Source organism: Salvia miltiorrhiza, chromosome 1 (genome assembly GCF_028751815.1).
Source record: "Salvia miltiorrhiza cultivar Shanhuang (shh) chromosome 1, IMPLAD_Smil_shh, whole genome shotgun sequence".
NCBI lineage: Eukaryota > Viridiplantae > Streptophyta > Magnoliopsida > Lamiales > Lamiaceae > Salvia > Salvia miltiorrhiza.
In genome coordinates this window covers 61,064,635-61,206,458 of record NC_080387.1, presented here as the reverse complement: position 1 = coordinate 61,206,458, position 141,824 = coordinate 61,064,635, and the positions used below count along the sequence as shown (strand labels likewise).

Below are 141,824 nucleotides of genomic sequence, written 5' to 3'. Positions count from 1 at the left end.
AATAAATGAACATACTAATGTTCATCGATATGTTCGTCGAAATAGATCAGGTCCCAGAATGGAAAGAGATGAATTTTTGAGATTTGTTCAACGGGATGAATTCGGTCAATTTGTTTTTTACACATTTGATCTTTTTCGATTAAATAAATACTAATCACCAATTTTTAATTACATGAAAAATTAAATCCAGATGCAATCTGGATCGTTGATTGGGATTCAATGAATGGCCTTGATTTGGTCTTTATTCTCTATCTAGGAGAGTGGTTGTCATAGAATGCAACCCTACATATATATATATGGGTGGGCTAAATAAAAAAATACCTTTTAAAATATAAAATAGTAGTAACTATTTTAAGCCCTTAGATCATCAGGATCTACGGTTGATTCATCACCTTGTTGGATGAATTCGTGGTCCCGGGTTCGAATCCCACAAGTAGCAAAAAATTTATTTTTCGCAATTAATACATTTACACAACGAATTCATACGCATTCTACACAAAATTTATACATTTTAGATAGATCGTATTTTATATGTTAAGAAATGTTTGTACCGTAGCTCTCCCTTATACCCATATATATATATATATATATATATATAGGGTTGGGTTCCGGTAATATCCAAGCTTATAATAGATCCGTAGATCCAAATCTAGACCACACATTTATGACATGTGGCGCATCAAGATGGTGACACGTGGCAAGAAGCTTCCAAGCATTTCAAGGCAAAATCTGGAGAGGGGTAAAATTGGAATGTAATTTTCGGATTTAATAATTAAAAAAAATTAGATTTTCTCAAAATAGATATATTTTAGATGCATGAAGTTTAATACGAAAATGCATGAAGGTTCATATAAAAATGCATAAAGTTTCATATAAAAATGCATAAGATTTCACCCAACCCCACCCCCACACACCCCTGAACCCCACCCCACCCCTGCCCCACCCCCACCCCACCCACCCCCTACCCCCACCCCACCCCACCCCACCCCCAATTTTTTTTTCTTTTCAAAAACTGATTTTCTGATTGCTGAGGGGTGGGTGGGGTGGGGGTCGGGCAGGGGTGGGGTGGCGAAACTACCAGATTTATTAAAATGAAATGCATTTTTTGTACTCCCTCCGTCCCAATAATCATGTCCCATTTCTTTTGGGCACAGAGACTAATGAGTGTTGAATTAGTGTTGTAAAGTGTAAGGGCCCACATGTTTAAGAAAAAGTAAATATGGCCTATTTTTCATCCTGCAAATTTTTCAACAATTCATCCTGCAAATTAAACAACAAAAAATCTTCAGCAATTCATCTTGCAAATTTTTCAACAATTCATCCTCCTCAACAAATTTCAACAATTCATTCAGCAAATTTTTCATCATCGTCTGTAATCAAGAACAGAAAATGCAACAACCAAAAAATGCAACAAAATTATGCAGATTCAACAAGAAATTTCAACAAAATCTTCATTAAACAAGAATAGAAAATGCCCTATGGCTGTACAGTCGCCGGAATCGAAGGGGTGCACTGTTGTTGGCGTCGGAATCGAAGGGCTTTGTGTGGAATCGAAGGGTTGTACTGTTGTGGGCGTCGCCGGAATCGAAGGGCTCTGTGTGGCGAAGGGCGGTGGTGGTGAGTTGCCACCGTCTGAGGGGAGAGAAAAATACAGGGAGGCTTGGGCGGCGCCTCTGTGTGGCGAAGGCGGGAGGACGAAGGCGAAGAGGTGAGAGGGCGGCGGAGGCGAGCACTAATTTCTGAAGGAAAAAAAATCGAGGAGAGGCGAAGAGGCGGGAGGGCGAAGGAGAGAGGGATGGCGGAGGCGAGTGTTAGGGTAGATCTATTTCTGACGGATTTATAGAGGGGGAAGGAGGGAGGCGGCGATGGCGGCGGAACAGAGGAGGAGAGGGAGGCAGAGGCGGCGGCGGCGAGCCCTAATTCATGGGGGAGCGGATTTACAGAGGGGGAAGGGGGGAGGCGGCGGCGGAACAAAGGGGGAAGTGGGAGGCGACGCCGGTGGAACAGAGGGGAAGTGAGCGGCGGCGCCGGTGGATTTGCAGAGGGGAAATGGTGGAGCGAAGAGGGAGAATGAGGGAGATGGTAGAGAGAGAGAGAGGCGAGTGATGTAATTTGGAGGGGTAAGTTTAATTAGAATCATGTTTAAGTGATAGTTAATTAGCCTTAAAATTTACCCAAAAAGGAAATGGGACAAGATTATTGGGACAACCCAAAAAGGAAAGTGGGACAAGATTATTGGGACGGAGGGAGTATAATTTAATGCATTTTTATGTGAAAACTTTATGCATTTTTGTTTGATTTTATATGCATGTGAAACATGCCTATTTTTGGGGGGTGGTAATGGGAAGGGTTGGGGGGTGGTGTGGGGTGGGTTGGGGGGTGGTATGGGGTGGGCTGGTGAAAATACCAAAACTGTAAAAATCAAATGCATTTTTCTGTTCAAAGTCATGCATTTCATGTGAAAACAATATGCATCTTCATGTGAAACAATATGCATCTAAAATATATCTATTTTGAGAAAATCTAAAAAAAAAATATTTTTTTTAATTATTAAATCCAAAAATTACATTCCAATTTTACCCCTCTCCAGATTTTGCCTTGAAATGCCTTGCCACGTGTCACCAATATGCGCCACATGTCATGAATGTGTGGTCTAGATTTGGACCTACGGATCTATTATAATCATTGGATACTACATGATCTCATTCCTATATATATATATATATATATATATATATAGGGGAAGGCTAAAATAAGAACGCTTCTTAAAATATAAATTAAGAACCATTTTCAGCCCTTAGATCATCAAGATCTACGGTTGATTCATCACCTTGTTGGATAAATTCATGGTCCTGAGTTCGAATCCCAAAGGTAGCAAAAAATTATTTTTCGCAATTCATACCTTTATACAGTTTATTCATGCGTGTTATACATAAAATTCATGCATTTTTGTTGGTTCGTAATTCTTAAAATAAGGGTGGTTTATTGAATAACCGCCCCCTCTATATATATATATATATATATATATATATATATATATATATATATATAGTGTGGTTTTAGAGAGAACTACATTATTTGTGAGAACGGGAGAACCATCAAATCTAATGCATCAATTGTAAAAATTAATGCATTCGCTGTTAAAATTAATGCACTAAAAAAATTTTAAAAAAATGCTCCCTTCAGGATTCGAACCCAGGATCTGCATTCATCCAACAAGATGATGCATCCACCGTAAATCTTGATGATCGAATGGCTGAAAATGGTTCTCCGGTCTTCTTTTATTTATGGTTCTTTATTGAACCTCTCCCTATATATATATATAAGGATAAACCACTTCTTATAATTTTTTCCCTCCAAAATATCATTCATATCATCATTAATAATAAATAATTTAATTATTAATTACATTAATATATAGTTATATGTATAATATGTTATTAATTTTGCATAAATAATTTTTATAATTAAATTAACCAACTTAATTAGTATCTATTAATAGATTTTTTTTTCAATCCTTGATAATTTATGTAGATATTTGCATATTTTTCTTCAAGCTAATCAATTTAAAATAATGAAAAGGGTAATCATTTAAATATAAATTAAAATTAGCACATATCTTGTGATAGTGTATTTTTATATATATTACCATCGTAGAAATACATGGATGATAATGGTTTTAAAAAACACTAGTATACTGATAATAAAAAGTTAACGAAATCTTAAAAAAAACTTGGTGGTGTCAAACATAGAGGTAGAAGGACCTATTGAAACAAAACAAAAATGTATTCAACAACAACAAAAAAGTTATATATATATGGACCTGTCGAAATTAAAAATGAAATTACACGGATCTGATTATGAATTTTCCAAAAAAAAAAATGGAGAAACATGTTGCCGAAATTAAATGATATGCCCATAGTGATTTTTATTTATATAATACTAACATTTAATTTTAATATAAAAAAGTGCAAAAGGTATGTCCATAATAATTTCTGTAATTATTTTTATTTATTTTTGTGTGCAAAAAAATAAAAAATAAATACGGTCAACTATAATATGATAACACGGGAAAAAATTATGTAGAACATATTTTAATTATTCGGAGTTTTTATTTATGAAATGACAATTGACAAGAAGAAGGGAATAAAGTGTTCAGACACAACACATTTTTTAGCCGTAGAAAATGGCACAATAGAGAAAATGAACGATTTATTGTTTATTTTCGACTAATCAAATATTTTATGTGAGATAACCTTCTCTATTTTTTTTTTATCTTAATCTAATCATATAGTGCAATTTATTTATTTATTTTATTATTTTTTAGAGGAGATATACAATTTAATTAATTAAAATTATATGATATCCGCACGTCGCACTTAAAACAGTTTATTTTTCACATTAGTACAAAACCACATGTGCTGGGAAATATTAGTACGGTAATAAAGTAAGTCAGATTTCTGTATCGGAAATTTGCTGTGAAGAAATCAAATGTATGGAATTAAGCACTGTTAATGCTAAAATATCCAACATAAATTGGAAATATAAAATCGTCAATTGGAAAACTTATATATATATATATTTTTAAAAGAAAAAGATGCGACATATTTAGATCCAATGAATCAAGCTCTTTTAATCTGAATGTTTTTGTTTCCTGTATATAATTGGTTTTATGTCAACCATTGACGCAGTTTGTTTAACAAATAAAATTAATTTTAGACTTTGATTGTTTCTCCTTAACCTGAAACTAATTATTAAAATCGAACAGATTAATTAATTATCATCATTTCTTTTGATTAATCCACATATACAATGGTTATTATGTTGTACGTCGTCGTCGGTGTCGGGAACTGAGGAAGTGAGATTTTATGGAAAGAATTCCATATTGTTTAATTAATTTCAGAGACTGTTTTTACATGTAATGAATTTTAGTCCATCTCGAGTTAGATTTGAAGTCTTTTTTAGTCCTTGATTAATACATATATTGTTAGAATTTATTAGTCTATTACCCGATAATTATATATATATATATGATTGGATTTCGTTAATATCATGTTCTTAGGTGGTATATAGTATTTAATGTGGGCAACACATTATGTACATATGGTGCACTACAAATGTGGCAAGTGGTAGAGGACTTGCAAGACCTTCCAATATAAAATACATGTAGGGGTAAAATGATTAATAAAATTTTTGAATATTAAAAAAAAATAGTAATAATTTTTTTTTTCACTCAATGACATACAATGCATATAATTGAACAAAAATATGCATATAGTTAAACACATATATGCATAACATTGCACATAAACATGTATTGTAGTAGGCGACCCGTCAGGTACTTCTTGCCGTTTCTCACTGGTGAATTATAAATGAACTGGTATAGAATTGGTTGGTGAATTGTTATTGAACCGCGAATTATACCTAGTGTTTAACTGGAAAAGAGAAAGAGAGTGGTTGAATTGCTGAGAGCACGAGAACAAGTTACTGTAGTATTGAAAAGTAATGAGAGCGTAAATTACAGAGTGCGTGTGCATGGGTATTTATAGATTACATGATAGGGGTAAAATAGTAATTTTGCCTACAGAACATGCTCCCCGCGTGGTCGAGGGCATAATGGTAAATTTGCCTCTAGGCGGGCAATTCCTCTGCTCTTTGGTGATTTCCCTAGTAAGGGCCATTCCTCTGGCGAGAGTGACTTCTCTGACGAAGGTCATTTCTCTGGTGAGGACCGTTTCTCTGACTACATCCGTTCCTCTGGCGAGGTCCGTTCCTCTGGTAAAGATCGTTCCTCTGCTCTGCACATATTACTCCTCATCACTCACCGCTCGCTGCTTTGATTATGCATAAAATGCATATAGTTGAATACAAATATGCATAACGTTGCACACAAAAATGCATATATATAAACACAAATATTTGTTGATTTATATATTTGTGTTTATATATATGCATTTTTGTGTTCAATTATATGCCTTCCAAAAATTACAAATAAAAATAAATAAAACTTAAGTATTCAAATTTTTTATTATTTTGCCTTGTGAGACCTTTGAAAGCCTCTGTCATGTGTCGCATTCTTAGTGCGCTACATATACAAAATGTGTGGTCTGGTAGAATTGGTACTACATATTGTGAGAGTTTGGAATACTCTATTTTGTTGTTGTCATTTTATAGACATCTTGGAACATCGTTGATACCTTTTGAGATACCAACTGTGTTATCCGTCTGTTTCAGAATATGTGTATGATCTGCAATCTTATGGATAGGGACAAGGGTTATATTTTGAGTATAATTCCTGCTAGATAAGCACTCGAATTTATCATAGAGTTTCACATGTGATGGACTTCTTTTCATTAAAGGATCGACATCAAGTTTATCAAGATTATCATGGACGAGTTCTACTTGAAGAAGGAGTCTATGATTTTATATTTATATATGGAGGCCATATTTCGTGCAAGATGGCTGGTGATTTTCGTTCATAACAGCTCTCGCAATGTAGTCGAGATTTCTTAATCTTGCTAGGTGTCCCTCGAATTGGTACAGTCTGTAGTACTTTCTGTTACAATACTTTTCTTTACACTCGTAGAAGAGTGTTTGTGAGTTATACAATTGAGTGTACATTGTAAAAGAGTTATAAACTCTTCTTTATTGTTGGTTCTTGTTTCTCAAGCGGTTAGGTGGTGCCTGTCGGTGTTCACGCCTAGGAAGTTAGTCGTTGTCTAGCTTTTAGTTATTCACCGTTGGTGAGGTTTTGGGAAGATATAGAGGCTAAGTAAGAGGGAGTCTTATTGTGTAAGTGCTTTGTGAATAATTTTTTTTGGGCGAAACTCCCCAGACGTAGACGTTCTATCCACCGAACTGCGTTATCACTCTTGGTGTTTTCGTGTGTTACATTATCTGTTACATCATGTGTTACTGTATCTGCACACGTACTTATATTGGTTGTTACAACACATCTCACTACATGTTTTATATATGAATTAGTGATTCTTTCACATACTACTAAGGCTTGAGTATTATATGATCTTCTCTCTATACATATACATATATATTTCATGAAAATGTAAAAATTATTTAATTAATATATCCATTGTAAAAGTTAATGTATTTCTTGTTAAAATTAACGCATTCGAAAAGATTCTATTAGTAAATTTTTTGATGGAATCTTGTCCTTTCAATTTTAAAATTTTAACGTTGCCCTTAAATTTATTGTAAATTTTTTTGATTTAAAAATTGAAAATTATTTTTATTTTATATGATAAATAACTAAATTAATTTGAACCATTCCACGTGTGTGCGTGTGATATGAGAGATGAAGCATGATTAATTCTATCTGAAGATAAAGTTTTAAAACAATCGATTTATCCTTTATACATTCTATTTTGATTTTACATTTTTCTATTATTCTATCTGTGGCGTGCATTTGTGAATTGTGATTGCCTCATTTCAGGATGCCACTAAATTTGGTGTTTCGATGTTCCCACTTCTCATGTGATGCAGGAAAAATAAAGCGGGTGAATAAGTACACCTAGTTCAAGTGATAAAGTTGAGATATCTAAAAATTTTATTTTAGGAGATGTTTTGAATTCAATCTCATATGCATACAATGCATGTAATTTTTTCATTTTTGTATGAATAATGTGTTTCTACCTTTATGTGAGTAGTTATTCCGCTTGCGTGCGGTTATTTTTTCACCTTTGGGTGATGTAGATGTATCGTATGTGTGCGAATTGCTTATTTAATTACATTTAGATACATCTTATAATTCTAATTCAAAAAAAAGTGTGAATAAATCACTCTTTCTCCATTTTTTCGACAAAAAATTTGTATGAGCTATCTAATACTGAGACAGATTCAATTGTAGATCCAAAATCTGATTTCAATAATTTATTAACATTTTATAAATATTATAAGTAGAAATATATCCTTAAATATGTAATTAGAATCGCATCTTCACCATCTCACAATGATAGAACTTCATAATTAAGGACACTACAAAAAATACGATTACCGTCGGTAATCCCATGAAACCTATCGGAAAAATCAGTACCGAAGACAAATTGTCGTCGATAAAACCATCATCAGTGACATTACCGACGACATTTCGTGCCGCCGGTAGTTATCAGCGATTATGTCGTCAATAGCTTCCGTCGGAGTACCCCGGTGAATTGTCGAGTTCTTTACCGGTGCATGCTGTCGGTAATTATTGCGCACATTATTTAAATGATTAAACAAAAATTAATGACGGCAGCCGCCGTCGCTGATTGCTGGCAGACCACGTGGCGTCGATAATTGGTCGGCAATAGTATTATAACCGACCCGCTTTTTTTGCCGTCGGTACGTAGTCGGTAATTACCGAGAGTCGCATGCCCTCGGTAATTTCCTCAGTATTTGGAGGGTTTTTTGTAGTGGGAGATTAATTCAATTCATCCATATAATTTATATTAGCTTTCTGCGACAATACTATTCAATAGATCAATCAAATAATAATTGTCCACTATTTTTTTCTGTCTCAAATTAAAATTGCATTTCAATTGTTGATAAACATGATTTTCTTACCTCAATTCCACATGATTTGTCACAGCCCGCCCTAACTAGGGATAGTTAGGCCGAGTGATCCACGACTAGGGATGGGGTTAAAGAAGAAGGGGAAGAAAAGGGGCGTCATTTATAGCCGTAAAACTTACTCATCTTAATAAAACTCGTATTTTTTTTTTTTCATTAATACTCAATTGAAAACAGTCTATGAAAGACAGCATAAAACTTAATTAATATCATTAATCAAGTTATACATCGTATGAAACCATTCTCTTAAGACTCAAAGTATGACATAACATACTATAACATCAACAACATCTTGCAGCGGAAAGTAGCTAGACATATGTATGAAGACATATTCTAGACAGGTTAACTATTTATTAACAACCCTGGAGACTCCGCTCATTGCAGCACCATCATCACATCAGTTCAACCTGCACATTTAGAAAACATATGCAGGGCTGAGTACAAAAGCACTCAGTGGGCACGTATGCCTAGGTATAAAAATACATGCTTCAAAACTATAAATTGTCATGCCATGATAATCAGTACAGCAAGGGAGTTTTTCGCTAAAAAGGCCCAAGCTTACTAAGTTCATTTGTGATTCTTAAAGTTCGTCTGATCAGACTAAGTTCTTTTGTAATCTATCATATCTGGAACTTTGTGCCGGAGAGGTGGCCACCTCTCACGGTCACTTGACCGGCCAACCCGCTAGATGACTCACGGTCACTGGTGTACACTAGTCCTGGCAGGATAGCTATCAACTGCTCAGGACCCGAATTCGATTGCATCATTGGCAAAGCCAAAGCAGATAGATATCATACTAAAATTTAAACATTTATGGCAAGACAACAATTGAAATAATTTTCAGTTCAATGATTTTGTAATGAAATATCTTGTTTAAATGTAACATTAAATTCGTTTGATAGATATATAAAACTGAAATTAACAGTTAAATCATCTCATGCATTCATTCGTATAAGAGGCCTACGACACGCAGGGGATCTCTATATACGTATAGTAAAAGTAATGCCCACCTCGTTGTGTCTCTGTATCAATGAGTAACGTCACTCTCTCCCTCAAGTCGTTACTTCCCAACAGGACCTTCATCGTTATGAAGAATTGGTGAGAAGTTATAAAAGAAACCTCGATTAATAATCTAATCTCTTTTATGAAACATTAGTATCTCTAATGTTCATCTCTCTTGATTGTTAATCAATATTACAATTATTATCTCTCGTCATTACTCATTAATTATAACATCCTTATGTTATAATTAGCAGCGCTTCAATTAAAAGAAATATTTAACACATCGAAAAGTCCACTTTCTTAGCAGATCTATTCGCTCTCATCTCGTCTAATTAACCGATTAGAAAGTTAAACTTTCCATTAGGCATGTATTTGAGTCACGGGTCAACAAGAATTGACTATGCTCAAATTCTAATTTCACTAAAAATTTCGGCATGACCTATTCATATATAATGTCAGCCACGAGATTTCAACGCGTGAATCTCACTACGTGAACTCGTCTCTCGACTCAAAACTTAACATCTTGACATCTTTTCAACGCAAACCAAACAATTCAAAATCATCAAAACTCTTTATCAGTAAACTATCATTTATACCCGACACCAATTGTTCGAGTGTCAGATACCAACATTTATGTGCGTTAATCATAACTCTCACAACTCACACCATTTAGTCATATCGTATCATCCATCAAAACAAATATAATCAAGTTGTTTTCTAGAAAGTTTTGCTGTTTTTGTGTCATCTTTAAAAATTCATAACAACCAACTCAATCATCATAAACTCTCATACCAATTGATCTCAAAAACTTCATGAAGTGTAGTTCACTCTAAAAATGGTAGTTAACCAAAAAGGTTAAAGGTTTTTGGAGATATTGCTCTTTTAGTGCAGGCTGTCAAAGATTGACAGTTTCTGCCAATTTTGTTTAGGCCATTAGAAACCAAGGCAAACCTTAATAAAATTCCATCAAATTTATTCATCCAAAACTAAAGGTATCCTTGAAGATTTGGTTAAATTTTCACAAGAGAAAACGTTCATATGATCTGCCAAATAAACAATGAAACTCATACACTTTTACTGTTGGACAAATATGACAGCAGAACAGGGCATTTTTGAAATAATAAACTGCTCTGTTTCAGAGGTCATAAAAATCGAAATCTTATGTTTTTAGAAAAGTATTGAAGTCTAGTTTCGTTTAAAAAAAACGGTGATGCAAAATCCTTCATGGATTAATAGATATAAACGTTTTTGTGAAGTCTACCAATAGTTGACAGATTCTGTCAAGGATTTTTCAAAATATCTTTAAAATAGCAAACATCATCCAAAAGACATGAAATTTTGCAGCAACGAAATACACATATCATAGATAAACATACTAAAATTTCAGAGTCATCAAGCAATGAAAACTCATCGAAACATAAGCTTGAAACTGCTGTAAAATTTTGACAGAATTCCAGTTTTAATTTCGTTCAACAATTATCATCCATAAATTGTAAATCAATTAGCATGCTCATGTGATATCGTAGAACACATATACGCAATAATATTCATTATGCAACGTCTCAAACTTCACGAATTTAAATAATCATGCTCTAAAAACTTATACAATTTTCGTGCTTGGAAAAATACGAATTTAATATATATCGATCCTAGCATACCCCTAAGCACAAATATCAAGTCAAAACGATCAAACAAAAATCGAAAGACAAGCTAATATGTGAAAAACGGGGCTGCCCTCATGGGTTTCATAGCTACGGTTCGTTCCGTTCTTACTCCCTTCATTAAACATGCTCAACATCTACCCAAGAACAACATACTAAAATTTCACGACGATCCGACGTCGTTTCAAAATAAAGTCGAGAATCAACGTTTTTCGACGTCGACGAAAATCGAAAAGAAAACCATCAAAACGTAGGTAGAGATCTTACCTACTTAGATACGTGATCGAAAAGATGATCGGCGCTCGTCTCGGTACTCAAATCGGAAGTCAAAAGCTCAAGCTTCTCAACAATGGTGTTACGTGAAGTGTGTGTGTGTTTCTAATGTGGTTTAGTGTGTGTGCAGCACAAATTAGTGTGTGTGTGTTGTGTGCAGCGTGAGTTAAGGGTAGTGGGCGGTTGGGGGGTGGTTTTGGTAGGGTAGGCCTAGATATTTAGTCGTTAAATATTCGTTTCGTCTCGTCTCGTTTTAACGACTAACTACCCATACTCTTCGTTACTCGCCCTCTCAACTCCTACTCACTTTTATTACACTCGTAATTCTATATAAATATAGAAAATACAAGCTCGTTCTCGAAATTCTGATAAACGAGATTTACACGTTTATCGAGAAATCCCGATTTACTATTCACTCGTCGTCCAAAAATAAAAACTTTCATTATTGGACTCGTATCGAAAAACTAAGAATATTTCTCGACGACGTGCACGTAAGATTTTGAAAGTCGACAAAAAGACGAAATAGCAGTATTTTACTATTCATCGTCAAAAAGTCAATTTTCAAAAACGTTTTAACGGACTCAGATTTCACTTCCGAGTTCATCGTTCTCATTCAAATAATTATCTCGAATTATTCAAATACTCAAACTCAAATACGAATATAAAATCTCACATCATTCTTACATCATCGAAAGAACATCTCAACATCTTAAAAATAACAAGGGAACTTCATATAACTCCTCATCTCTTTACAAAGTAAATCAAACAAGGGATCTATACCCTAATTACTCAAACTCAAGAAATTAAACACGTCATCAAAAGCCCGGGTATTACATACCCTCCCCCTTAAAATAAATTTCGTCCCGAAATTTGTACCTCTTGTAAATGTTTCGGGTACTTCTCTCACATCTTATCCTCAAGCTCTCTTTCCACTTCTTTCTAACTATCATATCTCCATTGGACCTTATCCAATGCAATCGACTTATTACTCAATTGCCGAATTTTATGATCTAGCATCATCTGAGGTCTCTCTTCATAACTCAAGTCTGGTTCTAAGATCATTTCTTCTTAGTAAACCACATGGTTTGGGTCGAAAATATATATCCTCTCAATTGTGACACGTGAAACACGTTATGCACATTTCCAAAGCTAAGTGGCAAAGTCAACCTATACGCTATTGAACCTATCTTTTGCAATATCTCGTAAGGACTTATAACTCTGGGTCTAACCTGTCCTTTAACTTCAAATCTATTCATCCCCTTTGAGGGTAAAACCTTTAAGAAAACTTTGTCTCCTATTTCGAAACTTTGTCTCACATCTTATAGGCAAACTCAAGTAGTGGCAACACATTCACCCGATGTACTCCTCTATCAAGGATAGTAGTTCTTATCATATCTTCTATCGTCTGCTATGCTAAAATTCATCCTTGTACCCAACTCTTTCTGTAACTCATCCAAAAACGTGATGATTTTTTTTTTCGGATCTCTCTCTGAGGTGTGATCTACACCGGTACTCAATGCAATCTTATAATCTCACGAACGTACAATTGTGTTAACTTATCTGGTCCATACGCGATTAGGATCGGTATGAAATGTGCAGATTTTGTTAGTCGATCTACAATCACCCAAATTGCTGTATTTCCTCTTTGACTTTTGGGTAAAGCTGTCACAAAATCCATCGCTATGTGATCCCATTTCCACTCGGGAATCTCCAACGGTTTTAACTTCCTATAGGGTCGTTGGTGTAATGCTTTCACTTGCTGACAAGCTAAGCATCGCTCTACAAACGAAGCTATGTCTTGTTTCATTCCGTCCCACAAAAATCTCTTTTTCAAATCCCGATACATCTTTGTGCCTCCTGAGTGGGCGGTGTAAGGCGTGTCATGAGTCTCACTTATGATCGTATTCTTAAGTTCATCATCGCGGGGAATGCATCTTCTCCCCTCAAATAAGATAGCATTGTCTGATGTTTTTTTTTTTTTTTGTAACTCTTGAGATCTCCTGCTCTTATCCTTTCTCGTAACTTGTTCATTGTCTCATCTTTCCTTGTGCTTCAACCACCATTTTCCTCAAACTAGGCATCGTCGCAACAATACTCGCTATCGTCTCTGGTGGTTTTATCATCTCTATCCTCATCTTGTCAAAGTCCTTTATAAGCTCATCCTCTCTCGTGAGAAGACATCCTAACTTTGACGAGACCTTTCGGCTCAATGCATCGGCTACTACATTGGCCTTGCCAGGGTGATAATTAATGTCGCAGTTAACATCCTTTACTAATTCGAGCCATCTCCTTTGTCTCATGTTAATATCCTTATGCTCGAAAAAGTATTTCAAAGTTTTGTGGTTCGTGAAAATCTCACATCTAACTCCGTAGAGATGATGTCTCCAAATTTTCAGGGCATGCACAACGGCTGCAAGCTCTAAATCATGCGTTGGATAATTTATCTCGTGGGGTCTAAGTTATCGTGATGCATAGACTATAACTCTTTCTTCTTGCATCAAAACACATCCTAGCCCACTCTCTAACGCATCTGCGTAGATGGTATACTCTTTATCCATTTCTAGGACTATCAGCACTGGTGCTGTAGTCAATTTCCTTTAAGCTCTTAAAAACTCTTTTCACACTCCTCTTTCCAATTGTATTTAGCTTATTTTCTAAGTAATTGTGTCATCGGTCTTGCTATCGTGGAAAATCCTTCAATAAACCTCTGATAGTATCCTGCTAAGCCTAAAAAGTTGAGAATCTTGTTAGGCGTAGTTGGTGATCTCCACTCATGTACAGCTTGTACCTTGACGGGGTCAACTTTAATTCCTTCAGATGATATAACATGTCCTAGTAAAGTTACTTTGTTCAACCAAAACTCGCACTTGGTAAATTTGGCAAAAAGCTTCTCAACTCTTAGTGTTTCCAACATCGTTTTCAAATGTTTTGGAGCTCCTGCTCATTCTTCGAATAGATGAGAATATCATCTCTGAAAACTAGGACAAATTTATCCAGTTATTGATGAAAACTCAATTCATGTGATCCATGAAAACTACTGGTGCCTTCGTCAAACCGAATGGCATAACTATGAACTCATAGTGCTCATACCTCATTTGAAAAGCTGTCTTAGGTATATCATTCTGTCAAAATTTGAACTGGTGGTAATATGATCTCAAGTCAACTTTCAAGAAAAATGCGCTCCTCGTAATTGATCAAACAAGTCATCTATCCTCGGCAAAGGATATTTGTTCTTGAGTGTCAATTTATTCAGCTCTCGATAATCTATGCACATTCTCAACGTGCCATCCTTCTTTTTGACAAAAAGGACTGGTGCTCCCCACAGGGATACACTATGTCTAATAAAACCTAACTCGAGCAATTCTTGTAGCTGAATCTTCAGCTCTTGTAGCTCCTTAGGCGCCATTCTATAGGGTGCCTTCGACACTGGTGCTGATCTAGGTTCTAGGTCGATAGTGAACTCCAACTATCTTGTTGGTGGCAATCCTGGTAAGACCTCGGGAAATACATCTCTATGTTCCCTTACCACTGCTACATCCTCAAAGTTTTTTTTTTTTACTTGATTCTCCTTCATCATTCAAGTAAACTAGGTAAGCTTGTGCTCCTTTCTTCTTTACCAATTTCGACGCCTGAAGTGCCGAAATGATTGGAATTCTCTTCTTTCTATCAATGTCGTGAAAACATGTCTGTTCCTTCCCAGGTGGTTGGAAAGTTATCTGTCTCTTCTTACAATCAATCGGGGCAAAGTTCTCTGCTAACCAGTCCATCCTTAGAATAATGTCTACGTTCCACATAGGCATTAAGTGCAAGGTTCTTGTTTTCATCTTTAGTGATCCTAACTACAACTCTAATTTAGAAATCATGTGAGAAACTGTAGTAGCTCTTCCTACAGGAGTGATTACTCTCAACTTGGGACTAGCTCGTTTTGGTTCGAGTTTGAAGGTAACATGCTTCAAACACTTAAAGAATGCGAGGCTCCTGTATTAAACAGGATTCTAACTGATGCATCCAATAACTTGCCCAATACTACCTTAAAGTCCTGCCTTAAATCGGCACATAAAACTCAGACATCTCATCATCAGTATCCATCTTCTGATGAGCAAATCGTGATAGCTCACAGAATTCTCGGTTATACTCTACAACCGATTTCTTTCCTTGCATCAAACTTCGATAGTCAGCCTCTTGCTGCTTACTGTACTCCTTGGTACATATTTCTCAAGAGTAGCCTTGAATTGTTCTCAGGTGTAGTTTACCAGTTGCTCGGGTGTTAAAGTCCTCTGACGTGCCTCTCACTAGTCTTATACATCAAAAGAATCTACTAGGATAACTCAAAAGTTGTAAGGGTTCAACCCTAGAATGACATCAAAACAAATTGTTCAAGAGACTCAAATGAATGACCAGAGGGTGGAATGAAGTAACTACCAGGTCGAACAAAAATGACCTAGAGTAAGAACCCATCTGGCTTTTCAACCGAAAGTTGAAACACATGGGTTTATAAACCCAAAACACGTCTACTGAGATTTGGATCATGCGGACTGGCCAGGTCCAACATAATCACTCCCCAGTCACACGGGATATACTATCCCGAACTTGGAAATTCTGTGTCTTCTAAACCCTCAACATACTATACATAACAAAACTTAAGTTCACACCAGCAAGCTAAAAGCTTAAACTCAGGGTCCTATGTTCTAGACTCTTGTTTCGAAAGTTCAATATTTTTCGACTCTCCTCTCATGTTGCGGTGGTGGTGGCGGAGTATTATCCCGCCTATCCTTCACAACACACTCTTGATGACATCTTTGAGGCATTTTTGAAATCACAAAAGGAAAACTCAACTCGACCAACGCTCTAAGCATCCTCAAAACTCAAGTTCAATTTACTAACTCAACTTTAAGGAAACCCTCACGGTCACCTTAACATTCATCTGTAAGGCAATAAGCACTCACGAAATGCTAACAAAAAGACCACTCTGGTCAACCTAATATATCCATCAGTAGAATGCCTCTTTTTAGAGGGCTTACATAAAGGGGTTATTTAAACCCTACAAAAACCATAGTATCTATCGTAATGTCCCTTCTAAATCGACACCATTAATAGTACTATGTCTCGGTCTGGACCTCCTACGGTAATTGCTACCAGTTAACTCATCTAGTTGCTACTTTAGCACACTAGGAACATCCATCTATTTAACATCAGTAGGGTACTAAATTCGCATGCTTATCTATCATCATGTCAAAATCTCAAGTACCAGTATCTCCTAAGTAAGTTATATACATCGCAATGTAATTGAAACTAATCAAAAACGAGGGTGTACCGCTCATACTCTCAAGATCATCCTTAGCTCTAGCCTACATCGTCTTCTCTTCTCATCCTCATCAACTCTAGCCCTCCTCGGCTACTTCTCATCCTCATTATCGTTTATCATTTTATAATCTTTGGTAACTGATACTCAAGGATCGACTCGATATCTACTACACTCTTCTAGAGTCCCTGGTTGAAAACAAGCATCCGGTCAGTAGATCCGCATAGAAAATCTGGGTATCTGTAACAAATCCCATCTCCTGTGGGTCCAATGCTCAAGACGACATGTCCCATCATATTGAGTGGCTTTCTTCCTTGCTCAATCCTACCACTCGATTGGTAGCACGGGGACTAGGTGCACGATGCCATCCAGTCTAGTAACAACCATAAGGCGTTCATCCTTTCATAGTCTATGAACATGTGTTTGAAAATCTGCTAGGGTATCTCTGTACCACATATTGTACGCCTCGTCCTCGTATCCGATCTTCCCTAAGTTCGATCTCACAGCAGTCCACTATTGTGCAGTGCCAACAGTCATGGCCAACCTATAAGGAGAACTTAAAGGTGACTATAGGAACTAACTCTACTTGGCTCCAGCAACAGAAATAAACAAAACATAACTTAGCAAAACTCCTACTAAGTAGTACTGTTATCTTAAAACTCAAGCTCAAAACATCTAAATTCTCATCTCGTCCCGTCTTTACTTAGTAGGGAATCTCTCTAAACAATGATATTAGATCCCTTAATCTAAATCATCGTGACTCAGTAAGACAACTCAAACAATTCTCTCTCAAAGCCATCTCCAAATACTATGGCTCATGATACCTTCTCAAGTACCATTCAGGTTGCGTGAGCAAAACTCACGTCACAAAACATCTCAAACATATCGTACAATATCTCATTGCAGCATGCTAATAACTCATCATTAATCATGTTATTATACTCAAGCTCATAACTCAAACTCATAACTCATACCAACAAGTAGTTAAAGCAATTGCTAATTATCTCAAGCTTTAGCTCTAAGTTCTCATTTCATCCTTCTACTTAGTAGAAAATCTCTCTTAACAATGACATTAGATTCCTTCATCTAAATCATTGTGACTTATCACAACTGCTCAAACAATTCTCATCATAAAACATCTCAATTACATCACATCATAACTCATAATTATGCATCCTCAATCATATAACATCATATGATATAAACGCTCTCATGATTCATCATGTAACATCAACATATGCTCTTACAACATAATAACTCATTATTAATCATGTTGTCATCCTCAAACTCAAACTATGCACCTTTAAAGTGTAACATCATAACTCATCATATAACCTCAACATCATGCTCTTCAAAATTTAACGTCAAATAAACTTTGAAATTTTACACACCTCGTTGAGCCTGGTGTGATGGTGCGCTGAGCTCACGGTTGTTAATAACTATTAGTCTAGTGACTCATTCTAGACTAAACTCAAGACTTCTAATTCAGAGCTTTCCTTCGCTCTGATACCACTCTGTCACAGCCCGCCCTAACTAGGGATAGTTAGGCCGAGTGATCCACGACTAGGGATGGGGTTAAAGAAGAAGGGGAAGAAAAGGGGCGTCATTTATAGCCGTAAAACTTACTCATCTTAATAAAACTCGTATTTTTTTTTTTCATTAATACTCAATTGAAAACAGTCTATGAAAGACAGCATAAAACTTAATTAATATCATTAATCAAGTTATACATCGTATGAAACCATTCTCTTAAGACTCAAAGTATGACATAACATACTATAACATCAACAACATCTTGCAGCGGAAAGTAGCTAGACATATGTATGAAGACATATTCTAGACAGGTTAACTATTTATTAACAACCCTGGAGACTCCGCTCATTGCAGCACCATCATCACATCAGTTCAACCTGCACATTTAGAAAACATATGCAGGGCTGAGTACAAAAGCACTCAGTGGGCACGTATGCCTAGGTATAAAAATACATGCTTCAAAACTATAAATTGTCATGCCATGATAATCAGTACAGCAAGGGAGTTTTTCGCTAAAAAGGCCTAAGCTTACTAAGTTCATTTGTGATTCTTAAAGTTCGTCTGATCAGACTAAGTTCTTTTGTAATCTATCATATCTGGAACTTTGTGCCGGAGAGGTGGCCACCTCTCACGGTCACTTGACCGGCCAACCCGCTAGATGACTCACGGTCACTGGTGTACACTAGTCCTGGCAGGATAGCTATCAACTGCTCAGGACCCGAATTCGATTGCATCATTGGCAAAGCCAAAGCAGATAGATATCATACTAAAATTTAAACATTTATGGCAAGACAACAATTGAAATAATTTTCAGTTCAATGATTTTGTAATGAAATATCTTGTTTAAATGTAACATTAAATTCGTTTGATAGATATATAAAACTGAAATTAACAGTTAAATCATCTCATGCATTCATTCGTATAAGAGGCCTACGACACGCAGGGGATCTCTATATACGTATAGTAAAAGTAATGCCCACCTCGTTGTGTCTCTGTATCAATGAGTAACGTCACTCTCTCCCTCAAGTCGTTACTTCCCAACAGGACCTTCATCGTTATGAAGAATTGGTGAGAAGTTATAAAAGAAACCTCGATTAATAATCTAATCTCTTTTATGAAACATTAGTATCTCTAATGTTCATCTCTCTTGATTGTTAATCAATATTACAATTATTATCTCTCGTCATTACTCATTAATTATAACATCCTTATGTTATAATTAGCAGCGCTTCAATTAAAAGAAATATTTAACACATCGAAAAGTCCACTTTCTTAGCAGATCTATTCGCTCTCATCTCGTCTAATTAACCGATTAGAAAGTTAAACTTTCCATTAGGCATGTATTTGAGTCACGGGTCAACAAGAATTGACTATGCTCAAATTCTAATTTCACTAAAAATTTCGGCATGACCTATTCATATATAATGTCAGCCACGAGATTTCAACGCGTGAATCTCACTACGTGAACTCGTCTCTCGACTCAAAACTTAACATCTTGACATCTTTTCAACGCAAACCAAACAATTCAAAATCATCAAAACTCTTTATCAGTAAACTATCATTTATACCCGACACCAATTGTTCGAGTGTCAGATACCAACATTTATGTGCGTTAATCATAACTCTCACAACTCACACCATTTAGTCATATCGTATCATCCATCAAAACAAATATAATCAAGTTGTTTTCTAGAAAGTTTTGCTGTTTTTGTGTCATCTTTAAAAATTCATAACAACCAACTCAATCATCATAAACTCTCATACCAATTGATCTCAAAAACTTCATGAAGTGTAGTTCACTCTAAAAATGGTAGTTAACCAAAAAGGTTAAAGGTTTTTGGAGATATTGCTCTTTTAGTGCAGGCTGTCAAAGATTGACAGTTTCTGCCAATTTTGTTTAGGCCATTAGAAACCAAGGCAAACCTTAATAAAATTCCATCAAATTTATTCATCCAAAACTAAAGGTATCCTTGAAGATTTGGTTAAATTTTCACAAGAGAAAACGTTCATATGATCTGCCAAATAAACAATGAAACTCATACACTTTTACTGTTGGACAAATATGACAGCAGAACAGGGCATTTTTGAAATAATAAACTGCTCTGTTTCAGAGGTCATAAAAATCGAAATCTTATGTTTTTAGAAAAGTATTGAAGTCTAGTTTCGTTTAAAAAAAACGGTGATGCAAAATCCTTCATGGATTAATAGATATAAACGTTTTTGTGAAGTCTACCAATAGTTGACAGATTCTGTCAAGGATTTTTCAAAATATCTTTAAAATAGCAAACATCATCCAAAAGACATGAAATTTTGCAGCAACGAAATACACATATCATAGATAAACATACTAAAATTTCAGAGTCATCAAGCAATGAAAACTCATCGAAACATAAGCTTGAAACTGCTGTAAAATTTTGACAGAATTCCAGTTTTAATTTCGTTCAACAATTATCATCCATAAATTGTAAATCAATTAGCATGCTCATGTGATATCGTAGAACACATATACGCAATAATATTCATTATGCAACGTCTCAAACTTCACGAATTTAAATAATCATGCTCTAAAAACTTATACAATTTTCGTGCTTGGAAAAATACGAATTTAATATATATCGATCCTAGCATACCCCTAAGCACAAATATCAAGTCAAAACGATCAAACAAAAATCGAAAGACAAGCTAATATGTGAAAAACGGGGCTGCCCTCATGGGTTTCATAGCTACGGTTCGTTCCGTTCTTACTCCCTTCATTAAACATGCTCAACATCTACCCAAGAACAACATACTAAAATTTCACGACGATCCGACGTCGTTTCAAAATAAAGTCGAGAATCAACGTTTTTCGACGTCGACGAAAATCGAAAAGAAAACCATCAAAACGTAGGTAGAGATCTTACCTACTTAGATACGTGATCGAAAAGATGATCGGCGCTCGTCTCGGTACTCAAATCGGAAGTCAAAAGCTCAAGCTTCTCAACAATGGTGTTACGTGAAGTGTGTGTGTGTTTCTAATGTGGTTTAGTGTGTGTGCAGCACAAATTAGTGTGTGTGTGTTGTGTGCAGCGTGAGTTAAGGGTAGTGGGCGGTTGGGGGGTGGTTTTGGTAGGGTAGGCCTAGATATTTAGTCGTTAAATATTCGTTTCGTCTCGTCTCGTTTTAACGACTAACTACCCATACTCTTCGTTACTCGCCCTCTCAACTCCTACTCACTTTTATTACACTCGTAATTCTATATAAATATAGAAAATACAAGCTCGTTCTCGAAATTCTGATAAACGAGATTTACACGTTTATCGAGAAATCCCGATTTACTATTCACTCGTCGTCCAAAAATAAAAACTTTCATTATTGGACTCGTATCGAAAAACTAAGAATATTTCTCGACGACGTGCACGTAAGATTTTGAAAGTCGACAAAAAGACGAAATAGCAGTATTTTACTATTCATCGTCAAAAAGTCAATTTTCAAAAACGTTTTAACGGACTCAGATTTCACTTCCGAGTTCATCGTTCTCATTCAAATAATTATCTCGAATTATTCAAATACTCAAACTCAAATACGAATATAAAATCTCACATCATTCTTACATCATCGAAAGAACATCTCAACATCTTAAAAATAACAAGGGAACTTCATATAACTCCTCATCTCTTTACAAAGTAAATCAAACAAGGGATCTATACCCTAATTACTCAAACTCAAGAAATTAAACACGTCATCAAAAGCCCGGGTATTACATGATTTGTTGTCATTTCTCTGCATGTTTTTGCTTGTGAATGCTTGTTTGTGCCCTAATATTTAGTTTTATGAAGATTTGATGTCTTGGTGTAGTTTTGGAGTGATTTCAGGGAAAATCAAAGATCAATTGAAAAATTTTGAAGACATGAGATTGAAGTACATCTCGAGAGGAATCCGTGAGCGCAAGCATCGACCAAATCGAAGTTCGGATGAGAGAGAACGGAGCCGAACGAGCGGACTACGCATGAAGCCCAGTACCCCGCGGTCCTGGGCTGCGGCTGCGGGCCCGAGCGAGGGCCCCTCCAACAGCTTTCCCAAGGTCCTGTACCGCGGTCACGGCTGTGACCACGGCCAAAAGGCGGAATTGCTCATTTTGTGGGCCCTAGACGGGATTTTCAGCCCATATACCCTTTCAACCTTCAATTTGGGGGGATTCATCACATTCTCTACCATTCTTCACCTCTCCAAACCCTAGCCTCTAATTTTCTTCTCCAACCATCATTTTTTTCTACCATTTTCACTCTTCCACACATTAGAACGATACCAAAAATCAAAGAAAGAAGGGGAAGACTTGGAAAGGAGCTCATCAAGACTACATGATTGAAGATCAAGATTATATGATTTGTCTATGAATCTCTATCTCTCTATATCTTTATTTATGTTTTCTTATGACTTGAGATTTGCTTTTATTATGAATATGTTTGGCTAAAATCTCTTATTTTAGGGATTAGATTAGATGGATTTGTATTGGATTGATTTCTTTGTTTAATATATATCTTGATTGTGCTTATTGTTATATTTTCAAGCCCTAGATTTATCTTTTGTATGATTGGTTGGCCACCTTTTATGCATTTCTAATTTGTGATTTGAATCGGGAGATGATAATTACAATAGATTAGGAGTTTGATACATATCATCTCAATAAACCGGGAGGTTAAGAGTTGGGTGAGAGCTTGTCGATCTTTTGTGCTTTTGGGAGTTATAGGTTAGAAATTGATCGGGGACAACAATTATGACCCGTAATCTACTGTTTTAGTCGTCCGCGAGGGGGCTAAAACTAGTGGGGAGATCGCCCTAGATAAGTAGGCCATATCAAGATTAATATTGATTTATATTAAAATTCATTACAATCCATCGAAATCTAGTCCCTATGATAGCTTTCCTTCAAGTCATTCCCCAATTTATTAACTAAAATTATTTTGTTGTTATTTTATTTAATTGCTTTATTTAGCTTTGTTTTAGTTATCAACACCTCTTGAACTTTGGTTGTCTAAACAGAATGAAAACAACTTATTAATAATATTTAGAAGTTTAAATTCACCAATCCTTGTGGAATACGACCTTGTTTCACTTATATTGCAACTACACCGTACACTTGCGGCATAGCTAAAATAATAGTGAACAATTTTCTTATTAAATTAGTTCAATTAATTTTAAATATATTTCTAGTTGATATTCTTTTTAGTTCAATTCGGTTGAATATATAAGTATAGTATGTTATTATATTTTTCAAGTATGTTAAAAGTATTTGTGTTACTATGAGTTTTATAAAAATAGAAGAGTATTGTAGCTAGGGATGAATAGAATATATTCAAGTACTATCAATCTGCCTTAGGTAAGTGTCATGTTCGTTATGGTACAATCTCTAAATTTAATGTTGCAATTATTTAAAAAAAAGGGATATATGTCGTAAAATACACGAACTTTCAGTAAATTCTGATATTTCTCATGACCTTTAATATTTGAAAAAAAATACTTCACCTTTCGATTTTTTCTGATTTTTTCATCGGTATGAAATACTCCCAAATAAAAGTTGATTTTAAGACTTTTAACTTAGATTTATTGATATCTAGGCCGATGCATCGATTTTATTATGCCACATTTATTATCCATCATGCTTAGGTATCAAAAAAATCTTAGTCAAAAGCCTTAAAATCCAACTTCTATTTGGGGGTATTTCATACCCGTGGAAAAAATAAGAAAAAATCGAGAGGTGGTGTATCTTTCTTTAAATTTTAAAGGTTACGAAAAAAATCATAATTTATTGAAAGATTGTGTATTTTACGGAAAATATCCCTAAAAAAATCATGCTTGGAAGCTTGCCTTCTATCTAACAAGTGTCGTGGTTTTTTTTTGGATAAATTCTAACAAGTGCCGTGTTAATTTAGAGTGCTATAGGAAAATGATATCAAATTTTCAATTTTATCTTTAGATACAAAGTATTTAATTGCTCGAATTAATGTCATGCAATTATTAAGAATAAAAAGAGCAAATTTACTCACTTTCTTGATATAAGAACGTTGATCGGTAGAGATAATAATTATTCGTGAACGGATGAAATATTTTTTTTAATATGATCTATTTGACAAAATACATAATGAAATCTAAATACTAACGATATTGAGATTGAATTTTGAGAGATAAGAGATGGGATTGATTGATGGGAGGATATATACAAATTCGGTGGGTGTAATATTTTAGGCTAAATTTAGCAAAAAGAACCCTAATTTTGATTGAACTTTAATACCATATGGGGTCCAAACTTTGTCTGTGAATTTCAAAGATGGGCCTTGCCAATTATTTTCACCAACACAATAACAATTTTGAGAAGGAAAAAGGCAGAAAATGTGGGACCCACAAGCCCTCTTTTCCTTCTTTCTATTTTTGGAAAATATTGAAATAATTGAAAGAGCTTTTTAGCCATGGGAATTGTGACCATGGGTGTCTTGTCTCAACCCCATTCAATGTGCAATTTCTTGGAGTTTGACATGACTAGTCTTCCTATACATGTTCCTCATTCAATCACGCGATCACATTTGATACGTACACATGTGTAAATATAATTTCATGAGATTTTATGATTATAGGTTTTATCATTGATCGAGTGCAGATGCAGTCATTTCATCCGTCAATTATTCGTATATACTACAATAGAAAATGTTACATAAATATGTAATAGATACTAGATAATCATTTTGCATGACTTAAATTGACAATATACCTAACAAGCCAATATGTATTTCAAATGCAAAATTCATACTTTTTGTTAGTGCACACATTCATTGTTATAAAAGTTTATTTATATTGTCTAATAATGCTTGAACTTGATCAAATATGTAAATTTACTTAAATTTTTGAAACATTTCAGTACTATCCCTATTTTTCGATTAGACACTTCCAAATTTTTCAACCACTCAAAAATAAAATTCATGTCTTAATATGTTTATTAAAAAAAAATTGGTCCAAAAATATTATTATGTAGACATTTTTTTTTTGGTCCATATATTCTTCAATTTTGAATGGTTGAAAAAACTAAGGGTATCTAATCTAAAACTAATTGAAAAGGACGACATTATTAAAACGAATTAAAGATCGAGTAAAATATAAGCTAAAAAACACTTTGAGGATTACTAAACCAAGATGCATGTGTAAGAGACTAATTAGGCTGTGGGCTCTATTTCAAACACGGCCCAACATTTGGGCCCTATAACCTATGCCTAATTTAAGTATTTAAAGTTTGGCTACACTTTCAGAAATAATGGCCCAAGTTGCTGTACATATTCAGTTTTGTCGGGCAGATAAACAAACATATTAATAATTTTTAGAATCTGTAATTTTGAATACATTAACGCCCCAATTGAATTTGGATTTCATGATGATTGGACTTATGGAACATTGGATCCAGTTGAATAATTTGTTCGGCCCAATCATATTAAATCCAAGTAAATGAGGCATAAAAGTATCCATATTAAATTAGAAAATGAAATAACAGAATCGATTATAAATTTTTTTAATGAAGAAAGAATTGTGCACCGCTGAAAGTTGAGGTAAAAGAAGAATAAAGGACAAAAGCATCTTTTTATGAGCCTTGTTCTTGACTCTTGCATTTCCATTTGAAACCATAGCTGGATACATTAAGGTTTTTAATGACTTTGTGAGAAGGGCATCTGATCTAGTGATTTGCACAAACAAATGCTATATAAGAATCTACAAAAGCTAAAATGGTAACACATTTTCAAGTGTGATCAAGTGATTTAAGAATCTACTAAAAGCTAAAAATGCCACACATTTTCAAGTGGTCATTTGTAATTTGCAAGCAATATGGATGCTATGCTCCTCATGCTATTTTAATAAGACGCCATTTTATTTCATCAATATGCGACAATACATATACACACACACATGTGTGAATAAACGGCATGTGATAATCTTAAGGATTTAGGATTGATCGATGTTAGATGTTAGGATATATTATATTTTACTTATATAAATCATAAATTCTAAATTTTAATATTACCACATATCAATCATGTACGAATACAATAGAAAATGTCATATATATATTTTGAGAATAGATAATTTGAATATATTGAGAACAATTAAGTAAAAAACATACAAGATCGAAATATGAAAAAAACGATGATGTGTATTTCATTTCAGTAATGTATGACGTGCATGTAATTCGACGTCACATTGTACACGTGGCGCTCAATACTAACAAAAATACATGGGTTTAAATTAGACAATTTTATAAATGAAGGTTTAGTTTGAGCTCCAAATCCCTAAATAAGTCTGTTTAAGAATTTTTCAATTTTTGTAATAATTTCTGATGGACAATATGAAAGGTTTGAATGAACAATTAATTGCAATAGGAGATAAAATATCATTTTAGAATAGAGAATCTGGGTCTCCTCCAAAACCTCCTTTAGCCTCCACTCCATTGCCCCCTCAAGCTACCATAATGCTGCAGAAGAGATCGATGATGCTCTCCGATCCTCTCTAAGAAAAAGCAAATTCTTGTAACCTTTCAATCACTTTCCAACCTTACAACCAAACACTTTCACTGCTAGCAATCAAAATTTCATATACAAAAAAGAAAACAGAGGAGGAAGAAGAAAGTCATCAAGATCAAATTCAGACAGTTGTAAGAGATTGCATTAGATTTCTGTCCTAACTCTACAAGGCTGCATAAATGGCGGCGAATCGAGACGAGTACAACATCAAGGAGACGAAGCCGCAGCTGGGCGAGCGGTGGCCCCACGGCGGCGTGCGCGGCGGCGGAGGGTGGATCACGAGCGAGAGGCTGAGCAGCACGTACGACCTCGTGGAGCAGACCTACTACCTGTACGTCCGCGTGGGTAAAGCCCAGAACCTCCCACCGAATCCAGTGACCGGAACCTGCGACCCCTACGTGGAGGTGAAGCTGGGCAACTACAAGGGCAAGACGCAGCATTTCGAGAAGAAAACCAACCCCGAGTGGAACCAGGTATTCGCCTTCGCCAAGGACAAGATCCAATCCTCTGTCCTCGAAGTTTACGTGAGAGACAGAGAGATGGTCGCCAAAGACGAGTATCTCGGAAAAGTGGTGTTTGATCTGAACGAAGTCCCGACGCGAGTCCCGCCGGACAGCCCCCTGGCCCCGCAGTGGTACAGGCTGGAGAATCGGCGCGGGGAGACCAAGGTCAGAGGGGAGGTCATGGTGGCGGTGTGGATGGGCACGCAGGCCGACGAGGCCTTCCCGGAGGCTTGGCACTCCGATGCCAGTTCCGTCACAGGGGAGGGTGTTTTCAGCGTCAGGTCCAAGGTGTACGTCTCGCCTAAACTGTGGTACATCAGGGTGAACGTGATCGAGGCTCAGGATGTGGAGTGGGATGACAAGAGCCAGCCCTCTCAGGTGTTTGTCAAGGCTCAGCTGGGGAATCAGATGCTCAAGACTAAACCATGTGCCACAGGCTCCACCAATCCCTTCTGGAACGAGGATTTGGTGTTCGTGGCGGCCGAGCCTTTCGAGGAGCAGCTGGTGATCGTAGTGGAGAACAAGGCCAAGGCGAACAAGGATGAAGCTGTGGGGAGGCTCAGCCTGCCTCTCGGGAAGTTCGAGAAGCGGCTGGATCATCGACCGGTGCATTCCCAGTGGTACAACCTGGAGAAGTTCGGGTTCGGGGCCCTGGAGGGGGAGAAGAGGAAGATAAACAAGTTCTCCACGAGGATCCACCTGCGCGTGTGCCTGGAAGGCGGGTACCACGTGCTGGACGAGTCCACTATGTATATCACGGACCAGAGGCCCACCGCCAGGGAGCTCTGGAAGCAGCCCATCGGGATACTGGAGCTCGGGGTGTTGAGCGCTCAGGGGCTCGCACAGATGAAGCCCAATAAGAGCACGGACGCCTATTGCGTCGCCAAATACGGCCACAAGTGGGTGAGGACGCGCACCATAGTGCAGACCACTAGCCCCAAATGGAACGAGCAGTATATATGGGAGGTCTACGACCCCTGCACCGTCGTCACCCTCGCAGTCTTTGACAACTGCCATCTGGGTGGCCACGGGGCTAATCAGGCCGCCCGGAAGGATTCCAGAATCGGAAAGGTACGTATCAGGCTATCCACACTGGAAACCGACAAAATCTACACTCAGTCGTACCCGCTGCTCACTCTTCAGCCCGCGGGGTTGAAGAAAATGGGAGAATTGCAACTAGCGTTTAGGTTCACTTGCCTCTCATTAGCACACTTGCTGTACCTCTACAGCCGCCCCTTGCTACCAAAAATGCACTACATCCACCCTTTCACGATCAGCCAACTAGACAGCCTCCGGTTCCAGGCGATGAACATCGTGGCGTCGCGGCTGGGCAGGGCGGAGCCGCCCCTGCGCAAGGAGGTGGTGGAGCACATGCTGGACGTGGACTCGCACATGTGGAGCATGCGGCGGAGCAAGGCGAATTTCTTCCGGATAGTGTCGCTCTTCTCGGGGGTGATCGGGGTGAGCAAGTGGGTGGGGCAAGTGTGCGAGTGGAAGAATCCGATGACGAGCGTGCTAGTACACGTGCTCCTCTGCATCCTCATCTGCTACCCGGAGCTCATCCTGCCGACCACGTTCCTCTACATGTTCCTGATCGGGCTGTGGAATTTCAGGGCGCGGCCGCGGCAGCCTCCGCACATGGACCCGAAGCTGTCGTGGGCGGAGGCGGTGCACCAGGACGAGCTGGACGAGGAGTTCGACACGTTCCCGACGTCCAAGGCGGAGGACGTGGTGCGCATGAGGTACGACCGGCTTCGGAGCGTGGCGGGGAGGGTGCAGACGGTAGTGGGGGATTTGGCGACGCAATGCGAGAGATTGATGGGATTGCTGAGCTGGAGAGATCCCAGAGCTACCGCCATTTTTGTGGCATTCTGCCTGGTAGCAGCAGTGGCGCTGTATATTACTCCTTGCAAGATCGTGGTTATGTTGGCGGGATTCTATTGGCTGAGGCACCCCAGGTTTAGGAGCAAGATGCCTTCCGCGCCTAGCAACTTCTTCCGCCGCCTGCCCGCCCGGGCGGATTGCATGCTCTGACTCTCCTCTATTTTCTTACACCATCACATCATTGTAATGCAAACTCCTAACTCAATTCACATTTTTATATATTTACAACATTACTAACAATATCTAGCTTTTAGAATTATATAAGAGTTAATTAATTATAAGCCTTTAAGCATTATTTTTGGGCACACGCTTCGATCTACTAGATGTTTTGTTTTGTTCCTCCGGAGAAGATATCTTTTTTGTCAATGAAAAATTAAATTTGAAGGTCGCATGACTGTGAATTTGAATTCAGTACTTCGACACTTTCAACATTGATACTAAACTAACATACATGGATGATATGTTGAACTATATATTTTAAATGATAAAATAATATATATATATATTATATTTCTATTATATAATATTATATATATTATATAATCTATTGTTTGTAGTAGTACAAGCGTGAAGTCCTCCCTAAACTCATAAATTATATATCTATTATATTTCTATTATATATTTAGTTTTAAAAGTTTTTGTGTAATTCTATGATTGATAACATGTAATTCCAATATATGCAATATTTGTGATATCTAGCTAGTAGCAATATTTATTAATGTTCACGTTAGTATCTCACAGTACACATTGGTATTAACTAAATTTGGATCATAAATAAATGTTAAAGAGTTCATGATAAAGGTGGTTTAAATCGATCCAACAACATGAGATAAATTGTAAATGCTTGTAAAATAAGGAAGGAATTTATTGTTTTGTTTTTTGAATTAGTGATTGAATCTTCTTTACATTTGAATTTTTGTTTTCTTTTATAGGCTATCTTCTAAACCTAATATTAAGGCTTATAGGGTCACCTTCATTAAGCCCAGAAGATAAATACAATTTCAGTTACATGTGTTTTTGTTCAGATATGATATATATAACTTCTTTAAATTTGACTTTCGCCTTCAAATCTGACTTCGCCTTTGAGTCTGCTCGGTATCTTCATATCTTCTTTAAATTTGACTTTCGTCTTCAAATATATATCACTTCTTTCTTCAGGATTGATGGGTGGCGACTTCCACAACTTAGGGTAAAGGATTTGAGGATTGAAGCTGCCAGAAATGAAAGCAACACTTATGATGTTTTAGCCGTGCTTGAATCTTCTCCCTACATCGAGGCCTTGTCGATATATATATATGAATTTGAGATTATTTAACTAATTTCTCATCTTTTAATGTTATTTTTAACTATGAGTTAGTGGACAAGCAATTCGAATGGAATTGATTTTGATATGTTTCATCAGTTTTACTCTCAATTTAGATATTGGACGATTAATTTGTATGATCGGCCTATAAATTTTAATTAATTATAGCATATGCAGTAGATGATAACATCCCATGACATTGACATATTAGTCAGGAACCCTAATCGTCATCTATGTAGAATAATGATTAATTTAGACAAAGAATTCACTTCGCATCGTTTATTGATTACATGGAATCTCAAATGTTTGAATTTAGCTTGTGGCCTTAATTTATCTTTTGTATTGTTTTCAGGAATCCATGTGTTATGGTCCAATTAAAAGCGACGTACGATTTAAATTGTGACTTATTACATCTTAAGAGCGTCGAATTTGTTGGATTTGTGAGTTTATTAGGTGTTTGTGGCGAACCAACATTAGCATTGGCAAAAGTTGTGCTAACGAGAGCTCCGCATTTGGAGAAGATGGTGATTAGCATTAGAAAAGAAATTCAATTGATCAATACAAGGCTGCTCAATGATCCAAAATCTTCCCAGCAAGAGATAGGCCATAATCACCTTCATGATTTATTTTGTTACTTATAGACAACATGTTGTTAGTTAGGAACTAATTTTGTTGGTACAAGAACAAAATTATATATGTGTGCTACCAGAGTATTGGATTTCTCCAATTTCTGGTTTTATTTTATTTTTTTGACTTGTCGAATTGAAGGGGAATCGAATTTGAACCCTAGACCTTCCATTATTAGGAACATGTTAATTAGGAACTAATTTTGCTGGTATATATGTCTAGATCTGTGCTAATTCAGAGTATTGGATTCCTCTTATTATTATTATTATTTTTTTTATTTACTAATATTCTATTATTCATTTTTATGAATAAAATGTATGGTTCAAAATTGGTACTACATACTATTTACATGATCCCAAATATGGACCACACAATGTGTGTACGTGGTACACTATGAGCATGTGACACGTGACAGATGTCTTTAAAGGGCTTACAAGGCAAACTTTACATAGGGATAAAATATGAATAATTTTTTTAAAAAAATTAAGTCACACAATATGTGTATGTAGCGCACTATAATCGTGAATATATATAATGAATTTATCATTTTGATGAATAGATTTATGATTCAAGATTTAGATTTCAAGGGTTACATTTTTTTTAATTCATAATTTTTTACAATAAATTCATGATATTTCATATCAAATTCACGGTATATCATTGGGACATTCACGGTATATCATTGAGACGGGACTCGTTTGAAACATTAAACCAAGTTCTTGCGTAATTTTTTTTAAAAGACTACAAAATGTCTCTCCAATACAATAAAGAAAGGCGAAAGTAAAGGAAAGAGCATAATAAAGATATCCAATCTCATAAGTTATTTGTGCCACGTGGCAGAAACCCATTCACAGTCGTAAATTTCGTTGGTCCCTTAGCTTAGACGAAAGTAGACAAAAAGCAAACCATAATCTGCAGAGAGGCAGCAGAGTGGAGACATGGCAGGGATAACATGTTCTTACCACTTAGCATTCTCCTCTCAGAGGTAATTCACTAAAGCTTTTTTTAAAATCTTTAAGCAGGCAAACTATACTGCAGAATTATGTTGCTGAAATTCAATCTACGACTACGAGTTAAGAAACTATTTTCGACGCTTTGCTCGTAATATGCCTTCATTATCTGTTATTTTCTTTATGCAAGCAAATCATAGATCAATAGAGCAAGTTTTTATGTGTGAGTTTCAGATCTTGAAGATAGTGTACATTTTGCTTAGATTCACTGATATGATTCTTGGTTTTGAATAGCTTCAAAAGCAGATTTTTGCTATCTAAAGAACTCTCCTCATGTTATGCTGCTATTCATATTGTGATGATCACTTCACCAAGTCTGATTCTTGACAAGAAATGAACTTTGCTACTTACTCATATAGTTAACAACCTAGGAATGTGGTTTCAGCAACTTGAGTCCATCTAGGTTAGTAATCGGAGCAACAAAGAGACGAGTAGTGCACATAAAAAGATCCGTGACAAAGGCAGAAGTGAACTTCGTGGACTCTGATGAGGCGAAGAAGCTGATAGCAGTCGAGGGCTACGCAGTTGTAGATGTTCGCGACAAAACTCAGTTTGAGAGAGCCCACATAAAGGACTGCTATCACGTCCCATTATTCATTCAGAACAATGACAATGACTTAGGCATGTTATATAGCTCTCTTGTTCTCACTCATTCATGTTCAGCTCCACTTGCTGCAGTTTGTTTTGCAGTTTATAACTAGCTAGCTTATAAACATTTATATCAATGGCAGGAACTATAATAAAGAGAACTGTGCACAACAATTTCTCTGGCTTGTTTTTCGGGTTGCCTTTCACTAAGCCTAATCCAGAATTTGTGCAATCTGTCAAGAGCCAGTTTTCATCTGAGAGCAAGCTGTTGCTTGTTTGTCAAGAGGGACTAAGGTATCATTTGCTAAGAATTTAAGCTTAGAAATATAAATGATGGTAATTTTTGGAATGTAAATTGAAGGTCTACTGCTGCTGCGAACAAATTGGAGGAAGCAGGTTATCAGAATATAGCCTGCATAACATCTGGGCTACAATCTGTAAAACCTGGTGATCTATCTTCAAAAATCTTCTGTTCTGTTTTAATGGTGTGTGAGTATATAAAGCAAAGGAGTAATAGATGTGGTGGCTGCAGGAACATTCGACGCGGTTGGTTCGACAGAGCTGCAAAATGCAGGGAAGGCTGGTTTGATTCAAATTCAAGGCAAAATCTCAGCAGTGCTGGGGACTGTTCTCATCTGTGAGTAGAGTTTCAGTTTCAAACATTACATTTTCATGTCACATCTCGAGTATTATGCTGCATTTGTTCTTTTTTTTTAACATTGCTTGATTGTTACCCAGGTGCGTTTCTGTTCATTACATTCTTCCCTGACCAAGCAGAAAAGCTATTCCAGCTCGCCCCAACAAGCTAAAACGCTAGTGTTTTGCTGTTCGCGTAAATCGGTACAACTTGAATTTTGCAGCTGAGAAGTTCAATATTTGAACACCACAAGGAAATAGATCATTTGGTGTATAATTATCAAAGCAGAAATTGCAGTTTTACAGCAGCTTCTAAGAGCCAAAAAATATTTTTTACATTTTTCACTATTCTTGTTGAGAGCTAGAATTTGACACTTTTATACTGAAACTACAACATAATAAGTCAGCGAACTTGGCAGCATCAAAGTCCCATCAGCCTCCAAAAATGGCAAGGGAGGAACTTGAATCACCTGAATATTAATTTGAAGGGGGAAAAATGTGGGAAATTCAAATTCATTTCTTGATTATTTTGCTCTTCTTACAGCATGTGCTCTTATTCGCCCGGTAAGTAGTAAAGCTGCCGAACGTTTCCAGATGCTGTCCATTTATTCGAAAAGGGAGAGAAAATCAACCATACTTGCAGTTATATTAGTTTGGAAAACAAAACAATAAGATCTGCATCTTAGTCATCACACAATATCAATAAGAGGCAGCATTTAACATAAACTAGGTGCAATTTTGAGTTCTATATACTTGACCGAGATTGTAAATTATTGCATAAAACTTTATGTAGGTGTGGGGAGAATTGTAAAATGCAAAAAGTAGATGATGTGGACCTTACCATATAACCAGTCTTTGAAACAAGCATGGAGTGCGCTTGATAATTCTCGCTTCCGGGTTTCGTCAAGTTCAGTTTCCCTAAGAAGTTGCTTAACTTCTTCTAAACTTTTATGCTGAAAATCAATGAAATGAACCGATTATCATTGTCGTATTTGTATCACAGAACAAAAGGGCTCATACCATAATAAGGCACTGAACAGGAATTACTTAGAACATACATTTTTCTGTTGTGATGCAAGGTAAGGATCGGGTAAAGGGAAGGGGTTATCTTTTGTCGAACCAGCTTGTTCACTCGCCACCCAGCTTGGAATCTGAGATGATTAAAGTGCATATTAGTCTCTGTAAGAATATTACCAAATTCAGGGGGGGAAACCCTAAATTGATAGGTCCCAAAAGAACACCAGATGGCCAAAAGTAAGCAGGCAAACAAGAAAGACATAATCATTAATCAAACAGCTATCATAAGCAAATACAATGAATGAAAACTACTGAAAGATCAGAATCATAGAGGCGGTGCAGAACTCATAGATGATATTCCACTAAACGTTCACCTACCACAAAGTTGGTATAGTGATCTGGATCTAGGCATGTGGCAGATTCAGCTTGGGTATCTGAGCCACCAGCAGGATGGGATAACGAATCATGCGGATCAATCACTCCAAGAGTCACAAGTTTATTCCAATCGTTCATGTTAGGATCAATTCCAACTTGATTCATGTGCTCCTCCAGTTGTGAGTAGAACGTGTTATAAGGGGCCACCTGATGAACACAATATAAAACAGTGGAAAAGAAATCCCAATCACAAAAGTTGATTTGAGAAAAATGAGGAAAACCAACTGGTTAATAATTGTAATGAGAAGGTATAAGAAAACTAATCAATTCATAAATCATCAACCCAAAAGGCGATTGTTGGCTTCACAGACAGGTTCAAACACTTAACATAAGGCAAGTCTTACCTGCAACTTGTGATTATCACCGACAATGAGGGGTTTCTGGTTAACCCCCAAGAAGAATACGCATTCACGGCAGTTCGCAATGCAGATACGCTTGGCTGCACTGATAAGATGGACACGTTCACAGTGTTCAACTCTAACAGCCTGTAAGAGAATTATTTAGACTTACTTCCAATTGCTTACAACATTTAAACTATGCACACTCCAGATATACAAATGGAATCATGTTGTTAATTTTGACTACCTTGCCAACAGCTCCAAGGACAATAGTTGCATCAGAGCATCCATAGACTGTTGCATATTTCACAGGTGCCAAGATGTAAATTACTGATTCATGGCAATTTACTACCTGAGCAAAAGTGAAAATCAATAGAAGATACAAGAGAAAGTGAAATTTCACACGGAAATAAGACGTAGAGAAGTGTGAGAAGCTGAAAAAAAAACACTAAATGTAACTGAATAACTAGTTCAGTAGCCTTATCCAAACTACATTATGGAAATTTTTGGCTTAAATTACAAAATTGAAAGAAGATGGTTGAGGATAAATGGAAGAAAACAAGGAGCAATATCCACCTTTACGGATGTACCCTTAATATCAGATGCCTGCTTAACGCATGAAGATTTAGAGATCCCCTCAATCAAACTTGGACCTCTAAGGCTGCTCGAGGGCTTTGCAGAACTAGTGGCTGCATCAGCCATTGCAACATCCTGATCAGAAGAACTACTAGGCCCATTTTCTTTTGTAGATATCCTCTCACCAATATGTTCCTGGGCAGAGGATATGTTCTCAAGAAGCCAATCTAGAACTTGTGATGCAGGAACAGGAGATGCAGGCATGTCTGGATCTGAATTTGCAAAAAATGGAGTATTCTGGCTTAAGGGGAATCTCTGAGATCCTTTATCCCCAAAATAGATCAGAAATCCAAGATGTTCAAACTTATCTACAGATAATACCTGGAAAAAAAGAGAACTCAACTCTTTAAAGCAAAGCTCACGGTGAGTTAAAGTGAAATGTTCATTAACAAAATCCAAGATTCATATACTCTTTACCCTACCTACAGAAACTAATTCTACAAGAATGCAGAATAAGGAAAAAACATTGCATACCATGGATTCATCACCTTCCCCTTCCCCTTCCCCTTCCCCTTCTACAGCATCTGCCAAGAGGGAAAGAATGTTGCCAAGGTGTTTATGTAGATATGATAATTGATGAGCCTCTTCGTCAGCTTGGGATGGCATAAACCTACGGCTGTTGCTCCGCACCAACTGCAACAGGCAGAGCCATACTTACTGACAGTAACAATGAATTAACACAACAGACTTACAACAATATCACATTAACCAGTGGTTACCTTCACTTTTGCTACGCTTAATACGCAAAAGTAACCAGTAACTGCTACAATTCTACAATATCATCAATGTAAAACTTATTTCAGGTAATGAGAAACTAATAAGTTTATAATTTTCAGGGACAGAGGAATTCCCATCCAATTGGATGTCAAGAATCAGAACATAACAATGCATAGGAATGAATATGAACGTTATTTCGCTCATACATACATACATACAAAAACAAATTTATCTGACAAATATGATATTCAATCAAATAAATTAAACTTAAACTCCAATAAATTCAATCCGCATTAAACCAACAACGGTTGCCCACATGCAACGGATATTAAAAGAAAACTGGAAATACAAGAATATGAACCAAAGCACGAGCACCGACCAGATCAAATTAAACCACAAACAAAAAAGACCAGGGCTGAAAACTTAAAATCATCACCTGTAATGGCGACAGCACGGATAGAAATCCATCGAAAGCCGACGTAGATGGCCAAACATCAGCGACGGCAGCGGAATCCCTGTGCCCTTTCGGCAGCAACCTCTTGTAATTCTGTATGTACAAAAGCACAAGCAAATCAAACACATTAACCCCTGCTTCATCAATCTCTTCCGGAGCCCTAGCCTTCACAACGGGATCGGAATCGTCATGCAGGACAGCGGATAGGGTTTCGATCAGAAGGCGCGAATGCTCGACGGGAATTTGAAGGACACGAGCTAAGGTTTCCGAGTTAACTCGGTAATTCGGATTTGATGACAGAAGAGCGGATTTGATATGGGATAGACTCTGAACGCCATCGGTGAAGATGAGTTTGGGGATGGGAAGAAGGCCGTGCTCGAAGGGCTCCCGGCGGGGGTGGAGGTATAGGGTGGCGCTGGGGGTGGACGGCGTCCGCGGCTCCAAATGCTGTTGTTCGGCGGCGTCGGAATCCGTCATTGCGGCGGCGCGTGGATCTGGCAAAGGCAGAAATGGGAGCTAACGACAGTGAGCAATGCAGAGCAGATCTTATGATTTACAGTAATAAAATTATTTCAGCTAAATAGTTTTTCGGGTCAGGTTAGGATCCTCTACAGTGCTACTATGCGGAAAAGTAAGGGGAATTACGTATTTTTTATTTTATTTTGATGCGCCGGTAAATTGGGTCCCGCGAATTTTTTTCTCTACAGTAAGGGATCTTTTTGGAATAACCGGAATGCAGCAAAATTGGGTTCCGCGCAAATGTTGGTTTACCGATAATTACATGGCGCATTTTGAGCCATACTTCTTTTAATTATGCTACTTGGTACATATAAACTAATATAAATATTAATTCAACTGATGTTTATAAATAATTTCATAATATGTTGAAATAACAATAATAAAATATCTAATACCAAATAAAATAATAGATTAATAGGAGCATTCATGAACCTTTAGTTTTAATAAAGTGACTTGTTGAAGCGACTCGGTGGTTCAATCATGGCTCATGTCAATTACGGTTTGGTTCGACGCGTATGTGGACATGTGATGTGGCAGTGCGCGGACACACAGTGCAGAGTTGTAGGAAGTTGTGCCACATGGCGCAAAGATGGCGACTATTGGCATATGAGTGGCGAGTGCCTGATCCAGGCGCACTGAATCGACGGGTTGGTTCGAGCCAGGATCAAGGCTCGCACTTGTTCGGGTTCAACTACTCACACCTGTTTAGACTTGCACCTCTTCAAGTCAATCCACTTTCTCCTATTTATAGAGGCCCATAGTATGTTAAATTTCACTCATTCAGCATACTATTTCAATCGTCATCAAATCGTCTATCATATTTTTCATATAGTTTGAGTTCGAGTGAAGTACTCAGTCTCTAGTATCGAGTAGTTAGTCAAAATGTTGAGCCTATGGTGTGCAATAATTCAAGTTCATCAGATCTGTTGTATCTTATAGACAATTGTTGTGAAAGTGTGTGCACATATAATGGAGTAATATTGTTTTGTGGAGATAGTGTCCAACACTAGCATCGGTTCTTTTTTAGATTACAAGGTACCGATAGAAACGCTCATCTATCAATATGAATTAATATGTCCACCGGTGATGTGGCAGTATCATGTGTGAATAGAGATTTTAATTATAAAATTTTGTTTCAATATAGATGCTACAACGACAAAGTGTCGCATGACTAACATAAAATTTATTAAAATATTATGTGATTTAAGGCAGAGATAATGAGAAAATAAAAGTTTGAAATGAATATATTTATAAAAAAACATGTTGGGAAACAAGGATCTATAATAGAAATTTGAAAAAAAAATAGACTAATAGAAAATATGTTGAGTTTTAAAACTTTTTCCAGACTAATAGACATTTGAAACAAAAATGTATCTACATATTTTAGTAGAAAATTTAAGTAGAGAATAGTACTCATTAGATACAAATTTGTAGTCAAAGTCATTTTTTTTTTTTTTGATAAAATTGATTAGTGGCTAAAGTTTAGAAACTGTACTTTTTGTATTATTTTAATTAATTAAGTATAAGTGTGCATTACCCGGGAAAATTAAAAGTATCATCACGGGAGAAAAACTAAAGATGATTGAATAGATGATCTGCCAACATATGTAAACGTGAGAATTAAATATGATGTATTTAGAAGTTAGTAGCATCAAATTTTGAAACTTTGCCTTACAACTGAAAGCAAGAAACAACTTTTTGAACGAACATACAATGATGATCAAAGGAATGCGCCTGCTTAGGACTTATGATGATCAAAGGAATGTGGTAAACAATACTCCTGTAAATCCCAAAATTTGCGAAGAAGAAAACATCAAAATCGGGGATTGAAAGATATTTTAGACATACGTAAGGAAATTTGTGAAAAATGTAAAATTTCATATATTATTTTGGATTTTATGTATTAAAATTGAGTACAAACGCATTGTATATGAACTTCACCTACATCCGGCAAAACATTGGCATTTTTGCATGAATCCATCACAAGCAATTATTCCCATACTAAAGAAAATAGGAATGCTGGTGCGATTTGCAGAAAAATTCCACCACCAATCAACTTTACATGCCATTACCAATTACCAATGTTATTAACCACAAATTGTATGTGTAAATAATGATTGTCCTCTTCAAAGAAAGTAATGAAAGACGTACATGAAATTTATTTAAACCGGTCATTCACCATATGTTAATGGTAAGAAAGGGGGAGCAACACAAAACAAAGCTCAGTACGCTAATGTTTCACAAGGAGCTTAACGAGAACTGCACCGTCAGTAACTAGTTGACAACTAGTTGACATTCGGGTTAGGCCTTTTCTCGCGGGTGTAGACATAATTAACCTTGCCGGTGTCCCTTTTCTCGATACCTAATACTTCGAGGATTGCAGAAGTGGCTGCAAAGGCACCTCCTGCAGACATGGCTGATGAAACACTCCTCCCTGCACGGATATTGAATTTCTTTTTGTCACAGTTCAGATCAAATTTCTTCCAAGCATTGGCCTCATTTAAGTTTGAACGAAACAGAACAAGAAACGAAACTGCTTAAAGTATCTTGGAAATATAAAGAAAGTGGAAAATATGCATTATCACAATATGTGTTCACCAAATGAACTGGATTTGGGGTCTAATGAACTGACTCCGTTGATTGTAAGTTGCACATCTACCAATTTGTTGCATGCACTAATTTCTAGTTGCCTGAAATATGCCTAACTTGATCATCTTGATGTCTTTCCATTAAAATGTTCTAGGCACCCATCAACATAAAACAAATCAAACTACTGCCTATCCATTACTTAAGGCCATTTTTCATATTCAGTTAAGAAGGTTTAGTCGCTAATATATATAGAAAAACAAAACATATCATGTACTTACATCCTCTCAAAAGTTGCTCCAATATTGCTTTTGTTTAAGGAGATGAAAGATGGATTGTTTATTAAATATATATGCGTAAAGAACAAATAATTTTCCATGAAGCATGCCAACTAATTGCCAATTCCAAGTGACAGGACCTCAACAAATATGAATTATGAAGAAGAGTTTACCTTTGAAGCCAAAGACTGTAGCACCAGCAACAAATCCTCCAACTGCTCCATTAATATAATCTCTTTTCATACGCTGCTTCTGTGTTAACTGCTCTACCCCCATGTAGATTCCACCTATAGCAGCAAATGTCGCTCCATGGTTACCCATCATCTTCAGTGTCCGGATCAAACCAGGAAGTGCGATACTCCTCTCAACACGAGGCACATCATGCCAAGTAGCAACAACCATACCCCAAAAGGTGCCAGCAACAAATCCGGTGGTTGCCCCTTTCATCGTTTTCATGATAGAAGATTCTTCATCTTCCATCTTCTTAAGCTCCTCAACATCCATTTTAGCTTTCTTTTGATTAACAGCAAAAGCCTGTACAAGAAAGAAGAAAATAACAGTCAGTCCTCATAATATACTATGTTATTTTCCAAGAATCAAGAGAACCAATATAACAAAAGATGATATAGCAAAAATAATCAGAAGAAGAAACAAAAGGGAAATCTCCTCAAAAAAAAAACAAAAGGCAAATCATGTGAACGACAGAGCAGTAAAACGTGATAACGACTACATCATTGCAGAACAACTTAGAAATGAGAACTCGAGGAAATTGACATTCACAAAAACAATAACTCAAAGAGTGGTAAACACTCAAAAATAGTTGCAGTCCAACTTATACTTTACTTCATCATGGCTTTTTGGGACGATTCAGCAAGAACAGCTCGGATTTAGGCAAATAAACGTATTGTTGATAGAGCGTGAAAATTTTCGGGGAAGCTGCAGTAAGCATAAAAATACGTAAAATGAAAAAATTCTCAAAATCAATAAATTAATTAAAAACTTCCGGCCCTATATCTAACAAAAAAAGCTAGCACCTCAGAGTTTCGAAAATCTGATCAAAGGTTTTCATAAGACACATGTATACAGACAGGAAATCATACTAACGACACCAAAATGGTTTATGCAAAACCACGAAATTCAATCATCAAATTCAAGCCTTGAATGATAAATTTTGCTAACCACAAAAGTTCAACCCTAGAATCAGAATTGATGCAGCTCGTCACTACAAATTGAAAAGGGGGAAAAAATAACGTGTATTCTTAAATCGGCATGCGCTTATTCAATGTATCTATCTAAAGAAGAAGCTCACCTGATGAAAATGCGAAGTTTAGATCTGTCGGAGAGAGAGAGAGAGAGAACGGGGGAGACTGGAGAGTGTAGATGAAAATGAAGTCGATGTGAAAATTGACAGCATGTGTGGGCCTTATTGGGCTTAATCGATGCATGATAATAATTTGTTATTTTGGGCTTATAATGGTCCATCTCTTGTTTATTTATTTCTGTAACTATTTTCTCACAAAAAAAAAACAAAATGGTAATTAAATTACGAATTTTAACTTTTTTTTTGAATTAATGGCTTATAAATATACTAAATATATTCAAATTTTGATTTTCAACTAATACTATTTATTTTTCGATCTAGAATTATATAAAAGCATAACTGATTAGTAAAAAAAACATTCCCACCATTTTTACTTAACCCATATTTAGAGAGTGCATTACTCTATTCTAGAATATTATTCACCAAATAATGCTTGTATAGAGCACCAATCATCCGTGGATGATAAAATTTGGCGAAATCAGAAGTTGAAGTCAAATTCGATAAAAATTCTTAGTCAATTGTTATATATATATATATATATATATATATATATATATATATATAATAAATAATGTTATATTTTCTGCAATTATGACAAAAGATACTATTATGTTTTTACTAATTTTTAACTGTTTCGAGCCACTCAACACGAAATCTACAACTTCACCATCCAAATAATATTTTTGAAGATAGTTTATGCGGGTATTTTATTTGTTTTTGTTTTGAGAATGTGTAAACTTTACAATTACTATATATTTCCTCCGTCCACGATATTGTTTCTATTTTGTGGACGGCACAAATTTTTTAAAAATGATGAATAGTAGTGGATATTGTTGTGAGTGGAGTTTGGATCTTACTATTGTTGTGAGTAGAGTTTGTTCGATCCTATTACTATAAATAGAAGTGAAAATGATATTATGGATGTACCAAAATGATAAACGTAGAAACGATATCGTGGACAGATGGAATATATTATATGAAGATGAGAAATATAAAAATACAAATAAAATTGTTGTAAAATGCAACAAGAATTATATTATTGTGCATTTATAGAATTTGGTTATCGTTTTTCACAATAATTTTGATTTTTATTATAACTCATCCATATATATATATATTAACTAAAAATCAGAATTTTGATATATTTCATATATTTTGTGCATATATTTACAGGCATTACATGTATTATTTAACAAGAAGGTGATGACTTCCAAACTATGTATTTTCAAGAAAAATAGTGGTTTTTACTAGAATAAATTTCAATATTAATCAACAACAAGACGGTGGTGACTTCCAAACTACGTATTTTCAAGAAAGGAAAATTTTCTGATATGTTTGGCATCAGTAAATGTATCTCCCACACATCTAAAACTATAAACTTAAGCACAAAATCAATTATTCCACAACTTAATTCCATCAATTCTTCCACAACTTAATTCCAAAAGTCACACTTCTTCAAAGTTCTTAACGGACACCATTATAATCTACCTACACTTTTATCTTTTTAATTAGAAAATAAAAGGAAAGGCCAAATATGAGGATAAATAAACACATGAAATCGCAAAACAATGAATACAACATTATTGTCCAAGAAAACCATTTTCCTCTTTCATATATACAAATCGATTTCTACATACAAACACGTTTACATTTCTTACCTGACTATAGTTAGTATGCTACATGATATTTGCCCAAAAAATAAGATTAACAAGTTACACCCAACAAAAAACAGGGGTAAAGAGTTACATGTAGAAAATTCAAAACAAAATATGGGGCAAATGGGAACATCCTAAGTCTTTTAATCTATTACATCACATTCATACAACAATACATTCTCAAATATCCACACTGTCTCAGACAAGACTTCAGCATTTCAACCAATCAATCCACAACATTGATTTGTTAAAGACACATTCAAATTTAAACGTAAATGAAATGTCTGACAGCTAAATAAAAGGATCCGCCTAGCAAATACTAAGAGGTGTCACCATGCCATCTCATCCTCTCCTAAGTAGAAGCTTCATGCCCCCATCTGCTGTTTGCTAGATTTCAGACTTCAGCCGAACAGCTTTCACCGGAAAATCATACCATCACAACTACCGTCAAAACAAATATATTAGACATGAGTTATATACTGTCAGTATCAGCCAGTCAAGAGAAATCTACTTCGGGTGTTGCAGTACTAATTGACTTTAAGGACGAATTTAATAGAAAAAAAAAAGGTATACAAAAAAGAGGTATATAAGAAACAAAATGGCATTTAGTACTCAATTGTGCTAGGTATGCCAGATCTCAAGAAAAAAACTACTAGAAACTACTATGCGAGAGAAGAAATTAAGAGGCAACAGAAAATCCATTGTTACATTGTTTAGCCAGAAAATTGTTCTCTTAACTGTATATTTTGCTCATCAAATTTCATGGTGAGAGATATTCTTGTATTTACATTTTCTTTTAATACACTACATCACCTTTTCATTATATGAGTACAGATTCATAACAAACTGAGATATACTTCTAAATTAGCCTCCACCTGACACAAAAAGACAGTTGCTTCAAGATTCCAGAAAAAAAAAATTATATATATATATATAGAGAGAGAGAGAGCCTAAAATATTTTTTAATTGATAATCCTCCAAACTTTGATTTTAATCATAGAGCCATCTCTACATCGTTGCCATCTCTCTACTTTTATGCAAGGTATAAAATCAAAGTTGAGAATGAATTTGCAGAGCAGGGAACAGTTGATAGGATTCCATTCATGTCATGAATCGGAGTCCTAAATCCAGTTCTCTTATTATCTATTTGTGAGGATAATATCTATGAGGAGAACCTATAGGCCATATCTATGGTAATAACAAACACTGGGAACAAGTTAAAATGACATTTTGGAGATCCATATAATTTATACATGTTGCCACAGCAGAAAGGTAATACTCACGGAAATAAGTACACATCTCAAAAACTCTTACCCCCACCCCACCCTTCAAACAAACAAAATAAAACATTTTTAATGGCACCTAGCGCTTGGGAGCTTTGGGCCCTTTGTGGCCAGGCTTGGTAGACCATAGAATAAAAGGGCTCTTTCCTTACAGAAAGAGGCATCTACGATTCAATTTCGAGAATAATGCCGCGTAGCTCTTGGGAGCAGAGGATTGTCTCTTTTGTTGATTTCTATTATTTTGATAGTGTTTATTTATTAAATTGTTCTTGTTTGCTGCTTCTTGTGTGATCCTCTTTACTTCAACATTGCAACAGATAGTTATTGCAAACTCAAATTTAATTGCTGCTTAAGCTTTTCAATCTAATCTGAGATTTCTCACTCAAGAAGGCTTATCCAGCGATTCAGCGAATAAAAAAGTTCAGGAAATGCACGGACATTCTCGAAATTCAACAAGCACCTAAACTAAGAATGGAATCTGCCAGTTCAGAATTAAAATACAGGAGTAAACCTCAGTAGTCAGCTATCAACTTTTAATTTTTTGGTTTTCAAGAAAAAAAAAAAAAGCTACAGACAGACATGCATAACAAAAACCAGTCTTTTAGGAGGCGTTTACTTTGAGGATTAGTCTTGATAGATAAAAATAGTAAGGCTAATCCCTTGTTTACTTGGATGGCTTGAAACTTTGGGATATCCCAAGACCCTTGATTATTTCTATCATTTAAGTTAATTTTGCTTGATTCATATCCCATTGAGGATAAAAATACTCATCATGCATCTTATCTATCATGCAAAGTAAACGCCTCCTCATTGGTGTGTAATGAATAATGATCCAACTATAATCAACATAACGAAGAAGGTCAAATGCTGATTACATTACTAAGAAGAAACAGCAATTAAAACAAATACCAAAATCAGAAAAGTCTAAAATTATCATATGCATAAATTCAATGAGAATTATAAAGTGGGAGAACTTACTGGCATATAGCAAGAAGAGAAGCAGTATCTTCAAGTTACTCTGCAAGACATTAGAGTTACTCGGAGGTCAGACGTCGCCTCTTCCCATAATCAGCATCCCTTGATCGTGATCTATGCTCTTCCTCATGAGATACCCTTGACTTTCCATGGGATCTTGATGATCTTCCCCTGTCCCAATCATCATCATATTCTGCCTCACGATTTCTGTGCCTGTGATGATCAGCATATCTGTCTCTATCATCTCTATGGCGTTCTCTTTCACGTTCACGGCCACCACGGTCATGGTCTAGGGAACGCTCACGATCCTTGTCACGCTCTTTTTGCCTGTCTCTCCCGACATCTTTGTCATCGCGATGTCTCCTTTCTGACCAATCATGATCTTGTCCAGCATCTTTCTCTCTAGGCGCATCTCTTTCATACCCAGTTCCCCTATCATCTCTGTACCTTCTTTCGGAAGAGCCAGACCAGTCCCTCTCTGACCCTCTGTCTTTATCCTTCATGGCATTTGGCCACGGCCCCCTCTCTTGACTCCCTTCCCCATACTGATGGTCCGATGTAGCTTCTTCCCCATAACTAGATTCCCCTGCTCTCCCTACGTGCTCATCTCCTGCCCATCCTCCCATATTAGGATCTGACCACATTCCCATATTAGGCCCCTCAACTCCAGGAGTGGGAACCATCCCCATGCCACCCAAGGGCATTCCCCTTCCAAAGAACGCCGGATTAACATGTGGAGCTACACCAGGCAAACCGACATTTCCAACAGGCCCAAAGGAAGATAAGATGCCCGGAAAGGGTGCTGCAGGAGCACCAGGAAATCCCCCATAACCACCCATTCTCCCCATATGACCTGCAAAAGCAGGATCAAAACCTTGGCCCATCATAGTTTGAGGATGCATCATCGGAGGGGCTCCACCAACCTGACCAAATCCATTACCTGCTAAGCCACGACCAGCCATTCCACCAGCTCTATTCCTCATTGGGCCAACTGGGCCTCTGTTATTAATCCCTCCTTGAGCATTTCCTCTACCCCAGTTTCCTCTCCCAAAGCCTCTACCGTTATTATCACCACCACCATGGTGATTCCCACCAGCAGGTATATTATTACCAACTCCACCAGGTTTACTAGGTAAATCCCCAGGGCCTCTCCTTGGTTGGTTAACAGCGGTCCCACCCATCTGCTGTTGATTTCTATTAACCTGAGCCTCACCCATTCGTTTAACAGTATATGGTGAGGCATAAGCAACAACACAGGGTCGCCCATTGAAAACATGGCCATTCATTCCTTCCTTGCAGGCAGTGGCAGCTCCAGGATCAAAGAATTCAACCTGACAGTATCCTTTGGACTTTCCACTAGCTCTCTCATCAAAGAACTTTACCTCCTTTACTGGCCCATACTTGCACAGTTCTGCTTCCAGTTCACCATCTGTTGTCCACCAATGCAGGTCACCGACAAAGAGAATTGTCCCTCCACCCCCACCACCACCCCCACTCCCACCTCCAACTGCTCCATCACCTCCAACAACAGGCCCTCCACCCAAACCATCAGCTCCATACACATTGCCACCAGACCCATTTATATTCCCCACATTCCTAGCATTATCATATGTCCCTATATTAGCTGCATGTGACTGCTGATGATGAACCATTTGTTGATTATTAGGAATATTGTTGTTTACTACCCGCTCTTCCAAATCAGCTATTTTATTCGTTGACTGCCCTAACTCAACTCTAAATCCACCCCCACCACCAGTAACTAGCCCTCCCACACCTCTACCAAGTCCCACGTCACTTGGATTAGTATTTCCTCTAAATCCCACATTCTGAAACCCCTCCACCCTACCAGGAATCCTAGATGAAGCTCCCTCATCCGGTAAACCCACACTACCACCCTCCACCATTGTTTGTGGTTGCGGCTGCGGAGGGGGTGGAGGCTGGGCCACGTTTGGCTTGTTGTCTTGCACTTCCTCGTTCCTGTGCGCTAGGTTATCCTCATTCCTACGCAGAGACTGCAGGAAGTTCTCACCAACATTGACATCGTTGTAAAGATCCTCATAGTCATCATCCTCCTCGCCAAGAAAACCATCGTCAGCCACAGCGGAGATCGCCTCGTTTCGGTGGAACTGCTCGCTCGGATCTCCAACGTAGCCAGCACCTCCACCTCCAACTTCATTTTCATCCATCGCGTGACTCACTACTCTAAACCTAGCGTTACAATCAGGGTCTTGAAAGAGAAATTAGAAAAAACAATCTATTAGAAGCGCTCAAACAAAATACGAGGGCATTATCCACTACATAAATTTCAATCTGCATGCCAAGCATGCATGATTTCTCAAAATCGATAAATTAAATGCAAACTTCCAGTCCTATATCCAACAAAAAAAGCTAGCACCCTAGAAATTTCCAAAAAATGATCAAAGGTTTCCATAAGTCAAATGTACAGAAACAGGCAATGATACTTGCGACAAAAACATTGTTTATGCAAAACCAAGAAATTTCATCAAGAAATTCAAGCCTTGAATGATATTTCCTAATCACAAAATTTCAAACCCTAGAATAAGAACTGATACAGCTCGTTACTAGAAATTGAGAAGGGGGAAAAGTTGAAAACATAATGTGTATACTTAAATCGATACGCGCTCATTCAGTGTATCTATCCGAGACAAGAAGCTCACCTGATGAAAATGCGAATTTAGGTCTGTCGGAGAGAGAGGGAGAGAGTGGAGCTGAAAAAATGAAGCCGATGCAAAAATTGACAGCACGTGTGGGCCTTATTGAGCTTAATTGAACATGAATTTGGACCGATGCATTTTATATCTTGGGCTCAATAGTGAACTATTTTCTGAACTGAAACAGAGGGGGAAAATGGTTTAATTGTTGATTAATACACGAACTAACTCATTTAGTAATATAGTCCCTCCGTTTCATAAAAGTGTGTCTTTATTTTTATTTTAATATACATCATAAGAGTAAGTATTTATTATTTTTGGATACTACCACATCACTAATTCCTAATTTCTTACTTTTATTTTATAATAAAATAAATTATTTTTTTAATTTCTAATACACTCATCTAACATTTTATTAAAATTCGTGTCACAAAAAATGATGCATATTCTTATGAAACGAAAAGATAATTTAATTAATTTTAGAAACACCGTAGTAATGTTACTATTTTTTTAATTTTATTACAAAATTAATATTTCCAATACATTATGGACACGGTGGAGTTGACCTGTGATATGTTTCGCTGGAGCCAACACTTCAAAAGTGCATCGGCAATCTGTGTTGTTTTTGATTCACTAAATATTACTCCTACTCCTTTTTTTTTATTTAACTGTGGCTAAAAGTATGGAGTCGTACATAATGAGATGGAGAAAGTCAATTTAAGATGTCAATTTTTCACTGGCTAATGTAAATTAAAGGTGTTATTTTTGTAATAAATTAAAATTACGACATTATTGATTTATTGCAACGTTTCAAATATTTTATCATTTAAAAAAAAACAATTCAAATTCCACGTTTGAGGCTGACGAGACACGTTAGAAATATGTGATCGGATGTCGAACTAGATTGCATAGGTGCGGGGGGCGGGGGCGGGAGCGATACGATTCCAGTGCGGAGATACGGATTTTTCAAAAATGGTAGGGTGCGATTCGTGGAGGATACGTCCGTGTTATATATATATATATATATATATATATATATAACATGGAACATTCAAAGAACTAAATCACAATATAGTTCAAAGTTCAAAGATACAATTAATCAAACAAAAGTTCTTATGTTATCCCATTAGTCAAAAACGAGTTTAACCTCCCAAAATGAAAGAGTAACATTAGAATCTCCTATGCATTGTTACATCAAGGGCTGACAAATATGAAAGAGTAAAATTAGAATCTCCTATACATGTTAAAAACATCATTCGTCACGCCCTACAACTCATCCTTCACGTCCTCATCCTCCTCGTCCACTGCTACATCAAGGCTGACAACAAACACAAAATAAAAGGAATTACCTAACAACAAAATGCAAAAACTAACTGAAAACAAAATACAATAAAATAATATAGACACTAACTCACATATTAACATTCCACTTCTAAGAATTACTTGGTCCTTCTCCTTCTCCATCATCACAAAATAATATAGACTCCAACTCAGGTTCATCAAGAGATAGATTAGCAATTCCAAGAATTCCAATATCATCCATGGCATCAAATGCATCCCCTGCCACATCCCACATCTGAGATTCACCTTTCATATATTGTGGAGCTCTTCTTGATAGCAAACGGAGATTGCTATGTACATAGACCAAATCATCAGCACGTTCTACAGTAATCCGATTTCTTTTTGTAGAGTGGATGAATGAATAAGTACTCAAATTCCTTTCACAGCATGATGAGGAAGAAACTTGACCAAGTAATCTCACAGCAAGAGGTCGAAGATGTGGGGCTCCTATACCATAAGCTACCCACCATTTCAGTGGATCCAACTTCAATCTATCTCGTATAGAATCTTCATCACCAAACTCTTCAAAGCATCCAAAAAAATTAGCAAACTCTAGTGTTACTGCTGTTCGTGTTTCTGCATCAGGAAAAAGACGTTTGATACAATTTTTTGTCATTTTAACAATATCTGCATCGTGATTTGGTGTTTGAAGATACGGATGCTCTTTTATCCAATCCTCTGTAATGCACCTGTAAAAAATTAGAATATTAGTTGTGTTCAAAATATAAAATATCAAATATATAATAGAATTACCTTGGATTCAAGGCATGAGCCAAGCAATGTAATTGAGTGTTGCTTTTACTCCACCTGTCCTCTAACACGTTGCATACAACATTCCAAAAGCTGGATTCCTCTAAGTCACTCTTCATCTCATGCTCAAAGATAACTCGTTTCACTTTAACTATCATGGTATCCCACATCCCATAAACCAAGTGCAGACAAGGTTTATCCGTATCACAAATTCTCAACATCGAATAAATCGGCTCAGTAAAACGAAGAATATAATCTACTGAATCCCACCAGCCATCATCTAACAATTTTTCTTTCTCAATTCTAGCTTTCTCAATGTTATCCTCACGACACATAGACCATTGTTCACTTATCACCATCGATTGCAATTGACATTTCACATCTCTAAACCTTCTCAACATAATAATCATCGAGGCAAATCGAGTTTCAGCAACCACAAGCAATTTAAGTTTAGAAAACTCAGTGAACATGGCAAGTCTCATGGAATGATTCATTATGAAGTTCCTAATCATAACAGCACTAACAGCAATCTCACTTATCCAACGACATTCCGCATATGTGATTTCATTTGACTCGGTATTTTTTGCAGCACAAATATTCTTTAAAGCAAGATTAAGTGTATGCACAACACAAGGAGTCCAAAATACACTAGGATATGCTTGTTCAACTAACATTCCAGCAGCTTTACAAACGGGGGCGTTATCTGTTATAACTTGGACAACATTAGGGACACTAACCTCTGTTATGACATCCTTGATCAAAGTAGCGATAAAAAATTTATCTTTATACTCACCTTGACAGTTTACCGCGCGAATAAACATTGGTCCACCTTCATTTATGGCCATAAAATTGATTAGAGGCCTTCTTTGAGGGTCTGTCCAACCATCACATACTATGGTTACTCCCTTCGACTTCCATGTGCTTTTAGTAGCTTCAAGCAAAGTTTGAAGATGTGACCTCTCTTTTTTCAATAACTTGGTTCTTAGTGCATTGTAACCTGGAGGGTTATAACCTGCAACATTACTATTGGCAGCCAAACTGTAAGACTTAATAAAGTGTGGATTTTTAGCGAGGTTAAAAGGAAGCCCAGCTGAGTAGAACATCCTTGCAATCTCACCATCTAATATCTCACGAGCTTGTGCATTGAAAGCTTTTCCTAGAGGACCATCAACAATCTTCCTCTTTTTCAAAGGATCATAACCTTCTAACTTAAATGATGAGGGCTCTACTTCAGTCATTGTTACAGAAAAAGACCCAACACTATCACAAACTGAGCGAGGCAAAGGTATATCTTTAATTTTAACTGCATCTCTTTTCCTAGAAGCTTGTTCTTCCATTTTTGACATCTCAAGTACATTGGCAACAGTAGCTTTATGGCATATGGCAATTCCCAAACCAGAATTTTTCAACAAATGATTCCTCAATCTTGAGTAAGACCCAGTATACACATTTTTACAATACATACATTTAAATTTTGTATTTCCACCCCCTTTACCAATTTTCGATTGCTTCTCTACATATTTCCACAAAGGCCAACAGCTAGAACTCTCCTTCTCATTATCATTTTCATTTGTATCACCATCAGCATGAACAGAGCTTGAAGAATCCATTTCACAAATGAAGAGCAGACAATACCTGAGAGAAATTAAATCATGTTTATGTATTTATTTATTGAGAAATTAAATCATGTTTATGTATTCATTTGTTCCACTCTTTGAGCAGATTTTTGCCAACAAAAGTGAACAGGAGAGTGATGGAAGCAGGGGAAGCTAGCAAGGAAGACTTACTGGGAATAATACTCGAATCCAATTCCAAAGAAATCAAACAACACAAAAATAAGTGCAACTGTACAAGCATGGAAGAGCAGACATTACCTGAGAGAAGTAACGAAGTTGTGGACGAATTGGCTGGCAGCACCTGCTTCTTGCCGATGCTACCCGGCTGACAAACCAAGAGAGCGAGGGTCCGAGGGAGTGGTGAGGTGAGGGGGGGTGCTGATCGCTCTGCCGGAGACGACCGGGCGCCGCTGCTATCGTCGCGGGGCGGCGCTTCTATCTGCCGAGCCGTCTGCCGATAGAGAGAGGGATGAGAGGCGTGGCAGTGGTGTTGGGCAGCGGCTGGTGGCGGTCGCCGGAGGAGACGATGGCGGTGGCGGTCGCCGGAGATGGGTGAGAGAGCGAGAGACTGAGAGTGCGAGAGTGAGAATTCTGAGAGAGCGTGAGAGAGTAGGGCAAAGAATTGAGAATTTGAAAAAAATGAAAAATTGCAAAATAGCCCCCAAAAATTGAAGTTTTTCAAATTAACCCCCAGTGCACCCTATTCACACCAGATTCGCGAATTTGACGCACGGGATTCGCGTATCCGAATTTTTTTTTAACTTTAATGGGGGGATTCGCCACGTGGCGAATCCCGTGCGAATCCCATGCGAATCGCACCCGCCCCCGCCCCCTGTGAGTATCCGATATTGTAATGTGCTATTTTTTGGAGAATCCGTGCATTATAGATGTCGAACAAAGATTTCAAATTAGTGTATTTTATTGTAATTATCAATAATTTGGATATTTTATTAATTCCCAAATAGTTTATGTACTTTCTCCGTCCCACGAATTTTGACACGTTTGGTTTTGACACGAAAATTAAGGAGTTTTAGATTAGTGTTTTAAGTGTGTAGTTAATCTATCAATTCTATAAACCAATACATATTCCAGCCCCCATATTATTTCTCTCTCCTACATGGCACACTCACAATGCTTTATTTTACATTCTCTTAAAAGGCTTTTTACTCACAATTTGAGAGATGTAACGGCTGAAAGCCTAAAACCTAAAACCAATTCCCTAAACCTAAAATCAATTCCTCTTCCCCATTCTCTCACAACACAGTCCGCCGCCTTCCTTGGGGACGGCGAAATCGCCGCTCCTCCCTCTCTTTCACGCAATCCGCCCTCTCCTCCCTTCCTGCAGTTCCCGGCGAGCAACGTCTAAGACCGCCACCGCCGTCTCAACCCCCGATTCTCCCTCGCCCTTCCCCTTATCTACTGAACCCTACGGCCGCAGTGGCTCAAGACCACGGCCATGTCGTCCGCCACCGCGCCGCGCCGGCACCCTCCGCATCTCCCCCCTCCCGTCTCCACACAAGCTCTCCTTTCCCCCGACCATAGCCATGGCACAGCCGCTGCCAATGGCTGCCCGAGCCTGTCACCACCGCCGTCAATGGGTGTCTCGCACATTTGGACTAAAGGTTTTTCGTTGGTCCTCCCGTCTTGACCCGCAACATATATTTGTCAATCTCCGTTTCATATTTTTTTGCTCATTGCAGGCGCAAATTTCTCAGTTTCCTCGAATTTCTCAAGGTGATCTCCCTCCCCCTCTCCTCTTGTGGCATAATGAATCTCAACGATACATTTACAATTCATTCATTCTCAGAATCGTATTATGTTGAATTCCTCCTTTTCTTTTTCCGTTTTCTCAATTTTCTGTTGTGTTGTAGATAGGGGATTCAATGATTGCTTGATTCTGGAGGGAAATTAGGGTTGATAAGATAGTGAGGAAAGGGAAAAAAAAGATGGGTTATTTCAAGCAGGCGCTAAGAAGCATCGATGCGTCGCACTCCAGCCCTCACTGCCTCGCCCCGACCTGTCCCCTTCAATAAGTCGGCGCCGCCGCCCCTCAGTCCGCCGCTATCCCCAGCAGATACGTCAGCCACGGTAAGTATTCTATTAGGAAAGATTGTGTTTTTGTAAATATAGAATGATTAGTGGTCGATTTTAGAAGACATAAATTTTGGAAAGAATGAAAATATATACAATCGTATAATTTATTTACATATAATCAACCATTTTTTAGGTAATAATTTAATAGTAATAGAAACTTTATAACCTAGACTTTCAGCTATAAATTAATTAGTTCAAATGCTAAATATTGTGTTTCTTCTTCTTCTTACTATTGAAGATTTTTTGTACTATGTTAATATTTACTTTAATTCTTTTTCTTTTTTTTTTGCAGGAAATCATTTCCAGTTTTCAGTGAATCCATCTGCCCTGGCTTGCAATGGTAATCTCTCTCCCTCTCTAAGTTGCCATAATTTTCCATCCTTAATGTTAAAATTGGTCAAATGTGAAAAGTTTCCAGCTTTATTGAGCATGTTTATTGTGTGGATTTTGGCAATTGATGTATGCTATTGGAATGAATCATGTATAAATCTGCCATTAAAATATGCTCTGATTTCTGATTTTGGCGATTGATGTATGCTATTTGAATGAATCATGTTTAAATCTGCTATTAAAACATGTTATGAGTTATGATTTTGGCGATTGATGTATGCTATTGGTATGGATCATGTTTAAATCTGCCATTAAAATATGTTCTGAGATCTGATATTGCTTGAATCCAATTCTAAGATTTATTGATTGCTCAGGAAAATATAGTGATGATGAGTGAAGAAAATTACTGAAAAGTTGTCTTTAATAGAAATAACATTGGATTTTGATATGTTTGCAAATGACAGGTGAAATTTATTGGGTAGTAGATTTGATGTCCTAACTTTTGAAAAGTATCTTAATGTAATTATATCTTTGAAAAACGGTGGCGTATGAGATTAAGTTATTAGGGTTAAACTTACTTTAATTTCACATTCATGTGGTTGTTTATGTAGACTCTGAGCGACGTGGTACGGTATTTTGAAAATAGTTGTTACTCGCTGCTTATGGCTCATGACCAACTATTGTTGAGGTGAGCTTGCATTAGCTTTGGAGTTATTCGTTTTTCTGCAGTGTCGATGGGTTGTGCTTAATTTTCTTATTCCAAAACATACTGTCGTTTTACAGAAAAATAAATTGATAACTCAGCTGGGTTGGTTCTTTGGAGTTCGTATATGATTTCAGTTCTTGGTGAAATGAAGTATGGGATGAAAATGCAAGTCTCTCATTCTGTACAAACTTTTTCCATATTCTTATTAATTTATTATGGGTGCATGCCCTATTAAATTGGATTTCAATATTTTCTTCATGTATAATTCTGTTGCCTGTATTTCAGTTTAGAGTTTCCATCGCATAAGCTGTTATAAGACGTGTTTTTCCTTAAACAGCTATGAGTTACAGGAAGATCATTCCTTATTAGGGGAAGATGAATTCGAGTATGACCCTGATCTGGTCAAGGTTCAAATTAAGTCATGTCTCGAGTTTTGGCTGGGCAATAGAGAAGCCAGTTACCCTCCTATGGAGGAGCTCTGGAAATGCAAGTTCTGCAAGTTTGCCTCTGTATGTCCAATTAACTTAGACCCAGATGATTCTCCAAGCAAAACGAAAAGTGAAGACATTCCTTCGCCTGATCTGACTCCTAAGTAAGCCATTCTTCATACTCGGCTTCTCCTCAAAGAAAAGGAGCATTTGGATTTATTGAATCTACTTGATTCTTGCTGGGGTTGTTGCTGTTAATCTCTCCCATTTGGAGGATTTACTACGTGGTTTAATTTGTTGATCAGTTTAATATTGTTGTATAGTTCATTATTGTTGTTGATTGTTATAACATTAGGATTAAATGTCAAATAGGAAATTGCGAAATTGTATTGCATTTACTGCTGCATCGTAAAGTTCAGCCCATAACTTATTTATGTATTATTTGAATTTTGAAGTGTCCGATAATTGAAATTCGACGATGATTCTCGATCCTACATATTGGAGAGCCCCCAATGATTCTCTATCCTACATGGCGCTCTAAAAAATCTCCATTTCGTGCTCTTTGAAAATCTCCATTTCGTGCTCTTTGAAATCTTCTGCTTCACGCCTATTATCTCCTAATCTCTTAGTAATCTACCGTTTAGTTATCTATTTAATTATTTAAGGCAATCTTAATCATTAATTAAGATTTTCATATCAGCGTTAATCACTCAAACGTTGGAGTATATTTTCTGTGATTTTCTGTTTTTTATCTACGAGGGGAAGGTTTTCAGTCTTTTGTTTTAACTTGGAGTATATTTTTATGGCTATTTTTACATTTCACTCATATTATATCTTCTTTTTCGTTAATTATAAAGCTGTATAGTCTTAGAGCTTTCGATTAAAAATACATCATCTGTGGGTGATTGGTTGATTATAAGGAAAATAGATTATTGTAGTGCAATTAATTAAAGGAATGTGACTAAATGCTATTTTTTTTTGATCGGACAAAGTCAAGTTAGATGTTAGTAATAGAAATATATGGATGGAAATTACATTGAAACGTAAGTATTCATATTTATTGGAAAATACTATCCATGATTCATGAATATGCTTCTTTTAAACTGGTCGAATTTAACTAAATGCTAAATAAGTTTTGTAATTTAAAAATTGCCGTTCAAATTCAAATAGAAATATATGAATGGAAATTACATTGAAACGTAATTAATCATCATGGTTAATTTCTCAGTATTCATATTTATTGGAAAGTACTATCCATGATTCATGATTATGCTTTTTTTAAACTGGTCGAATTTAAATTTTAACTTATAGAGTACCACTATAATTTAAAATCTGGGATCATAACATACACATAGAAAAAAATCCTAACGGACTCTTTTTTTTTAAGCCGAAATAAATTTAGTATTTTGCACATATGAAAATGACGTTACTGCTAAAATAACATAAATACAATAAATTCCTATTCAGTAATTAAGAAATAACACTGCTGATCTTTACAAAATCAAATAACACTGCTGATAAATAAAAATACTCATATATATTTCAAGACTTCCTGTTTCTTAAATTTTAACTGCATTTTTTTAAATAACAAATTCCTATTCAGTAATTAAGAAATAACACGTCTGATAAATAAATAAAAATTGCAAGACTGTTATCTATTAGACGAGATGGTTCTCAGAACTTAGTTAACTCCAAACGAGATGATTTTAATATGGTCTTTCAAATTTCAAACAAGATGATGCTCATTAGCCAGTTTTATTTTTTCAAACTCCAAACGAAATGATGCTTGAAACTCAGTTATGGTATTTTAAGCTTAATATGAGATGATGCACAAAAGTATGTTATAGTTTTTCAAGCTCCATACAAAATGATGATTAGAAGTTAGTTATAATCGCACAATCTTCAGATCGTGTAATCTCACAAGTCAGCCTTGGTCTTTCAAGCTCCTAATGAAAATACTATTTAAAGCATTAGATAGTGACATTCAAACGATTGACGCATTAAATCATGTATAATATTTTAGGGTCCAGACGAGATAATGCTAAAAAGTTTCGCGTTCAAAAGTCAAATATTGTTTTTTAAGTTCTTGATGATCATATGTTCTTACAAACTTGAGATGAGATGATGCTTAGATTACAAATGAGATCTTATATTAATTCTTATCCGTCAATACAGAAAAATTGTACTCCCTCTGTCCCAACCCAATAGGCTCAGTTGCTTTAGGCACGGAGATTGAGAAACTTGCTTTTTGATAGATAAGTAGTGTGGTCCATTAAAGATTAAGCTTTTAAGTATTCCCTTATTTTTCCTTAATCATTTTTTCTTCCTTATCTCATTTATACCTTATTCATTAAATTTAAGTGAATTAAAATAAAATGTGAATTGAAATATCCGGCTGAATCAAACACTTCAATCTGAATTCAATCTGAAAATTTTAAAAAGACGGCTAATTCATTAAATTTTCACCCAAAATTGGCGACTGTTTACACAAAAAAAGGCGCCATATTTTTAGTGAACCGATCTACAATCCTCTGGAATCGGTAGGGCGGAGGCTCCGCCTTTTCCTCCAACTCAGGCGCCACCACTTCATCTTCTACAACCACCACCGCATCAGGTGGCTCGGACTCCGGGACGAAGGTCTCCGATAGATCCACAGGAACCGCCTTCCTCTTAGCCTGTCGAACCGCGCGCCTTCCTCCTAGCCTGTCGATCCGCCTTCCTTCTACCCTCTCGAGGAAGACATGGGAAGTAGCCACCAAGATTTATACGAGAGTCACAACCATCAAAAAATTGCGAGTCGGAGACGTGACCACCGCTCAGAGACTCGAAATCGACGAATTCAACCAAGGATTGGTTGAATTCTGGACAAATCGAAGGGGGTTTTGGAGTACACATCACGACGGGAGATCGAAGAGGTGGGTTGCGGTTGATCGGTGGAGGAGCAGCGGCGGAGGTTGAAGAAGGGGCGGCGCCTTTTCGATTCTAGGGTTTGAGTAGAAAGAGAAATGATAGAAAGAGCTTGTGAATAAGTTCGGTGAATGGGCTGAGTGTGTAATGAGCATTTTTAATTAGGAGTATATCTCCCTTAATTAATCCTCATACTTACACTCCCTAATCATTTCTATAATAAGATTGGGCCTATTGGATTGGGACGTCCCAGAAAGGAAACTGAGTCTATTGGACTGGGACAGAGGGAGTACAAAATTTATATAAAAAGTATTTTTATTATTCTAGCAAAAAGTTATCATTTAATTGATGAATATAGTTGAGATTAGTGCAATGTAAATTCTATTACGTCAATTTAAATTAATTATATTATACAAAAATAATATAAATACTACTATAAATAATTTAAAGTCCCGTCGAATTTCGACGGGTTATACACTAGTAAAGTATAAAAGTGATAAAGTAGTAGAGAGAAGGTAATAAAAGTGAGAAAATAGTAGAGAGAATGTAATAAAAGTGATAAAATAGTAGAGAGAATGTAATAAAAATGATAAAATAGGAGAAAGAAAATAATAAAAATGATAAAGTAAGAGAGAGAAAGTAATAATTATTACCTTATTTGGAAATGCGTCAAGATTCGTGGGACGATCCAAAAAGAAAAATGTGTCAAAATTCATGGGACATAGAAAATATTTTATTGTAGTTATCAATAATTCATGTGCTTTTTGTTAAATAATTACTCCCTCTGTCTTTAAAACATTTTACCAAGAGTAGGGGTCACTAATTTTAATAAAAATTAATTGTGTATTTAATGATTGAGGAAGAGATTTCACAAATTCAAAAAAATGTTGATAGTGACTAATGAATCAATTAAAATGAAAAGTGGTGGGTAAGTTATATACAATGTGTGTAAATATATGAGAATTGTATAGATAATACTTAGTTAAATTATTTCTAAAAAGATATTTTTGGGATAGATGATTCTTTTTTTTTTTTTTTATAATAGATAATAGAATATTTTGGGGACGGACGAAAATTGAAATAAAAGAAGGTATTTTAGGCACCGAGGAAGTAATATTTTAAAATATAAACTATAATTCTCTACTCCCTTCGCCCCATATATCTTGACACGTATTTCTTTTTGGATCGTCCCACGAATCTTGACACATTTTCAAATAAAATAATAATTATTACTTTCTCTTTCCTATTTTATTATTTTTATATTTTACTATCTACACACTTAAAAAATTAATCTACAATTTTTAAATTTTCGTATCGAAATCAAACGTGTTAAGATTCGTGGGACGGATTGGGAGTATTTCAGTAAATGCAGAGCTATAGTGGGAGAAATAGAACGATGAATGAAAGTACCCAAGTTTGATTGATTTTGGGCTTTGAGCCCAATTTGAACCGAGTACAAGCCCCACGTATTACGCCTTTGCTACATACAGACGAAGGAAATGACAGCCTGAAACGCAACTGTGAAACTTCAGAGCTGAATAAATTCCAAAATCACGAACGATTTGTAGCAGATTTATGCTTCGCCTAAATCCAAAATCATCAGCTCGACGAAATGCAGAATGAAGAGGAAATTCGGAAACTCCCGATCGACATCGCGTTTGCTCGTCTCGGAGGTAAAATCATCAGTTACATTCAACTGTTTGACTGAACTTTTTTTTTCACTATCATTTCTAGTTTAATTTCGCTGTATTTTTTTGAAAAATTTTGAGTTGATGTATTGGTTGAATTGAAGAATGGCTGGTGGATCGGAAGAGGATTCCGGCGGATTGGAGGAAGCGAATGACGGCTGTGAGGGCGAAGATTACGACGTCGTTTGCTGCACTTCCCAAAGACATTGATCTTTTTTTCCAAACCCTCGACCTCGAAGGTTTTGGATCGCTTCTTATTTATTTAGTTGCTTTTCATTTTTGTTTCGTCTAAGTCATCGCTACTTTATTAGTCAATTCATTTTTATTTTATCAAAACTGTGATGATTAGTAATTGTTGAACTCCAATTTGAGCATTTGTACTTGAGAGAGAGAGAGAGAGAGAGAGAGAGAGAGAGAGAGAGAGAGAGAGAGAGAGAGAGAGAGAGAGATGTGATGCTTGGGAAATGCTAATCGGCTTAGTTTTTTCCGAAATTTATCGGAAAAGATACCGAGCTAAAAAATTGATCAACCCTATGAATAAATATGTACCACAGTTTTTATGTGAGATTAGCTTGTATAGGATTAAAGTATGTTTGTTTAAGGTAGGACAGTTCTATGGAGGTTAGTGCTTGTAGGAATTTTGGTATTGATGCTAATTGTTATATTATGTGTAATCACATCGGTGACTTTCTATCTTGTTGAATGTGATATTATAATTATTTTTCAGGAATTGGCTACTTGGAAGCAAAGAAAATATATGAAATCCTTTTAAAGTCAACTCCAGAAAGCCGTAATATATTTGGTCGGCGTTCAGGTGCTGCTGTAAGATATCTAGAAACGTCCTCTTTGATTATCTGTCTCCATTGGAGCGCATCTTTTTTGACAGTTGGTCACAAATCCCTCAATTTGACAGGGTGATTGGGAGACTATAGTGCTTGCATATGAGAAAGATCATATTTTTCTTGGTGAGGCTGCTCAGATAATGGTTCAAAATGTGAATTATGAAATGTGAGAGAAGTTTGTGTTTTTCTTACTAAATATAGCAATAATATGCAGCATACATTATGATGTTTTTTCTTCTTAGTTCTTACTGATCGGTTCTATTTCATTTTAAAGCCCATATCAGAAGAAGCAAGTCCAAAAGAGTCAACAACAGCTTGTGGAATTAGAGCGAAAAGAAGCTGATATAAAGAGAAATGCAGCTCTTTCAGCCGCAAAATATTCAGAGGCTTGTCAGGAGCTAGGATTGCAGGTTTGCTTTTGGTTCACACTCTCTATATTTGTTCTTTTTCATTCCAAGGTACTTAGTCTACAATTCCTATATGAATGATGAGTCTGGCTCTGCAGGGTGTAAATGTCAGGTCAGAGTTGTTCGAAACAGCTGTGACATCTCTTCCAAGCACTTTTAGTCAGATGTTAGAAGTATTGAACAGTGATTCTGTAACAACGGCCATTGAGTTCTACTCAACATTTGTTAAAGATGCTCATACAGAGAAGGATGTAAGAGTTTTGCTCGAATTGAATTACTACTGATGATATTTCAAAGCTTATAATTCATTTAATGTCCTGTTTTAAAAATATATCCGTTCTTGCAGAAAACTCCTAGCCCTGTGTTACCAAACTTGATTGACATTCGCCTAAATCCCCCTTCTCTTAATGTTTTCGTGAGTCCTGAAGTTTTTGGTGTTGTTACTACTGAAGTAAGGCATGATGAATCTGCACTCATGGCTGGTGGAGAAGCAGATATTGCAGCTGACAGCATTGACTGGGATATTGCTTTGGGGAGCTCTGACATTGATTGGGATATTGGTGCTGTAGAATCAGAAGATAATGGAAATGGATTGGGTCCATATGAAATTGTTAGTGCTATTGATGCTATGCCAAATTCTCCTCATAAAGATGGTGCCGAAACTCATCAGGTTGTGGAAAACATGGAAGGCACCACAGCTCAAGATGTCTCTCTGTCGGGTATTGATTGGGATATAAGTGTTGAGAATCCACTGGTTGGTGGGGCTGAGGGCAGTGTTGTAACAAGCACTCCTGCTGAATCTGGTTCAAGCAATCATTATTCTAATGCTGAAGCAACTGGAAGTAGCCAAGAAAAGTGTCAGCTTTTGGAGACAGAATACCGGAACAAGATCCTTGATGACTTATTTGAGGTTTATACTGACTTAATGTTACACGTTCCTATCCTATGCACCATATCTCTTACTATTTTGCTAAGGAAAAACCCTTCAACCTAGCAATTAATTTTCTTTTTTGATATATTTGGCTAGTTCTTTTCTGCTCACTTATTTTTCATCTTCTACTTTGATATCAGGTTAAAGCATTTCTGAACCAACGGTTGCTTGAATTAACAAATGAAGAAACCTTATCTTTACAACATCAAGTCCAATCAGTAGCTCCGTTTGTGCTCCAGCAGTACACTTCTGACTCTATCCGAGAGATGCTATCAAATGTATCTTTAGCCATCTCAAAGTTAACTAATAGGAAGACTCGGGACATGATTATGATACTCAACTCTAAAAGGTATCAACAGTCTTATTCCAAACTATTTTTGCGTTCTCTCTCTCTCTCTCTCTCACACACACACACACACACATGCTGACCCACACAAGTTTTAGACTACATGGTTTCACCCTGTTCTCATGAAGCTCTAAAGATTGTGCTTTAATGCCATAGATTCAAAACTTTCATTTGATTCTTTGTAGATTCATTATTATTGGCCTACTTTTCTTGTCCTAGAAACTAGAAAGCTTTCCTCACTTCCATAAATAGTACTCATGGTTTTCTTAAACATCAGATTTTTGGATCGTTTGGTAACTACACTGGATGAAAAGAAGCACCACGAGTCTAAATTAAAAGAAGGACTGAAAGACCTTTATGCTAAACGCCTGGAGCTGCAAAATTCATTGTCATCCTCATGGCCCAAACAAGTAAGTTTACTTGTTACGTGCAACTTTTTATTTACAAATTACAAAAGCGGATTGCACCAGTTTAATTGCTATCAAAGTTAATTAGCTCAATCAATTGATTAGTAGTTGAAGCCATTCTTTTCATCTCCACCAGCATTGTCGCTTGCTAATAATTTTTACTATTGTATTTTGCAGGAAGCAGCTCTTGTGAAAACCAGAGAGTTAAAGCAACTTTGTGAGACTACGCTTTCAAAACTTTTCGACGGAAGACCTGTCAATATCATTGGAGAGATTAACACACTGTTGAACAGTGGCTTAAATGTATAAATTCCGTAAACTAGTTGTCTGTAGACTTGTAACGATAGTTGCTAACAACAGTTTTATGTTCATGATATCAGAGTGACCGCCAAAACCAAAAATGATGTTATAAATTGTTTCAGAACAAATCATTGCTCTCAAAAAGCCTTGAAAGCAACATTACACAGAGTAGTAGCTTTGTGTGGGTGATGAGCCAAAAAATTTAGAGCTGGTTGATCTGAAAGATCGTTCGAAGTCTGCCTCTGCAACATCTGCTGCTGTTGGATTCAGTAGACGGCTTAGTGAATCCACAATTTCACCTATTTGGGGCCTGAATTCCTGCTCAGGCTGTTCGTGGCATGAGAGGGAGAGCGAGAGAAAATCATAATAACGTAACACAACTAAATTATATATTGATGTTCTTTTGCAATACCTGAATACACATAGATACTACATCAGCAAAACGAGAGAGAGACTTGGAGGGAATTGTATTCTTAACGGCTGGATCGACCATCTGTGCTAACGACGCGCCATCGTGAAGCCTCGATGCAGCCCATGTTGCCAGAGACTGCTCTCCCGGTGCTCGTGTACTGCACACACACATACTGTATCAGAAATGGGGAAGTTGAAGTGAAACCGAGGCTGTATAGAAGAAGACTGTACTTGTCAAAGGGCTTTCTTCCTGTCAAAATTTCTAACAGCAGCACCCCAAAGGCATAAACATCAGCCTTTGAGTTACCAGAGCTAGGTTGTAGATTATCTGGTGCAATGTAGCCACTATCAGCTATTGCCATTTCAGAAGCCTGTCCATGCGCACACATCCAAATTTCAGAGAGAGAGAGAGCGAAGACGAAGAGAAGTAGTCATAGTAGTAGAAGTTGACGCGTACCTTGAGCTTAACCGTGTTCCTAGAGAGGGGCCTCAGTATAGCCAGGCTACAATCACAGACATGAGGCTTAAACTCTTCATCAAGCAAGATATTAGCAGCCTTCAAGTTGCTATGGGGAATAGGCGGCACGAATGATGAATGCATGTAACTGAGAAGCAAAAAGAAAGCACATTTTTCTTGATATGAAGTACATTAAAATGAAAAAATTATATAAAGTGAGAGAACTATTTCGTAACTTACTCCAGTGCTCGTGCAACGCCAAGAGCAATCTGAAGGCGAGCGCCCCAGTTCAGCGGCTTGTACGCGACGCAATGCAGAGCATCATCAAGAGTCAAGTTCCTGATAAACTCATACACAAGGAGATGCTGGCCATGCTCCATGGAATAACCAAGAAGAGGCACTATGTTCGGGTGCTTCAAACGCGATATGTTCTTGATCACATCGAAGAACTGTTGTTCTTCGATGATGGATAGAGGTACTGTCTTAATGTTCTTCACAGCCACAACCTACCAACAGAGGATTGCACATTATTACTTGGGATTTTCAAAACTTGTGGAACTTCAATAGCTAGTAAGTGTGTTATCTCATGATTGTACCGTGCCATCTGGAAAATGTGCTTTATAAACGGAACCAAGGGATCCTTCACCAATAAAGTGTTCTTCACCAAAGCTGTTTGTTGCTATTTGAAGCTCTGCAATGGTGTATACTCTTGGAACAGCTGCCATTTTGCTCTTGGTGAAACTTTTTCTCCTAGGCAGTTTCAGTGTTCTAGTCCGAACAGCAGGCAAACGAGAAGGGGTAATCATCGGTGAAGAGCTGAACCCTGATGTATGGGGGCTGCCTGTTCCACTCACCGATGTATAATCTGTGCCACACGAAGCAAATATAAACCATAAACTTATACAAAAACAATATGAAAATTACAAGCAAGTATGAGTTTACATGACATCTTCTTACCTTGGAGTGTATTAGTAGGAAGAGATTTCATTGAGTCTTCACGGCCTACCGTGCTTCTACATTTTCTAACAAAGGACCGTTGCCTGTGAACAATCGTAAGAGCTGCACTTCCTCCTACCAGAATGATCCCACCAATTATTAGAACTATCACACCCGCGCCTAGTTTCTTGCTTTTGTGACCTCCTTCCATTTGAGGAGTATTGTTCTCAAAGGCACTAAAATTTACTGCTGCTGAACTGTTCTGCTCTTTCGGCATTGACTCTGTAGGAAAGTTCCAAGGAGGATAGTTTGCTTCTCTTACAAACTCATTGCCCCCAAACCTGAATAAAGACGAAAGGCGAGTCAAAGAATTACAGAAACAAAATGTGAGTATGTAAAGATTGATTAATGTAATGCAGAAGATAAATTGAAGACAGCATTACACCATACCACAAGTTGGTTATATTTTGGAAGTGTTCTGGAATAACACCACTGAAATGGTTATCTTCAATATTCCTGAAAATTGGGACTAGTTAGTGCATAATCACCTAAATACAGTGGAAAATAATTTCCAACATATTATTAGATTTACATACAGATCAATGAGAGTGAGACTAGCCAAGAAAATTACTGATCCAGTAAATTGATTGCTCTGCAAAAACCTGAAATAGTTCATGTCAGTTTCATGTAATTTTCACAGTCAATAACAGAGAAACAAACTCACAAGCTTTTAAGATTTGACATAGATTTGACCGAGATAGGTAGATCTCCAGTGAAGCTATTGAACGACAAATCCCTGGTGAAAGAAGAATGCATTTTCTCAGAACTGAGAAATGATAAAAGAAATTTCAGCGAATGTAGCAATGTAACATACATTTGTTCAAGACTCTCAAGGCCAGCAAACACGTTTCCCAAAGATCCAGATAATGAATTGTGGCTCAGATTCCTACACGGAGTAAAACACGAGTCAGTAATCATACAGAAGACTTGGAATTCTCAGTACCACATCCTATTAAACATAGAGCTACTTACAGATGTTGGAGGTGTTTCATCTTCTCTATCGAGTATGGAAAGCTCTGACTAAATTTGTTCTCAGCGAAGTTTCTGATATGCATTGAAGAGAACCAAAACAGTTATTATTGTAAAACTTTTGAAGCAAATGGTCTTAGTTCTTACACGAACAAGCCTATGTCGAGTATCTTACAGGTGCGTGAGGTTGGGAGGTAAACTGTAGGGGATTGATCCCTCAATGTCATTTGAACTAAGGTCCCTAAAAAATGATTTTCACACAGTTGAAAAGAGGTCACAACAATGCACGATGATGAATGAAGAACACAGAAATTGACAGAATTTTCTTACAATTTCTTCAGACTCTTGAGATTTGAGAGCTCAAATCCAATGCTTCCTGTCAGCCCCAGCCCATGAAGTTTACTGAAAAAAAAAAGAACACAAATAAGAAGTCAGAGTCACTATAATAGTCAATCTGTAAGAAGAATCTATATCATCATATCGATAATGAAGAACTACAGGTCGATAATTGATGATCCGATGCATTGAACTCCAGTCCAGGGTTCTGCACAAGGGTCTCCACTCTCTTCTTTCCAATGCTCCAGCTGCATCGGCTTGTTAAGTGACCTGTACAAATTTTGAAGAGCTTGAACTGCATAACACGAGCTCGTTTATCAGTTTCCTTTTCTTTCTTTTTCAAAAGCAAAACAAGCTAGAATATAGCTGTGAACCAGTGCTGCTCCTATTCTAAACCATCACAAAAATTTGAATTTCTGATCAGTGTCTCATTAGTTCAGCTAAATTTAAAAAGTGTAATGTTTTTTCATATTATTTTTTATATGGGCTTTAACTTTACCAAAAAAAATAAAACCATGAACTATACCAACACAAAAAAACAGAGTATCAAGAAACTAACATAAAACCATACAATAATGCAACCATCAATAACTTGCAGGAAATTCAAGAATGGCTCAAATTTATGAAAATTCTTCTCGAATGACTTTTCATCAATTTTTCCTACATTAAAACTATAACCACAGTCTTCTTCCATTTTTCAGCAGCAAAAGTTGAAGAGATTGGTAAAATTAATCGGTCAATTAACAGTCAACAGTAATTCAAGATTGAAGTTCAAAAAAAGACTAGTTACCCTCTGATACATCAGTGGTTGCCCAAGACTGAAGTCCCATGATCGCCCAATAGAAACCCAGAATCAGCAAGAACATATTCTTGGCCATATTTGCTTATTTCCCTTCAAAAAGATATTCTGTAAAAATATCGAAAACAAGATATGATTAGTACCATAATTAAGGAAAAGCAAAACGTTGATTTTACAGCATTAAACTCGAAACACTCGTTGAAGCTTCGCATAATCGCAGATGTGAAAATCAAGAAAAGTATTTCGAACAATATTCTGCGCTCCAAACTTCAACCACAAGTAAAAATTTAAAGTTTTTAAGAGCATGAAATCCAAAGCAGAACTACCAATTCTTGCGCAAAAGAAACGCACATAATCATGAATTTTCATACACAAACAGACTCGCAACTATTCACGTCGCTAATAATACGAATTTGGAGTAGTATACGAAAATGGGTTACAGCAAAACCGTAAAGAAAACTCTTTCGAGAATCTAAATAATTCATCGCAAACACACGCACACACACTCACTCAATCTGTATCCATATATGCAATGCATGCGCGCATGCAAATGTGTACACTATCTCGGTTAACTACAGAGAATCATGGCTTGGGTTACCTCTAGAGAGAGAGAGAGAGGGTTGATGGTGATTGAATACAACAAGAAGCTGAAATGTGAAATTGAGACGACTCGATTCAGCTGGAAGACGGTTATGTAGTTAGAAGCGCGTGCGTTCCAAGTGCTCGGGGCCTAGTAAGAGCATATTAGATTAATTATTTAATTAAATGCTAAAAATTGGGGTTATGATTTAAATTCAATTTGAAATGACGGAACTAGCCCCGTAAAATTATAGCTATATGATAGAGCTCCATACTGTTACTGTATTTTCATGGATTAATATTTATTATATACATGCATATTTGTTTGTGATAATTTGAATGGATTTTGAGAATTTATCTCATCAGCTTTGTTGATGGATGCTCAGCTCCACTTTATCATCTTTCTCCTGTTCTGTTGGCATAAATCGTAAAGAATGTATGTGAAAAATCGAGCTGGCCAATTGCAGGCAAGCTGCTCGACGAATTGCCCCACTAAGGTTTTGGGGGAATCTCAGTTCATAATTATTAGTAGTTGCTAAACATTGTCTTCCAAAATTCTGTGTTTGCTTCAGCTATCTGTTCTCGTGTAGAAGTTGCGCTTTTGAAGTCTTGATCAGATAGAAGAAGCCGGAGAATTTAATGTTGACATCAGCATTGCTTTCGAGCAGAACTGAGGAGGAAGATGGTTTCTTTTGAAGTCTTTTTGTACTTCTACAAAGAATGAAATAGTTATATGAAACAAGATGAGCTTCAAAAAGCATGTAATGAGTTTCAGCGTTGTGGTCTTTGCTTGTTTGGATGAATACGTAAGAAGCTGAGGAAGAACAATGTGAAAACATTTGCTGTTATGTATTTTGTGCATACAGACTATATGCTATGTGTGATGCAGATAGGGGCCCTTGAAAGGATCCGGTATATTCTGCACAAGAAGATGATACGAAGGTTGCAGTCTACTCTTAAATGTTCCTGCAGCTATGTCAACCGCGGCATTCACAACGCTGCGTGTTCAAGTTTCAAGAACGAACAACCTTTTAATGAATATATAGGCTCCTTGTGCAAGCAAAAGCTTTTCAAAGACGCCCTTCACGCCTTTGATGTTTCACAAAAGAAAGCAGATTTTCTGGTTGATCCTACCACCTATATTCATTTGATTTCTGCGTGCTCATCTTTGAGATCCGTGGAATATGGAAGGAAGATTCACGACCATCTCTTGAGATCTAACTTGCTCCCCTATATGATTCTTGAGAATCACATCATCAATATGTATGGAAAATGTGGATCAACAGTGGATGCTAAGAAAGTTTTCGATAGTATGTGGGAGAGAAATGTGGTGAGTTGGAATGCATTGATTGCTGGATACTCACAGCATGGTCAGGACATTGAAGCCATTGAATCATATATCCAAATGCAGCGGTCTGGTTTTATGCCCGATCACTTCACGTTTGGAGGTGTGATTAAAGCTTGTTCGAGTTTGACAGAGGCTGGTTTGGGGGAGCAGTTGCATGCCCAGGTTGTTAAGTCTGAATTTGGTTCCCACCTAATAGCTCAAAATGCTCTCATTGCAATGTACAACAAGTTTGGTCGAATTAACAAGGCATGGGTTGTTTTCTCCTTAATCGAGTCAAAGGATTTGATTTCCTGGAGTTCAATTATTGCAGGATTTTCAAAACTGGGTTATGAGCTGGAAGCTCTGAGTTGTTTTAAGGAAATGCTGTCACAGGGTACCTACCACCCGAACGAGTTTATCTTTGGGAGCATTTTTAGAGCTTGTGGATCTCTTTGTCAGCCAGAATATGGCAGGCAGATACATGGGGTAAGTGTTAAATATGGATTTGAAGGCAATGTTTTCGCAGGTTGCTCCCTGACCGATATGTATGCAAGATGTGGTTTCTTATATTCGGCAAAAACTGCATTTGAACTGATCAAACATCCTGATATAGTGTCGTGGAATGCAGTGATAGCAGGCTTTGCATATGGTGGTGATGCAAATGGAGCAATGATGTTCTTTTCTCGAATGAGACATTTGGGTTCAGCACCGAATGATATCACCGTCCATTCCCTGCTTTGTGGCTCCGCGGATCCCTCAACACTTTGTCGGGGGAAACAGGTGCACGGCTATATTATAAAGACTGGACTCCTTCTGGACCTTCCCGTATGTAATACATTGCTTTCGATGTATGCTAATTGCTCAGAACATATGGACGCATATAAAATGTTCAATTATATTCAAGGCAGTGCAGATCTTGTCTCTTGGACTGCTGTAATCACTATGTGCATGCATCAGCACCAGGCTGCAGAAGTTTTCTCCTTATTTAGAACAATGCTGCTACTTCACGGGAGACCTGATTGTGTTATCTTGGCTAATGTTCTCAGAGCTTGTGGGAAAGTCGCCACATTAGAGATGGGGGATCAAGTTAACTGCTGCTCTGTGAAGCATGGGCTCGACTCTGACATTGTGGTCATGAATGGATTGATCGATATGTATGTCAAGTGTGGATCGCTTGAAAGAGCTAGAAAGGTCTTTGACTGCATGCCCAACCCGAATGTTGTGTCGTGGAGTAGTTTGGTTGTTGGATACGCACAGTTTGGCTTGGGAGAAGAAGCTCTGAATCTCTTCAGTGAAATGAAGAAACGAGGCGTAAAACCTAACCAGGTTACATTTGTAGGAGTTTTGACTGCTTGTAGTCATGTTGGACTGGTGGATGAGGGGATGCAGCTATTGAAATCGATGGAACACGAGCACGGTGTGATCCCTACACGAGAGCACATCTCGTGCGTTGTTGACCTTCTTGCTCGAGCTGGTCGTATCAATGATGCAGAAGCTTTCATAAATAAACTTGGATTGGAAGCTGATGCAGTGATATGGAAAACTCTACTGGCTGCCTGTAAAAGCCGTGGCAACGTTGAAGTTGGAAGACGCGTTGCAGAGAAGATATTGAGGGTTGATCCTTCCAACTCTGCTGCTCATGCCTTGCTGTGCAACATACATGCCTCTGCTGGCAACTGGAAAGATGTGGCCCGTTTGAGAGCTTCGATGAGAGAGAAGGGCGTCAAGAAACTCCGCGGACAGAGCTGGATCGAGGTCAAGGATCGGATCCATGTTTTCTCAGCCAAAGATGGACTGCATTGCGAAAAGGATAAGATATTCTCGACTTTGGAGGAGTTGTTTTTGCAAATCTCCGACGTTGGTGCCTTCCAAGAGAGATCAAAGGTACAATCCCGTTTGTTTTGATTGTTTGATCGTACGAGGTTACAAACTCTTGAATGAAAGGAAAGAAGTTGAAAAAGTCCCTTTCTCTGGTTGCAGCTTTCTTAGTTGAAGGGGAAGAATTTTGGCAGATTATGAAGATCTTACTGCATTGGATCAAAATCATTTCAACTCGACGTTGTGTTATCGCAGACGAGATCTTCTATTTTTAAAAAATGGAGGCTTGTTTCTTGAGATACAATTGGAGCAGTGCAAATATGAACCTAAGATGTTAATTTGAATTTTTTAAAACTAACAATTACTTGAAAACTAGTTTAGCTCTATTAATTGATTATATAATCAACACACAAAATTATAATTCCAAATATAAACAAGGGCATATCATATTTTACAAGAAATAGAGAGTAATAGTATTTGGCCTGAGTTGGGGATTTAGGGTTTAAATATTGCCCTATTTCCCTCTTAGAAGCATAGATATACAAATTTGAAAATACGAGCATCTCTGTAATCAAAATTTGAAGTCTTTGGTAGTTTTGATGGCTGGAGGCGACGAAGATGATGATTACATGGGAGACCTCTCCCGGTTTGTACCAACGGCGGTTCCTCAATCTTCCTCCAAAAAGGTATTTTTTACTGTATAAATTCATTTCGCATTCTAATTTGTTTGTAATTCTTTGTTTTTCACTTTACGAATCCCTAGTTCCAGAAATTCGCAAGAGCTGCTTAATTAGTTGCGCTTGTTTTGATGTTTCCACTTGCGATTGTTCTTCATTTTCATGGCGCCCCGTTTGGATGATACATTCACTGGTTTAGTTTAAATTTGTAAGTTTCGCGAGTTCGAGATTATGGTGCTCGTGTTTATTTAGAGGATTGATTCGTTTTCTTAATTTGAAGTTCTGTTATGAAATTTGTTTCATTTTTCGCATTCAAGTAAAATTTTCACTGTTTTCACAGGAGCCTAGTAGTAATCTTGTAGTGTCGAAATCTTCGTCGAGCAAGAAATCGAAATTCCAAAACTGGCAGGAGCAGAGGAAGCTCGACCGAAAAAGGAAGCAAAGCGAAGAGGATAAACAAACATTAGAAAATGCAGGTTCTGCAATACCACAGTCTAATATTGGTTTCAAGCTGCTGAAACAAATGGGCTACACTCCTGGCTCTGCATTGGGCAAGGAAGGCTCTGGGAGGGCTGAACCGGTTTCTCTGGAGATCAGAAGGGGTCGAGCTGGAATCGGTACAGAAGATCCAGAGGTAGCAAAGATGAGGAGAGAGAGAGCAAAGTATGAGATGAATAAGAGGAAAGAGAGCGAGTTGATGGAGATTTTCGGGAGTCATCAGAAGGAGCGGTGGAAGGGAAGGAGAGTCATAGTGAACTTCCGAAAGGCAGATGCTACTCTGGCGCAGCTAGAAAATAGAGAGGTTGTGGTGGAGAAGAAGGAAGAGAACGATGAGGAAAAGGAAGGGGAAGAGGAGGAGGAGGAGGAAGAAATTACAGAAGAGGTATAATAGTTCTGAAATTTTTCAATTCTGTGTGTGGCTTGATCAATCTTGTGACTGATGTGATTGGCTTATAGCTCTAAAGTTGAAATGGTGCGCGAAAATATTGCTATCTGGTATGGTATATTTTGGAAATCATGCAGGAATTTGTATCTGCATTTAGTTCTAGATGGATCCAAGTGACTCTGCTCTTGATACCATCATCCCATGCTTAATGAGCTTGCACCTTGGTTAAGCATGGATTATCTTGTTGGTTAATCTTATCCTTTCTTTGATGCAGGATTTGTTAAATATACTGCTGAAGCTAAGAAACGAGTTCAAATACTGTCTCTTCTGTGGATGCCAGGTAAATAAGATCGCAGTAACAGTGATTGATTGCCATGTCTGTAAATAAAATTGCTTTACTTGGATATACATACTGGTTTTTTGTAGTTGCATCTTGATCTTACTTGCTCACCTTAAACATTTTCAGTACGATACAATGGAGGCCCTCGAATCAGAGTGCCCTGGGATTAATGAAGACGACCACTAGATTCAAGGCCTACAGACACCAATTCAGACTTGGCCTACACTGAATTCTTACAATAATTTTGTGGCTTCATGAATCGCTTAACGGATGCTCCTGGGCGAACTCCTGCCAGTCGAGCATGGGAAAGCTAGAGGAGATGACGCATCCAAGATATCCGCTACTTCCAGATTGAGCTCGAGCTTTACTTACTGTGAGATCAGTAAATGGTCTATCTCATGTGTATTTTACCTATTCCATTCTGAAATTACTAGAGAAAACGATCTGTTGTATAAAAGCTTCGGGTTCATATGATCAAAATTCCAGCAGTTTACCATATTTCGTTTTAAAAAAATGCTCGATATAATCATCCATTTCTGTCACGATTGCTAAAGTTCAGTTCCAACAGAAACAGATATTAAAGAGTTGAGACAATTACTTTCCAGAAAAACAGCAAATAGTTATTCATAGTCATACCATAGATAAACAAAAGGATGTGTCTTCTACAGGGGCACAAGCAGCAAACACTACAGAACATCATATGTTGTACAAGTACGCCGATTATTGAAAAACACGAGATCTTCGACTGAGTTCGCACAGTGCGAGTTCAAAGTGACCAATTGATATGCTGGAGGGAGGTGTCATACCCCCTTGAATGATCAAGCTCGTGGAAGTGCCCCTCGTTTGGCTGAGCCAAGCCGAGCTCCCCAATGAACTCGTTGCTGGCACCATGAGTGGTTTGTCCGCGACCAAGATCAGGAGGCATCTCGTGCAGACCACCATCATGAGCCTGGTTGTATGCAAATGCAATGGCTGCACCATGATGATTGATGGATGGTTGAACCATGGGTGGCGCCCCATTGTTGCCGAGAAAATTGCTTGCTCCGAGGCTGGTGGACCGGGTTCTTGAGCCCCAGGACTGAGTTGACAGAAGAGAGAGAGCGTTGGTGGAGTCGGGGACCCCGTCGAAACATCCGTGTGAGGATGCTCCGGGACCAGAGTAACTGGGCCTAGGTGTTGTACCTTGCAGAAGATCAGACAGAGGGTTCTGTGAGCTGCTGTGCAGTGGAAGCTGATACTTTCCTGTTATGGAAGCTTGATTTCCCATTACTCGTTCCGACGATGTATCTGGCCACAAATCTCGTCCGTTGAGAGCCGGGTAGGTGCTGAAGTCCATCACAAAGCCTCCAGATTTGCTACGGTCTTCTCACATGAAAGACAACACAAAGTTAAAATTCAAGAGTGAGAGAGAGAGAGAGAGAGGAGTTAAGTTCAGTGATGCCTAACCAAAAATGGATGGAGAAAGGCTTCCATAGCGAGGAGACAACAAAGATCCCGCTGGTGGCTTCCTCCTACGCTCGTTGTGCCCGGCTAGGCGCCTCCGGCAACTCCGCTTTCCTTGGTCGAATTCGGATAACTGATGAAATCTGGAACAAGGCTAACAAGAATCTATTATTATTACAGCAAAATTTGAAGGCCTGTGTAATTCATCATCAGAAACTCAGGTAGATAGATTAGAGAAACTGATGCCTAATTGCAAATTCACCAATTTCTTCAATCTGTCTCTTGGAATCAGCAAATCCCAGTTACAGTTAAGCTTATTATCTGTTATATTTAATCTTTTATGATATTATATCTATGATTTGCACAACTTTTGACTCGAAGATTACATAACGACTTCTGAACCACTACTCGAATAGAAAGTTCCAGAACTCTCTATTCAGGTTTTCAAGAATCCTCTTCTTTAACTCGGCTCAACAAAATCAGTACAAAGTTTAATGCAAACCAATCACAGCCTGTTGCCAAAATATCATTCAACATTTGCCTCAGAAAATTTAATCACACTAGCCTCTTCTTTTATGTCACCAATAATATTACTTGCTTCTGCCAGATTTACCTACTGTAATGAATGGCCTCCAGCAAGTATCCGAAAAGGATCCCCCACATTCCTCATGTCACTACTCATAGCAACCACACACATTATTCACCGAGTGTCTTTTTTCAATATGTCACCCTCAAGAATTTTTTGTCCCCACATTGAATGTTGTAACTAAGTTTTAGAGAGGCACCACTCTTTGATCTCATTTTGGCATAATCTTTTCTTTTTTTTTTTTACATTTTCATAAGTTACAACTAACTACCTCGTATCATTTCACAAAAATAAGATGTGAAACTATTAAGACTAACTTTCTATATTATATGCTAATAAAGCTTAGACGATCGGATTATATCAACAAAGAATTGGCTACAAGTTAGAATTTTCAAATTTCTTTAGAAAACTTGATTAGCTGGAAATGGCTGCCTCTATTCAAGCATAGGACAAGAAGTACTAAATCATCAATAGATTTACAGCCTCCATTCAAGACAAAAACATTTTTCCACGGAACTCTAGTAGCTTTCTTTAATTATTACTGTTGGATTGAACCAAATTTAATCAAGTAGATTTATAATTGACAAGTGTTATAAGTTGAATACATGTATTTGAAAAATACAACCAAACTCTTGGTTTTGGATACCATGTGCTAGAGTCTAAATTCATGATGGGAATCACCTACAAATACCCTATGCTTGTAAATCATTTTATAAGGCAAACAGATATCAAAGCCAAATGCAAAATCAAAATCATCTCTCAGCATTCAAACAAAGTTCCTCGAACTCTTCTTTCTATAGTTTAAATAGCCTACCTTCGTACATTTACAACATACTTTATGAAAAATCACACTTTTGCAACCAATTATTTTGTGTACTGGTACGTTGTTAACTCATTTTGGAACCTTTCGATCGTTGAGGTAATTTCCATCATTTAGATGTAGAAGGTTTATATGTACTGGAAGGTTTATATGTACTGTAGTTTACCCAAAGTGAAATAAGAGAGCATATACATTGAGTTACAAATGCATTTGAAAGGTTAGTGCATCCCTATCCCATTAGCTTAACCAAATACATGTTTTTTTATCCACCATATTTGTGTTTCATGTAATTCATCAATTAGTGATTACTCCAAAAAAGAACAAAAACTGCCTCACACACACAATGACACAAATATAAATGCCATGTCTCGAACTTTCCAATACAATTTGGAGCCCTCAAACATCAGCATCAAAAGCAACACCAGAATTAACTACACCACATGTCCAGACAAAGAAATGAAAAGGAAAGCACCATTCAATGGCAAAGCCCAATCAACATCAAGAAATACACAACACCTCTAAAACAAGAAACCAAAGACATAATAAAGCACCAAATAAAGAGGCCCCAAATTCCCCATTTTCTGCACAGTATGTAGTTTAATCAGGAGAGAGAGCGAGAGAGATGACCTGCTGCACTGCTGACAAAACCTTTGTTCAAGGCCAGCAACAATGACGTTGGGAGATTTGGAATGCATCCCACATACTTTGTGCCTTGAATAGTAAGCCTTAACATCACTCAGATCTACTCTGCACCCCTCCACCTGACACCTAGGCGGCTGGGCGCCCTGCACAGCCGCAGTCCTCCCCTTCTTGGCCGGAGACGGCGGCAGAGGCGGCGCGGCGCCGGTCTTGGGCTGCTGCAGGCCAGAACCCACACCCTCAAAGTAGATTTTCTTGCCAAACTTCAACCCATTGAGCGAGTCCGGCCCAGCTGAGGAAGAAGAGGAGGAGGAGGAAGATGAGCCCTTATCCATTCTTGCTGTCTAGAACCCATTCATTGCTGCTCTTTTCTGAATCAGATTGAACCCACATGCATTATTTTTAAATACAAAAGGGGGCTCTCATTTGTGTATATAATACGAGAAAATAAAATATGGGGTCTTTCAAGTAAAAGTGGGTTCTTTTTTGGTATTCTCCCAAAAATACTTGAAAAGCTAAAAAATTGAAAAGAAGGAACAAAACAAAACACACGCACTGACACACACATGCAGAGTAGAGAGCTTTTAAACATAGAACCTTGCAAAGGGAGTTCAGAAACAGAGGGCTGGAGGACTTGAAAGCTCTTTGTTTTGCTTTCTATTAAATTTGCTGTAAAAACAAAATTAACGACGTGGACTCTGTGTTTGTGTGTGTGTGTATGTGTGTGTGAGAGAGTGGAGAACCTGACAATGGGCCATCACGCCAGCTTGAGGTCTATCCTATGGATTTCTGGAGCAGTGTTATGAAGAGACTTCTGTCAAAATAATGGAGCGCAAAGAAGGAGAGAGAGAGAGAGAGGGAGGGAGTTTTATGGAGCTCTCTGCAGCTTTACAACACATCACTTTTTTTTTTCGCTTTGAAATTTACTACTCAGTGGCTTATTTTATATAACTGATTATTTAATATTTTTTGTTCATTTATATACAGTGATAATGAAGAATTTATGAAAAATAGGAGTATATATGAAAACGTACATATTCGCACGCGCTGTGACAACCGCTATTTCGTGATAGATTACAATTTTTTAAGATTAATAATAAGTGAAGAGAATATATGAATGCCATAAAAGTACCCAAATCGGATCGGTCTGAGTTTGGTGCTGTAGTAAAAGCTTGTTTTTAAAAATCTAATTTGTTTTTCTTTAAGATAAAGCACATATCCCGCAAATACCAATATTTTGGCGTATCGTATTCGTATTATTACCAGAGCTCTCATGTCATGTGTGAGTAGAGCAGCCTCCAAAATTGTATTTATGGTTGGCCTTCGAACCATTGCTTATTCCTGTGCTTATTTCTCAATATATCACTTCTATCATTCTTCAACAAAACAAATTACTACCTCCCATGAAGCAAGAGCTAGTTCTTTTTTACACGAGAATTAAGAAATTGTATTTTATGTATTAAGTGTGGTATGTGAAAAAGTGAAAGGTGAATAAAAAATACTCCATCCGTCCCACGAAGCGTGACACAGTTTTCTTTTTGGTCTGTCCCACGAAGCATGACACGTTTCTAAAAATGGCAAAAAAATTATCCTTTATTCACATTTTCACTTTTCCACCTACCACATTTCACACACAAAATACCAATTTCTTAACTCTTGTGCCGAAAAGAAGTGTGTCATGCTTCATGGGACGGGTGGAGTATTGTTTTCGCCATTTTTAGAAACTGGTCTTGCTTCGTGGGACAGATCAAAAAGAAAACTTGTTCTTGCTTTATGGGGTGGAAGGAGTATAAAAAAATGGGCATAACATTTTTTGAATACGGAAAATGCATTTGGTGTGTGAAAGTAGGAGTTTCTATCTTAGCAAGATATATTTTTTAATATATATATATATAGAAGGGCTACCGTAAAAACACTTCTTAAAATAAAAATAAAAATATTTTTCAATTTACGAGTTTTATGTAGAACACGTATGAATTCATCCAACAGAGTTACGAATTGTAAAAAATAAATTTTTGTTACCTTTGGGATTCGAACTCAAGGTCACGAATTCATCCAACAGGGTTACGAATCAACCGTAGATCTTTATGATCTAAGGGTTAAAAATTGTTTATATTTTATATTTTATATTTTAAGAAGTGTTTTTATTTTAGTCCTCCCCATATATATATATATATATATAAAGACAAGGGGGTCTTCAATCTTTTTAAAATTTAAGAACTACTAGTTCAATGCTGTGTTAGAGTTTCTATGTTTAAAGTTTGTTGAATTTATGTTTATATATGTACATATTATAATTCTATTTAAGTGATTGAGTTCTATTAAAGTTTTTAGTTTAAATTTAATCAAATTAGGATTTGAATGTTGTAGTATATTTTATCTTATATGTATTTCTGATTATAAATTTTTTATTTGAAAAATATATTTATTTTGATTTAAATTATCTTAATTAGTGATAGATAATATGTTCTGACATAACAATTTAAATTTTGATGTCTTTTGGGGAGGTGGAAAGAAAAAATAAATGGGTGTATGATATCAAAATGATGTCTTTTAACTAACAAAGTTAAATTAAAAGAAAGAAAATCGTTAAAACGATGTTACTTAACTAAAATGCATACAAATAATATTTCATTCGTCCACGGTATTATTTTCACTTTATGGACGGCATATGTTTTAAGAAAGTGATAAATAGTATTTGATACTAGTGTGTATTATTGTGAATGAAGTTTGAATCTTACTATTATTGTGAGTGAAATTTGTGGACCATACTACTATATAATTAATGAAAGTAAAAATAATATTATGAACGGATCAAAATGACAAAAGTAAAAACGAATTCGGGTTTGCACGGATTAGTGTCATTAGTATTATATACTCAGTACTGCACGAATGGTATTTATGGCCATATTAGTGTCATACGAATGGTACTTATGGTCATATTAGTGTCATTAGTGTCATATACATGTGTGTTGATATTATTTAGATGGGTACAATTATATGACCATTTTGAACACTTCCCCGTAGGGTTTAGATTATCCATTTAGGATTTAGATTATCATTTAGGGTTTAGATTCCTTATTTAGGGTTTTAATTATCCATTTAGTGTGTTTCACGAATGGTACTTAGGCCATGTTAGTGCCATTAGTGTGATATACTTGGAATTTTTTTCGGTTGGCACATATGGCACTAATAGTGTCATATGTGCCTAATTCGGTCCGTCCTAGTTAAGGATAAAACAGTCTTTACACGTAATAAATGGTCAAATTTTATGATTTTTTAATTAGTGATCAAATATTATGTATTATTTAAAAAAACTCTCTATATAAATAATGCAATGAAATGTTTTGTTTTTACGTTATCATTTTTAATTAAATATGAAATAACACTGGTTTAATCATATTTTGGCTTATACGCAAACTAAATTGAAGAAATATTGATAGATATCCACGATGGCATTAAATATAAAATGTACAATTCAGTTAGCGAAAAGTACATCATATTTGCAATTTGCAACCTTTTGAACCAAACATTATCTCGCTAACTTTTAAATTATTTCAGTACATAACTTGAATTATTAAAGTCTACATTTTATTTTATACTTTATCCAAATTCTTATTTTTTACAATCTCTATTTATTTGTAATATGTAATTGATTGTTCCTCTTCTAAACTTAGCAACTAAAAATTCCAATTTAAACAAAAATATTTGTACCTTTTATCAGCTAATGAACCAATTATTGTTCATTATCAATCTCTCTTGATATGGTTACTTTTATTCGTACAACTCATCTCTGCACAGACAAAATTTTACTGATCTTGGTAAAATTTAAGATATGGTAACATAATTGATACTCCCTCCTATGTCCCGGCTTGTATTTCATTTTGAGTCGTCCCACTATAAGTGATCTGTTTTTATAAATGGAAAAAATTACTAGTTCTTAAAAAAATGTAGATCCCACCACTTTTAATCAATTTACACCTTCACTTTAATTCGCCAAAAAATTTTGAGCCACTTATAATGAGACAAATGAAGTACATATGGTAATTGTGGGGCTAATTAGAAACCGTTGGAGTCATAAATAACTAGAGAATAGATTCAATTTTGCTAATAAAAGGTTACTCCCACCAACGTTATTGAGTTACATGAGATCATTTTGATGCTTCAAAAATATTTAACAAAAAATTGGCAATATAATGTGAACATTTAATGTCCCATAATTGTACCATACTTGAATAATTATCATACGGATATGAATTTTAGAAGGCAGCTGCTAGTATGTTCAACTAGTATAATAAACTTATGTTTAATACTAAGCACGATAGTACATCCGACGAATGTAAGGGTGTGTCACGGTATATAAGGTGAAATAAAAAGTGATAAATAAAATTTAGATAATTAAATAATATAGATTAAGTGAAATTGTTATTTTATTTTATTTTTTGGCTCATTTGGCACTCTATATTAGGGGTGTCCACGGGCCAAAAACCTCCGATTTCGATTCACCGGAATGGTGAATCGTAACCGACCCATGTCTTCTTCCAGGCGGGCCGATTTTTAGCCCTAAACCGGTGGTTTCGAGCCGAACCGAAAATCAAAGGCTCAATGACCGAACCGACGATTTTTCTATTTTTATTTTTTTATGTATTATGTATATTTTTTCTGATTAAATTATATTATTTAATACATTACATGTAAAAAAATATTGAAAAAACTATAAACGAAATAAAATTATAACATACTAACACCCAAAATGTAATAAAATTCGTATTTTTATTAAATTTAAAGTAAAAAATATAATTTACATATACAAATAAATAACTAATATAAAACTTGAATGTTAAAAAAATGAAAAATAACTGAAAAACCTAAAAATTGTCGGTTTTGAACGGTTAACCGGTTGTTTCCGGCCCGACAGTTAACTGACGGTCCGGTCCGACAGATAACCGTCGGTTCACGGTTCCAGAAAATTAGGACCGTAACAGGCTCGCCTCCTCTGCCGGTTCCGGTTCCGCCTCTGCCGATTCCGGTTCCGATTGAGGATCGTGGTCAACGATCCAGGCTAAAACCGTTGACCTCGGACCGGTTCGGGCCGAAACCGCCGATCCCAATTCGAACTGGACATCCCTACTCTATATGGGATAATGTGTGATATATTTGATTGAGATGTCTTATACTATATGTCAATTAATAGCATGTGTTAGGTCCCGAAAGGTCTAGAATAGGTGTATGGGGGGGAATACACACCTATAGGCAGTTTCAAACAACAAACACAATACAACATTTAACAGTTAACTGATACTGAAAAGAATGACCGAAGGACCAGTTAACGAAATGTTGAAGACTGATACTGAAAAACACTTAAGTAAAGATATAAGTTAAAGTCAAGACTTTAACTAATACACTCGTAGAGCTTTAGTCTTGGATTGAACAGAGAAGTGTTATGAATTTTACTGACTATCCGAAGAATTATCAGTTAGACTAATAACACACGCAACGAAAAACTTTATCTTTTGGAAAAAGCCTTTGTGACTAACACTTTGTCAGGTTTATGTTTCACTTTGCGATTGGTCAGTTTCAGTTAAGAACGTTTGTGCACAGATAAGAAAGTATAACTGAAAGCGATAAACGACAAAGGGATTTTTACGTGGTTCGGAATCCAATTCCTACATCCACGGTCAGCAGATCACACTAACAAACACTCTGGGCTTATGCTTACATGTGCACAGCAAACCTTGAACTGAAACCACACGTTTCAGCACGAACACATTGGGTTGGATTTCTCAAATACACTTAGCGCGCACTGGGCACTAAGATCTCTTTGGAGTCAGAACACTGGTCTGAACTCCACACAACTTCAAACACTCTTTTCGCTCAGTTGAAAGGAGGTTCGAATACTACGAACTAGATCACTGATTTTGGCTTTATGATTCTCTTCTTCGATTCAAACTTTGGAAGACTTTGATTGGCTGAGTTGCAAATTCGACAACGTTTCAGCTTGTGTATTTGAATCGGTGAAGATTGAAGTGATCATCGAGTTCTATTTATAGGAGATGTATTGAATAGATCCGTTGGCGGAGATGAACTTCAAGAATTCATCCGTTGGAAAGTAATTCAAATTTTGCCGAGGCTTCAATCGTCAAGGTTCCTTGTTTGGTGAGAAACAAGCTACTCAGGTACAGGAGGTAAAGCGCCTCTGAAAAGGTAATCACCAAAAAGGAATGCACTGCAGAGATAGAACAATCTGCAAAGAAAGAACGATCCTCTGTATCTCTGCATTTAATGCGACTGTACTTTGATTGCGTGGCTTCCTTTTAACGTTGGAGGTTCAGTCCGAGGAAGAATGTCAACTGATACTTGACTTTAGTATCAGTCCGCTGATTCCACGTAGCCAACATTAGATGAATCAGTCATAACTGATTCTTCAGTTGAGAAACTCGTTCTAGTCAAATATCAGTATTTGACTTCTGTCTTTAATTGCGAACATCAACTGAGTTCTTCAGTCTTCAGCCCTTCGTTCTTCATTCTTCATTCCTCCGGTCTTCAGTCTTCAGAACACTAGCTAAACTAGAAAAAGAACTCCAATAATTGAGTTCACAAAGTTCTAGTCTATTACAAAGAAAACTTAAAGATTTTGGTATCATCAAAACTAGGGCTGAGATATTTCATTAAGTTCCAACAGCATGTTTGATAAAACACATTAAAATATCTGTAAAATATAAGTATGTTGTTTGATACTCCCTCCGTCCCACGAATCTTGACACGTTTGGTTTCGGCACGAGAATTAAGGAGTTGTAGATTAGTATTTTAATTATGTAGTTAATAAAGTATAAAAGTGATAAAGTATGAGAGAGAATGCAATAAAAGTGATAAAGTAAAAGAGAGAAAGTAATACCACCTCTGTAGTTTAGTGTTTTAAGTATGTGTTAAGATTCGTGGGACGACCCAAAAAGAAATACGTGTCGAGATTCGTGGGACGGAGGGAGTATAATGTATTAAGATTATATAAAGTTAATAATAGTTATAATTATTATTTGTATTATGTATACCACCTCTGTAGGTGACATATAGAATCACTCAAATCACTATAGTATTTTTAGACTTTCAATTTATAAAGGGTCGTGTATTTCGTATTATTTTTACCAAATAAGAGATATTGAGGTATCATATATAAGTGTATTATACACCATAATCATCGGTACCATGCGAGCCATGTGTTTCATATGTAAGATATAATTCTAAGATAATTAATCTTTTTGTTTGGTAGAAAAGATACTATTAATAATTAAATAGTAAATTATAATTTTAATCTTGTTAAGCGTAGAGTTAACCTCAACAACAAAATAATAATAAAAAAAAATTAACACCATCATAAAAATTTACGTTCATGGGAAGTCATCAGAACAATTTCACTAGTGATGTAGATTATTTTAAATTAGCAAATTACTATAATTTTAACTTTATATAAATTTAAATAATTAATTAATATAAAAGATAAAGAAAAAAATTAGAGAAAAAAATTAGTAGTCTTGCCTCAAATAAATAATCCGCGGGATGAAGTGATACAGTTATGCAAATGGACAGATAAATCTTATCCCAATTTTGAAGAATTTTATATATGAAAAAGGTGATTCATGTCACGTGTCAAATATACATATACATATATAATATTTATGTAGTATATTATTAAATTATAATTTAAAATTAATAATTAAAAATACATATAGATTATAATTTAAAAGTATAATAATTAAAAATACATATAGATATAATCAAAAGTCATAAGAATAACATAAATTAAATACTCCATAATAAAAATATAATAAACAAATCAAAATTTATAAAAGGTGATTTTTTTTATAATAGGTTCTATAAATTACTGAACTAATTACATACTACCTCCATCACCTAAATAGCATTTTAGGAGGGAGTGACATAAATTTTAAAACGAAGTTATTGAGTGTATTGAGCATGATAAAAATGTATTATAATTAGTATTTAGGACGGTGAAAAAGTAAAAAAATAATGGTAGATGTGGAATTAATTGTGATGAGATAATATCAAAAAAGAAAAAGGAATTTTTTTAAGGACAAACCGAAAAGGAAAGTTATAAAGTTATTTAGGGGACGAAAGAATTATTATATAGGTTTACGGGATCATTACTCACTAGTATCACGAGTGATGATTTGCAGTCACAATGTTCCATTTTAATTTTTAATCTTTTGTCATTTATTTTATTTCATTATTAATGTTTACTTTGTAATGTTCGAGTTGTTATTGCGAAAGATAATCAATTATTTATAACAAATTTAAATAAATTTAGGTAATTAGCGAGTATTATTATACGTGTTTGAGACTGAAACGAACAATAAATTTATTTTGTAATTGCATATGCAACGAGTATCAGTATATATATTTTAGACGATTTTGGATGATTAAATCGTATTAATCTCACCATTATAATTTATTATTGTGCTCTACTATGATTAATAATTTCAAATAGCTAAATTCTTAGGTAAGCATAAAATTATTTTATAGTAATCTATACCATATTAAAAATGGAGTTCTCAATTTCAAATTGATTTCAAATCAATTTCAAAATTGGGTGGCAAATTTGTGATTATTTTTTTTTTTACTTGGGGTAATAAAATTAAAGGTTTATTTATAACCTATACATCTTTTTTTTCCCTTTTTATTTAACCTTTTTATTTTTCTATTTTATTTCTTTTCTAAAATTGTGAAATTCGACTAATTATAAAATATTTGATATGCATATCAAATTAAAGATCATGACATGAGCTTTAATTTGATACTGTAAATATTAGATTTAAAATATAAAAATTATATTGTTTAAAGATTAAAACTTAAGAAGATTCTCTCTCCTCTCTCCTCTTTTTTTTTTGAATAAATCTATTTTTTTCAATTATCTTTTAACTTATAGTATTGTTTTCTTTTTTTCACAATATCAATTTTTATTAATGTGGATTATTCTTTATTTTTTATATTAAACTAAAATATTTATCTTAAATTACAGTATTTTTTAATTATATTTAGATTTTTTATATAATAATCAAATTAATATAAATTTTATATATAATAAAATATAAAAATATGTTTCGCGCGTTGCACGAGTGCAAATGCTAGTATGCAAAACTGGAACAAGAAATTTATTCATCATTGGAGCCAGAGTATTTGACTAATTAATGGAAGAAGACCAAATATAAACTGATGATTCATCCAAATCCCATATATAAGGAATATCAAAATCTATTATATACTAGGATTAAGCCTTAATCTATGTGGCATATCTAAAATCTCACCATTTCAAAATTTACCTTATATAATCTTCACCATTTATTAATTAATTAATTATTACATTCTATATAAAGATTCATTAATCATAATAAATATAATTAATAATAAATGTATATATATAATAATATTAACATTACATATAATCTAAATTAATAAATTTTATTATTTATTTTTTCTAGATAAAAATTAGATTTACATGTCTGATAAGAAAAAAATTATAATCTATATACTATAAATTATTTTAATTGAATGTTAGTGATTAGATGTATATTTGTTATTAATTTTATATTTCTCAATAGCGTACATGTTATATGTATATGTTGCAATATATTATATTGTATGAATATATATATATATATAATATTTATATTCTTAATTTTCAATAAAATTAATTTTAAATTAAGTTTGAATTGAGACATGCACGTATATGTAAATTATAAACGGGTGCGGTCATTGATTTACATGTTTGCATAATAAGGCACAAATTCTATAAACTGATTACTTTAAAACAAAATCTTATTTTATGTCTATCAAAATAATTAAAATTTTATTTTTATTTTTTATAAAATAAATCCATACATTTTAGTTATATAGGGAAGAAAAATATATTTTTCATTTCTGCAAACTTTATTTGTTTCTATTCGTCCATTACTACAATAATAATAATAATAATAATAATAATAATAATAATAATAATAATAATAATAATAATAATAATAATAATAATAAAAATTAGTAATGCATAAATGAAGAATTTAGATAAAGAACAATAAAGGATATGATGTTAAAATATATTAGAAATCTTTAATCATGTATCAAATTTATAATAATCTCAATCGAGTGAATAATTCATATAAATCACCTCATTTCACATTGAGTATTTTTTATAAGATTTCACTTGCTCTCCAAATTAAAAATCTACATTTAATTGGCGGAATGATTGAGACTAATACAATTTGAATTGTTTTCTCAATTTAATTTGACCAAATTTATTTAATTAAATACATGGTCTAATTAATTTAATTTAAAAATATAAATTGGTTTGATTAAGTAAATTATTTCTTCAATTTAATTTGATTATAAAATAATATATTTTGTATAAAATTTTAAAAATATAATTTGGATTCAACATAGATTTTTTATGAAAATCTATCAATTAAAATACTAAATAAATTAATACAATTTGAATCTCGTGTCAACTTTCTTAAGCTACACACGAGATGATTTTCAAAACTTAGTTATGATCTTTCAAACTTCAAACGAGATAATGTTCACGAGTCAATTTTATTCTTTCAATTTTCAAACGGAATGATGCTCGAAACTCAAGATTTGAAGATAATTAATGTTCACGAGTCCATTTTATTCTTTCAAATTTCAAACAAAATGATGCTCGAAACTCAATTATGATATTTCAAGCTCCACATGAAATAATGCACAAAAAATTGTCAAGATTTTTCAACCTGCATACAAGATGATGTTTAGAAGTTAGTTATAATCTTACAAGCTAAAGATGATAATGATCTTTAAAGCTACACACAAGATAATTCTTGTAACTTAATTGTGGTCATTCAAAGTTCAAATGAGATGATACTGACAAGTTAAATTTGTTTTTTTTAAACTCCAAACGAGATGATTCTTGGAACCCAATTATAATATTTAGAACTAATAATGCATAAAAGTTTGTCAAGATTTTTTCAAGTACCATACAAAATGATATTACAAGTTAGTTATATGATGTTAGAAGCTCCAAATCATACAATCTCACAAGTCAACTTTGATTTTTAAAGCTCCAGATAGTGATGTTAAAAAAACTTGACGCATAAAAGTTCATTTTTTGTATTTTAAGGTCTAGACGAGATGATACTCAAAAGTCTGATGTTCAAACGTTAGTTGTCGTCTTCCGAAATTTAGATTATGATATGATCCTACAAGGTTCAGACGAGATGATGCTCAGATGAAATAAAATTTTCAATATCAATACATTTTTTAAAATATTATTAAAAATCTACATAAAAAGAATATTTATTATTCTAACAAAAGGTTAACATTTAATTGAGGAATATGATTCAAATTAATATAATTTCAACTATATTACCTTAAATTAAATAAATTTAAAAATAATTTATATAATAAGTTAAAATAATTTCCCGTCGAATTTCGACGGGTTGCGCACTAGTTTTTAGTTATAAATTAGAATATCAACTGATTTCTCGTTGAAATGAACTTCGACATATCACACGCTAGTATTATTTTATTTTTATTTTTTTGAGAATATATAATTTTATTTTATTGCATTTATAAGTATTTGTCTCATGTAACAAATGAGAATCCGAGAAGCAGGTATAGACAGTCGTACGCATTAATTAATAGGTATGATAGGTCAGATATACATTAATTTTAGCCCTTTTAGTACTACTATTTATTAGTAGTTAATTTCCAATGTAATTGAGACACATCTTCACATCACTTTGCACCTACAAAACATAGCTTCTTACTTGAATTATTTAACTTTTAATAATTTTATTTTACACACAAATTTTAAATTTTATATTAAATTATTTAATTATTATTATTTTATTTTGCATACTACTTCATTTTTCATCGTGCTGACATGACATAAATATACTCGTTTAGCATAAATATACCCGTGTTGTGTGAAAAAATAGAACTCACGTCATATTGCATTATTGGATGGAAACTATCTCGTTTCATCTCAAAGTTTGGCCGAAAAATAAATGAATATGCAAAATGAGAAAAAATTAATAATTAAATAATTTTAATAAAAAAATTAAAAATTTATATGCAAAATGTGAGTTTACTGAAAGTTCAATAATTTATATGCAATTAACCCTATTTTTTTCCCTTTGAATTAGGGGAAAGGGACTGTGGAAATTTAACCTAGGAATTTACATTTACTTTGCATGATTGATAAGATGCATGATTGAGTATTTCTATCCTAAAAAATAGGATTGTTTCAATCTCACCCTTTTAATGGGAAAATCAAGCAAAATTAATTTAAATAATAAAAATAATTAAGGTGTTGGGAAATGAAAAGATTAATCCAACATTTATGTTTTGATGATACCAAAACCACTGATAGACACATTCTAGCTGGAGATGGTATTAATACTCTTAACTGTTTGAGTCTCTTGAATAGCTAGACTGGATATTGAATGCAATGATGACAGAAGATGTCAGCTCAACTGAAGACCTGCTCGACTGAAGGCTATGCACAAGTCCAGAACACACTAAGAGATGCAAACTCAACTGAAAGCTCTCAACTGAAGGAAACTGCATGAGAAGCAATTGAGGAACCTACGAGTCATGGCATTCGCCTCAACTGAAGAAGGGAATGCCACGTGGATAACCTCCAAGACATGCTGCAATCTATGAAGAAGTTAGAGGCATTGACTTTAAAAGACGGAATTTCCTCTCTTGTGTAAAAGTCTGCAGCATCCGTACCAAAGGACAAGAAGATCATTTCTCCATCCATCAAAAAAGAATGGAGACAGAGAACCTGAGCAGATTAAGACGTTATCTCACAACGGCAGGATTCGAATAAGAGATCTCCACAAACGGATCTATTATTTAGAGCTGTCTATAAAAAGTTTAGGAGGACACCCCAAGAAGCTGGGGAAGGAAGAGAGAGAAAATCCGACTCAATCGTCAATGTAAAAGCTACATCGGAAGATCAATTCGAGCTCAACCTTCACAAGCATTGAATCGAAGAAGAGAGCAAACAGAGATCATACAATCAGAATGGCTGATTACAAGAATTCTCTTAGAATCACTAGGTAATCAATAGATATATCTTTAGCCTAGTTGATGATTACTTGAGAGCATGTTCTTAGTAATCCTAATTGGTTATTACATAACCTTTTTCTTTCAGAGAGAAGAGTGTTTGTAATAGAGTTCGAGACTAAGACCGAACTCAGCGGTTGTTTAGTACCGTTAAACTAAACAGATCAGTTCCTTGGCACCTGATAAGCCAATTGGTTGTTGTTTAGTACCAGTAAACTAAACAGTTCGGTCCCTTGGCACCTGGTAAGCCAAGTGGTTGTTGTTTAGTACCAGAAAACTAAACTAGGCGGTTACCTTGGTACCAGTTAAACCAAGAGGGAGTTCAGATTAAAGGTTCTTGCTCCAATTACCTTAGCATTAGCTGATTGGACACGACAGTGTCAGGGCGTGCTAAGTGTTAAATCCAATTCAGGATGGATTGGTAGGTTTGTTGTGCACTTCTAAGCATAAGCCCAGAGTGTTTGTTAGACAAATAATCTGGATGTGGATGTAGGAGAGATGTCTCTGAACCACGTTAAAAATCCTTGTGTTCTTTATCTGCTTTCAGTTTTTCCATACTTGTGCGAAACTGTTTTCAACTTAACGGGATTAACTGAAAAGTGTAACTAAGGATTTTACAAGTGACAAACATCTTCTAAAGGCTATTCGCATCAAGCTTAAATTCCGCTGCTGAGTTATTAATCCTACTGACGATTGTGAGTCAGAGAGATTAATAACTCTACTCTGTTTTACAAACTAGACTAAAGCATTACTTGGATATCAGTTAAGCCCAGTGCTCGACTGATGTCACTTTACTGAAGTATCTTCAGTATCAGTCTACAACCTATTTCGAACTGAAATATGGTTAAATTTATTTTGTTTGCGAAAAATAGTCTACTGGTGTATCCCCCATACACCTGTCAGACAACCCTACGGGACCCCAACATAAGGGCATTGAAATATCTCAAAGTTTTAATTCATCAAAGTAAACAATGAATTAATCTTACTATTTTTAACTATCAAGACTAATCATCCAAAGTAAACGCCCCGTGAATGGATTAAATATAGTTCTTCTAGTCCTCAAAAAATTTAATTTGGTAAAATACATCTTTTTTCATTTGCTGGGACGTGAGTAATAATGTCACGTATATGAAAATCTATCATCATCGATTCTTTATTTTATATACAGTATTATATCTGATTACTTATTTAATAAATATGCATATTCTATTTTATTTAATAACAAAACTCTTGTGCAGATGTCCGTAATTTTTAAAATATCAATAAAATAAATAATTAATATTTTAATTATAATTTCTTTTTTGTCAACTAGATTTTAGCTGTCACGAATGCACATGAATTACTTGCCTCTTTATTTAATTTTAGGCCGGAGAAAGAAAAACGTGAAAGCGATATTGTTTCAGTAAATAAAATACATATAAATAATATACTCCCTTTATCCATGATCTGGTAGTGTAGATAAGAAAACACGAGATTTAAGAAAATATTGAGGTATATATATATACGGGCGAAGTTAGGGGCGGAGCCAGACTTTCGATATAAGGGGGTCCAAATTTTTTCGATACATATGTAAAAATTATTATTTGGCTGAATCACGAATGAGTAGGTTAACAATTATAAGACCAGCTATGTTAAGTTATAATTATATTTTATTTTAGTATTTGAGAGTATTACATTATTATTATTATTATTATTATTATTATTATTATTATTATTATTATTATTATTATTATTATTATTATTCAAGTTCAAATTGAATATTAGCTATGAAGTCAATACACGAATAAGCATTGTAGAGCTTGTTCTAGAGGAAACGAGTATTATACAAGAATTAAAAATAGTTAGATTAACACCACAAACAATTTAGAGAGGGAAGAAATAAGAATGAGAAAATTTTCAAAGGCTAGAGATTGAGTGTTATATTATTTCATGTTAAAAATTCTATATTTTTATATTTTTAATTAATATATGTGAAATGACAAAAATACTCCTAAAAATTGTGAAAAATTCCAAGGGAGTCCAGTGACCCCACTGCCCCGTGGCTCCGCCAATGTAATATTTCACTAGAACTACCATGAAGAAAATAAATTAATTAATATAAAAATGTACTCCCTCTATCCACGATCTGTGGTGTAGATAGGAAGACACGAGATTTAAAAAAAATATTGAGAGCGATATATATATATATATATATATATATATATATATATAGTTGAGAAATGGTCTCAATAATTGATTTAGTAATAAATAAATGATTTGTGAGATGAATTTTTTTTGTAAATATTGTGTGTGAATGAAATAAGGTATAAGGACATATATCCTAAAATGGACTACACTTAGGGAATCGTTTACTTAATTTGCATGATCGATAAAATGTATGATTGAGTTTTCCAATCTCATCTTTTCAATGGGATAAGAATCAAGCAGAACTAGTTTAAATGATAAAAATAATCAATAATTTTGGAATATTCTAAAATTTCAATCCATCAAAGTAAATGAGGAATTAATTTTACTATTTTAATCTATTAAGATTAATCATCCAAAACAAATATTTTCTTACTGTGGACGGATAAAAATTGTAGAAGAACTACATTTATCATGAACGAAGGGACAAATAGTGTTCGGTGTTCGATTTTATGTCCCATTATCAAAACTAGTAATTTTGATATTAATTTATTTTTCTAATGCATCTAAAACAGCTCCAATTTGGCCGAATGAAAGCCACAAATCTTTTTATTTGGATTTTTAAAATATCTCCAATCTCTATTTATTATGAAAAAATAGGAGTATATTTTTCCACCGTAATTCATGAAAATCAGCGGCAAGTTTGGCCATGGATATGATCTACTATTTCTTTTTTCTCTAATTTGAATTTCTTCCTCTTCTTCTTTTTAGAGCATTCACGTCGATCGACTCATTTAGGATGACTCTAGTTGATTTCCCGATGAGTCGATTGATGTAGGCTGCCTCCGACTCGAGGGCGACTCATTCGCTTAAATGGAAGGCGTGTGCGCGTGTTTAAAAAATAAAAATAAAAAATAAAAAATTCTGATTTTGAAGAGTAACAGTCTTATTGCCGATTTTTTTTTTCTTTTTTTTAAACGACTATTTGACCATTTTAAATTAAATTTTTTTGGTCTTCAATTATTTTATGCCCCTTTTTTTTAAAAAAATTCATCTATATAATCCCATCCCCCTCAATCCTCTTCCAAAACCATTCTCCCACAATTTTAATTCTCTTCATCCTTCATCTTTTCCATCTCTCAAATTCTTCCACTCATCAAAATGGATCCCAACGATCCAAATGCTCCCGACTGTTTTTCGCCAAATTGGACCGATGATCTTTCCGGCGACTACCATTCCAACTTATCGACGTTTAACTTAGGGGACGAGTCCCAAATGGCCGAGGAGGCGGTGGGGAAGCCTGGGCGGCGTAAGGCGATGGCTCACAAGGAAAAGGCATCGACGCCGGCGGAAGTCGGCCAAAAAGGTCGTAATTCTTTCTTGGATACCTCCAACATGACATCCGAACAACGAGAAATCCATGCAGCACGGGTGGCGGCGATTCTAGAAAGACAAAGAGGTAGAAATCCATGACATTTTCACCGAACATTGTTGTGACGCTTAATGAACATGTGAAAATTTGTACTGAACCTAATTGTATCATTTGCCGAACGTGCAAAATTGCTTTAACGCTACAGCCCAAGACTATCTTACATAAGCTCTAAATCCATTAAGATCACAGTATATGAGTATAGCAAAATTTATACCTGTGAAATGACTGAATATAAACAATACGAGAACTTTCTATAAACAAAATATATACCTCCGAAATGACTGAATATAAATCTGATGATACGAGCAAAAAAAAAATATTAATCTATTAAATTGAGCGTATGTTATAAGTTTGTACTATGTATTTATCAGAACTTTGTTACAATACGAGAACCAAGAAATTACATAAATATTAGAAATAATCTGTCGTTGTTAATCCGTTCATCTACTGTTCATTAATGAACACCAAGTTGGACAAAACTCAAAAGCAGACACTTGGGATTTTTAATCCTTTCTTACTTTCCAGGCCGCAAACAACTGGTAATTTTAAACCTACACAAAATTTCGTTAACACATATAACCACGAACCAAAAATCAATATTAATTTAGAAAATAAAAAATCTTACCAGGCCACAAACAACTGGTAACAACAAAAGATGTTGAAATTTATTTGATGTTTTCTAAAAACTGTTGATATACTTCAATCCCTATATCGATTGTAATTGAAGTTTTGAACCTATTGGCTGCGTGACTATCGATTGTAATTAAAGTTTCGAATGTGTCGGCTGCGAAGTTGGGAACGACAGGGCAGCGGCTGCGGCGTCAAAAAAATCGTAGATTGATGATATTACCAGACGAATCCATATCAGAAATTCTAGGCTTTTCTTCATTTCTTCAATGTGGTAGAAGAAGAAAAATACAGAGTTCGATCTGCATAATTAATTATGATTTGGTTATGGTAATTAAGGGATATAATAATAAGTAAATTTACAATCGTTAGATGTAGTAAAATGAATGAATATGCTTCCTTCTTTCTTTGCAAATATTTATTTTCCTACTCAACTTCCTCCCGTAGTAATTTTCTCGAGTAATGGATAGGACGCAACCCTCAATCAACAATTCAATTTGATTTGTTATATGCAGCTTGGCCTAACTTGTTCAGCCAATTTGAGCAATGAAACAACATCAGAATCTTGCGTCAACTCAAGAGCAACAACCTCATTCACCTGCTGCAATAGCTTAATGAAATTAAATTAAATTTTTGGAAATTCCACTATTTTTTGTTGCAACTCTTAGGATCCATGAAATTGATTGGGTCAAGAGATAATTAATTTCTAACATTTTAAGATTACTTGTGTTTTTCAATATCAGAAATTATATTGAAATTTAAAAGTCTAAAATTGAGGGCACATGAAAGATGAATACATCTTGGCTGATTTTCATTGCTTGATGTGACGATAAAATTCTTTATAGAAAAAGAAAATATTTACAGCTGCAACCAACCGGCCGACTTGAAATTAATTTAGATGGGATAAATAAATGAAATTAATACCTTTCATGTGTCTGTCATCTCTATTCATAAATTTGAGCCTTTATTGGCCTTTTATTTTCTCCACAATAAAATATAAACTAGCTTTTGTAAGTATTTCTTTTGAAATTGGTTGGTTAAATTAGATGTCCTTTTCCGAATGAGATTTAGTGTACCATATTTTATGTCCTACTTCATGTCTCACTTTTAATTTTACTTATTTTCTTATATATTTTTTCTTCAAATTCAATTTTATATGCTTTAGCTTAATTTTGTGATTATTAACTAGGGTTTATTCCATCAAATTAGGGTATATAATTATTTATTATTATTTAATTTCACTTTTATTAGCTAATAATTGATTGATAAATTCAAAGTCATGGTATATATATATTTTTTAAAATTTAATTTTTTGAAATAAAATTTAAGTATAATTCATAGTATTATAATAAATTTATTTTTATAAAAAATATTTTTAAAATAATAAATATAAGAATGAGACATATTGATATATATATATATAAAATTGTGGGACACTCAATCTCATCCCGTCATTTTCGATTCCGCAAGCATAAAGACATAATTTAATGCAAACAAAGATACGGGAGTATTACATTAATGTACAATAACTCAATTCTAACTAAACAAAGGACACACACACATACGAATACGTACTAAATATTGAATTGACAATATAGTAACAAATACTAGTTGCATGTACTATTTTTCACGGCAAAGAAAACTTGAAAATTCTTTTCTAAAATCATTCACGCATCTGATAGGCTGACACACACACACGTATATATATATATATATATATATATATATATATATATATATATATATATATATATATATATAGGGAGAGGTTCAGGAAAGAACCATAAATAAAAGAAGACCGGAGAACCATTTTCAGCCATTCGATCATCAAGATCTACGGTGGATGCATCATCTTGTTGGATGAATGCAGATCCTGGGTTCGAATCCTGAAGGGAGCATTTTTTTAATTTTTTTGAGTGCATTAATTTTAACAGCGGATGCATTAATTTTTACAGTGAATGCATTAGATTTGATGGTTCTCCCGTTCTCACAAATAATGCAGTTCTCTCTAGAACCACACCCTATATATATATATATATATATATATATAGGGTGCGGTTATAGTGAGAACCACACTTATCGTGAGAACATAAGAACCATTAAAATCAATGCATCTACTATATAAATTAATGCATTCGCTATTAAATTTAATGCATCCGAAAATAATAAATTTTTTGCTCTCTTCAGGATTCGAACCCAGGATCTGCATTCATCCACCAAGATGATGCATCCACCGTAGATCTTGATGATCGAATGGTTTAAAATGGTTATCTGTTCTAATTTTATTTACTGGTTCTTATTTGAACCTCTCCCTATATATATATATATATATATGGTTGGGATCTATAAAGAAGTAACTATATTTCGTTCTGAATAAGTCAATAAATTTACCGAATAAATCACCCGACCGCACGAATAGTTATTTTACTGAATAAACACGTACATTTTTCGTTCATGCGCTCGCGTGATTTATTCAGTAAATGTATTGAGTTATTCAGCCTTCGTTGTTTCCTTCTACATTTAGCATTCTTCATTGATCCCTTTCCCTATATATATATATATATATAGGGGGCCGCTCCAATGAGACCCCCTAATTTTAGTGAGATCTAGGGCACGATCTGGTGCGTTTATTTTATCAATCCTATGACTGATATTGTATCTGGAGGGTGATTTTTTTTCGCAGGGTTCGAATCCTGGAGGGAGCAGAATAATTTAAATTTTGTTATTCATCAGTATATACTGCATTGTTCATCAGTATATACGGCCATGTTCATCAGTTTATATGTCTTATTCATTACGAATTTTTTAAATTTTATTTTTCATCAGTATATACATCTTGTTCATTAGATATACGTTTTGTTCATTAGTATTATATGTCTTATTCATTGTACTCATGTTACACGTAAAATAGGGGGTCTCACTGGAGCGCCCCCTATATATATATATATATATATATATATATATATATATATATATATATATATATGGAGAAGATCCGTAGAGAATGCTAAATATTTTGAGAAATAGATAATGCGTGAAAAAATAACGAATAAGTCTATAATTTCGATGAATAAAACAATGTAGCGTATGAATAAGATTTTGGCCTGGGTTCGAATCCTGGCAGGGGCGAGATTTTTACTATATTTACTGAGTATATATGTTCATTAATTATGCTAATTTGTTCGTAAAATTTATAGATTTATTCGTTATTCTTCATTCTCTACGAAAATATAATTCTCTATGGATCCTCCCCCTATATATATATATATATATATATATATATATATATATATATATACACATGAGGAAGTTCAATAGGAAAATAAATATTTACAAAGAAAAGAGAAACAATCTCAGCCATTGATCATGATCCATCGAACGGTCAATAATTAAGATTAAATTTCATGTCCATATTTTTGATGAACGTATCGGTAATTGTGTTGAACGTATCCAGGTTTCGAACCCCAAACATTCAATAAAATTATTGGTATGTTCAACTACATTATTGACATGTTCAATGTTTCTCCTTTTCTTGTATAAGCTCATTTTCTTGTAGAACCGAACCTTATATATATATGAAGATCATGTGAAATATATCTCCCTCCCACGTCGGAAAAAAAAAATTTGTCCTAAAAAATACAAAACCTAAAATATATACTCCATCCGTCCATGATTTAATGCCCTACTTGGGTGTGGGCACAGAGACTAAGAAAGCTGAAAAAGATGATCATATGAATAAATTAAAAGGGTATAGTGGTTAAGAGATTAGATTACTTTTACTAATATTTGATTAGGAGATTGCTTTTAATTTTTTAATTTATTTTTTATATGCATTTGGGATTATATATTTTTTTCTTCTTGTTTACTTGTTTAATTTTTTTTCTCTTTTTTTTTTTCGTTTTTCTATTCTTGTTCGTTTTTTTTTCTTTTTCTTTTTTCTGCTCTATCATTTTGTAAGGGATTACTCTATCAATTCATGTAAATTCTTGTTTAATCATTTGGGATTACTCTATCAATTCTTTTTCGTTTTTCTTTTCTACTCTTTTTGTTTCAATTTTTCAGTTTATTAATATGAAAATATAGTGATTGTAAATTTCGAAGGGCTGTACAGAGAAAGAGAGGCGCGCAGCTTCGGATTCCGGCGGAATCGGCTCCGATTCAGCGAGAGGGAGGCGCGCAACTTCGGTTTCTGGCAGCAACCATGGCGCCACTTCGGATTCCTGCGGAATCGGCTCCGATTCAAAGAGAGGGAGGCGTGCCGCTTCAGTTTCCGGCAGCAACCACGTCGCCGCATCAATTTCCGGCTGCATCGCCTCCGATCTAGAGACATGGAGCAACCACGACACTTCTGAGCGATCGAAAGCCGCCGCTCCGCATTCCGGCGGCAATGGCTCCGACACACATATATCGAAGGCGGTGAAGTCCGTTTCAGCCACAACCGACACCGATTCACAGAGATCGAAGGCCGAGATTTGTGTTTCTAGCACAACCGACTCCGTTTATGAGGGAGGATAAAACCGAGTGACGTAGTGTAGCGCTATATCCTCCATCGAAGATGGAGGGTTTTTTGTCTCTGATAGATTCATTGAGTAATAGAGAGAGGCAGACGAACATAGACGCTATAGATCTAGGGTTTCTTTCAGAGAGAGAAAGACGAATAGAGAAACGATACAGATCTAGGGTTTGTTCCAGAGAGAGAGAGACGAAGACAAAGAGAGAAATGGTAGATCTAGGATTAATTCAAGAGAGAGGAAGATGAAGATCAGATGGAATTCTCTAGAACATGAAATTAAGCATAGAAAAATGAAGTGCCGATTTTTAAATTAAATAGATCTAGAAACCATAGACACCAATAAATTAAATAGGCATAAATGAAGTGCCCATTTTTAATAGTCTTGGAATTAGTTAATGTTAGTGAATTAATTAAGGAAATACTTAATTCTATAATTAAGTGGGTTAAAAAATGAGAAGGGATAATTAATGACAAAGGGTAGTAATTTTAAATAAAAAGGGAGGGTGAAAAGGTACAAAAAGCATAATAGAGCATTAAATTGTGGACAGATTTTTAAAAGCAAGTAGGACATTAAATTGTGGACGGAGGAAGTATATTCTAGTAAGAGTGGATTTTGAAAATAGCTTATTTCTTTTAGTAAATTTAAAAATTATCCACTAAGATAAAAACTTAAACCATTAGCCACACTTACCATTTTACTCTTTAAACATCACCCTTTAAAAAATTCGTGCATTTCACAACCAGTCGAATTCATAACTAGAATTTATTTTGGTTGTGAATTCACAACCAAAATTTATTTTAATTGTGAATTCAAGTAGTTGTGTTTGAGTTTTGAAGTTTGAATTCACAACTAAAAACATTAGTTGTGAATTCACAACTAGAAATATTGTTAGACATGAATTCAAGTTTTACAACTTGAATTCACAACTACAAATATTGTTAGTCGTGAATTCAAGCTTTAAAACTCAAATTTACGACTACTTAAATTCACAAATAGCAATAGAGTTGGTTGTGAATTCGAAATTTAAAACTCGAATTCACAACTAACACTAGCAATTCAGTCGTGAATTCGAGATTTAAAACTCGAATTCATAACCAACATTAACGATTCAATTGTGAATTCATCGAGCTAGTTATGAATTCATAGATTTGGTTGTGAATTCAAGAACATTAAATTATGAATTCATAGATCTAATTGTTAGGGGTCATTTTGTGAGTGAAAGAGAGCGGCTAAATTTTTAAATTTTAATGTAGGGGTAATTTTGTACTTTTACACAAAAAGTGGCCAATTTTAAAAAAAAAATTATCTCATAGGCCATTTTTAAAATTTACGATAGGAAATAGGCATATATTACCTCTTCTAGCAATGCTTTAAAATAGTACTCCCTCTATCTCTCAAACATTTTCCTATCTTTCTATTTTGGTCTGTCCCCAAAATATCTTTCTAACCTATTTTTGGAAACAATTTTATTAATTATTACTCTTACAATTTCACTTTTTGTGGGACTCAGTCTCCACTTTCACTAATTATTGCTCTCACAATTTCACTTTTTATGGGACTCATTCTCCACTTTCACTAACTATTACTCTTGCAATTTTACTTTTCGTGTGACACATTCTCCACTTATTAAATACACAACTAACTTTTATTAAAATCCATGTCATCTTCCCGTAGAAAGATATGTTTGAGGGACATTGAAAGTAGTAATATGTATATCTAGATATGGTAGTATAAACCGAATAAATTCATGTATATGGTTGGGTTATAATAACAATTTAACTTATGCAATTAACGTATAAATTATATTTTCGTGATCTTTTAATTGTAGTGATATACTTTATCCGTCCATAAAAAATGGTGCACAATTATTATATTTAACGTTAATAAAAAATGGGGCATTTTTCCTTTTGAGGACATGTGCCCACCTTTTTTTATTATATTTTATCCTTATAAATACTGCAAAAGTCCAACTTGAATTCAATCTCAATGATTCATTTTAAATAATAGTGAGACACTTTTTCCACTAATTACTCATTTTGTTAAAATTTAGGGATAATTGCGTGAAAATACACAAATTTTGCCAAAAATCCATATTTGATGTGAAGTTAGGATTTTACATTTTAATACACCAACTTTCGTTGTTGTCCAAATTTGACACGACTTAATTCTTAAAAATTCAAAAAACAACCCATTTTTATAAATAATTATACAAAGACCCACTTATGTTATTATTTGGGACATTTAAACCAAAACAAGATATTTCCTTATGATGTTTTCTTTTAATCTTTGATCCATGCCTAAAATGGTTTAAAAGAAAACATCATAAGGAAATATCTTGTTTTGGTTTAAATGTCCCAAATTATAACATAAGTGGGTCTTTGTATAATTATTTACAAAAAGGGGTTGTTTTTTGAATTTTTAAGAATTAGGTCGTGTCAAATTTGGATAACAACGAAAGTTGGTGTATTAAAATGTAAAATTCTAACTTCGCGTCAAATATGAATTTTTGGCAAAGTTTATGTATTTAGGTGCAATTTTCCCTAAAATTTATGTCTAAACTTGCCTCATTTTTTTGGAGCGATAGAGTATCTACTTACTTTCACTCTTCCAAAGTATCAAAGTTTGAAGATGTATACAAATATATGAGACAAAATACAAATTGTAAACAGTTATCTTCAACATCTCAATGTTGTGACATTCCCAATATTTGTGGCAGAGTGATATAAAATTTTATTTTGTTAAAATTTATGTCATATAAACATGTGAAATATGACGCGGAAGCCCGTTGTCCTTTCATGCGATAAGCTATGGAAAATGTAATGTTATATGGCTTCACTTTTTGCCAACAGTAAAATCTCTATAAGAGAATAAAAAATAGGACTACGAAATTACACCAGTCAAACGATTTTTTTCGGCACTATTCAACGTAAAACTTACTAGGGTAAACTTTATAAGTAGCCTCTTTTTTTCTCATTATAGTTCTTATTTAAAAAATAAGTGTATTCCTATAATCCTTATTTTAAAGTTGTAATAAAACTTAAAAAATAATACTACTAGTAATAGATTTTTCATAGCTGAAGAGAGATCGAAGGTAGTGATCATGGGATCCTATGAACTCAAAAAGGAAAAAAAAAAAAAAAAATCAAAGTCCAGCAATATCATGCTCCAATAATTTATTTCCACTTTTTTTTTTGAATTTTTTTTGCAATCGCGTGGCAATGGTTATAACTATCAAAGGCAGACAAAGATACAGAGCTTATACACACAAATGTATTAAGAGAAAAGACTAAGGTTAGGTTTTTAGACTTGACACAAGAACAAATTTGGAAAAGAGAAAAGCAGATTTACAGCTCCAGATTTTGACATAAATGGCAGAATCAAGAAATACACTCTTTTCTTTTCCTATTATGGAAGCTGGTTCAAAATGCGGATGAGGAGGTGGCGCTGCCACGTGAATGTGATTTTCGAAACTTTTAAGATTTCTATACTCATGAAATTATTAGTACTTTTTTAGTGTTTATTAGAACTTTAATATTATTAAATGACGATTTTATAAAAAAAGAAAAGAAAAAACCAAAAAAACCCTTGAAAGCACAGAAGGAGCAGACTAAGGGCCGAACCTCATTAAAACCTTTAGAACTTTAATAATATATTGAAGCTAAGATTTCAAATTATTTTTAAATGATTAATTATTTATAAATTCGCAAACTGTGACTAAATTTCGACCTTTAACCAATCAAATAACTTGATCAAAAAATATACGAACTTTATTAATTTTTAAATTTTATTTTGAAATAATATTACAAGTTACGACCATACTTAAGTATACACTGCACCAAAATCCATATTTCAATCCAAAAGTATCACTACTTTTTTGAGGTCATTTTTCTGCGACCGAAACTCAATAATATCGATGCAATAGTAAACTATCATTGATAACTTTCCAACAACACTTTCGAATTGTCTATTGAATTCCAGACAATTGATTTAGTCAACAAATTTCAAACAATAAAATTATGCACGCAAGTTTGGGGTCCGAAATTCGACGTAATGTAAACGCTAAAACTAAAAAGTGTTTGTGGGTTTTTAAAGCCAATTTTATGAATTGTTCGACCACGTTTTTAATTTCGTCGTCGGGCAGTTATTCCAACCATGTAAAATGGTGAGTGAAACTAAAGTTTGCAGTGATTGTGTTGAAATTTCGACGATGATTTATCGATAAATTAATGGGATAATTGTTGGAAAATACATAATTTTTTTTATAATAAATATATTAATTTATAATTTATTATCAATTGTCCCACGAGGCATCCGACGAAATCAAAATTGATGTGGCACTTAGGTGGCAAAATCAAAACTGATGTGTCGATTTCATAGACGAAACGAAAGAACTTCATTTCATTAAGAATTAAAGATAGATTATATTTAATTAAAAATATTAGAAATAAAACATAAATAAAAAAACCTAAAATCCAAAACCAGCGGCGTCGAAATTGAAGAGTAAGGCGGCGCGCCACTGGTGGCGGAAGGAATCGTGAGTGATGGGGTTGACGGAGAGACGGTCAGCGAAGCCCAAACAAGGGATCGCCACCGAGCTGGAGAAGAAAAAAGCAATTCATTCTGAAACCCACGCTCACCTTGCAACACCATCAAAGAGAGTAAATCCCGAATCTTTAGCGAAGTGGCAGCGACTTGAACTCGGCACAGTAGATGGAGCCGAAGCCGCCCTGGCCAAGCGGAGGGAGGAGGTAGGAGAGGCGTAAAGGGGGTTTCTTGGAGGCGGAAAGGGCAGTGCATTTCTTGATGATTCTGCGGAAGCAGAGGAGAAGCCACAAAAAAGCCGTCGTCAATTCGCCGACGAGGGGCGGCAAGATGTGGTTGGTCGGGTGGCGGGGAAAGGGGGAGTGTGTGTGTGATTTGGCGATTTCGACTGCTACATCACTTTTGATGCTCATTCGAATTTGTAAATCGCGGATAATTGCAAATAAAATATAAATTAATGTATTTATTAATTAAATTAAAAAATGCTGATAAAAAAAAAATCCATGTATTTTGCCGCTATTAGTTTCTCTAATAGCACACTGGATAATTTATGATGCCACATAGCCTAATTTGGATTCATACCATATCCCAAAAACTTATAAAATTTGTGCATTTTTTCATCGATATTTTCAATTTAAAAGAAATGAAATTTATCCACAATTTGTACTTTTACATGCAATTCATCCTTTAAAGGGTGTTTACTTTGTCTAATAATATAAATTGATGAATCATAGGATTAAATATATAAAATAGTACTAGTATAAAATAGTAAAATTAATCAATTAATCAAAACAAATTGTAGATTAGCCAAAATTATTTTTAACAATCTATCGTATTATTCAAGATAAACACCCTGCAATTAAAAATGATAAGACTATAGTGAGAGCGAAAGAAATGTATAAAATCACCCGAATTAGTATATTATATCATAGAGATTAGTATAAGTAAGGGCGGATCTAAGAATTTAATAATAATCGGGCGAGATGTCACCGAATAATTCTAGTGAATTTTTAGTAAAGAAAATAGGTCGGTTCTTGAAATATTTATTTAGAATCATGACCGGGCGAGATTGACATATATAAATAAAAAAAATTAAATCATATATATGTATATAGGTAATAAAAAAATTGATTGAGCGGCGGACGAGGGTGCCTGACCTCTAAAATTGTCCCTGAGTATAAGAAAATTATGTATAAAATCACCTGAATATATACTAGGTTAAAAGGCCAAGAATTCAATTTTAAGTCAATTTTAAATTGATTCAAAATTTAGTGGCAATTTTATAATAAATTAGTTATAATAAAATTGAAGATTTATTTGTAAATTATATTTAGTAATTTTATTTTCTTATTTTTATTTTTGTTTTATTTCTTTGTAAAATTATGAAATTCGACTAATTATAAAATATATTTAAAATGCATATTTAATTAAAGATCACGGTAAGAGCTTTTGGTAATTATAAAATATATTTAAAATATACTATTTTATGTAAATATTTGAATTAAAATGTAAAAACTATATTAATTTAAAGATTAAAACTTTAAAAAAAAATCTCACTCCTCTTCCATCTGTTTTAAATAAATCCATTTTTCAATTATCTTTTGTTTATATATATATATATATATATATATTTCATTTTCATAATATCAATATGTATTAGTGTAAATCACTCTTTATTTTTTTATTCTTTTAATATTCAGCTCAAATATACTCCCTCCGTCCCATTATTGAAGACACAATTTCCTTTTTGGGTTGTCCCAATAATGAAGACACATTTCCTTTTTGGGAAAGAATTAGTGATTTAAGTACACTAATTAACAATTGGCTAATGAGAGTATAAGTACTCAAATTTCTCTCTCTCTCTCTCTCATTACTTCACGCCCTCTCTCTCTCTGCCATTACTCCCGAAACCCTAGCCCCTCAATTCAGTCTCCGCCGCTCTCACCTTCGATCTCATCAGTGTCTCCCTCCACCTTCGAGACTCCGATACGCCGTCTCCCTTCACCCTCGATCTGCGATACGTTGCCCTCCCTTTCTCCCTCCACCCTCGATCCACCTCCATTAGCGCCGCCCTCCTCCGAGGTGAGTAAACTGAAATTTCCGCCTCCCGTTGTCTTCGAGAACCTCTAAATCTCGAGGTAGATGAGCCAAAAATTAGGCTGGGCTTCGATCGGTGAATTCGTCCCCGATTCGGAGGACTTCGATCCGTTTGAATCTTTGCCTTCATTGCCTCCGCCGCCCCCTGGTTATATTGCTGAGCTTCACGGTGGATTCCAGTCGGAATCCGACGAGTCCTTGGGGTTTTCTTTGCCTCCATTCCCGCCGCCGCCCCCTGGTTATTCTTCTCAAATTGAAGGCGGATTTCGAACTCCCTCGAAGGAGTCCTCCGGTGGTGCTTTGGAGGAGGGGTTGACGGTGAATGATACGCCCGTGTTGCCGATCCGACGGCCCATGATTCGGCGTTACATCCGCTGCCGACGCTCTCTTGCGATGAAGAAAGAGGAGTCCGATTTACTCCATTCCTCATGCACTGAGCAAGGGGAGGACGTAACTAAAAGAGAGAGGGAGGAGGCGGCAGTCGATGATGACACCCCAGAATGGTTGAGCGGCTGTACTCCGGTTGTCCGACGGTTCCTCGAAATCTACTTACCGCCTGTGAAAAGGGTGAGATTGTTCTTATTGTACTTGTGTCCCTCATATTAATTGCCTTAGTACATTGTGGTAGATGGATTTCGTATGCTGAGATGATGATTCATGAGTAATATGAGCTGTGTGATTTTTTTTTGGTTATGGCTGTGATTTTGGTTCTGTCTTCTTCAAGATTGTTAACTGACTGAATATGGTGTGTGTCCTCTGTGTTTGTTTGAGGGCTGTGACCCCCTTGTGCTCATGTATGTGTTGGTATGAGGGTTGTGACCCCCTGTGCTCATGTATGTGTTGGTATGAGGGCTGTGACCCCCTGTGCTCATGTATGTGTTGGTATGAGGGCTGTGTCCCCCTGTGCTCATGTATGTGTTGGTATGAGGGCTGTGTCCCCCTGTGCTCATGTATGTGTTGGTATGAGGGCTGTGTCCCCCTGTGCTCATGTATGTGTTGGTATGAGGGCTGTGTTCCCCCTGTGCTCTTTTCAAACTGAAATTAAACATCTTACAAAATGATTTCTTTTCAAATTGATCCTACATCCTGTTCTTCGATTTACAAAATGATTTCTTTTCCATTGTCTATACAGCCAATTCCTTTTTCCTATGAGACATTTACAAAAAGATTTCAACAAAATGATTTCCACTATCTTTAAAGGCTGCTCTTGCACGTAACTAAATGGAGGCATCCTCAATCAATTTCATTTGATTGAAGGCTGCCTCCATTGCATCATATGCATCCTCTTCTAATCCAATGTCATCTCTGCCATCATCTTCTACTCCAAACTGATCTCTGCCATCATCTTCTACTCCAAACTGATCTCTGCCATCCTCTTGTAATCCAAACTGATCTCTGCCATCCTCTACTAAACCCAACTGCTCTCTAAACTCATCTATGCCATCCACCTCTCCCTTTTCAGTCAAGTATGCCAAACACTCTTCCACTAGCTCTTTAGGGACCTCCAATGCCATTGGCAAATTTCCCTGTCTTGCTAACATCCCCTTCTTCATGTGTGGGATTTTATAACAATTCTGACCTTTAACTTTCATGATCTCAGTTAAGCATCCCTGTAGGCTCAAAAACACATTGTTTAAAGTAAATGCACTGAGCTCCTCAAAGGATTTCTGAACTGCCTGCACTAGTTCCCCTTCATTTGTGCTAACAGCCTGCACTTGCAAGCTTTGAATAGCCCTAAACCAACCTAAATCATTGATGTTGGTGTCTGGGCTGTTTGGAGGCTGATGAATAATTCTAATATCAAAGCCATTTGCACTTGCAGCTGCTCTAAAATCTGGATCATCATCTTTTATATGGGGCTTAGCATTATCTTGCTGTATGTATATGGTTTTGCTTGCAAATTGGGGCCACTTGGCCATGATTGCAGGTATAAGCTGTATATATAGACAACAAACTGAAATTACACATCTTAAACATCTTAAAATAAGCTCAACATAATAAAACCAACCATCTGTGATTTACAATGCATACATAGCTCTTGTGAACTCCATACCTTGTAGATGTACATGTCCTTCATCACTTCTCTAGTGATGGACTGAATTGGCTTCTCTTCTAAGGTTCCAGCCTCTCTGTTCTTGGATCTTCTTTTGGCTGGCACCATCTCAGTGAAAGGGAAAATCCCTATCTTGCCATCAAATAATACACTCCCATCTTCATCAAATAAGGGCCTACACACTGCACATAGGAACATAACCTTTTTGATGAACTTTTTACTTTTACATGTGCGGTGTGGGTCGATTTCTGCTGGAGTCAAGTAAAATTTGTGATTTACTTTGCTCATGTAGAACCACTTCTCATCAGCATGAATAACATTGTGCATGTTATTGAATTTGAGGACATTGCATATTCTGTCATACACAACTTGTTGTAGAGAGAACCGCAGCCGTAATAACTTGTTGGGGGCTGTTAAATCTGGTCGAATGGCACTAGAATGAGGTCTGATCAGCCCCTTTGATATCCATCTACCAACTGTGCTCTTTGAGCAGTTTATGCCGGTTGCAAGCCTTCGAATTGTACCCCTTTTGTGCAATTCAAGACTTGAAATGAGTTCCAAATCTATGTGCACTCTTTTCCTTCGACTCTTGCTGATTTTTTTGCTTTGAACGGTAACCAACTGACCTTGTGCATGTTCTTCTTTTGCAGCTTTCCACAAACGGGCGATAGAACTTCGACAACATCCCCATTTCTCCATGGCTGCCTTGGCTGTCCCATAGTGAAGCTTCCCATTTGAAGAGTTTTGAAGAAGAAACAATGCAATAGCTTGTCGTTCTGCCGCACTGAGATCTTTCCTTCTAGTCATCCTCTCTTTTTTTTTTTGGTGGAATCTGTTTTTTGAATGAAAGATTTGTGGCGAAATGCTGCCCAAATTTTGGTGTAATTAGTGTATGCAAAGACCCCCTTTTATAGGGTTGTAAACTGAAATTTTGGTGGCAATTTTAAAGCTCCCCTCAATTTTAATGTGGCGCCACTTTTTTCAAAGTCCCTCTTAATTTTGGTGTAATTAGTGTACTGGAAATGAACAGAAATTTAACAAAAAAAATGAGAAAACAGAAATTAAAAAAAATGTGACTGAAATTAATTTATTGAAATTTTCGAAATTTAAATTTTTTTAATTTAAAATTTGAAGTCAAAAGTTAAAATAAAAGTCAAACAATTCATTAAACAATACCTAATCAATTTACTAATGGAGGTGGGCCATATCACTTTAACACCTAAACCACTACTCCTTAATCTCCGTGCCCAAATGAATTGTGTCTTAAATATTGGGACGGAGGGAGTATTTAGTTAAAATTATTTTTTATTATATTTATAATTATTATAATTGAGTTGATATTAATTTTATATAAATATAAAAATATAAAAAACCAATTCATTCATTGCACGGGATGCAAACCCCAGTGAATATAAAAACACCCTATCATAAAAACTACTCCCTCTGTCCCACGAATCTTGATACATTTCTAAATATAGCAACAATTAGCTAAAAAAATAAGGGTTCTTAATTATACTTAGAGCATCCACAGTGGTGACTCGATGGGCTTACTCGAGTCACCACCCCATCGAGTCACCCCCACTGCAGGCGCCCCCTTACTCGAGGCCTACTCGATTTTTTGAGTATGGCTCGATGCCGACGATGTTTAAAGCTAGCGCGTGTTTACACCCGCCCAATATTAAAAAAAATAATAATAATAATAACTTTTGAATTCTTCATTCCAACATTTAGCCGAAATGATTTTTTTTTCTTTCTTTTGATTCCAACGGCTTTATATTTATTCCCTTTTTTTGTCTTCCTATAAATATCCCTCAATTTTTTACTTCATTCACACCTCAATTCATCATCTTCTTCAATCTTTCTCTCTTACTCAACTACAATTCTTTCTCCTCCCCTAAAAATGGCCGAATGGTTCGATGATACTTCGTCGTCTTCGTCCGACGGGGTTGCGCAAGAAATCATCAATGAGATCGTGGAGCGGAAAAAGTGATTGCTCAAATGTTCTCCCAATCAGAGCCGGAACGTGTTATTATTCACCATTGGTCTTACGTTTATCGTGATCGTGAGGCTGCCGGAATAGTTATTTTAGGCTATATTTTTAAATTTTTAAGATTTATGTAATTTTTAGGATTTTAAAATTAATGCAATTTAAATTTGAAGTAAATTGTGTTGTTTAAATTTGTGCAATTAAAGTTAAATGAAAAATACAAAAATCAAAATTAAAAGATAGAGTGAGATAATGAGTCATCCCATTGTGACCTCCTTACTCATAGTGGTCCCCCATTTCTATCAAGTAAACTCCTTACTCAACCACTGTGGATGCTCTTAATTATCAATTTTCTACTTTATTAGCTACATACTTCTAATTTATCATTTTTCTACTTTATTACCTACACACTTAAAATAATAATTTACAACTCCTTAATTCTCATGCCAAAAACAAATGCATCAAGATTTGTGGGACGGAGGGAGTACGCTATTGCTACTTTGAATTGGATCAATGCATAATTAATTTGAGGAATCTTTTATTCTCCAAAAGAAAAGGAAAAGCCCATTTTCAGAGCCAGTGGACCTTAATGACGCTAGGCCCAAATCCTTCCAACCGTATATTTGTTTCTGCTTTTTTCTTTTTCCTCTTCTTTTCCCCCTTCTTCTATAGAATAAGAAGCACAAAAATACTGTAACCAATCTGGTGCATTTTCAAGGTTCATTTTATCGACCATATCTCATATTTCACTTCACCAACACACATCATGTACGAATAATAGTAAAATACGAGAAATGACATTGAAAATCAACTAAAATAGAGCAGGAATTATGTCTTAATCAAATGATATATACTCGAATCAGCATCTGATATAGCCTCAACTTTCTAAGCGACAAAATGACTGCAAAATCAAATGAAACGAGTTGAACTCGAAGCAGACGAGCATCAAAACTGGATCATAAACGCGTTCAATCAAGAATCATTTAAATTTCAGCAAAGACCTAACCTACATTGTGTCATCGCGTTCAAGATTCTCTTACACAAAGCCGTAAACACTAAACATGCAACTGCTGAGAAACAAATCAACTTGATTGGCCAGGCATGGATGATAAATCTTACAATATATTCAAAGGAAATGAATATTCAGACGCAAAACTATCTAGTTATATACGACCTATCTTCCCTTATAAGTTATAACCCTCAACCATGCACGAGCACAAAAATGTACCAAAAATAACCATCTTTCAAATGAGCTTCTTCAGAAGTCAGGAGATTAAATCAAGTAAAGCAAATAAATTTATTTTTTCATACCAAAAAATTGATGCAAATTCCAAACATAGCTACTCAGAGAGGACTGGTTGGGGGTACATTGGCTCATAAACTTACCAGGTAGATAAAGAAACAGTGTAACAAAATGCAAGAAATCGCGTATACATATTATTAGAATCGAGCTTCCTTCATTCTATAGTGAGATTCATGCTGTTGAATAATAGAACTGCCAACAAAACTAAAAATGCCATACGGTTAAAAGGGTCAAATTATACCTGAATTTCATGTAGAGTCCATCCTGGTGAATTCAAACCAACCACTTCTTCTCCTCCTTCCTCTAATCAGCGTAAAATAGAATTTTGCAGGGTTCACAGTTAAATACTAACAAAACTTTTTATGGTGCTCAATATGTTGATGCATTGCTAATAGAAAGAAAATAATAACATAAGGGATAGATACTAGATAGGCAGACTAGCTATTCATATGGCAGATCAAAAGGAATTGGCTGCTCAAAGGAAAATATTTCCATAAAGAATCTTGCAAATATCTAATACCAAAAACACAAGAAAAACTCGAAGATATCTTCTCAACTAATGTAAAAACCATCAATTCAAGAATTGTTCTCAACGATATCACCAAAACCATCAAGTCAAAAGGAAAACAAAAGAAATACTGAATGGCCATTATAAGCTGCCAAAGCTTCATCTCTCGATGTGAAACGTGATCTTCATTGGCACTCAACGCCAACTTCAGCAGCCCGCCTAGGCTTATTTTTCCTTCTACTCCCGTTTGGTCTGTATCCAACAGACTTGATCAAGTCAGTAGCACTAGCTTTGGCTCCCACACCGTTTTCCTCTTTCACCGTCTCTGCATTTTCCTCTATGTGTGAAGCTCTCTTCCTCTTCCTGCCATTCTCTGCAGCAGCTTGGTTTCTCTTACTTTTACTCAATGCTGATTTCTTTGTTTCCTCCGCATCATCATCCTCCTTCTCTGTCATCACGATTTTATCCTCTTCCTCGACTTCACCTTTCAATGGCTTATGTGGCCTTCCTCTTCTCCTCATCGGCAACTTCTCATCCTCGCCACTTGCAGTATCATCATGATCAGCAACTGCAGACTGTTTCCTTCCTTTTCCTCTCCCTCTACCCATTTTGGAAACTGAACAATTTCAACAAACAACAGAAAATCTGCAGCAATGAATACATTGAACTGAGAAATAAATAACATATATCCCCATTGGTGTTTGGAATACACACAAATTTTAAAGTTCACACCAAAAAGAAAAATACTGGATAGTACAATATTAAGCTCCAAACCAGTAGCAATAACCTGATCTTGCATTCCCACAGAGCTAGACAAATGTTCACTCACTAAGAAAGTGAAAACAATCTTAGTGTTCTAAGAAGGTTGAAGTTCATTGATTAGAACTCAACACGCATAAAACCTAGCGTCCTAGTTCAGAATGAATGTAGCTAATCTATTATTATGAAAAAACAAAAATGATTAACCAGCAACAGAGCAATACCTCAAATTCTTGAAAACTACATCAGATTACAAACACCCAAAAAAAATTAATTACACCCACACCCACACACACGCTCGCACAAAAAAAAACTAATCAAACTTTTGTATACGATACATGACATTCTAAAGGGAAAAGCGAAGCGAAGGCCGTACCAAATGAAGCTGACCTCAGAAATAAAAGATGCCACTTGTATCCTTAATCAAAGGAAATATTCTAAGAATATCATCGAACCAATCAAGCAGCAAATGAAAAATCCACTAATTAGATGTACGCTTTTCTACTTGCATGAATAGTTTCGATAGTAATGGAAGTAGATAGATGAAGAGTAGATGTAAATTATGGAAGAAAAATTGATCCGACTCAGAAAACCGAATGCCCAGATCAAGAAAACATACGGGAATGAGAAAGGGATTCAGAAAATGAAGTGGGATTAAAAAAGATTAAAATTTTTCCCCCAATTGAAGGTTGAAATTAAGCTTAAGTAGTGAGTAGAGGGAGGCAAGTCTGCAACAGCAGGGAAAGAGAAAATAAGGAAATTTTGGAACAACTGTGTAGTGGGAAGAAGAGCTGTGGAAGTGCATTTATTTTATTTTAATACTAAATAAAATATATGGGTTAATTGCCATAAAATCCTTATACTTTCACATATTATCATTTTTTTTAATCTAAATATTTGGTCTGAAAAATCATTAATTCAAAAATCATTCGGAATTTTTTCACACGACATTCTTCCATCAAAATATAAGTGACACGAAATCCTACGCATAATTTTTTTTAATCTATGCATCACAATTTAGTCTAAAATTAATAAGACGTCATTTTTATCTAATGTGTCTTATGATGTTGTTTTGGCTTTAAGAATTTGAATTTCCAAATTTTAATTTCGAATTGTATAAGAATTAGGGTTCCTATTAGCATTTAGTTGGAAAAAATTGGGGATTAAAATTTTTAAAGCCAAAACAACATTATAAGGCACACTAGATAAAAAGAACGTAGTATGAATTTCGGATTAAATTGTGCTACGTAGTCACACGTAGATAAAAAAATTAAAGGTAGGATCCTGCGCCATTTATATTTTGATCAAAAAATATTGCCGTGAGAAAATCTCAAATGATTTTTCAATTCATGAATTTTTAGACCAAATTTATAGATCATGAAAAAAATGAAAATATATGAATTTTACAACAATTAATCCAAAATATATTATTATGGGTTGGGTTGTTTGGGATGGAAGGGCATATATAATAAGCAAATCACATTATCATTAATTCATTATATTATATACAAAATACATCTCTAACTTATGCTTTTATTTTTTGTTTAGTTAAATTTTTAAATAATAATTTTCCTCTTAATAGGTCGTATTTTTATATTTAATTTTATTTAGTCCTAACTTAATGACCCTTAACTAAATAACATGTCATCTATTTTTATTTAAAATAAATTTCACATCATATCTTACTTGACATAATTATTATGTAAACCCCCTATCTTTAGATCAAATACAAACTTATTTATCTTTAATTTCTTTTAAACAATGAAGCATAATTCAATTGATAAAACGCTTCATCTCCTATCAATAAATCGTGGGAATTTCAGGAAAAAAAAAAGAACAGCAAAATCTTAATGCTAAAAAATATCATGAAAAACTTCCTCCTTCGAGAAGATGTCATGGAGAATCGCACCAGATTCCCGCAATATTATTGAATTTATTGTGATGACAAGGCCTGTAGTCTGTGAAACTGACAGAATCGATCATCTACCCACCGTGGGCATGCATAACGTGCCCACCATGATGTGGCAATTGTAATTATAGTAAGATAATTTTAATTAGAGTAAAATTTATTAGTTATCTTTCCTAATTAAAATTGCCACATCAATGGTGGGCACGTTATGCTTGCCCACGGTGGGTAGGTGATCGGTTCTGGTGAAACTGAACAAAATTGATTTGGTATTTATTAAGATTGTGTTTATTTTGAATGATATGAATATGATTAACAGATAAAATATAAAATTAAATATTTAAAGGATAAAATAATTAAATAAATTAAAAATTAGTTAATCTATTAAAATAAATATTAAATCTACTAGCATAATTTTTAACCATTATCCTTTTTCCATAACAAAAAGGGCAATTAAATCCTAATGAATTTGATTGTTTCATTTGTTGCTCTACCTATATAGTTACTATATCTCACAATTTAGTATTTATATTTTACTTTTAATTTGTTCTCAAATTTAATAACTCTTATTATTTTTAATTAATAAAATTACTTTACATAATCCCATAAAATATGGATTTTTTACTTCACTTTTATAGTTTTAACACTTTCATAAAGTTGAGATCCTTACTCCACTCACGACACATTATATTTAGAGAATTCTTAATAATTTGATGATCAAGAGCTATTTCTTTACTATCACGCTTAATCAATTTAATATACATTATTTGGTTATCGTTAGAATTCAATTATAATAATTGCGATCGTTATTAAAGATCTTAAGTCGAAAGCACACATCTACCATATTTTTCATAACAAATATATTATAAAGACTGCACTAAATCGAAGCTACGCTATCTCTACCACTTTTGAAACTATTGTTGAATCTCATGATTACCCACATATGTCATATGTGAATATTCCAAATTTGATTTCTCTCCATAGGCTTTTTATTATACATAAAATTAATTGTATTTTGATTAGTTCTTTTCCAATAAAATTTTTCTCTATCAGACTAATATCAAAGTCATATAGATATACTCATTTAAATAAGAGTTTAATAGCCCCAATTCATACAGTCCCTCAAATTTTAATTAAGTGTAGCTTTGAGAATATTAAACAACCTCGGTGCAATGTAAGTGTCGTTTTTAGATTTTAATCACACTTTTTTTAGAATGACTTTAATCACACTTAATCCAAACTCTTAATAACCACAAATCACTTCTCCAGCACTTATTAACGACATTAAAATATTGAAAAGCGACTCTTAGCAAAAATCGAACGAATATTATTATCACCCAATTAGTAGAGGAGGGCAAAAACGTAATTTCCACACGCATCCATTGATACTTATAGTGACCACCAACACCCGACACTATTGTATTTGCTAAGTGAAATTTTTTTAGCTTAGAAAAAAGGAGAATGAAATTGATTACAACAACTCTCTATGAATTAAAAAGGTTTCACCGCTTGAAAATTTTCAATGACATATTGATATGTAAATTGACAAATTGATAATTTATGAATTACGCATAAAATTAAAATTTTAAAATATGGCAATATAGAATTTTTTAAATTTATTGTGATTTTACTAAAAAGTTAAAATTTTCAAAATTTAACTACATTTCAAACCTAGACCTAATCAAGCTGAAATTCATGATTAAAAAAAGTACGAAGAAATAAGCTATAATGATGCAAGTTAAGTGATGCAAAAAAAATGAAAATTTACACATCGCTCCTCACGAAAATTTGAAAATTTTAATTTCGTGATAAAATTATTACTCTATACGTCCTTATAAAATGTATTCATTTCTAAATGATAAGAGTTTTAATAAAGTAATTGAATATATTGTGAGTGGACTAAGAGTCCCACTTTATTGTGAGTGGAAAGTTTATCAAAAATAAATTGAATACATTTTATGAGGACGGAGAGAGTAATATTTAAAAATTTATATTCCCTTCATCCATAAAAATAGTTAATAATTTGTTATTTAAGTTTTTTTCTTTTTAAGATGTGAACTATTTCATCCGTCTACAAAAATATATACTAATAACCATTTTTTGTCATTCATGGACTCATCACTTTTTAATTTATGAGTCTTTTCTCTCACTAACTCTATGAGTCTCTATCTATCTTCTAGCTCAAGTAGGAAAGTTGAGGCACCCTTTGTGAGAGGTCTTGAGCTCAAATTCCGTCTGCGTGCGGGTAATTTTCTCACTTTTTGTGTGGATAGTGATTCCGCATGCGTGCGTGTAGTTTTCCTACTTTTGTGAGATGTAGAGATCTCTCACTTTTGTGTGAATAGTGAGTCCGCCTGCGTGCCGATAATTTTCCCATTTTTATGTGGTGTAGAGGTAGTTTTCTCACTTTTGTAGTAATTCTGCCTGCGTGCGAATAGTTTTCTCATTTTTGTGTGGTATAGAGGTTCCCGCCTGTGTGCGAATTGCTTATTTGATTATAAAATAATTTTTTTTATAATTCTAAAAAAAAAATCTATTCATCATTTTTTGTTCGTGAGATCTTTCTTCTATCACTAAATAAACAAATATTTTTTCTTGAAAAAATAAATTTGTGCTGTTCTCCTTTAGGATCTATTTTCGTGAGCGAATAGAGAATATTATAATATTAAAATGAATTTCTATTTTCGTGTGAGCGAATATGGTATATTATTAAAATTAAACTTCATGTGTAATTTATTAATTAACTAAAACTTTATATATTTACCACGAACAATTGAGCTCTTGTTGTTTTCATGATTCCTCTCGCTATCTCTCTATCTTTTTCCGTATTGTCCTTTTTCTTTTCGTGTGTTTCTATCTCTACACTGTTATCATACACCTCAGTTTCAATGGCAACTGAAGAGCTCAGCAAATTTGCTTTTCCTTTTCTTTTTTCTTTTTATTTGGCTTATTTTCGGTACTATGCATTATTTGTGCTTGAAGCTTAGGATTTTCTAGTGCCTATTTGCTATAAGGATTGCTGCAACTTAAATTTATGATAAATCTCAAACAAAATATGAATTTGATTATCTGAAATACATACACAGCACTAAGAAGTTGTAGGAAAATTGTGGAAGAGGAATCTGCGAAAATGGATACAATCTGTTTTTTGCTGAAAAAATTCCATGTGATTAGGTGTTGGAAGGCTGTGAGGTTGATATTGGCCCAACAACTCCGGCCGCATCTGCCTCACCCACTTTTCCTTGGCTTGCATCTCTCTCCAAATTCCCATTTTTGTCGTGTCTTAGATTTCGCTCATGTGGCCCTCCAAGATTCTTGCTTTCCATCTATATTGCATCTCTCTCTCTCTCTCTCACCAACCACCACTTGTTGCATTTTATATGTTGACATCGTCAAATTCCTACTCCATGATTCTTGCAGGCAACCACGCCCTATCTTTTGATTTTAATACGCTCTCACTGGGAACTAACTAAATTCTTTCTAGTGGGTTTTCCCTCTTAATTTAACTATCGTATCCGCGGTGTATTGTCTGTGATTTCAAATCTTATATTGCATATCATATTTAAGTGCCGAAGGGGCGTGGTCTTTTTGGCTTTGCAACACTCATCTGGGATTGAAGGGAAAGAGTAAAAGGTGAGATTTTTAGCTAATTAAGCATATCTCCAAGTTGTTTTTATTTTGCAAAGAGTGAGGGTTGGTATTGACATTAGACTGTAATTATTTATGGGTTTAGATAATGAAATGTGTATTGCATTTGTATTTTGTTTCTAGTTCTTGATGGCCTTGTGATATTTCTCAACAATAGCAAGACTGAAACTTTTAATTCTGAAAGAATGAAATGATAAATAATTGATTTGCTGATTGAAGAGGCGAATGTGTATCGTTCATTACATGGATTTTCTATGCAGTCTTAATGGGTATCTGCGTAGTAGCACAATCGTTTGCTAAGCATGCAAAAGATCGTCATTTAGAAAATTCAGCCCTTCAGCATGTCCCTTGTGGGCATAATAATGGCAACAACACATATTGTTTACAGCTCATATTGCTCAAAATTCATGTATAGATTTCAAGTCAAAGAATGAAAACGCTTACAATACTGTTCAATTTTGTGTTCGTGTAGTTGTTATATGTCTTTGTGATAGAGGACATCAATCTTTCTTTTCAAGTATTCGGAAAGACCCTTCCATTTCCTGTAAGTTAATCAGATTAGTCTGATAGCGTTATTAGGGGGATTGACAGAGTTAATAATCATTTGCTTGGTTAAATTATAATGCCTCCCAAGTTATAGGCTCGATTGAACTTGTTAATTCTCATTTGCTTTATTTTTAAAAGGTAGTTATTAACTTATTATTGTTTATTTTGAAGGCAGTTTTCTGTTTTGAAAGGCATTTAGAGAGTGGAGAAGTCCCAATTTGTTTGTTGTGGTAAACAGTTTGGTGTCTAAAGCAACTTCACAGAGAGTATTGGTAGTTATTTTTTATATCCATTTATGTGACAATGAACTTATACTTTTAACTTTGAACTCGAATAATTGTCTTCATATCTTGTGTCATCCCAAATCTTACCTACTAAGATCTTTACTTTTAACTTTAATTTAGAAGTATAGTTAACTCTCAAAATTAATTTCTCTCACTCTCAATATGTACTTGCTAAATCTGGTGTCTGATTTATCATCTCTTGTGCTACAAAGTGTGTAAATGGGGGATGTAGCTAAAGATCTAACCGCTGGGACTGTGGGAGGAGCAGCACAGTTGATATGCGGGCATCCGTTTGACACCATTAAGGTCAAGCTCCAAAGTCAACCTGTTCCACTTCCTGGACAGGCTCCAAGATATTCCGGTGCCATAGATGCCGTGAAGCAAACATTAGCTGCCGAAGGTCCAAGGGGCTTGTACAAAGGCATGGGAGCCCCACTTGCTACTGTGGCAGCCTTTAATGCAGTGCTCTTCACTGTTCGTGGCCAAATGGAGGCCTTCTTGCGGTCTTCTCCTGGTACTCCTCTTACTGTCGGCCAGCAGGTTGTTTGTGGAGCTGGAGCTGGTGTCGCTGTCTCCTTCCTGGCTTGCCCCACTGAATTGATCAAATGCAGGTTAGTCTTCGATTCTACTTGAAAAGCTTAATGTGGTGATGTTATAGATGCTACCTTAGGTGTAATATTCACATTCTATATAATTCATATGGATATGTGCAAACATGCTGGTGTATTTTACCTAGTGTAGCATACCTACAAGGAACATGTCGATAACAACCTCACACACATACACATGCTTGCGCGCCTGATTTTATATTTCTGCATATAAAACTTCATAGGCTTGTTACAGTATTGATGTTCTTCTTGGGACATGCTAAATTTTACTTGTAATGCTAAAGATTATGATTTTCATCCAATCACTGTCACAACAATCACACGAATGTAGATTACAAGCCCAGAGTTCGATAGCAACTTCTGGGCCGGCAGTTCCTTCTGGGCCGGGTGTTCCTTCCGTGTCAGCTGCTGCTGTTGCTGTCAAATATGGCGGGCCCATGGATGTGGCAAGACACGTTCTTCGGTCAGAAGGAGGCGCGCGGGGTCTGTTCAAGGGGTTGCTCCCAACCTTTGCGCGTGAAATTCCTGGAAACGCAGCTATGTTTGGCGTGTATGAAGGACTAAAGCAGTATCTTGCAGGAGGGCAGGACACTTCTAGTTTGGGAAGAGGTTCACTAATACTGGCTGGAGGGTTAGCCGGAGCTTCGTTCTGGGGCTCTGTTTATCCGACAGATGTTGTCAAGAGTGTGCTGCAAGTCGACGACTACAAGAACCCCAAGTATTCGGGCTCTGTCGATGCATTCAGAAAGATATTGAAGTCGGAAGGGGTGAAGGGCCTGTACAAGGGATTCGGGCCTGCAATGGCCCGAAGTATTCCTGCAAATGCTGCTTGCTTCTTGGCATATGAAGTTACTAGGTCTAGTTTAGGATGATTACCACTTATATCTTGCTTCAACTTTCCAATTGAAAATGTGAATATTTCATAGCAGAGAAGAGCCATAATCATTTCCATATTGGCACTTCTTAAATTGCTCTCGTTTTATCATAATCAAATATTGAGTTGGAATTTTCTATCATCAATTCAAACTACATGCATGGTGTGATAGTATTGTACTTCATCTGTGAATAATTGTGATCATATATGAACTACGAAATTCAAATATGATAGAGAAATGAAAATTTAACGTGAAATGCGACTGAAATTGCATAGTGTTGAGTGCTATGATGGTTGATTGAGCTAAGTTGAATTTGAGTCCCAACTTTAATTCAGCTCCAACTTATAGGGGCAGACGTAGGAAAATAGTTTCGAAAAGATAAAATTGAGTACATAATTAATTGTATTTTGATTAGTTCTTTTACAATAAAAACTTCCTATCAGACTAATATCAAAGTCACATAGATATAATTAATCAATATTTAAAAGTCCCAATTCATGCACTCACTCAAATTTTAATCAAGTATACAAGCTCGGTGCAATGTAAGTGTCATTTTTAGACTTTAATCACACTTAATCCAAACTCTAATAGAATCCCACAAATCACTTCTCCAACACTTATTAATGATATTAAAATATTGAAAAACGATTCTTAATAAAAATGGAACGAATATAATTATCACATAATTAGTAGAGGAGGGCAAACAGGTAACTTCAACATGCATCCATTGAGACTCTTAGTGAGTAGAAAATATAGTAATATAGTAGTGGGCTTATGACATGCATGATGCAACATAAAATTACAGTAAGGCGGCCCGGCCCATTCCCATATCGGGCTTTGGAGACCCATCTTGTTGCTTTTTCGTTTTAAAATTAAAATAAAATGTCAAAGATCTCATGATCTTGATGCTTAGGTGAAGTATGCAGAAATTGGGGGATTTGAAATACTATTCCATTCAAACTCACAATTCACCAACTAAAATCATCCCATGAAAGCAACTTTAGACATTGTATATATAAACCTAACGGCTAAGACTCATCTTCGTGTGCAGCAAAAGATATGACCAGAAAAGGAGATCAGTTTATATATGAAGCCCTGTGCAACCAGAAAACTTAACAAATGTCACTCAAATTACAAATGTCGATCGATCTTTAAATTTTTAGCAAAATCTCTATTTTTCAACAATATGAGTTGTCGTAACTATTTTACAGACATCTCTAGCTGAGAATCACTTAAAGGATAAGAACCACATATGGTGAAAATACAGAGTTCAACCAGGAGTTTCATGCAGACACCTTTCCTCAATTTGTCCTCGTTTCTCCGTACCAGCATTGGCTACGATTCTTGATGATATACAAGTATTCATAGCAAGTATTCATAGCAGGTCGAATGCTCCTATCGCAGAACGTTAGCAGAAGATCAGGTGCCCGTGCAAATATATTAAAGAAGCACATTTTGCTCACACAAACAGATGCTGATTCTGTTCTATATTTGATAACATTTTTCAAGTCTAACAGAAAGGCATTACTTCCCAACAGTGGTAAAGGTGACAAGAAATCGAGATGAAACATCCTACTAAACCAGTATTAGAATGACAGCTTGAATAACAAAGACAATGCAAGTAAGATTTCATTCAGTCACATTGCCAACAATAAGGGAAAAACGGACATCAAAGGCAGAAATCAAACAGTGAGCACATTTCCTCATCTCCATTTAGCTGTAGCTTAAGTGATAATAGCATTTTGACACTAGATGAAAATAAAATGTCACAACTTTAATTTGCATGTACCTGCACTTACGTATCGTCTGCCTCATTCAGATTTTGCAGGCGGTGAAACCATACATCTTCATGCCCGTCTGTCATATGAATCCCAATCCCAGAGCTAGTTGAAAGTAGATTATTTATTTATATGCTTTTTATTCAGACTTTTCCAAAATTCAGGCCCTCCAGCATGAGGAGTTACATAAGTTTTGATGAATTCTTCATCTGAGGTAGCCAAGAGCGTGCTCAGGGACAAACCGGGACGCGCTGCTCCTTGATCTTTAAGCCATCTGTACGTTAGAAGCCTAAGCGTCACCCTCTTAATTGTGTAAGAGAGAATTTTGGGATGAGTGAGTAAATCAGACGCCTGATAGCCCAACTCATCAAAGAAAAGACGAATCTTTGTTTCAATAACATCACGCGTCTGGTTGAGAACTTGAGGAGATATCCTGACCATCTTTATTGCCTCCTCGCAACTCACGCCATTATTCACTAAACAATTGAACCTCTCTTGAAGTTCCTCTCCTCTGCCCCGAAGCGCTTTAAGAGCCTTTTCCATATCCTTCGAATTCTCTTTGAAGCCTAGGCTTAACAGAAACTCAGTTCTCAAAGCCAAATTTTTAACAGCCCTCTTTCGAGTGTCCAGTGGTTCGACTCTCCTACCAAGGACCCATGCCTCCAACGTGAATGGATCATCGTTCACCATTTGACAGAGCTTGTTCTTGCCACAGCTCAGTAGGCTCAATATGCTCTTCACTTTTTTGAGTTCAATGGAACCCAAAAGTGCAGGGTTCGAGCAGACTATTTTACCAATATCTTGGGCAGCCATGTCAATTTCAGAGAGGAAGATGTAGGAATTATGCAAATTCTTAGTAAACTTCAAAACTGGTATTTGAGGAAACTGAAGAAAAAGAGCGTGTACATCACTCATTGTTGCTCCAAATTTCAATAATAACCCAATTATGCCAAAGGTAATCCGTCCAGAGCACTCGAGCAGAAGATCAGGATGATGCTTAAACAGTTCCCCTACTTGCTTCATACTCCAGCCCGACTTGCAGAATAAGCACATGAGCTGAAGCATGCATTTCCAATCATAAGAATCCTCCTCGCGTATATGCTCCAAAAGCCATTCATATTCAATCTCCACCTTCTTTAACATCTCCAGAAACTCAACAAATTCACCAACATTCCCCCTCAAAAGATTAGGACTTGCAGCGACAATCTTGGCAACGATAGACTGTCTCAACCCCAAATTCTCAAAATATCGGAGCTTTGGCTGCAGAGAGCCATAGTCATACCGAAACACCTCATTGGCTTCTTTGAAAATCTTCCCAATCCTATTCCTTTCAATGCCATAGTTGCACAGAACATAATAGTTCTCCAACAACAACTCATCGTCAGCCAAAAACATCAAATTCCTCGGTAGATACTGAGCATATTCGGAATGCCTCAACCCTATGCTCTCAAAGAAGGGCTCGAACTCATTAACCGGATGGTACCTCAAAAAACGTGTCACGGAATGCTTAATCTTGCTATCATCATCTATAACCACTCTCTTCATCAACCTATTGAAAAACTCAGGGGCATTCTTGCTCATGTTCTCAGCATCCATGATCCTAAAACTCCTAGTTAAATGGAAGTACTCTACCAAAGCAGATTGTGCTTCTGCTCTCACTGCACGCCCTTTTTTCCCACTCCCACCAAAATCCACACCATTTTTCAAATCAATAGAGCTCTCTGTTCCATACGACCTAACTTTTTGTGCAAGATTATGCGACCCACTAACATAAAGACTGAATTTTGATGATGTAAAATTGCTATGTGCGCATAGTAAAGAAACCCATTTGAGCAAATGGGGCGCTCTGATAATCTGTAATCTGCTCATGAATATTTATTTCACGATATTTGGAACAAAATAGAGAATTAAGGGAAAGAAAAATATTGTTTCTTTTTCAGCGAAACTAAGTCCGGAGCTGAGCTTCTCACCTTGATGGGGTTTCTTGAAGGCGTTCGGACATGGGGGTTTGAGCGTTGTACCTTTGAGAACATGTGGTGCCACTGCAGCATCCCTATGTTAGGTTGAAAAGGAGCTGTCGTTGAGGGTTTAGTAAAACCCTAATGGAAATCTTTATTTATATAAAAAGGAAAAGTTTGTGTCAAAAATTCAATTAAAATGCATAATTATCATTTGTAAATCTTAATAATTATGGAGTAGTTAATTCGTGGTTACTCACCCCGTCCTCATAAAATGTATTCAATTTATCATTATTTATTGATAAAATATATTCAAATCTAATTTTGATAAATTTTACACTCATAAGTGGAATCATTAATCTAATCACAACACATTCAATCAATTTATTAAAATTCGTGCTATTTAAAAATGAATAATCTCTTCGTCCTCTAAATAACTTCCTAGTAAGGGACGACACGAGTTTTAAGGAATAATTATTAAGTGTATTGGTAGTGAAGAAAAAATGTTATAATTAGTATTGAAAGTGGTGAAAATGTATTATAATTAGTATTGAGAATGGTGAAATATTGAAATATTATTAGCGGTGAGATAATGTATCAAAATGGGTATGAAGTTATTTGGGGGGACGAACGGAGTATATTTTATGAGGACAAGAAAAATACTCCCTCCGTCCACGAAATGAGTACTCATATTTCCTTTTTCGTCCGTCCACGAAATGAGTACCCATTTCCCTTTTTGGCAAGTGTACCCCACACAACCCTTTAATTAATACTCTCAAAAAGTGGGACCCTTAAACTATTCACACTACACTCCATACATTTCTTAAAACCCGTGCCGTCCACAAATGGGTACTCATTTCGTGGACGGAGGGAGTATTTTTTTGTTTTCAAACGGTTACATCACAACTCCTTTTTATTACTATTCTCATATATTGCACAAAACACAATTTCTTTTCTATTTATTTTACAATTTTATTACGAATACAATATTAATGGGACGAGAGAGTACTTCGCAAATGACACTTTTAATAATAGAAAATGTTAATTTTAATGTACGTAAATGATAATTTGTAAATTGTACCTTTTTAATAATTTTTTTGTATAAAAATAAATGATATATCACAGATGATATTTTCAATGAATGTAAATACTAATACTTTTAAGAGGTGGTTTTGGATACAATCGGGTGTATCGTACAATCATATTACACCTACACCTACACCCTGTCCCGCACCCTTACCCGAACCCGCGTCCTGACCTGAATTATATAAATAACATTATTATGGATGCGGGTCAACCCTATTATACAGTAAACCCAGTTGTATCCAAATTTTACGTACTTTTAATATATACAAATGATACTTTTAAATATGAAGAAAAAGAAACTTGAGAATTATGTTTCTTTTCTTATTTTATAAAAAATGGTTAAATATATATAAAAAATTAGTGTTGTTCAATCAAAAGAGCTCAGCTCATGCATTAAAGGTGCTCAAAATGCAAGCACATAGGTGGGACTCAAAGCCATTCAAGTGAGCTAGCTGTTCAGTTGGTATTAAAGCCATTCATTTAATTTTTATAAATTGAGAGAGCGCGCCATGCGCTCCATATTAGGTGGAGCGCATAAGAGTGCGTCTTTTTTAACTATTGATGTGGTGCTGGCCTACTAACGACAAAGTTTTCTTTTACGTTCAGGATTACAATCTCTTTAATTTTTTTACTATCTCGGTCCACGAAAGAATTTTCTAATTTTTCTTTTTGGGACGTCTACAAAGACTTCTTATTTATTTTTGGACTATCCACCATTATAAATATCTCATTTACCAATACTTTTCATTTTTTCATCATTCTCAAAACTAATTAAAATATAATTTCATCATTCAGTCGCTTGAAAATTGGCGAGTCGTAAGGGATGGAGAGATCAAAGCCATAAATAAGAATGATACGTGGAAGCTCGTGACACTATCGGAAGGGCACAAGGTCATTGGTGTCAAGTAGGTACATAAGGTTGAGAAGAATTCCAAAGGTGAAGTTGAAAGATATAAAGCAAGGCTCGTCATGAAAGGATTTCACCAAGTTCAGAGTCTTGCTCGGAATGACAAATCAAGTTTAAGGGGAGTGTTAGAATAAAGTAACAAACTTGATTTCTATAGATATTTTGTTAAGAGTGTTCTAGAATAGTTGAGAATGAGATGGATAAAAGAGAAAGATCTAGAATAATTGAGAATAAGTTAGAATGAAGAAGAGAAAGTTAGCACTGGATAATTTTAGAGTGTTTAAAGAATTCTAGAGAAAGTAATAGTTGAGAGAATTATAGAGGAAAGTAGGAATTATCTAGATACTACTACTAACCACTATAAATATGTAACCATGCTTTGGAATTGTAAGCAAGTAAGCAAGTAAGAAATAAAGGAAGTGAGTTGAAAGAGAAAGTGTTGAGAAAAGTTATTCCTACACATTCACGTCCACTATACATAAATTCACATATTTTCTTCTAACCTCCAAATTAAATTCTCCCATATAGTTATTTATTTACAACAAAGACCATGTACTCCTAATCTCGACCCAGTTTCTTATCATCTCAGAAAATTCTTCTAATACCTACAAATTGGATAAAATCACTCAACAAAAAACAAAAGAACTTCACAACAAAAAAATGACAAAGAGTCTAATTGAAATAATAAGTAATCTGTCTTACAAGAGGGCAAACCAATGATGTTTGCTTCATCATTTCTATGATTTCAACTGATACTCGATCAAGACAATACTCATCAGTGTAGACACTCAATTCTTTCTTATCAAGCTTGCTGGTTAATATCCAGCAAACTTCTACAAAACAAACCATACAAATCCAACATATCCAAGTCTGAAAGGCTACTTGCAATTTTATATTCTAAAGAAACACAAATAAGTAATCGAAATTGAAATAAGGTGGCCTGCAATTTTTACAAATTCGAAATTGAATTGTAAACAAGAATTCTAAATTTATAAGTAATCAAAAGATCTGAACGACACTATCTTCTCTGATTCGAGTAGACTAGAGAAAGGGTTGTCTCCCTTTTTTTTTTTTACTTTGAAATTTCTACCCACTTTGTCCGCCCAGCCAGCCGCCGCACCACGCGGCGACGTTTTCTTCATCATCGGCGGCAGCACCGCCACCTCTCTCTATCTCTCTCTCCCTTCCCGAGTCTGGTACGAAGCTCTCATCTTCTCCCCCGCTTAGATCTCTCTTGAACAAACACAAATCCGACCCAACTTCTTCCCCTTCGATCATCCGGCAAGGGGCGCTGCCTCCGACCACCAGTCGCCCAATAGCCCCCTGAATCGGGCTTGGACAACCCTAGACACCAATCGCCACTGGGTCTCCCTTCGTCTGGAATCTAAACTACTTTTGCTCGATAGAAATAAAGAAGCGAGAAAGAATGAGACGAGAAAGAGAGGTGATCGGCGGTCTCGTCATCGCCGGAAAAGAAGAGAGGCCGAGGGAGACGTCGGCGTTGGATTGAGGGAGAGGTGATCGTTGGCCTCGTAGCCGCCGGAAGAGAAGATAGGCTAAGGGAGATGTCGGCGGTGGCTGAATTGGAATTGAGGGTAGAAATTGGGGGTAAAAAAAATTACTAACATTTGACTAACAGGTTTAATTGATCGATTTTTCGGACTTCAGGGGCCTATTTGATCTAATGTCGACTATGGGGAGCAATACGCTATAGGAGCCTCTACTATAGGGGTGGATCTGCACCTTTTCCCTTTAAAAAATGCATGTGAACTTTCAGCTCCCTGACTGCTTGACATTCTAGCACAAAATACATTACTAAAATATACTGGAACTCACTTATAACGTAGACCATACACCAATAATATCCTATCACTTTGGTCCAAATTAGCACACTTGATTACATTTTTCCAGAATTGCTCAAATTCATTAGGAGATGTAGAATTTGCAATAACCTTCTTTATATTTTGATAATGATCTCATAAAGTCATTGGAAAAAAATTATCTGAGAATTTGTTCAAAATGCCACAAGTAATATTGATGTATCATAAACGGCAAAACTTATACAATAGCTTTTGTCATAGCAAGATCCTGATAAGTGATTAAGCAACCAAATGAAAGATTTCGTCTTCTCGTCACTAAAAACCCACAACCAAAATCAATTGTTTGGCGATGATGATTAACTCCTACTAACATCGCGAAAATCATCCCGTATTTATTTGTATTATATGTGGAATCAAAGATAATCACATCACCAAATACACTATATTGCCTCCTTAATCCACCCAAAAGCACCTCATAGATTTATGGTGAATGTGCAGATTATTCTTTTTCAAGTTTAATAAGTAGTTTGGACACTATTGAACACGATTCAAATCCAATGTTCAAATTCAAAAACTTGTAAATATCAAATAATGCAGCAGCTGTGTATAATCTATATGGACAAAAGAAGATGAGAGATGTAAACATGTATATATGATTCACTCAGACTCAATAGCTTGCTCTGGAGAAGCTACTTTTTTTCAATTACACTTATGCTCTGCTTCATCCATGATTGGAAATCAAGAAAATTTTTCCTCGTTCACGGCTAGCTTATCTTGGATGGAAAGACCATATCATCATCAGAGCCATCCAAGACAAAAATCTCAGGATCTGAATCAACTGTGGTGGATAAGCTATTAGGATTCAGACATTTGTTGTTTCGAGTTTCTGTGAGATTTTGTGTTAGTCATTTGTTGCTGATCGAACATCATCTTCAGCTGCTTGTTCTGTTCTTCAATCCTCAGCTGCAAGTTCCTCTGTATCTGCATCAAGAAAAGCATCAAAACTATGAGTTTCCTTTTGTTCATTTCATCATATCTTAGGAACTGTTTTAGCTACCTCTAGTTGCTCGTGGAGACGCCTCTGAACGTCGAGCTGCATCTGCAGAGCCTCCTTGAGCTGCATACCCCTGCAAAAAAATTATCTTGATTGATCAGGTTGAATAGAATATGCTGTGATGCAATTATCAGTTGTTTGCAGTAATATATTACGTTTTGATATCTATTTCTGCTGCATTATTTGTATTAGTCTTCTTCTCAGCCTTTCCAGTTGCTGCAGAATAATGAATATAAATCAGATGCAGATTTCTTCACAGACCATCAAGATTTTTGTGAGGCCTATTTAGCATATATATATATATAAATAATTACCTTCCACGGATTCTGGTGAGTATTTGGCGTTTCTGTATTTCTACAAATAAATAAGCAGAAATCATTTAAGATGGAAAAGTAAGAATGAAACTCAAGATATGAAACTTTATATACCTGCAAATGGCTCTTGACATGAAAAATGGTGAGCCCCTCAGTGTCCATCAACTTCAGCACTTGTTTCGGTGTTGCTTCTGCAACATGAATGTTGGCTAAATCCACGAGCCTCGAGTTGAATATGCAACGGAAAAACATCAGAAGAACGTGATATCACTTACTGTCGGGGCCACCAAGGCGATTCACACACTCAACAAACCGGTCATGAAGATCTTGAGTCCACCTTATTCGCGTCTTGTTTGATGAAGCTGCAGCTGCAAACGATGATGAGCTGTTTATCGGTGTGGGAGGCCTCCCAAACTGCTTCATTTGCGCGAGATGAGGTGCATATGGATTATGTGAGACCTAAATTTGGATACATATAAATCAATATATCATCATCACCGAAATGAATTGATTTCTTGAGAAACTTACTTCAAGATCATGATTTGAGTCGAATGGAGCAGAAGGGCTTCGTCTGTTTGAATCATCAAGATCACCGAGTAGCTTGTTTTTTAGGTGAAGTATCTGTTCCCTCTCAGAAAGATTGGTGAACAAGTGATTTCTATAAGATCCTTCACTTGTGGTGACCACATAGTGTTGAGTAGTAGTATGGTAATCTGCTTCGTTTCTAGCCGGTGATTCTTGAAAAAGGGTTTGGTGGAACGGGCGAGGATTCTTGGATTGCTGGGAGCAGCTCTCTGGGAGATCATACTGAGATAATCCCATGGCAATCTCAGCTGCACAGAAAGCAGCAGCAGGTGATCCGATCCGGCCTATGATGGTGGCCGATGGATTTTCGTTTTGCTGTGTGGGTTGATTTGAGCATCCCATTTGAGGAGTGTGATTTTGAGGGAAATAGTTGGGAAGTTGAGAGACAAACTCACTAGGATACCCATAGTTGTGCTGTATTTTCTTCATTTTTCCAGAACAGATTCCTATTGTGTTTGATCTTCAAGATTTATAGTGAAAGTAGCATAGGAAGTTAGAAACAGAAATCTCTGCTTCCTATTGGTCGGTTTTCCCGGGGAGACGAGCCTGCATCGAACACGTGGCAATCAGATGTAGCTAGATGAATGGTGATCAGTGTGAAATTTTCAAGAATCTGAGATGAGAGGAAAGTAGTACTCTTGTTCATGTATGCTGCAAAAATCTTGAAATATAAAGAGTGTGGTTCTTATTCCTTAACTGGATAGGCATGAACAATCATCTCATCACCTTGAAGAAAACAATGCCAAACTAGATTTTTATATCACTATTTAGTAAAGAAATTATGTGCTCCAACTTTGTCCAATCCATCAACCTATTTAAAAAAAAACTTTGTTTTACTCTCTCTCTCATGGATATATGATTCTCAAATTATTTTTTGGCATCTTTAACTAATTATTTCACATGGAATACTGCAGGGACCAGGGTATATATTCAATATCTAGAGTACTTGATTATTCTTAGCCTGCAAAAATTAACAAAAAAAAAATATGTATATTGCTAGTGAGTATTGCCTAACAACAACTTGAATCTATCAAAATTCTGACCTAAATTTAATAACCAGAAAAGGCTCCAAAAAAAAAGCATTGTTTTATGGGAATATATAATATATCAGCAGCAAATCTGTATTCTGCACTCAAGATTTTGTACAAAGATTCTGGTTACCTTTTTCACATACGATTACACTAGCTAAAATTAAAAAATGCCTCTATTAGAATTTAGACAACTTGTTATCTCAGGTAAATTTTGATTTAATGCATGCATGGGCTCACTTAATTAATTTCTTTATTAATGACATCTTTTATTCACGTTTCTACCTAGTACAAGATCTTTCTAAGTCTAATCAGACAAACAAATGTATCCAAACATGTATTCATACATTGCATCCAATGATGCAGACTTAAATTACAAGAAAACGCCGTTTAATTCGCATCCAACAACATACAGCTCATATTTTGTGACAGCTTAGAATTATATTTATATTTCCTTTGTATAGTAAATACCGCAAGTAATTTAATATATAGTGCACATTTTTAAATTTTTTTTCCAAGAAAAGAAATTCTTGAAAAGTTTGAAATTGTTCTTGCATAAATCAAAGCTAGCTATGGATGGTTTTGAATAAATAAAAGAATCTGATGGCGGCGGCAAGGGAATCATGAGCTTTCATCAGAAGTCAAAAAAGTTTCCTTCTTTAATCTCAAAGAATTCGATCGGCAACGAGGCACGTTTAGACGTGGTAATGAAACACGATGTGTAACATAAAAATCGAGTCAATGAGGAATGATGGTAAAAAGGTACTGTCCAAACCATATATGAAAACAACCCTAAACATTCTATTTCGACAAACTGTAACTTTTGTATGCAAGAATGTATGTACACTAACTTATAAATATCTAGATTGACAAGTGACAATCATTTTCAGTTCTTCGATTATGAAGATCTACAGTGAATGCATCACATGAGTTTGAATCTCATAAGGAACAAAAATTTCATATTTTTTAGTGCAATGTATTTTATTGCAATGAATGGAATGCAATGACAACTTTCTATATTCGGTATAGTGTTCTCATGGTCTCACGTAGGGCTGGTAAATCGTGCGCGTCGGATCGTTATCGGTTCGACCTGATATCGACATGAACACGAACACGAACACGAGCCCGACACAAATACAATAACAATACGATTTGAATCGTGTTGACACGATACGATAACGACACGATCTGATTAAAACTTGATTAAACACGAAACCTTAAAGGTTAAAGTGTAGAAAGAATTAAAATTTTAAAATAAATATTTAATAAAAATAATACTATTAACTCTATCAGGTGACACGAACTCGATACGAAATTATCAGGTCGATACAATAAGGACACGAACCTGATAAGGCTTGACACTAACCCATTAATTTCGTGCGATTTCGTATCGTACTTTTGTGTCGTGTCGAAAATTGACAGCCCTAGTCACGTTCAGTAATTTTTTCGTACGTAACAACACTATACTGAACGTAGAAAGTTGTTGCATTTGCTATGAAATTAAATTAATTGCACTAAAAAAATAATGAAATGTTCATCCATCATGAAATTCAAATTTAGGTGATACATTCACTGTAAATTTTTACAATGGCAGTAAATAGTTCTCACATATTCACAATATAAGATATGAAACTCCTTCTTCTATATATATGTGTTTGTTCTCACATATTCACAATATAAGATATGAAACTCCTTCTTCTGTATATATGTGTTTGTTGACATACGGATGTCATAAGTTGGAATGAAGAAATATAATGATTCAATTAAAGACGTACTCCGTAAATTCAAGATTTTGCAACGTTGTCACCTATTCAAATATTTTGATTAAAAATATATATATATATATATATATATATTCTTATAACCATGCAAGTAGCAACCATTGATTCTTAAATTGGCATGCATGACAAAAAAAATTGAAATTTGGAAAATGGATAAGATGTGGAAAATAGATAAAGAAAAGGTCCAAGAATATAATATCAATGACTTTTCAGAACTTTGGTACTGCAAAAAACATGCATGGTTATTCATGAATAGAAAAGACATTTTGCCAGTTAGGCCACAATATAAAAACTTAATTATATTGTCTCTTAGATTCACTACTACAAAAAAGCTCATAGACTACAGTTTAACACCGTAGTCTATGTGATTTAATAACCGTAGTGATAGATGGTGTAGTCTATTCCCATCAATATAGACTACAGTTTTATAATTGTAGTCTATAGTTACTTAAGACTACATTTTTAAACGCACATATACTACGTGTGGAAAGCGTAGTCTATGTGTAATCATATACTACAAGTGGAAACTGTAGTTAATTCTGTTCGAAATTGTACTGTATTGGAAGAATAGACTACGGTTTGTCAACTAGAAATGGTAGTCTATAGTATTTAAAGACTACACTTTTAGTGATCTTACTCTACGCCTATTGTCGTAGTGGTTGGCTATCGTCAACTAAAAATTATTGTTATTTTATTTAAAATTAACAAAAAATGAAATACAAATATTGATACACTAAAAAATTATAATTGTCATATATAATTTCACAATATTTCATATTCTGTTAATGTACACTGAAATGAAGCTAAGAACGACAAGAGATTAAATATACAAAACAAAGAGTACAATATTTTTTTTCAAAACAATATCTAGTAGTCTATTGTTGAAGAATCTTCATGGAAAATTCAGCAAAAGTCTCCTGTTTTTGCTTCATTTCCAGCATATCCTGGCACAAAATTAAAACAAGATTTGACATGAAAACATATAAAACAATCATGTCAACAAAGCATTTCTTACATTTCAAACAAAATTCCAGCTAATTGCAACATATATTATTTCAAAAGTATATTTCTTTCATTAAAATCAATAGACCAAATAAACATATACTAGTATATCTATAACACAAATCCATATTAGTAAACCAAAGTTGTAGAATATTACCTCTACTTTTTATATGTGACTAAGAATGAGATTCACCCACTCAACACGAACTTCATCAATATCCTATTTAGAATAACTCTGATTGTTAAACTATAAAAGATAAACTATTGTTTTATATGAAAAACGTATAATTGAGAATTAAGACAAATTACTTACATGTGAATGTATAGGCAAAAGCGACCATTCTTCATAAGCTCTTCAATAATTTCTTTCATGTAACGCATCTTGAAAAATCCACATTGCTTGAAATCAAGTTGTCTTGGAGACTACGTAAAAGTTATAAGGGTTAGTACGTAAAAGATTATAATTACATACAAAAAATATATTTCTCATTACCTTTATAATATCCCAAATAGGTTGTTTTTTTATCTCTTTTCTCCAATTTGGCATTGAATATAAAAATAGCCCTTTCAACAAAAAACAAAAGTTATTCATCCAATAAAAAACTCAGTTATCCATTCAATAAAAAATATGGAACCACAGATGGGTGACCGAAGACCAGCATTAGGTACAAGGTGAACCGAAGAGAGAGCTAAGGCAACCCTCTGAACAGATGATATGATGTTGCGCACATATTATCGGGCCATTGATGCAACAGTCTCTTGCATGAGGCTTTCGAATGCAAACTGAAAAGCAATCGTTCATCCAAAATATTGACTCTTCATGCAATAAACAAACGGAATGACCATAGCTACAAAAGAGCACTCACCTTGCAGCAACAAAGATGAATTATGCGGAAACAAATGAGGCATCAATATGAGCAAATATAAGTTTAGCATATCAATGAAATATTCATGATTGTGAGTGGAATTGCCCAAAAAATACAATTACATGACAACACTGATAGCATGCATACAATAAGTCAATTGAAAATTGCACCTTCAGTTACTCATTGCATATAATCTACATATAAATTACTCAACTTGTGAGAAAAGCCAAAGATCAAGAAGTCAAGACTAACAAACTCAACTTCCACCACTCATGAATATATATATACAAAATTAGATATTCTAAACTTATATGATTTTCAAGATAGATAGCCTTAAAATATCCATCTCTGAAACAATATAGACTCTCTGCTCTCTCTCTGTTATGAACATATCTAGACCACCAGTCCTAATAAATATTATTTGGAGAACTAATCTATGTTAATATGGCGATCTACATGTTCAATGCAAAATATTAACTACAGATTTTTACAAATTTACTGCTCAGATTCACTAACTATCCGGAAAAAAACTCAACAAATAAAACAAATCTTCCCTTAAACAAAGCATTATATCCACTAATACTTTTAAGTAGTTTGAGTCTATTAACAAGTCGATGATCCTTTATATTACAACAAAACTTTGAATACTATTTAGCATAAACAAATCATCTGCACCAAATTTCGATGAATCAATGAGAAGCTTAGTGTTTTCCTATGTCATAATTTTCATAAGGATAGATGGTTCCATCTAGAAATAATCAAAGAGAAAGCTTAGATCAAAGCTTAAGCAGCAGATAAGAAACAGTAAAAGCAGAGCACCAGGTAAATATAATTCAATGTTAAATAATCTTTATCAATCCAACATGATTCAAATATATATTCAATCCTAGAAGCTTAACAGATGACGTTCGACATTCTTTGACCACATCGAGGAGGCTATTCTCATTTTGTTAGCAAATATATTTTGATTCACACCCATGTATCTCAAATTGCCAGGGTACACCCTGGACAATTTTAAGCGAACCATTCTGGCTTCAGGTGACAGGTACAATATATATACAAAGGTGACAAATTCAGATTTTTCTACATTGGCTATAAAGATAACCTCAAGATTAGCACCCACCCGTACTCCCTTGCATAAACTACAAGAACACATGATTCCAACATGTTTTAACGAACAATATCAAGATAAAAGAACTGGTAATTGAGATAGATATCCCTAATCCTTGAGCATAAACAAGTTAACGCAAATAAGTGCATGACTACAAAGCCACACTCGCATTTGTCCTTGCCATCATTTTCACTAAAAAAGTGATGTAAGCAAGAGATAAACAAGTATTCCAAGTCATTAAAACTAATAACTTGTTTATACGCAAAGTGGTGTAAGCAAGAGTTAAAGATGATATAAACAAATCATCCTTTGCGTATTTAACATCTACAATCCTAAAAGATGATACTTATTTTTTTAAAAGGAAATAATGATATAATAACAACAATTAAGTGATACTGACAATTTTTTAGTGCAGAACATATGAAGTTATGTAACAAATACATTCTTACATGCCTAAAAATCAATTAATGATGGCGAGAATGATATGACAGTGCAGATTAAATCAATTCAGGGCGGTGGCGTGGCGACTCAACTGATTCAAGGCGGAGGCGGCAGCCGAGCAGGGCGGTGAGAGCGGCGATGACATTCGAGCAGGGCTGTTGCAGCACTGCGACCACTGAATTGGTGAAGCGGATGACGGCAGGTGGCGACTAAACTGGTTCAAGGCGGAGGCAGAGGCGCCGAGCAGGGGTGACAGCGGCGATGACAGCTGAGCAGGGGGCGTGGCGCAGTGATAGAGGCATGAGAGAGACGACGGGTTTTAGGGAGAATGACGGCGGTTGAGTGAGAGACGTGCAAGGCTAGGGTTGGAGTGGAAGGCCGTGGGAATTGTGTTTGAACTGTCATAGCATTTTTTTTAAGAGTGAACTGTCATAGCATTTTTAATATAATTCAAGTATTTAATAAAATTTTATTATAAAGAGAAAGAAAAAAGCGAACCTAAAACCCTTGAGAGTATAAACATAATTAATGACAATACAAAATACCCTAAAAAATAAAATACTTTATTTTTAATATTATTTTAGAATTAAATGCAATGTAATTTATTTATATTTAAATAATTTTAAATAAAAATTATTTTTTAGAATTTAAAATAAAAATATTGATCATTTTTAATTTTTTAAAATAACATGTTTAACGGCATTAAATTTTCACTACATTTTTTAAAAGTTAATAGACTACAAATCTAGTTACGTAGTCAAAACTCGCATATACACTACAATTTTAAGAGCAACTGTAGACAAAAGTGAAGTTACATACCATTTACTATGCTTTAAAAAACTACTGTAGTCAAAACTTTGTACACAACAAAGAATACACTACGAGAATTCATAAACTGTAGAGAAAAACATCAAAAAAACGCTCATACACTACAGTTTTATGGAACTGTAGTAATAGACTACTATAGACTACGATTGCGACTACAATTTGCTTGCAACCGTAGTCTAAATTTGGAAAAGGGCGCTCATACACTACAGTTCACAAGAAAAACTGTAGTCTATACAAATACACTACGATTTTTTTATAAAACCGTAGTTATAAAGGTGTAGAGATAGCCCAAATTTGTAGTAGTGATTTCTCAAAGGACATATATATTTCTTTACACATCCCTCAAATAAATGAACCAAAAAAAGAATGTATTTTCTGGCAGAATGAAAAGAAAAAGCGCAGATTCTTAATAGAGTAAAATTTTGAAGTAGCCAAAATGAAGCATAAAACACAATTTATGGCCATACATTGAAAAAACACAAATTTTGGCCATTTTTATTGATTTGGACGTTTTTGCCCTTAATGAGGCGGACTGGGTAGGATCAGGCACGCGGGTCGCGTGCCGGGTCGGGTTAGGCACTTATGGCACTAATAGTGCCATAAGTGCCATCGGAAATCCAAAATAAAACCAAGTAAAATAGTCATTTTGGCACTTATGGCACTAATAGTGCCATAAGTGCCAACGAAAATTCAAAATAAAACTAAGTAAAATGGTCATTTGGGCACTTATGGCACTAATAGTGCCATAAGTGCCATACGTGCAGCACAAATACAGAAACAACAACATCATTTAAACCCTAAATGGAACATCTAAACCCTAAATGGAACATCTAAACCCTAGGGGGAAGTGTGCACTTATGGCACTTATGGCACTAATAGTGCCATAAGTGCCATACGTGCAGCACAGATCAGATCAGATCAGATCTGCCGCCGCCGCCGCCTCATCATCCGCCACCTGACCAATCCCTCCTCCACGCGTTTCAGAGGATCGGATCTCCTCCACCGCCGCCGCCTCATCCTCTACTCCGACGAATTCTGCCGCTGACTTCTGCTCGGCGCCGCTGCGATCAGATCAGCTCCGCCGCTGCGATCAGATCTGCTTGGCACCGCCGCTGCGATCAGATCTGCTCCGGTGACTTCTGCTCGGCGCCGCTGCCGCGTAGCCGCTGGAGAAAGAGAGAGGGAGATGAGAAGGAGAGAGGAGATAGCGCAGCCGCTGGAGAGAGAGAGAGGGAGATGAGAAAGAGAGAGGAAAGAGAGAGAAGGGTAGAATAGTCATGACATACAAAAAATGGCTAAAATTTATGTTTTTTCAAATGGTGGACAAAATTTGATGTTGTATGTTGAATAGGGCCATTCGGCCCTATTGTTTCTTCTTAATATGTACTACTCTCTCCGTCCCACTCCAATAGGCTCATTTTCTTTTTTGGGTAAAAAATTGTACTTAATTAATGTGGACCACATCACTTTACCACCACTTTCCTACTAAAAAGTAAGTTTTCTTAATCTCCGTGTCCAAAAAATGTGAGCCTATTGGAGTGGGACGGAAGAATTAGTAATTAATTAGCCAATGCCTCGAATAGTATGGGAATAATTAATATCATACAGTCATAAAAATGATTGTGGTTTATTTGCATTGAGTTTTCATTTCTTTTTCCTTTTAATTAATGAGAACACTTCAAAAGATTCAATGATTAGCCAACGGATTATTCATACTCTAAATTTCGTTGCCAAATTCAACATTAGCGATAGATTACAGTATGTCATATGAGTTGATTGTTAGGGAGCTAATTAGCCATGGTAGATAAAAGTAATAAGATTAATATTCTTACTTTGATGAATTAAAATTTTGGGATACCTCAATATCCTTGATTATATATATTTTTTACTTTTGAAGATAAAAGTACTCAAGTAACTCAATTATGCAAAATAAACGTCCCGTTACGAAAAAATGGAAGAGGTTTGTTTGTGACTATTGTCTTACATATCATGTTCGTCTTGATTCAACTAGTTATGTAAATAGCATGCATGTTCAATGTACAAAAATAAATATTTAAAAAATGTGAAAATAATAAGCGTGGAATAATGAAAGGATCAATCTTTTTCTCCAACCCCATTACAAGATTCAAAAGTTTCATTTCTTTATTGATTTGTTTGTACATTGAGAACGAAATGACAAAACAGGCGACAGAATTAGATGCTTTATCTTAGAAATTTCAAAATTATTACATTATTATATATTACTACTACTTTTTCCAGTTTAGACACGGAAACTAAAATAGTGCAAGCCACGTTGTACATGATTCGTATCACTAAAAGAGAACCTTAAAATTGTGCCCACTACTAGTGCAAGATTTTCACTATGTAATTAATGGGATTTCGACTTCATTTGATTATGATGTCTAAAAGAGTTCTTGATAGAATATATTCTTTGTGTAATTAATGGCATTTCCACACTTCATGGAAAGAGCAAGTTAGAAAGAATTTTGCATTTCGGTTGATGGTAGACAATTAAAGAAAAAAATCTTGTACGCCTAATCTATAACATGCATGTTGATAGTCAATTCAATACATAAATTCAAAATCTGTATCTATATATCCATCAAGATGCAAGAAGCGTTAACATTGATAAACAATGACGGCCGCAGGTAAAGTTAGGGGTGGGCTGAAGCCCCCTATATATCATTCTTTTATTTAATTTCTATATATCGCTAGGTCACTCACTAGTCCAAAACCTTGGGGCTTGGAGTGACATGCAAATTAACTTTAAATATAGTGTAGTCAGTCACTAAAACATTTTTCCAGCTTCCGTCATTATTGATGAATTAGTTATGTATAATAAAGTAGCTAATATCAAGACGGTTTGTTTTTTATTGTAAATAAAATTTATTCAAATACGCATGAGCAGGGCCGGCCCTGGGCATGGGCGAGCATAGGCGACCGCCCAGGGCCCATGATTTTTGAGGGCCCCAAAAAAATTATATACCTTTAATATATATGTTATATTTTAGGTCCGATTTAAATAAAAATATAATTGTATATTGATATGTTCTTAATTGGGCCCAAGAATATTGTATCCATTTAATTAACTAGGGCTCAAAATATCATAATTATTAATACTCTTTTAAAATAAATAAAACAACTTTAAAGATTATTTAGCAGATCAGAATCAGATTCGGTAGATATAATTATGGGATTGTACCGTTCACCCCTAATCTTTTCATCTTCTCCTCTTTTCTGCAAACAGTCAGCCGCCCAAATTAATCCCAGAAATCTTTTCCCAAAAATTTTCTACCGTTAACAATGAACTATATATTCAGAATATTCTTCAATCTACAAACCACAATTTTATCAATTCCTTGCAATCTACATACTGAAAATCTTCATCTATATTCTACAATCAAGTGAGTGATCATCTGTATTGAAAAATTGAGATCAAATTGAAAGGAAGGCTGAAGGCAATAATCAATTTTGATTTCCACTTTTTCAGTTTAGTACAATTTAATTTTCTGTTGAAATATTTGATTTTCGAAACTGAATGATTCTAAATGTTAGAATTAAAATCACTAATTGCATTTGAATGATTCTTTGCGGTAAAGTTTAAAATATACTCCATAATGGATAAATGGCTAATGATTCTTAGGCGTTTAGCATAGGCTATTATAATAGGCCATATATTTGATATGTGTATATGAACTGTATATATAAAAAAAAGCTTTCTATTCAATTCTAATTGCAGTATTTATTTTATATGAATGATTGTTGATTCTATTTAGTAAATTAATAAATTATATTTTTTTATGTAACAGAAATTTTGTTCAATTGCAGTGGCTAGTGTGAGTTGAAAGATGTTTAGTCTATTGAAAAAGATGTTTTAGAAATGCTAGAAACAAATGAGATTATAAATGACTTTGCAAGTCAAAAATCTCGAAGAAATTATTTTGTATAATAAAAAAAATCATTTATTTATTTATATATAATTGTCATATTGTATTTTTATTATAAAAAATAAAGGGCCCATTTTTTCTAGTTCGCCCCGGGCCCTATTTTTATCAGGACCGGCCCTGCGCATGAGGAGTGCAATCATAATAAAATACACAAATTCACTACAATAGAGCAAATAATTAACAAAATATTCGAAACAACTTAAGACAATGAGATGGATTACAGACTCAATTTACCATGCTAAAACAAGCCCTGCTAGATGATAAGTTTAAAATCCAAAACCAAAATCATATATACTTCAATTCATTCAGTCACATCCTTGCAGCAACTTGGGATATTTTTAGCACTTCTTCATTTTGATGATTCCACTACTTAATTGCTCCTTTTTTTTTTCTTGGAAACTTCAAGTGTTGTCGAAACTGAGTTGTCGAAACTGATACACTGAATTTACATATCTAGTATAGTTGATTTTGAACTAACTATATATGCAAACAAGCTAGAAAACAAAAATCTTCCTTAAGCCAAACGAGACGGTTACCTGTATATATATGCTTTATTTTTGTTTAATTGTGTCATTATCAATTCTATTTATTGCTTATAATTACGTGGCTATATTCAAATTCTTGATTTCACGATTATATGGTTTGTGCTCTGACTAACACAGTAATAGTACAAAGAATCAATTTTGAGACACTGATTATCTAGCTTAAAGTGGCAAATTAGCTTTATCTATATAAACAAAAAAAAAAAAAAGTGGCAAATTAGCAGCCCGAATAAGCTAGCAATTTGCGAGCAATTGATATGAACCCCTTATTTTCAAAAGCAAAAAGTTATTCTTTTATCTCGGGGGATTTTGGACCACCTCCACCTACAATATCTTTAATGAGGTTCGTGATATAATAAAAAAATTAGACAAAAAAATTTGGGATATTTTTCAGTTTCGAATTTCCGTGCGAGTTAATATGCTATGCCAGATAATTGCTATTACATTTAATTTAAGGTATATAAATAACGATTAAATAATCCACACATGAATTAATAATTAATACTATCACTTTCTAAATCAAAGTTTGTCCGTTCTTTCACACAAAGGCTATATTTACGATATCAACACAAATAGAACCTATTTTCATAGTTGTGACATGTTAGCAATCGGAAAATTTACGTGAGATTAAATTAAACAACATCGCTAATAATCTTGTCTTATAACTTTGATGTATGTGAATGAATCAGCCGATATGTTGGGCCTGTTGGTTTCTTACAGTGCTTTTAGATTTCAAAATGGGCTACTTGTAGTAACTAAAACAAGCCCAATTCATTTTCCTTTAATGGGCTATGAAATTTCAAGCAAGACTGGGCTTTTAATATGTCTATTGAAAAGGAGGGTGTTCTATTTATGGCCTTCATGTATTCGATATAGTTCTTGAATTAAAATAGGGGTTTTAGCAAATAAAATCACCAACTATTCCGACCACTACTCTTTTCCATTGATACGTAAATTTAGTGCAACTGATGTTTGATTATTGAAAGACCTCTACCTATCCAAATACACATATAACCCTCACAGCTACTCAAGATGGTACCAAACGTGATACTAAAACACAACAGATAGCAGATATAGAAATAAACTTGGACACACGAAATTAGTAACCCAGTTTGGTGATAGAACACCTGCGTCTGGGGGCATCGCCCAAGGGAAAACGATTCACTATAAGAGATTAAATTATAGCAGGACTTACACAAGACTCAATCTTTCTATACCTCTATAATTTCCCAAAACCTCAACACTAGAGAAAAGTCGAAAGCTAGATAACACTAACCTTATAAGTGTGAACCCCGACGAACACACTTACTCCCTTACAACTCGAAATTCAACTCTCAAAGGAGATAAACAAAAATAATACTTTT

The 141,824-nt window shown here is 35.3% G+C and overlaps 16 protein-coding genes and 3 long non-coding RNA genes across 37 annotated transcripts; 6 read left to right on the top strand and 13 right to left on the bottom strand.

Moving 5' to 3' along the window:
* Window positions 1–8,746: 8,746 nt before the first annotated feature.
* LOC131001192 (uncharacterized) lies at window positions 8,747–9,918 on the bottom strand. Its single transcript, XR_009093882.1, has 2 exons — window positions 9,576–9,918; window positions 8,747–8,972 (listed from the first exon to the last, which is right to left on the bottom strand). It is a non-coding gene; the product is annotated as an uncharacterized LOC131001192 (long non-coding RNA).
* Window positions 9,919–18,487: 8,569 nt separating this feature from the next.
* Window positions 18,488–19,659, bottom strand: LOC131001188 (uncharacterized). Its single transcript, XR_009093877.1, has 2 exons — window positions 19,317–19,659; window positions 18,488–18,713 (listed from the first exon to the last, which is right to left on the bottom strand). It is a non-coding gene; the product is annotated as an uncharacterized LOC131001188 (long non-coding RNA).
* Window positions 19,660–26,700: 7,041 nt separating this feature from the next.
* Window positions 26,701–29,558, top strand: LOC131001177 (FT-interacting protein 1). The gene has a single exon (XM_057927494.1). The coding sequence runs from the start codon at window positions 27,050–27,052 to the stop codon at window positions 29,405–29,407; it is 2,358 nt and encodes a 785-aa protein (XP_057783477.1). The 5' UTR covers window positions 26,701–27,049; the 3' UTR covers window positions 29,408–29,558.
* Window positions 29,559–31,974: 2,416 nt separating this feature from the next.
* Window positions 31,975–33,766, top strand: LOC131001166 (rhodanese-like domain-containing protein 9, chloroplastic). Of its 2 annotated transcripts, none has more exons than XM_057927486.1 (6): window positions 31,975–32,172; window positions 32,583–32,818; window positions 32,929–33,079; window positions 33,147–33,232; window positions 33,318–33,422; window positions 33,524–33,766. In XM_057927486.1, the coding sequence occupies exons 1-6, from the start codon at window positions 32,126–32,128 to the stop codon at window positions 33,592–33,594; spliced, it is 696 nt and encodes a 231-aa protein (XP_057783469.1). In that variant the 5' UTR covers window positions 31,975–32,125; the 3' UTR covers window positions 33,595–33,766. The 2 variants fall into 2 exon arrangements, with proteins under 2 accessions (XP_057783469.1, XP_057783463.1); XM_057927480.1 differs by having other exon boundaries at window positions 32,084–32,172; window positions 32,569–32,818.
* Window positions 33,661–37,674, bottom strand: LOC131001165 (uncharacterized). The gene is made up of 9 exons (XM_057927464.1): window positions 37,001–37,674; window positions 36,322–36,480; window positions 35,788–36,168; window positions 35,459–35,563; window positions 35,218–35,358; window positions 34,817–35,020; window positions 34,480–34,572; window positions 34,263–34,374; window positions 33,661–34,018 (listed from the first exon to the last, which is right to left on the bottom strand). The coding sequence occupies exons 1-9, from the start codon at window positions 37,493–37,495 to the stop codon at window positions 33,975–33,977; spliced, it is 1,734 nt and encodes a 577-aa protein (XP_057783447.1). The 5' UTR covers window positions 37,496–37,674; the 3' UTR covers window positions 33,661–33,974.
* Window positions 37,675–39,565: 1,891 nt separating this feature from the next.
* LOC131001121 (outer envelope pore protein 16-3, chloroplastic/mitochondrial) lies at window positions 39,566–129,096 on the bottom strand. Of its 5 annotated transcripts, XM_057927395.1 has the most exons (4): window positions 129,086–129,096; window positions 41,711–41,758; window positions 40,575–40,935; window positions 39,566–39,971 (listed from the first exon to the last, which is right to left on the bottom strand). In XM_057927395.1, exons 3-4 carry the CDS (start codon window positions 40,903–40,905, stop codon window positions 39,823–39,825), a joined length of 480 nt encoding a protein of 159 aa, XP_057783378.1. In that variant the 5' UTR covers window positions 40,906–40,935; window positions 41,711–41,758; window positions 129,086–129,096; the 3' UTR covers window positions 39,566–39,822. The 5 variants fall into 5 exon arrangements, with proteins under 5 accessions (XP_057783378.1, XP_057783353.1, XP_057783369.1 ...); XM_057927370.1 differs by lacking the exon at window positions 129,086–129,096 and having other exon boundaries at window positions 41,711–41,840; XM_057927386.1 differs by lacking the exon at window positions 129,086–129,096 and having other exon boundaries at window positions 41,245–41,753.
* Window positions 43,449–48,473, bottom strand: LOC131001047 (uncharacterized). Of its 3 annotated transcripts, none has more exons than XM_057927222.1 (3): window positions 48,314–48,473; window positions 45,639–47,862; window positions 43,449–43,818 (listed from the first exon to the last, which is right to left on the bottom strand). In XM_057927222.1, the coding sequence occupies exon 2, from the start codon at window positions 47,819–47,821 to the stop codon at window positions 45,695–45,697; it is 2,127 nt and encodes a 708-aa protein (XP_057783205.1). In that variant the 5' UTR covers window positions 47,822–47,862; window positions 48,314–48,473; the 3' UTR covers window positions 43,449–43,818; window positions 45,639–45,694. The 3 variants fall into 3 exon arrangements, with proteins under 3 accessions (XP_057783205.1, XP_057783222.1, XP_057783215.1); XM_057927239.1 differs by having other exon boundaries at window positions 43,449–43,790; XM_057927232.1 differs by having other exon boundaries at window positions 45,639–47,843; window positions 48,314–48,453.
* Window positions 49,402–52,901, bottom strand: LOC131001024 (uncharacterized). Its single transcript, XM_057927193.1, has 4 exons — window positions 52,273–52,901; window positions 50,402–52,033; window positions 49,723–50,337; window positions 49,402–49,625 (listed from the first exon to the last, which is right to left on the bottom strand). Exons 2-3 carry the CDS (start codon window positions 52,006–52,008, stop codon window positions 49,740–49,742), a joined length of 2,205 nt encoding a protein of 734 aa, XP_057783176.1. The 5' UTR covers window positions 52,009–52,033; window positions 52,273–52,901; the 3' UTR covers window positions 49,402–49,625; window positions 49,723–49,739.
* On the top strand, window positions 59,870–63,544 carry LOC131001072 (CDK5RAP3-like protein). Its single transcript, XM_057927263.1, has 10 exons — window positions 59,870–60,152; window positions 60,272–60,406; window positions 60,895–60,989; window positions 61,081–61,175; window positions 61,284–61,419; window positions 61,515–61,667; window positions 61,763–62,326; window positions 62,488–62,696; window positions 62,971–63,103; window positions 63,278–63,544. Exons 1-10 carry the CDS (start codon window positions 60,092–60,094, stop codon window positions 63,407–63,409), a joined length of 1,713 nt encoding a protein of 570 aa, XP_057783246.1. The 5' UTR covers window positions 59,870–60,091; the 3' UTR covers window positions 63,410–63,544.
* On the bottom strand, window positions 63,411–68,044 carry LOC131001031 (protein STRUBBELIG-RECEPTOR FAMILY 2). 2 transcript variants are annotated; one of them, XM_057927204.1, is made up of 17 exons: window positions 67,967–68,044; window positions 67,360–67,476; window positions 66,732–66,864; window positions 66,564–66,635; window positions 66,409–66,474; window positions 66,237–66,308; window positions 66,079–66,150; window positions 65,929–66,000; window positions 65,801–65,866; window positions 65,655–65,720; window positions 65,226–65,545; window positions 64,865–65,133; window positions 64,509–64,774; window positions 64,269–64,416; window positions 64,043–64,182; window positions 63,813–63,969; window positions 63,411–63,727 (listed from the first exon to the last, which is right to left on the bottom strand). In XM_057927204.1, the coding sequence occupies exons 2-17, from the start codon at window positions 67,445–67,447 to the stop codon at window positions 63,560–63,562; spliced, it is 2,175 nt and encodes a 724-aa protein (XP_057783187.1). In that variant the 5' UTR covers window positions 67,448–67,476; window positions 67,967–68,044; the 3' UTR covers window positions 63,411–63,559. The 2 variants fall into 2 exon arrangements, with proteins under 2 accessions (XP_057783187.1, XP_057783194.1); XM_057927211.1 differs by having other exon boundaries at window positions 63,411–63,718.
* LOC131001014 (pentatricopeptide repeat-containing protein At3g53360, mitochondrial) lies at window positions 68,423–71,435 on the top strand. Its single transcript, XM_057927181.1, has 2 exons — window positions 68,423–71,158; window positions 71,255–71,435. Exons 1-2 carry the CDS (start codon window positions 68,795–68,797, stop codon window positions 71,261–71,263), a joined length of 2,373 nt encoding a protein of 790 aa, XP_057783164.1. The 5' UTR covers window positions 68,423–68,794; the 3' UTR covers window positions 71,264–71,435.
* On the top strand, window positions 71,285–73,491 carry LOC131001115 (uncharacterized). The gene is made up of 4 exons (XM_057927361.1): window positions 71,285–71,778; window positions 72,110–72,652; window positions 72,930–72,995; window positions 73,122–73,491. Exons 1-4 carry the CDS (start codon window positions 71,692–71,694, stop codon window positions 73,179–73,181), a joined length of 756 nt encoding a protein of 251 aa, XP_057783344.1. The 5' UTR covers window positions 71,285–71,691; the 3' UTR covers window positions 73,182–73,491.
* On the bottom strand, window positions 73,594–77,396 carry LOC131001083 (squamosa promoter-binding-like protein 17). 4 transcript variants are annotated; one of them, XM_057927306.1, is made up of 4 exons: window positions 77,232–77,396; window positions 76,472–76,854; window positions 74,442–74,581; window positions 73,594–74,357 (listed from the first exon to the last, which is right to left on the bottom strand). In XM_057927306.1, exons 2-4 carry the CDS (start codon window positions 76,816–76,818, stop codon window positions 73,762–73,764), a joined length of 1,083 nt encoding a protein of 360 aa, XP_057783289.1. In that variant the 5' UTR covers window positions 76,819–76,854; window positions 77,232–77,396; the 3' UTR covers window positions 73,594–73,761. The 4 variants fall into 4 exon arrangements, with proteins under 4 accessions (XP_057783289.1, XP_057783272.1, XP_057783298.1 ...); XM_057927289.1 differs by having other exon boundaries at window positions 77,227–77,395; XM_057927315.1 differs by lacking the exon at window positions 77,232–77,396 and adding an exon at window positions 77,081–77,219.
* On the bottom strand, window positions 106,153–107,795 carry LOC131011134 (uncharacterized). The gene is made up of 2 exons (XM_057938918.1): window positions 106,989–107,795; window positions 106,153–106,869 (listed from the first exon to the last, which is right to left on the bottom strand). Exons 1-2 carry the CDS (start codon window positions 107,793–107,795, stop codon window positions 106,153–106,155), a joined length of 1,524 nt encoding a protein of 507 aa, XP_057794901.1.
* Window positions 110,814–112,345, bottom strand: LOC131001145 (uncharacterized). 5 transcript variants are annotated; one of them, XM_057927417.1, is made up of 2 exons: window positions 111,922–112,345; window positions 110,814–111,402 (listed from the first exon to the last, which is right to left on the bottom strand). In XM_057927417.1, exon 2 carries the CDS (start codon window positions 111,392–111,394, stop codon window positions 110,972–110,974), a length of 423 nt encoding a protein of 140 aa, XP_057783400.1. In that variant the 5' UTR covers window positions 111,395–111,402; window positions 111,922–112,345; the 3' UTR covers window positions 110,814–110,971. The 5 variants fall into 5 exon arrangements, with proteins under 5 accessions (XP_057783400.1, XP_057783407.1, XP_057783415.1 ...); XM_057927424.1 differs by having other exon boundaries at window positions 110,814–111,431; window positions 111,922–112,336; XM_057927432.1 differs by having other exon boundaries at window positions 110,814–111,431; window positions 111,936–112,336.
* LOC131001104 (mitochondrial carnitine/acylcarnitine carrier-like protein) lies at window positions 116,199–119,557 on the top strand. 3 transcript variants are annotated; one of them, XM_057927344.1, is made up of 4 exons: window positions 116,249–117,084; window positions 117,821–117,917; window positions 118,142–118,540; window positions 118,869–119,557. In XM_057927344.1, exons 3-4 carry the CDS (start codon window positions 118,149–118,151, stop codon window positions 119,407–119,409), a joined length of 933 nt encoding a protein of 310 aa, XP_057783327.1. In that variant the 5' UTR covers window positions 116,249–117,084; window positions 117,821–117,917; window positions 118,142–118,148; the 3' UTR covers window positions 119,410–119,557. The 3 variants fall into 3 exon arrangements, with proteins under 3 accessions (XP_057783310.1, XP_057783327.1, XP_057783319.1); XM_057927336.1 differs by having other exon boundaries at window positions 117,817–117,917; XM_057927327.1 differs by lacking the exon at window positions 117,821–117,917 and having other exon boundaries at window positions 116,199–117,084.
* Window positions 120,473–123,285, bottom strand: LOC131001065 (transcription termination factor MTEF18, mitochondrial-like). The gene is made up of 3 exons (XM_057927251.1): window positions 123,161–123,285; window positions 121,202–123,051; window positions 120,473–120,807 (listed from the first exon to the last, which is right to left on the bottom strand). Exons 1-2 carry the CDS (start codon window positions 123,190–123,192, stop codon window positions 121,311–121,313), a joined length of 1,773 nt encoding a protein of 590 aa, XP_057783234.1. The 5' UTR covers window positions 123,193–123,285; the 3' UTR covers window positions 120,473–120,807; window positions 121,202–121,310.
* LOC131001079 (myb family transcription factor PHL5) lies at window positions 127,520–129,809 on the bottom strand. Its single transcript, XM_057927274.1, is given in 8 exon segments — window positions 127,520–127,863; window positions 127,865–127,942; window positions 128,019–128,088; window positions 128,171–128,231; window positions 128,330–128,369; window positions 128,444–128,520; window positions 128,605–128,788; window positions 128,858–129,809. Coding segments are annotated over 8 exon segments (1,134 nt in total). The 5' UTR covers window positions 129,344–129,809; the 3' UTR covers window positions 127,520–127,725.
* A 2,643-nt stretch (window positions 129,810–132,452) lies between these two features.
* Window positions 132,453–135,536, bottom strand: LOC131001005 (uncharacterized). 2 transcript variants are annotated; one of them, XR_009093842.1, is made up of 5 exons: window positions 135,236–135,536; window positions 133,219–133,289; window positions 133,039–133,148; window positions 132,883–132,945; window positions 132,453–132,667 (listed from the first exon to the last, which is right to left on the bottom strand). It is a non-coding gene; the product is annotated as an uncharacterized LOC131001005 (long non-coding RNA). The 2 variants fall into 2 exon arrangements; XR_009093840.1 differs by having other exon boundaries at window positions 133,219–135,536.
* Window positions 135,537–141,824: the final 6,288 nt, after the last annotated feature.

Coding starts and splice junctions, on each gene's coding strand:
- LOC131001047 (XM_057927222.1), bottom strand. CDS start 47,821: ATGGATGAAAATGAAGTTGGAGGTGGAGGTGCTGGCTACGTTGGAGAT.
- LOC131001115 (XM_057927361.1), top strand. CDS start 71,692: ATGGCTGGAGGCGACGAAGATGATGATTACATGGGAGACCTCTCCCGG. Junction 71,779..72,109: donor CTCAATCTTCCTCCAAAAAG/GTATTTTTTACT, acceptor CTGTTTTCACAG/GAGCCTAGTAGTAATCTTGT. Junction 72,996..73,121: donor GTCTCTTCTGTGGATGCCAG/GTAAATAAGATC, acceptor AAACATTTTCAG/TACGATACAATGGAGGCCCT.
- LOC131001145 (XM_057927417.1), bottom strand. CDS start 111,394: ATGGGTAGAGGGAGAGGAAAAGGAAGGAAACAGTCTGCAGTTGCTGAT.
- LOC131001177 (XM_057927494.1), top strand. CDS start 27,050: ATGGCGGCGAATCGAGACGAGTACAACATCAAGGAGACGAAGCCGCAG.
- LOC131001072 (XM_057927263.1), top strand. CDS start 60,092: ATGCAGAATGAAGAGGAAATTCGGAAACTCCCGATCGACATCGCGTTT. Junction 61,668..61,762: donor ATGCTCATACAGAGAAGGAT/GTAAGAGTTTTG, acceptor CCGTTCTTGCAG/AAAACTCCTAGCCCTGTGTT. Junction 62,697..62,970: donor ATGATACTCAACTCTAAAAG/GTATCAACAGTC, acceptor CTTAAACATCAG/ATTTTTGGATCGTTTGGTAA.
- LOC131001083 (XM_057927306.1), bottom strand. CDS start 76,818: ATGGATAAGGGCTCATCTTCCTCCTCCTCCTCTTCTTCCTCAGCTGGG. Junction 74,582..76,471: donor TTTTGTCAGCAGTGCAGCAG/GTCATCTCTCTC, acceptor GCCTTGTTCCAG/ATTTCATCAGTTATCCGAAT. Junction 74,358..74,441: donor CCTTTCTCCATCCATTTTTG/GTTAGGCATCAC, acceptor TCATGTGAGAAG/ACCGTAGCAAATCTGGAGGC.
- LOC131001165 (XM_057927464.1), bottom strand. CDS start 37,495: ATGACGGATTCCGACGCCGCCGAACAACAGCATTTGGAGCCGCGGACG. Junction 35,359..35,458: donor TCCTTGGAGCTGTTGGCAAG/GTAGTCAAAATT, acceptor ATTCTCTTACAG/GCTGTTAGAGTTGAACACTG. Junction 34,019..34,262: donor TTTCAAAGACTGGTTATATG/GTAAGGTCCACA, acceptor ATAAATGGACAG/CATCTGGAAACGTTCGGCAG.
- LOC131001166 (XM_057927486.1), top strand. CDS start 32,126: ATGGCAGGGATAACATGTTCTTACCACTTAGCATTCTCCTCTCAGAG. Junction 32,173..32,582: donor TTAGCATTCTCCTCTCAGAG/GTAATTCACTAA, acceptor ATGTGGTTTCAG/CAACTTGAGTCCATCTAGGT. Junction 32,819..32,928: donor GAACAATGACAATGACTTAG/GCATGTTATATA, acceptor TATCAATGGCAG/GAACTATAATAAAGAGAACT.
- LOC131001014 (XM_057927181.1), top strand. CDS start 68,795: ATGTATTTTGTGCATACAGACTATATGCTATGTGTGATGCAGATAGGG.
- LOC131001024 (XM_057927193.1), bottom strand. CDS start 52,008: ATGGATTCTTCAAGCTCTGTTCATGCTGATGGTGATACAAATGAAAAT. Junction 50,338..50,401: donor GCTCATGCCTTGAATCCAAG/GTAATTCTATTA, acceptor AATTTTTTACAG/GTGCATTACAGAGGATTGGA.
- LOC131001031 (XM_057927204.1), bottom strand. CDS start 67,447: ATGGCCAAGAATATGTTCTTGCTGATTCTGGGTTTCTATTGGGCGATC. Junction 64,417..64,508: donor GGCGTTGCACGAGCACTGGA/GTAAGTTACGAA, acceptor TTTGCTTCTCAG/TTACATGCATTCATCATTCG. Junction 63,728..63,812: donor TAGTATCTATGTGTATTCAG/GTATTGCAAAAG, acceptor TGCCACGAACAG/CCTGAGCAGGAATTCAGGCC.
- LOC131001104 (XM_057927327.1), top strand. CDS start 118,149: ATGGGGGATGTAGCTAAAGATCTAACCGCTGGGACTGTGGGAGGAGCA. Junction 118,541..118,868: donor ACTGAATTGATCAAATGCAG/GTTAGTCTTCGA, acceptor ACACGAATGTAG/ATTACAAGCCCAGAGTTCGA.
- LOC131001065 (XM_057927251.1), bottom strand. CDS start 123,192: ATGTCCGAACGCCTTCAAGAAACCCCATCAAG. Junction 123,052..123,160: donor CTTCAAGAAACCCCATCAAG/GTGAGAAGCTCA, acceptor ATTCATGAGCAG/ATTACAGATTATCAGAGCGC.
- LOC131011134 (XM_057938918.1), bottom strand. CDS start 107,795: ATGACTAGAAGGAAAGATCTCAGTGCGGCAGAACGACAAGCTATTGCA. Junction 106,870..106,988: donor AGGACATGTACATCTACAAG/GTATGGAGTTCA, acceptor CTATATATACAG/CTTATACCTGCAATCATGGC.
- LOC131001121 (XM_057927395.1), bottom strand. CDS start 40,905: ATGGATGTTGAGGAGCTTAAGAAGATGGAAGATGAAGAATCTTCTATC. Junction 39,972..40,574: donor TACAGTCTTTGGCTTCAAAG/GTAAACTCTTCT, acceptor ATATCCGTGCAG/GGAGGAGTGTTTCATCAGCC.